We start from the raw sequence: 143,233 nt of genomic DNA on the forward strand, positions 1-143,233 counted from the left end.
ACGAAAGCTTCAAATCTAGAATCACAACCTCCTCCTCCCCCCCCCCCTGATGGCTGCGAACCACCGGACCGGATCGGCCAGTCCTGTTGGCCGAGACTGGCGATGGAAATGTTCCGTGCAGCCGAAGATCCATGAAGAGCGGTGCCCTTCGTGGCACCCTGCACGCCGCCACGGTAGCGGAAGTTGCCAGAATGTACTGACATTCGTTTGGCTACATTCCAGCTCCTGAGAATTAAACCTCACGAGGGTGTTCCGGCCCGAGATGTTGACAAAGGGGGCCTTACATCATGGGACCTCCTTTGCCAGTACCAAATATACTAATAGGGTTTTTCCCACTTTTTTCTGGCAACAAAACTGACACCTTTTGCGAGGAATCATGTTCACATTAACCACAATACTTGCAGTCAAATGCAAACAAAAACAACTCTGATAATTTATGCGTTGTCTTTGAAACAGAAGGCGCCTTTTGGCGTCATCTGGTCGAACACCATATGAGACTAGGCTCTAAAGAAAGCGTCCTCTGGTGTGGACCAATCCGTTTCAAGGACAATGCATAGATTATCAGCGTATTGTTTTTTGTTTGCACTTGACTGCAAGTATTGTGGTTAATGTAAGCATGATTCCTTGCAAAAGGTGTCAGTTTTGTTGCCAGAAAAAAAGGGGAAACCCCTATTAGTAAAAGGGGCCTCTCTCTTCGCTTGCAGGGGCCCAGACACAAGCTGACCGAAAAACACTGCTCGCTGCAGTCACACAAAGGCAGAGGTGGGACAAAGTCATTGTTATGCAAGTCCAAGTCGAGTCGCAAGTCATCAAATTCATGACTCGAGTCTGACTCGAGTCCAAGTCACATGACTCGAGTCCACACCTCTGCACAAAGGCACGTTTCTTCTTCGGTCTCGTGTCATCGATACCTTGGAATATTATTGGGGGGAGGGGGGGGGTAATGAGAAACAAGGGGCCAGGGATGGGGTTTGTCCCTCTGTTGACCGTGGTGGATACTGCCACACTTGGGTTACGCGAGTGTGAATGTTTGCGGGCTTTAGTTTACCGCCCCGACTGGTAAACTTGATCCCCCCCATCGCTTAGGATGTCAGCAACATGCAACAACAAAAATCAGCTAAGACCAGAGGTGTGGACTCGAGTCATGTGACTTGGACTCGAGTCAGACTCGAGTCATGAATTTGATGACTTGCGACTCGACTTGGACTTGCATAACAATGACTTTGTCCCACCTATGAGATGTGGACTCGAGTCATGTGACTTGGACTCGAGTCAGACTCGAGTCATGAATTTGATGACTTGCGACTCGACTTGGACTTGCATAACAATGACTTTGTCCCACCTCTGGCTAAGACCAAACTGTACACGTTATGAACATGCGTGTTCAGTACAGCGTCGTATGGCTGCGAGACTTGGGACGTTGAAACGACGTAATAAGATATTGGCAACTCGAAATGTATTGCTGCTGCTAGACAGATGTATGCATCTAAGCTGGACGTCGCTGACCAACGTAGAAAAAGGTTCAACAAAGACGAGCCGATGCAGGCAGCGATGAGAAGCTGCCAGAGGTGGGACAAAGTCATTGTTATGCAAGTCCAAGTCGAGTCGCAAGTCATCAAATTCATGACTCGAGTCTGACTCGAGTCCAAGTCACATGACTCGAGTCCACATCTCATAGGTGGGACAAAGTCATTGTTATGCAAGTCCAAGTCGAGTCGCAAGTCATCAAATTCATGACTCGAGTCCAAGTCACATGACTCGAGTCCAAACCTCTGGAAGCTGCTACTATTTTAGACACATGCAGGATGGACAACAGGAACATTAAGTGGAGGGGAAGACCTAAACTCAAGAGCGCGCTGTACACGTGACAAGCGACCTGCATCGTCTTCTATGGTGGAGGGGGCACAGCAAAACAGCCCCAGCCGTAGCTGCCAACTACTGTATTCATCAAATTCTGACCCGATGAAGCTCCCCAAAGAAATGAGAATCAGGTTTGATCACGGTCGGCTGCTCCCACGGATTCAAAATCCAGCATCTCGGCGGTCGCAGAGACCTTTGGTTTTGGGATGGGTGGCTGTCCATGACACAGCCGTGAAGATAGTAATAGGTTTTTACCCTTTCAACTGGTACAAAAACTGACACCTTTATACAAATCATGTTTGCAATAACCACAACACAAGCAGTCAAAATGCAAAAAGAAACAACTCTGATGTCTTGTATAAAGGTGTCAGTTATTACTATATTTTGCCACTGGTAAAGGTCTCGGTGTAAATGCTTACCCCGAGCTCTCAATACTGATAGTGCGCCGTCTTTGAGTTGTATGCTTTTGGCGTCACCTGGTCCAACACCAATTGAGACTAGGCTCTAAGAAAAGCTATCACAGTTGTGGACCGATAAGCTTCAAGGACAGTGCAAATCATCATCAGAGTAGTTTATTTTTGTTTGTATTTTGACTGCTTGTGTTGTGGTTATTGCAAACATGCCTTGTATAAAAGGTGTCAGTTTTTGTACCAGTTGAAAGGGTAAAAACCTATTACAATATTTTGCCACTGGTAAAGGAGGTCTCATAGTGTAAAAGCCGTGAAAATCTTGAATGTTGGAAGTACGGGCATCAACCCTTAAGTTACGACACCAAATACCCAGAGCATTGGTGTACATTTGGAAAGCCCAAATAATGTTGAGAACCATCCCAGGCATCCACATCGCAACTCCCGTGGCTTCACTCCAGATGCATGTTCAAGACACTGCAGATGATTATATACCGATCCGTCTCAAGGGAAACAAAACAGACGCACATATGCATACGTGACCACTTAATGTTTATTTTCAGTTAAGGTGTTTATTAAATCGACAAGGACGGGTGGGAGATGTCTATTCCCGGGCCATGAGCTTCTGTTTCTTCAGCTTCTTCTGAGAAACCTGTGGTGGCAAAAACGGATAAAGTCAGAACTGCAAATAACACATGAAGAGCGAGAAAAGCAGGGTGTGCAGTTTTTTTTTACGGAGGCAAAATTAAATATCACAATCTTCTTCCTCCTTCCCCTCTGCCCCGAAGGAGACTCCCCAAACACAGTTAGTCAAGCGCACAGGCGGTTTCAGGTTTAAGCCCCTGTCTCACAAGATATTCCAGTTCGGTCTCAAGTTATAGTTACAGCAAGTCTCGTAATTGGGAAGTTACAGATTCAAATACCCTATTTGGTTATCTTCACCCCCTAATCCCCTCCCCCTCCTTGGGGGGGTCGATGAAAATAAGTAACCACTCTGTACACTATGAGAACTCCTTTACCAGTGGCAAAATATAGTAATAGGGTTTTACCCTTTAAACTGGTACAAAAACTAAGAGAAGCTGTCTCGGGTGTGGACCAATCAACTTCAAGGACAGTGCATATCATTATCAGAGTTGTTTCTTTTTGTTTGCATTTTGACTGCTTGTGTTGTGGTAATTGCAAACATGATGCCTTGTATAAAGGTGTCTGTTTTTGTACCAGTTTAAAGGGTAAAAACCTATTACGAACCACTTTGTTTGAGAATAGGTTTTCCACTTTTTTCTGGCAACAAAACAGGTGTTAAGATGTTAAAACACCAAACAGAAACCTTTTAGAAGGAATTATGTCTGTGTTAACCACAATACTTGTGGTCAGAATGCAAACAAAACACTGATAATATATGCATTGTCTTTGAAGCTGATTGGTCCACACCAAAGACAGCTTTCTTTCACAAGCCGTGTCTAAAAACGGTGTTAGAACAGAGACGAGGCTTGAAAGAAAGCTGTCTCTGGTGTGGACCAACCAGTTTCAAAGACGATGCATATATTTATCAGAGTATGTTTTTTAATCTTGATCTGAAGCTTAATCTTGATTTGAAGCTTTCGTGACTGCAGGAATCCATTCCCTTTGGTTCTTTCGGTAAATTCACGTAGGTAGGAATATAATAAAAACAAATCACGACGTTGTGATTGCAACACAAGCAATCATCATCAGGTGGGAACACCACAGCAATATCTTTTTTTGCGCTGAAGTGGGAGCGTTTGCATTCTGACCACAAGTATTATGGTTAATGCAGATATGATTCCTTGTAAAAGGTTTCCGTTTGGCGTTTTAACATCTGAACCCCTGTTGCCAGAAAAAAGGGGAAAACCTTTTCTCATATTTCGAACTCGCATAGGAGGTCCCATGTTGCACACTTAGTGTTTGTATTGAGCAACTTGTTCCCTACAACAGGGACACGTGCGATTTCCACCACTGGTTCCAGGCTGTTGACCCCCTTATGCAACATTTAGAATGCGTTGACTTTCGTGAACGCTCATAAAATACTCTCCCAGCCTCCTTCCACGACGCTTCCAATGCACAGCTTGTGGATTTGCTAAAGCCTCTTTGGAAACGCTGAAGCTCAAGCCCCAAGGGTCGAGGGAGGGAGGGGGGGGGGTCCCCATGTGGACACGTGCGTCTCGAGTAGCTCAGCCGTTTGGTAACGCGGAGGTTGTTTTCACGGTGAATCCAAAGGTGTCCTAAGTTGGTCATCATAGCCACTCGAAGCGACGCACGCGCCAGACAGGTGGGGGGGGCAGCACTCGGGATATCATCCCCACTGAGGGTGAGTACAAGCGCTGTGGTGAGGATGGCAGCCTCCCGCCCCCCCCCCCCCCCCCCCGACGATGGCTATGGTAAAGTCACGTATAAAGATAAAATACTACTACGTTTCGATTGCAACACAATCAATCATCAGGTATAAAAGAAATAGCAACAAAAATCTAACCAGAAAACTATAGACAGACATAAGCAGGCAGATATCACAAAGATACATAGAGAGAGAGAACACACATCGGCACACATACGTGACTTTACCGCAAGAACCAAAGAGTAATTCCTGCAGTCACGAAAGCTCCAAATTAAGATTGATGGCTATGGTGAGGACGAGTTTTACGGTGAGGTCGAGGGCTAGGTGGCGAGGACGAGTTTTACGGTGAGGTCGAGGGCTAGGTGGTGAGGACGATGACTACGGTGAGGTCGAGGGCTAGGTGGCGAGGACGAGTTTAACGGTGAGGTCGAGGGCTAGGTGGTGAGGACGATGACTACGGTGAGGTCGAGGGCTAGGTGGCGAGGACGAGTTTAACGGTGAGGTCGAGGGCTAGGTGGTGAGGACGAGTTTTACGGTGAGGTCGAGGGCTAGGTGGCGAGGACGAGTTTAACGGTGAGGTCGAGGGCTAGGTGGTGAGGACGAGTTTTACGGTGAGGTCAAGGGCTAGGTGGTTAGGACGATGACTACGGTGAGGTCGAGGGCTAGGTGGTGAGGACGAGGGCTAGGTGGTGAGGACGAGTTTTACGGTGAGGTCGAGGGCTAGGTGGCGAGGACGAGTTTTACGGTGAGGTCGAGGGCTAGGTGGTGAGGACGAGTTTTACGGTGAGGTCGAGGGCTAGGTGGCGAGGACGAGTTTTACGGTGAGGTCGAGGGCTAGGTGGCGAGGACGATGACTACGGTGAGGTCAAGGGCTAGGTGGTGAGGACGATGACTACGGTGAGGTCAAGGGCTAGGTGGCGAGGACGAGTTTAACGGTGAGGTCGAGGGCTAGGTGGTGAGGACGATGACTACGGTGAGGTCAAGGGCTAGGTGGTGAGGATGATGACTACGGTGAGGTCGAGGGCTAGGTGGCGAGGACGAGTTTAACGGTGAGGTCGAGGGCTAGGTGGTGAGGACGAGTTTTACGGTGAGGTCGAGGGCTAGGTGGTGAGGACGATGACTACGGTGAGGTCGAGGGCTAGGTGGCGAGGACGAGTTTCATGGTGAGGTCGAGGGCTAGGTGGTGAGGACGATGACTACGGTGAGGTCGAGGGCTAGGTGGCGAGGACGAGTTTAACGGTGAGGTCGAGGGCTAGGTGGTGAGGACGAGTTTTACGGTGAGGTCGAGGGCTAGGTGGCGAGGACGACTACGGTGAGGTCGAGGGCTAGGTGGCGAGGACGAGTTTAACGGTGAGGTCGAGGGCTAGGTGGCGAGGACGACTACGGTGAGGTCGAGGGCTAGGTGGCGAGGACGAGTTTAATGGTGAGGTCGAGGGCGAGGTGGTTAGGACGAGTTTAACGGTGAGGTCGAGGGCTAGGGGGCGAGGACGAGTTTAACGGTGAGGTCGAGGGCTAGGTGGTTAGGACAAGGACTACGGTGAGGGTGACGAGGGTTATGGCGAGGGTGGCCAACGCCGCGCGACGGCTGTGCTCACCTTCTTCTTGGCGGCCGCCTCCTCCTCTGGCTTGGGCACGACGTGCTCCTTCTCGGTGAGGATCAGCTCGATGTGGCACGGCGAGCTCATGTAGGGGTTGATGCGTCCGTGCGCGCGGTACGTGCGGCGCCTCATGTGGGGGGCCTTGTTCACCTGGATGTGCTCGATCACCAGGGAGTCCACGTCCAGGCCCTGCGGCGGGTGGGCACACGCAAGGCCAGTGTGAGCGAGAGGATGCGGCAAGAGCGGTTTTTACGTCACGTGTGTTGGACACCTTTGAATGCTTGCGAGTAGCCAACCGTGCTAATCAGGTGCGAGGATTATCACGGCTTGGAGGAGAGGTGCGAGTGTGTGAGAGGGGCGGGTGAGGATTGGTGTTGGGGAAAGGAAGTGTGAGTGGGCGAGTGAGAGTAGTAGTGCGAGTGAGGTGAGCAGCGGTGTGGGTCAGGTGTGAGTGGGGAAGCGAGAGGGGGGGCGAGTGAGAAGGTGCGGTAGCAATGAAGAGCTATCGATAGGTGTAGCAACCATCAGCACTACCAAACCACCACAACTCACCAACTGGTACCATCAGCGTACTGTTTAACGATCAACGGCACCAACAAGCATCCACTTGTAAAAACTAGCACCTCAATCACCAACAACCACCCAGCCACCAATATAACAACCACTAATACCAGCTACAAATCCAAAAGTACTATAATACTGTACAATTATATAACGTCAGTGGGTTGTAAGAAACATTTGAAGACAGCAATCATGTACATAATCTTGGAACCCAATCACCGGTTAAATAACCACCAAACACACCAGCCAAAGGTATAACCTCCATCACAATGCTGTTAGGTTGAGGCTCAAGGAACTAACAAGGCAGTAAATAGGAAACAAGATCGAGGTGATACAAACAAGGCAAGTAGAAGAGAGTATAGATTCGTGATGCGTGCCGAGAACCTTGAATGGCGACAACTCGCTGAGTAGCGAAGGTTGTTCGACCACCACACGACTCATTATCCAATCGACAGTCAGACGGTGGGGGGGAACGACAGTGGCGCACGTGTCCACACCGCAACCAGCACAACCACCAACCAGCACAACCACCGTCCACCCCACCACGGCCAACGTCTGCACTCGAGTGGCTCAGCCATTTGGTAACGCGGAGGTTGTTTTCACGGTGAATCCAAAGGTGTCCTAAGTTGGTCATCATGGCCACTCGAAGTGCCGGCCGCAACCCCGACCCAACCCTCCCCTCGCGCCCCACTCACGGCTCCGACCGTGTCCCCCGAATGCCCCCACCACGACCACCTTGCACCTCACCTTGAACTCAGCGTTGCTCTCGGCGTTCTTGAGCAGCTGCAGGAGGAACTCGGCGCTCTTCTTGGGCCAACGGCCCTGTGTCCAGTCCCATGCTTTGGCCTGAAGGACGATCACACACACGAACACACACACGAACACACAGACGATCACACACACACGAACACACAGACGATCACACACACACACGATCACACACACACACACGATCACACACACGATCACACACACACACGATCACACACACACACACACGATCACACACACACACACACGATCACACACACACACACACGATCACACACGATCACACACACACACGATCACGCGATCACACGATCACACGATCACACGCACACACGATCACACACACACACGATCACACACACGATCAGCACACAAAAAACGGTGCAATAGGTGCCACCAACGCAAACGCGGCCCAGTTGCTTTCGAGTGGCTCAGCCGTTTGGTAACGCTGAAGTTGTTTTCACGGTGAATCCAAAGGTGTCCTAAGTTGGTCATCATGGCCACTCGAAGCAACGCGCGTCGGTGCGTGGCGGAACACAATATGCCAGGTCCATTCCCCTCGCACTTCTCTTAAAATTAAGGAATTATTCTCACTTGGTTTTATTTTTATCGTAACTTAGTAGATGTAGGTGTAAAACATTCTTCCGCAACCCCGTCATTAAGCAGTGTCTAACAAAGTTAAAGGTGCATCCCTGAAAGTTCTTCCTCACTGCCACTGCTGGCAGAAGGGCCTCCACGATAAAGATCTGTGCAAAAGTGCCCTTAGAGGGTATATTGGATTTTAGATTTGAAGCTTTCGTGATTGCAAAGATTCATACTCTTAGGTTTTTTCGGTAAAGTCACGTAGGTAAAAAATAAAAATAATATAAGTAATAATATTAATAAAATAATAAATCACGACGTTTCGGAGGCAACACAAGTCTCCGTCATCAGGTATATTGGATCTACTCTTGCATGAAGGGGGGGGGGGTAGAGTACCCACACTTTACCTCACCACCCTTACCCATCGACTATGGCGTTCCCATTGATGGGCACAGGCAGGCAAATGTAAGAAACGTTCCCCAATGTTTCCACTGCTACGACAGTTAAGACGGAATCTAACCGTCGAACGCATGCAATGCAAGTGCACAGCCCGCCTTCTCTCAATTCTCTTAGACGACTCAGGCCCACGCACGTACGGGTAACGTGCCCGACGTCTGTAAACGGGCGAAAGAAACCGGTGTCTCACCTGGGCACAGCGGCCCACGCCACCGTTGTAGCGACGGAAAGGGACGCACTGCTTCATGAGGACCACATCCTTCAGGTACTTGGTTGCCTTGCGGATGTGCATGCCCTTGATGGTGTGTGCTGTCTCACGGGTGTTCTGGTCAAAACAAAAGCATTCAATCAACAACAATCGGATTAAGGAACTTCACAATAAACTTTTTTTTTTATTTTACAAGTTAAAGTCTCACTGAGCTACATAGCTTTTGCAGAGAGCGACCTGGCCACAAATGAGAGCTCAACCAAGTGGCCGATCACGTAGAAATGCATAGCAGCAAAATACTCTAATAAAGCGGACAAGCACCAGTGTGTCCTTTTGGCTGGCGATTCCATTGACTGTTGTTCAACTATGTACAATTGTTGCTTTAACCACGCTAATTTCTCGCATAAGCATGCACCCCAAACACGATCTACCACCGCAACACAAACCGCCTGCCTTTCGAGTGGCTCAGCCATTTGGTAACGCTGAGGTTGTTTTCACGGTGAATCCAAAGGTGTCCTAAGCTGGTCATCATGGCCACTCGAAGCGACGCGTGCATGCACGTGGTGAAAGACGAAACTATGCACGTTTTCTCTCAAATATAATTCAACAACCTAGGAAATGCACAGAAGTCTAGTTTCAATTGCTAAATTACAACTCAAGGGATCATCCAGGCAAAATCTTTTTTTATGAACAAGTCTTGTTATTGGAAGCATGTTTTAAATGACAATGACTAGTAGTATGCAAATACCTTACATCATTTATTTCATTTGCATGGGACATGGGTCTTCTTGCGCATATTTCAGTTTGCTTCATTGCTGTGTTTTAATTTTGTTTGCCACTGTTGTCCCACGTCACCATAATGAGACCAATCACGGTATTTCTCGAGTTCTCGCTTAGTTACAAAAAAACAACTTGGACTTGATTTCTGTTAAAGAACAATTTTTTTTTTAATTAAATGTTCCAAAAACTTAAGTCTTCAAGATTCAGCAAGGCTTTCAAAGTAGCACATTCCAATATTAACACCGTGTTGTGGCAAACGGGATGGACTGCAGCATTGCAGGACGTTATAGGGCATGGCAACAGCATGGAGGTGCCTTCATTCCAGCAGTGACGATGATAATAATGATGTTGGTATCGGCAACTAACAAACGCAAAAAAGTGTGGCTCAAGCAAATTCTTACCTTGAAATGGACGCGGAGATTTGATCCCCTGGCCTTGCAGGCTGTGGCGTGAAAACATAAGTAGGGGATGGGGGGTAACACACGCGTATACACAGGGGTAGAGACATGCGCAAACACGGACATGCAAGCGAACACACGCACACATGGGTAGACCACACAGGATAGAACACACGCAAAAACCACGTGCACACACGCAGACACAACAAGATTAGAGATCAGAAGAGGTGCAGTACTGGCCACTTTTCAGCCACCCATAGCAGGTTCAGGGCACGCAAACAGAGGGGCTGCTCAGAGGAATGGTAACGCAGTTGTTATTTTCACGGTCAATCCAAAGGTGTCCTAAGTTGGTCATCATTGCAACCCATGCTGCTGGGAGGGGCCCACTCCCTGCACCATCCAACACTACTAGTGTTGCGGAGAACGAAGCGGAGAGAAAAGTTCGATGGAGGATGCAGTGTCTTGGACGATGACACCGAGTGTAGGGATCGATTTAAAGCTTTCGTGACTGCAGGGATTCATCTTCTTGGTTCTTTCGGTAAAGTCATCACGTAGAAGGGAAATAATAAAATAATAATATAATAAAACATAATAAAATAATTCTCACGACGTTTCGGCCACAACGCAAGCAGCCGTCCTCAGGTGAAGAACAGGTCTGTCGGAAAGACAGCGTCTGAATGAGCTGTCTTTCCGACAGACCTGTTCTTCACCCGAGGACGGCTGCTTGCGTTGTGGCCGAAACGTCGTGAGAATTATTTTATTGTTTTATTTTATTATTTCCCTTCTACGTGACATTACCGAAAGAACCAAGAAGAAGAGTGTAGGGAATCAAGTGACAGGAGGTAGAATCGAATGGTGAATGAGCTGGAGACGGAACGAAATGAGGTCTGCAGAGGAAGGTGAACGATTTGAAGCTTTCGTGACTGCAAGGATTCATACTCCTAGTTCTTTCGGTAAAGTCACGTAGGTAAAAAATGAAATTAAAATTAATAAAAAATAAAATAATAAAAATCACGACGTTTCGGAGGCAACACAAGTCTCCGTCATCAGGTGATGCAGCAAATCTGGCTGTGACGGTCCCACCTGAATGAGGGAGACTTGTGTTGCCTCCGAAACGTCGTGATTTTTATTATTTTATTAATTTTAATTTCATTTTTTACCTACGTGACTTTACCGAAAGAACTAAGAGTATGAAGGTGAACGCGTTGGTGCCGTCCCACCCCCCGGCGAAACTTACATTTGGTGGGATTCTCGGGGTCCAAGGAGTAGCGCCCCATCTTCCTGACTCAGGGTCTGTTTTGGGCACAAAATTTAAAACAAAACCGTGGGTCAACATCGGGCAGAAAATACAATAGGGGAACACCTCTTAACCACAAAAGGTAAACTTGATCCACCAAAGATCCCCCCCATTCCCCCCCCCGTATAGCCTGCAGATGATTGTTTGCGAGCAACTGAGATACCAGAACGGCACTGGAGGGGGGTGGCCAACACCACGCCCGGCCGCCTTTGTCTCCCGAACTGGCGATATTTACACGCCAACACCGGTTACTCATTTGAGGTTGAGTCGATCTAGGTGAGGCCCAGGACCGGTTCAAATTATCGTCACTGGTGACCAGTTGCCGAACACACACACACACCACACCTTGGGGGTGTACCCTGGTACGGATCCAAGCGACAAGATGATCCCACCGATATACGTGGGTCACACCTCGTGGCATGCCATTCATCCCAAGTGAAAATGCCTCCTACTCGCTTACGGTTTTGACTTTAAAGCCGTCCTAAAACAATCAATCGGCTTGCTGGTCTCGTGCAAATGTGTTCTCGACGCCACTCGAGTTTTTTTTAAGTTTATCGGTTTCGAGAGCTAACTCACCCATGTCAAAAACGGCCTCATTCGCAAGGGTAACCACAATTACAAAACACGCAAATAACACGGCAGAAACAGGAGTGATGCAAACATTTCCCTCCCTTTAAGTGGTGAATTGCGGCCAAATAGCTTAACAGGAACCACGCAGCGACGCTGATTGGCATTCATCCAGCAGTGGATTTACAAACGCTTGCTGTACCCACGTTACGCATCATCTTAACCGGAAAGCCCACTTTGAATGGTTGATCTGGGATTAACATCGCGTACATTTTCACAACCACCTAGATAATCACGCATAGTAACCTACAACTACCTAATATGCGTGCTTGTGCTACCAAGGGTCTCTGCCATGCATTACCATCTCAACCACTGCCTAGAGCCCTAGACCAACATACGCCTCTCTTAGGTAAACTGCTCCGTGATATTGTTAGAGACCTACCCCGTCTCGCATTGAGGCTCTTTCTTAATACTCTGGTTGCCGACCCTTGGACGCTGTGGCCAACAACCCATGCCGAACGTTCCAGCCGGTCGCGCAGGCTTATCCGGCATAGCGACCCATAGGCCCCGAAACTGCTCGGCACGATAATTTCAACATCTCGTAATGTCCACAGCGGGACTTAAAATGTGTTTTTGTTTATCGCCTCAGTGAAAGTCACCCGAGACGCCGCGCACTAACTTACACAGGTGTTAATAGAGAAAGTGTTAAAGTGATATATAATCGCTTTGCCACAAGGCCGGTGTACGATTGTACGAAACCCACACACACACGTACAGAATAACGTCGCGAACAAGCGTAATCACGAAACGTCGCGTCGTACACCATCGCCCTAAAAAGCTAACTTACTCCTGCGCACAAGCATCGCGAAATGGAGAGCAAGCGCGGCCTTAATGACGGCGGATTACATCGGATTGAGTCAGAGGAGAGCAACGCAACGTAGCCGCCATTACCTCGAGCCGCCGGAAAAGGAGGGGGTGGCGCGGTGTCTTGTGGGATAACGAGCGCCCCCTGTGTGTGTGGAGGGGGTGGTGGCGTCCAAGTCTCGCGAGAACGCGAGGAACGAGAGCGGCCGATCGAGGCTTAGTATCGCGAGACTTGGGAGTGGCGGGGGAATTAGTGGGGGGGGGGGTAGTCGCGAGTGACGTCACGCGGCACGTTTTAATTAAGATTCAGAATATTTGATTTAAACTGTTAGGAGGAATCCGATGAGCTATAAAGCTCTTATATAATACGGGTGATTTTTTTGGGGGAGGTTAGATCGCGTAAATATATAAATGTGTCGTCAAACCCGCCACCATCTGACACAGCCAAATAGGGGCCATCCATAAATGACGTCACGCACCTAGGGGGGGGGGGTCAGACATTTGTGACGATGTGTGACGAGGGAAGGGGGTTTGAGAAACGTGACGTCACATGAAAATGCGCAACTTTAAATAAATATAGACAACACGTTCTACTTAATTAAATCGACTTTATTAAATGTTTTCTCCTACAACATCAGAGTGCAGCGCCACATTAAATACGCACTACAATGACAATCGTTTAAAGCGATTTGAAGCATGTTTTATTGTCAAAATGGAAATATGGTTTCGGGGGGGGGGGGGGGGCAAAGCTTTGTGACGTCATATTTGAGGGGGGGTCTGACTTTTTGTGACGCCGTGTGTCGAGGGGGGGGGGGTGTTCAAAAATCGTCCAAAATCGCGTGACGTCATTTATGTACGACCCCTTATTCATCCCACCACGATGCAATATTGGCAGTGATTACGGGCTACGATTCGATTGCAGCATTTAATCCAATATTATCGAGCTATAACGTGCACATACGAGCCTGTAGTGGCTCGAGGGTTCCCATTAATCAATCACAAGGCAATGTTATTGATGAATATGTTGAGTTTGGGAATCGATTATTGACTGTGGGCGAGTGCTTCAAATCGCTTTAAACTATTGTCATTGTAGTGCGTATTTAATGTGGGGCTGCACTCTGATGTTGTAGGAGAAAACATGTATTAAAAAGTTCTAGATTTGAAGCTTTCGTGACTGCAAGGATTCATATTCTTAGGTTTTTTCGGTAAAGTCACGTAGGTAAAAACATTAAAATTAATAAGACGGAAGCTTGTGTTGCCTCCGAAACGTCGTGATTTTTATTTTATTTTACTTTTATTAATTTTAATGTTTTTACCTACGTGACTTTACCGAAAAAACCTAAGAATATGTATTAAAAAGTATTTTTAATTAAGTAGAACGTGTTGTCTATATTTATTTAAAGTTGCGCATTTTTATGTGACGTCACATTTCTCAGACCCCCCCTCGTCACACATCGTCACAAATGTCTGACCGCCCCCCCCCCTAGGTGCGTGACGTCATTTATGGACGGCCCCTGTACAAAGAATACGTGGTTAAACCGCGTGCAATACGAAATATCGCGATATCTTGAACCGAATTATCGCGAGACTTACAAATCAATGCGGTTACATCATCGACAACCGGGCTGGCCCACAGGATTCATACTGTTAGTTCTTTCGGTAAAGTCACGTAGGTAAAAAATGAAATGAAAATTAATTAAAAATATTTTTTATTATGTTTTATTAATTTTTATTTTATTTTTAATAAAACATATTTTTTATTAATTTTTATTAATTTTAATTTCATTTTTTACCTACGTGACTTTACCGAAAGAACTAAGAGTATGAATCCTTGCAGTCACGAAAGCTTCAAATCTGGCCCACAGGAGTTGAGGGTGGGTGGGGAGGGCTTCGGCGAAATCTCGCGATATCTGAATAATCCAACCCTCTTTTAACGTTCGCCAAGAAAATATCGCGAGACTTCGAACTCAGAGCGGTGACATCATTGAGCAACCGCGTGTGGGGGCGGGGTTCTCGCGATATTTAAAGCCCCTCCCCCAACAACCCTGACCACGTTTCCCCAAGTCTCGCGAGATTTCAATTTGTTTTCCTTAATTTGTACGGGTCGCGGGCCTGCGTGTATCTCGGTTCGACTCAGGAGTAAGGACACAAACGCTCCCTACTCATCGCTCGCTCGCTCCCTCCCCCGTCATCTTCACTCAGACATTTCAGCTCTCCCCCTTCCCCCGGTGTCTCTCCGTTGTTCTCGCTGAAGACCACAGAGAGACAGAGCGAGAGAATAGCGCTGGTAAGTGAAAGCCAACTTGATGCGCCTGTTAACAACACATCGACTACAATGATAACGTCTCGTTCGGAGTGGTCGCGTTTGTTTGTCCGTGATTGCGACGGCTTGAAGATAAACACACAAACATCGAGACAAAGAAAACCTCAAACTGTGTCAACTCGTGTCTCTTCAAACTTCAATTGGTGCCTTTTGTTGCTGACCGTCGTGGTGTTTTCTTTCCGGGGCCTTACTGCTAGGCAAATTGATGAAACAGTTCACACGAAAGTACATTGTTACTATGGTACACCGTGGTTTCACTATGGTTACTATAGTTCGCTGTGTGTTATATGTATATCGTTATACACTCACACAGGCCGATACGGCGTGTTGGGGGGTGGAAGCCTTCAGTATGTTAACAAAGGACTCTGTTCCACGTACGCTATGTGTACTACTGTGTGTTAGACTGTAGTTCACTCACGCGCTGTTGTTTAGGACTTGAGGTCACAAATCCTCTTCACTGTTGGATGGAGACCCTCCTCATCCCCACGCTGTGTTTACAAATGGGGGGAAATGTGTGGTGGTTTTGACCATACTTCACCACGCTGGTCAATGCGGATTCGCGTTGCAAGGGGGAGGCCCAGAGGGGTTGATTCTAGATTTGAAGCTTTCGTGACTGCAACGATTCATACGCTTAGGTTTTTTTTCGGTAAAGTCACGTAGGTAAAAAGAGTGATTATTTTATTTCTATTATTTATATTATTTATTTTTACCTACGTGCTTTTTTCCCGAAAAAAACTAAGAGCCAGAGGAGTGGCTTTCAATTCCTCGCCACGGATGTTATAAGCCTTGTGCCGGGAAATCGAACTATATTGTATGGCCCGGATTCGTAGCACGTATATACCACAGGACTGTGCGTTCTTTAACATCTTGGGCACTCGGTGTTAGTGCTAAATGTTGTCGATTTACTCCCTAAAACACCGGTGTTGCTATACTAGTAACGAATTGGCATGCTGTCTTTACGAGACAAACCTTACTAATTGGCTGTGTCGGGTGGTGTTGGGTTTAACGACACATTTACGCGATTTAACCCATAACAACGATGATATGGATGATATTGGTCGCAAAAGGCCTACGTGTTAATGAACTGTTAGTACTAAAATGGCACAAATACAACACGTTGGTAGCTGTCGCGTGTTGCACTTGCACAGATGTCTCTCACTGCTTGTGGCGTTTGTCTCCCGCAGTGGCAATTAAAACGACAGCTTTCTTACAATGCAATTGCCTCTTGTCCGAAAATATCGATCTCTCAGCGGCAGCAGCTGCCTTTGGGGTGTAGGGTAAACTGTGGGTACACTCGTTCTTGCGAGAGTAGGCCGGAAATTACCCCTCGATGATTACACGCAACATTGCAATGTTTCGCACCAAATTATTGTAGACGACACGAAATAATTCAACGCCATTGTCCTAACGTAATGAGGTGCACGTATTTCGCAGTGACCACCCATATACACTGCGTTGGTTGTATATTGTGGCTTATTAATTATGCACTGGGCTTGACACACTTTCATTACGAAACAGCAAACATTAACCTCGGTCCTAAGATTAAGAACAACCGTAAACCCCAATTAATCATAACCTAACAGTAGCCAAAACTCTAACAATAGCTTAACTTAAAGCTTTCGTGACTGCAGAAATTCATATTATTTGGGTCTTTCGGTAAAGTCACGTAGATGTTTCAAATAAAATGACAAAAAACTATGACGTTTTGATCACAACACATGATGACGATCGCTTGTGTTGTGATCGAAACGTCGTAGTTTTTTGTTATTTTCTTTGAACCATCTACGTGACTTTACCGAAAGACCCAAAGAATATGTAACCATAGCCCCTAAGCCTTGCGGGCATGTCCATTATTATAATAGCAGCAGAAGCCACATACTAGAGATATGGTTAGTGCTACATATATTAGGATTTGGGGGATATGGTTAGAGTTAAGATTGCTGAGAGACGTATTGCTATGGTTAGGATTCGGGTTTAAAGGCTGCTGTTAGGCTGAGTAGTAATATGATTAGTTTTAAGGCTCCTTTGCTTTTGCCTATTGTTTGGGCTAGACGTAAGGGCACAGTTAGGGCTACAGCTAGGCTTAGGGCTATGATTTATGGTGAATGCTGCTTTAAGAATCAGGCTTATAGATGTGGTTAAGCATCCGTAACCCAAAACCTGAGTCCGGACTCAAAGCGCATTCTAACCCTTTTCCATAGTTCTCACAGTAACCTTTACCCTAAATCGTGACCATAGTTTTAAGCCTACCAATAGCTCGGCCCAATAACAGGTTTGACCCTAACCCCTCACCCTAATTAGAGCCGTAAGCCTAACAAATACCTCTAGGGCACACCTGAAATTCAACCGCAGCTGTAAACAACATTTACCTTTTACCACGTTTGTCATGAGTGGCTGCAAAATAAGGCTAAACTATTTGGCATTGGACCTAATGAATCTAAGCAGAATGTTCACTCCTATGATAATATACCCGTGCACATAGATGTTCTTCCCAAAACTAAAACGGTGTATTAATAACAAAAAATAAAATCGAAGAACTCGACACATTCGTGAAAACCACTGGCCTTAAAAGTAAAAATATAATACTGCGTTCGACGTTTTGGGCAATATCCATTCTCATACCTGTCAACCCATACAGTTTTAGCCGTGTTCTTGTACATGGGAAATGTAATTTTCACATCCTATACAGCGTACAGCCGTTTCGATACGGGCAAAACAATGTTGTTGTCTATTTGTGTTTCTCGCTTTGTAGGATGAACGTTGAGATTTATAAGGGCACGGGGTGACCATTATTAAGGTCTGAATTGCTCTGTAATAAGGTCGGGCACTGATGAGGCGTTGAGAGTTTTGCGTTCTTCATATTACACGTGTTGAGCCATTACCCAAAACGTCACATCAGATATTTTTTTCCCTTTTAAGGCCCAAATCATTATTGACGAATGTCATTTGAGCGTGTGCACCACCGCCAACGCAGCAGCAGTATCACCACCAAATAATTCGTTTAATGAAAATGAAGCATTTGCTAACAGCACAATATATTAGTTTCTGTGTGTGCCAGGACCGTGTTAATGGTGGTAAGTTGCCGAGTTTTTTTTCTTATTATTTGTACTTTGTACTGCTACTGGCGAACACGGTCACGTATTTTTTCTTTTCGTATGAAGCAACCGTTTCGCTAAAGTTGATGTTGAACAGTGCAACTTTGTAAAATCGAGTGACAATCAGAAGTGCCTTTGTTGCGCCTCGCCGTGTTATGTTCGGCTGAATTAAGTCACATGGGGTCATCATGGCAACCCGGGGCAACATTCAAAATATATTGTATGTTTGTGTTATAACACGGGCGATGGAGGAGGCTCGTGAGGGACGCTGCTACTGGGCAGTTGGAGGCAGTCGCCCTCCAGCAACAACGGAGGGCAGAAGAGCGACGCTCACAACAACTAGCGGAGCGCCGGGTGGCTAAAACGCAACATGTTGGTACAGTAGGGGTACATCTACCGGTCATCTCAGTCAGCCAACCCATGGCACTTGCAGGGTCTGTTCCGTGACCTGCACCTAGCCTGGCACAGTAGGGGGGGTATAGCTGGTGGTGCATCTACCGGTCATCTCGGTCAGTCAACCCATGGCACTTGCTAGGTCTGTCCCGAGACCTCCTCATGCACCTAGCCTGGCACAGTAGGGGGTACAGCTGGTGGTGCATCTACCGGTCATCTCGGTCAGCCAACCCATGGCACCTGCTAGGTCTGTCTCGAGACCTTCTCATGCACCTAGCCTGGCACAGTAGGGGGGTACAGCTGGTGGTGCATCTACCGGTCATCTCGGTCAGCCAACCCATGGCACCTGCTGGGCCTGTCTCGAGACCTCCTCATGCACCTAGCCTGGCACAGTAGGGGGTACAGCTGGTGGTGCATCTACCGGTCATCTCGGTCAGCCAACCCATGGCACCTGCTAGGTCTGTCTCGAGACCTCCTGCACCTAGCCTGGCACAGTAGGGGGTACAGCTGGTGGTGCATCTACCGGTCATCTCGGTCAGCCAACCCATGGCACCTGCTAGGTCTGTCTCGAGACCTCCTCATGCACCTAGCCTGGCACAGTAGGGGGGTACAGCTGGTGGTGCATCTACCGGTCATCTCGGTCAGCCAACCCATGGTACTTGCTGGGTCTGTCTCGAGATCACCTGTCAGCGAGCTTTCGACACTTCACGTGGTAGCCTCAAAGTGCACCTAGCCTGGCACAGGCGCCGTGGTGATGTCACCGTCACTTAGTGTTGGTATTATGACAGAGAGCGGTGGGGTAGCGGATAGCGCGCTGCGCTACGAACCTGGCGAGACACCGGTGACGATTATCTTAACCGGTTCTGGGCCCTCCCCTAGGTCGACTCAGCCTCATATTAACACCTGGTGCAGTGGCGTGTAAAACATCGCCACTGGGGAGACAAAGGCGGCCGGGCGTGGTGCTAGCCACCCTCGTGTGCCGTGCTGACGTTCATAGGCGCTACTCGCTAACAGCGCTTGCCCCAAGTCTGTCACAGGCTATACGGGGGATCTTTGTCTTTTATTATGACAGACGCGTTTAGTAAGACAACTCGGTTAATCTCTCTTTAAACGGGGCAAATCACACACACACACGCCTGCATTTATTTAAACAAGCTCCGTGAAATAAATAATTTGTTTTGTAGGCCGTGCAGGTGGCATGTTCTTGCCTAGCCCTCTCCGCCCGGGTTCGAGCGAGCCCCATGGGTTGGAACGTTCAGGAGAGAGGGGAGGGCGCGGGTTAAGGTTAGGCCTTCGTGCCTTGCAGCAAATTACTCTGTAAAGGTTAAAGCTTTCGTAAGGCATATCTCCGACCTTAAACAAAAACGTTTAAGTTTCAGACGCTTTTTTTAAACTCTGGATATTGTGCAATATAAACAAAAGTCAGAGTAATCATGCGATGGTATATTTTACTGGTACAGTAGTAACCTGGTTACACCAGCCCACAGGGGATTATTCCGTCCGTTCGTCGTGCATCCAAAAATGGGAGGGGTGGGGCTGGGAGGGGAGGGGCTGGGTGGGGAGGGGCTGGGTGGGGCTGGGAGGGGAGGGGCTGGGTGGGGAGGGTGGGGAGGGGCTGGGTGGGGAGGGGGGGTAGGGCTGGGTGGGGCTGGGCGGGGAGGGGCTGAGCGGGGAGGGGCTGGGCGGGGAGGGGCTGGGCGGGGAGGGGCTGGGCGGGGAGGGGCTGGGCGGGGAGGGGCTGGGTGGGGAGGGGCTGGGTGGGGAGGGGCTGGGTGGGGAGAGGCTGGTCACCCCGTGGTGCCCTTATAAAACTCAACGTTTAACCTACTCACGCCGGCTTGTGCCCGCCCTCACAGTCGGGCATATTTGCGGAATACACCACGCCGCCGTTGACCCTGGCCATTGACCGAGCAACCCAACGTTCCTACCAGCTCCCTCCGCAGGAATGTGTTAAAATCACCTTGCCAACCGCGTAACTGCCTCTGTGTGCTGTATCTAGCGCATATGCAAAATTGAGTTAAACCGGGCGGAAGTGGTTGAATTTCATCTCGCGGAAAAGAGGAACTTCTCAGCATTGATTTTGTTCATTTATGAGTTTTGGGGACGTCCATAAATGACGTCACGCACCTAGGGGGGGGGGGTCAGACGTTTGTGACGATGTGTGATGAGGGGAGGGGGGTTTGAGAAATGTGACGTCACATAAAAATGCACAACTTTAATATATTTAGACAACACGTTCTACTTAATTAAATCGACTTTTTAATAAATGTTTTCTCTTACAACATCAGAGTGCAGCGCCACATTAAATACGCACTACAATGACAATAGCTTAAAGCGATTTGAAGCATGTTTTATTTTGGGGGGGGGGGGGCAGAGCTTGTGACGTTATATTTGAGGGGGGGTCTGACTTTTTGTGACGCCGTGTGTCGAGGTGGGGGGGTAAAAAATCATCCAAAATCGCGTGACGTCATTTATGTACGGCCCCTTTCTTGTTTTTCAATTTAACTCTACTCCCTGACTAAATGTTGTTCAATGGATTTAATCGTTGTTTTTTTGCATGAAAGATTGTTTTTTGTAGTGGACATCTCGTACACATTGCATGTGACGGGGGGCACTGCCGTGTGGTATTGGTTAGGCCACCAGAATTTCAATCCAGACGTTGCCTGTTCAATTCCCGTCTGTCGGCACGGCGGTTTCTGTGCGATCCCGGCCCACCCGAGTTTTGATTTCCAGCCATGGCGTAACTACCATCAGTGTGGGGGTGGGGGTGGAGCGATATCTAAACCGGGCCTGGGTTCACAACCTACACTTGACCCAGCGTGGTGACGTCGAGCCAAATTGTTCCCATGACCGACACGGCGTGAGAATAAGATCTGGGCGCAGCGACGGATTGACTCGGCGCAGTAAAAAATAAGTAAAATAAAATAAACTTTTTAAAAAACACGCTTTAATGAAATGTACCGTACTCGTCATGGAAGAACTCCACGACTCCAGGAAGTGGCCCCGAAGCTTGCCCAAACGTAAGGGGCCGTGGTGATTTACAGCCAACGTCAGATGAGCGTGGACAATTAGACCCAAGCCGAAACCTAACATATACAAAATAATGTTTTAAAATATGTTTTTTTTTATTTTCTATGATAGAATATAGTATTGTCATCAGTATTACATAAGTATTCCAAGTTTGCAGTCGATACCACATTGGGAAGTATGGGTTAAAATTGAGTTACAAGATTTGAGGATACAACATACAGAGTGAGTTAAATAAAAGCGTGTCAAAATCGGTTTGTGTATCCGTAAACTGGAAATGTTTTTTGACGTGTGTTGTGCAAGCGTTTTGCTAAGATGCACGCTTCCAGATTTGTGCCTCGTCAGTGCGATTAAGCAGTCGTGTGTTACATTACCTTTTGTGTGCAGTTGACTTTCTACAAATGTGTTTATGTATGTTGAACTTCTTTCGCACCGTACGTAGCCATCCGTGCTCATTGGAGGTGCGGGGGAAGGACAATAAACGAATTGCAAAACGCAGTTTTGAAGATATGAGTTTTCAATCTGTATTTAAAAGTGCATAGCTCCAGTGGCTTCCTAATATTGGAAGGAAGAGCGCGTTCCAGATGGCCGCAGAAGTGCATCTGAAAGCTCGCGTTGCAGTGTACGTCTTTGTTCGATGGTTTAGTGAAAAGCCACTGTGAGGATGACCGGAGTTGACGTGATGGTTTCTGCTCCTTGACGACATCGGCAAGGTATTGGGGTTCATTTGTGGCAAGCACTTTGTGTGCGAGTGAGGACCTTCTTCTTGGTTCTTTCGGTAAAGTCACGTAGAAGGGAAGTAATAAAATAATAAAACATAATAAAATAATTCTCACGACGTTTCGGCCACAACGCAAGCAGCCGTCTTCAGGTGGAGAACAGGTCTGTCAAGTAGACAGAGTCTGAACGCAAAACGCAGTTCTGTCTACTTGACAGAACTGCGTTTTGCACCTGAAGACAGCTGCTTGCGTTGTGGCCGAAACGTCGTGAGAATTATGTTATTATGTTTTATTTTTATTATTTTATTACTTCCCTTCTACGTGACTTTACCGAAAGAACCAAGAAGATGAATCCCTGCAGCCACAAAAGCTTTAAATCGAGTGAGGACCTTACAATGTTTTGTGAACTGTCAATCACGGGAGTTGGCCAAATATCATTCATCCAGCAGTGACAGAGCCAAAAGTTACCTGCCGTGAATCCAGTAGCCGCGAGTTAATATTCAACTAGTTTTTTGCTGGAATGATCATGCATTGCGTTAGACATTATTTGGTCTTGCTGTTGCTGCTGCTGCTTTGGCAGCAGTGCACAAACACAGATTAACAAACTCTACACTCGTCAATAACACTGTCGCCTGTTATATATTTTTATCACAGTATTATTTACGAGTTTTTTGTATTGCATTCTGCAGTGTTTGTTTACCAAACACCGTTGGCCACGCAGTGACGTTATGTTGCACACTAGGCATTTAACGACGCACCCGCTGGAATCGATCCGTTGATTATAATTTTATCCAGAGCTCACGATATTCTCATAGAATTGTGCGCATGTGAATCCGCTATTTTTTTGTGTGGTCACTTATCTTTGTGTGTGTGTGGTGACAGGATCCAACAGGCCAGTAAAAGCCGTCGTATGGAATTAATTGAACACTGTGGCAAGCGATAACCGAACTGGTTCTGGACTGGCCCCTCCATCACCAACTCACACTGACCATAATAAAGGTTTTTGGGTCAGATCGCGTTATTTATAAATGTGTCGTAACCCTCCACCACCCGACACGGCCAATCAGTAAAAACCGTCACGTTTTCAAAGGACGAAATAATTCACTTCTTTAGCCCACCGGTGTGCTGAAGAGAGAATCAACAGCATTTAAAAATTTGAGTAGTTCGACGTTTCGCTGATAATTACAATCAGCTTCATCGGGCAAGAATGGTGAAGCTGATTGTAATTATCAGCGAAACGTCGTGCTCAAATTTTAAAATGCTGTTGATTCTCTCTTCAGCACACCGGTGGGCTAAAGAAGTGAATTATTTTGTCCTTTGAAAACGTGACACATTTTTTACTGTTTGGCCGTGTCGGATGGTGGAGGGTTACGACACATTTATAAATAACGCGATCTGACCCAAAAATCTATATTAAGAATAATATTGGTCGCGAAACCCGGCGTTCCGTTTGTCCGTCAACTAAATTATAAGAACCTTCTGAACCAGTATGATAAATCAAATAATTTTTTCATAAAACATGTTCCATCCATTATCCAGAAATACGTAATTTTCTATTTATTGAGCATTTATTTGGAGTGTTGATAGTTGCGGACATGGATGGAGGGCGAAATAAAAAATATCCAATGAACTTTGAGGTACAACCCAGTAGTATCTGCACGCATTGCGGGGGGGGGGGGGGGCATCTGTGGGGACATCAGGCGAGGTGTGAAGTGCCGAGAAGCCCTCTGCAGGAGATACAATTTTGACGGCACATGACGGCATATGGCTGCCGAAATTCTAATTGGTTAAATAACAATCCCTCGTGACCGCCAAAGAATGGCGAAGACGACTTTCATCCATCAACGGATTGGCAAAGGGCTGTCTACTTTTGTATTGATGATAAGAGCCCTTGGTTGAATGAAAACCATGAATTTCTGTAAAACAATGAATTGTTTCCCAAGAAATTACATGCCTCCTTTGTACAGATCTTCCCGCTCTGGAAGGAGTCTCTTATTAAAATCGATTCTTAGGTTTGTGATGTATCCTCTGTGCCTCCCAGTTCTCAATCTAGCAATGTGTCCGATTCGCAAAAATATTGCATGTGTTATAAATTGTGTATTATTATTCGAATTGTGAGTGCAAGCAATCGGTTATTTGCAAATGTGCCGCGCATTTCTCTCGTTCGCCGATTTTTCAAAGACAAACTTGATCAAACATCCAAATGTGTGGGCACCCTCCTGAACGTGAGTCTCAAAACTCTTAAGATGCCATCGTCGATGATATATAAATGGGATTAAAGGTGATAATACGCAAGGTGGTGGGCAAGGGTGGGCGACGAGTGATGGCAGCAACGCTATTTGAGTCTAACCTGATCAACATTTTCATTACACGATCCTGTATTTTTGTGAAGTCAACAAAATTGTCAACACCGTAGCTTTCAAAGGATAAATGAAGTGACTTTTCAAGCAGTATATCCTTTCTCTGGCCTCTTTATGTCCAAATAAAGAAGGGCCATTGCCCAAAACGTCGTTTATTATATACATTTTCGATCAAAGCTGTGCAAGGTAACCATTGGGAGTTATTTATTGTTTTTCATCTCGTGCACCAATGCCAGCTCATCAACATTTCCAAAACACATTCCTGCGGAGGGAGCTGGTAGGAACGTTGGGTTGCTCGGTCAATGGCCAGGGTCAACGGCGGCGTGGTGTATTCCGCAAATATTCCCGACTGTGAGGGCGGGCACAAGTCGGCGTGAGTAGGTTAAACGTTGAGTTTTATAAGGGCACCACGGGGTGACCAGCCCCTCCCCACCCAGCCCCTCCCCGCCCTCCCCACCCAGCCCCTACCCACCCTCCCTTCTCCACCCAGCCCCACCCCTCCCATTTTTGAATGCACGACGGACAGACACAATAATCCCCTGTGGGTTGGTGGAACCAAGTGGTTCCTCCACTTGATACAGCTATCGTGTTGTGACGATTCCATCTGAAGACGGAAGCTTGTGTTGCCTCCGAAACGTCGTGATTTTTATTTTACTTTTATAAATTTTTATTTTTTACCTACGTGACGTTACCGAAAAAACCTAAGAATATGGTTCCTACCAGTATAATGTTTGTTTATTTAGGTGTTTGTTCCAGCTGCTCTCCCTCTTGTTTGACCCCCCCCCACCCCCTGCGTGCGTTTGCCCCAAACCGCAATGCCCCTTGTTGCCCCAGAGCCCGAAGCCGCCGCTGTTGTGATGAGCGTGGTCACAAGATCTCCCCTGACCCTGCAGAGACAGCCACTCAGCGATTTCACACCCACACTCAAAAGGGTGGCTGGGGCAAATCGAAAATGCAAACCGAAAACAAAAAGGGAAGCACAGCAATGGAAATGGGCAGGGGGGTTTTGGGGTCTGGAGGGGGGGCGCGGTGGTCGGGTATAGACAGTCATATTCTTAGGTTTTTTCGGTAAAGTCACGTAGGTAAAAAATTTAAATAAATAAAAGTAAAATAAAATAAAAATCACGGCGTTTCGGAGGCAACACAAGCTTCCGTCTTCAGGTGCAACCGTCACAGCACGATAGCTGTATCAAGTGACAGGTGGAACCGTCGTGCTGTGACGGTTCCACCTGAAGACGGAAGCTTGTGTTGCCTCCGAAACGTCGTGATTTTTATTTAATTTTTTATTTTACTTTTATTTATTTTAATTCTTTACCTATGTGACTTTACCAAGAAAACCTAAGAATATGAATCCTTGCAGTCACGAAAGCTTCAAATCTAGAATTAATAGACAGTCATGTTGACCGGTTGGCTCGGGTTAGAGGTTAGTCGGGCTACGGTCCGATTTGATAAGATATGGCGTATGGATAGTGCAGTGACACATGGTGACCCCCTACGTAAGACCACTATCCCCCCCCCTCCCCCCCCAAGTTCCACAGTACATAGAGATCACATGTCCACCACGCCTCCAGTCAACACGGTGTTGTTTCACGTTGTGCATTGGTGTGTTTTGTGTAAGTTGGTATGGCATTTGTTTCAGCGCTAACGTTCCCTACGCCCGTTCGAAATGTGTCCTGCAAGGTATAGTGAGGGAAAAAAGTATTTGATCCCCTGCTGATTTTGTACGTTTGCCCACTGACAATGAGGGAAAAAAATACTTATTTCCCTCATTAAAATGCAAATCAATTTATTAAATTTTTGACATGCGTTTTTCTGGATTTTTTTGTCGTTAGTCTGTCTCTCACTGTTCAAATAAACCTGCCATTAAAATTATAGACTGATCATTTCTTTGTCAGTGGGCAAACGTACAAAATCAGCAGGGGATCAAATACTTTTATCCCTCGCTGTATATCCATGCCACAGCATGCCCCCCCCCCTCCAACAGGTTAGGAGGATATGACCCATGGGTTCTACACTGCTGGGCTCATGATATCAGCTGGCTCGCTAGTTTGTTAGGGTTATGACTAGTCTGGTTAGCAAGTTTGTTAAGGGTTGGGTTCGTATGAAGGTTTTGATGGTTATTTTTGTTACGGTTAGTGCTTGTGTTTGTTTGGCTAGTTTGTCGGTGTTAGGGGTAGCTTTATTTTGGTCCGTGTTAGAACCGAGTGTTTGGTTGGCTATTTGGTTTGGGTGAGGGTAGGTTTACGGTTACGTGGCTTTTACGGTTATGGGGTTGGACTGCTGGTTAGGCTCAGACAAGTTTGCAAGCTTGTTAACATTAGGGGTGGGACTAGTGTTTGGTATTATCTGGTCATTTGTGCTTTAAATAATGGATTTTGCCTGAAACGTCATCTATTATTTCCTTTTAAAGGCCCACACACTGTTATTGATGAATGTGTGACGTGTTTTTGTCATTTACACTTGTACATCACTACCAGTGGCAGCCGCAATACCAAATAATTAAAATCTGGTTAGTATCTTCCTTTAGAATTCGCTTCTGAGCCCAATTTTGCGAGCGTTTTTTGTTACGGAAATTTCCGTCCCAATTTTTTGACGCAGACACTGCCGTTTTCATCGCAGTACGTGGCTCCCGTGCGCTCCTGCCAAATAAGTCGTGGAGCATCTGTTGTAAAGGTTTCAAACCTTCACTCAGGAATTCCACACGTATTGCGTCTGCGAGAAGATTTTTCGCACAACAATCTCGTCCGAGCTCTAGGTCAAATTGCGTTCGCAAGGTATTTTTAACCGTGAGAGTAAACCGGAATGCGACCTCGGGAATGCAGACTTGTACCCTAAACAAGACCATTAGATTTTAATTTAAAGCTTTCGTGACTGCAGAGATTCATGTTCTTGGTTCTTTCCGTAAAGTCACGTAGAAGGGAAATAATAAAATAAGATTTTTTTTCTTTCTACGTGACTTTTTCGAAAGAACCAAGAATAAGACCATAATAAAAATAAAACATAATAAAATAATTCTCACGACGTTTCGGCCACAACGCAAGCAGCCGTCCTCAGGTGAAGAACAGGTCTGTCAGAGACGGCTGCTTGCGTTGTGGCCGAAACGTCGTGAGAATTGTATTTTATTAAGTTTTATTTCTATTATTATTTTTATTTTATTTATTATTATTTTTTATTTCCCTTCTACGTGACTTTACCGAAATAACCAAGAAGATGAAGTCTGTGCTAGTTTGTTATGTTTCTGTGTCACCTGCCAGTGTGTCTTGAGCGGTGCATGACTTGAATGCCAGTTTTTGCCAAATGCGTTGGCCACTTGGTGTCTGCAATGTTATGATTTATTCTCTGCTGTTGCCTGTTTTTTTTGGGTTTAAACCAAGGTCCTTAGTGGGTCATTCTGGTAAATCGGCTGAAGGCTGGATTTTTCTTAGCCACGTGTATACAGTCAAGTCTTTGGGATAAAAAAATTGCTCTGGAATTGTACATCTTCAATCATCGTTCACCCTACTGGTAGTACCCATCCGCCGTTTAGTACCAATGTAACGTGTAAGTATTCGCTATGGTGCCACGCAAAATGAAGGTTTGTTATTTTCAAGGTCGTTTCTCGTTGGTTGTATTAATTTTCCTGTTAAACTGAAGACACTGCGAATTTAAAAGACAATCCCTCAGTATTTTCCGGTTAGTTGATGGAGTTGAGTATTGCATTCCAGTCAATACGTAGAGTCGTGGTAAAGAGCATCCTGTAAATATGAACAGAGTACAAGTATAACCCGTAAAAACAAAGTTTTTCACTATAAATCCTTTACATGCGTGGCGGCTAGAGTCCTCTGGCTTGAGATGGCTACCACCTCAAACCATTAAGCAATTGGTAATTAAATATAATTTATTTTTTCCTAAAAAGTGTAAAATTTGGGAAAAAAATTTCACGAACATTAATTGTCACGCACCAACGAGTCTGTGCAAAATGTCAGCTCGATTGGATCACGGGAAGTGGGTTAAAAAACGACCGAAAGATTTGCACGGTCGTAAGCAAGCAAGCAAGCGCGCAAGTGAACTTAATATAAAGGATTTAAAAATGAGCTGTTGACTATTACACCGAAAGTTAACAAATTGAGAGGAGGTTGTGATCCCAGAAAAGTGAAGTTTCAGTTTTCTATGTCTCGTATTGAGTGGCAGCATAAGACAAAGACTCCCCCCCTCTCCCATCGCCTTAACAGACTGTTGGGGAAAGTGTTGTTAGCGAGCACCTATGACACCACGCCCTTTCGCATTTGCCTCCCCATTTCTGGATGTTTACACATCGCATCAGGTGCTCGTTTAACCCGGAGTCAACCTAGGGGAGAGCCGGGACCGGATCGGATATTCACCAATATTGGTCATGAGCTAGAATCGAACTTGGGCCGCTGCGTTCGTGGCGCAGTGCACTAACCACTGCACCACAGCTCCCCGTAATACACACACTTATATACAGAACTTACATTCTTGGACATGTGTAGTGAGTGGCACCCTTCTGTTTTACCCCTCCCACCCCATTTGAGGTGCTGACTCGTCACGATTTAAATGTTTGCGTGTGCTGCCTCGTTATGTGCGGTCTCGTTTATGTCTAGTTTCTCGTTTGTTTTGCCTACCTCATTCCGTCTTGTTTTTGTCTGTCTGCTTTCTACTGCCACGTTTGTACTGGCTCATTGCATGTTGTTGTTTTTTTTTCTTTCTGTCAAATTTGTACTGCCCTGTCCGTCTCCTGTCCGCGGCCTTTCTCATTTGTTCCGTCTCCGTTTGTACCGTCTAGTCTCGTCCTGACCCAGCATCTCTCGGCTCTGCTCGTTACAGGTTCCAGAATGTGACGGGAGCAAGGGGGCAAAGAAACGTGCGTGCGTGCGAGTCCGTGCGAGTGCGTGCGAGTCTGCGACTGGGCCCACCTCTCGCCGGTCGGGCACCAAGCGGCGTCCGTTGCACCCCAGCCGTCCAGAGTCCACCCCCACTGTGTCCCCACCATGGACTGGACGGAGTCCAGCCTCAACTCTTCCTACCTCGTTGGCTCGGCCGATTCGACGCCGCGGCCCGAGAACAAGAAGATCTCGGACGTCCGGCGGACGTTCTGCCTCTTCGTGACCTTTGACTTCCTCTTCGTTGGCCTCCTGTGGCTCACGGAGCTCAACGTAAGGATTCTCGGTTCCCTGCTGACACGAGGCAGAACGAGACGGGATGGTGTAGGGGGACTGTGCAAAGGAGACGGTACAGACGGGACGGTGTGGAGGAGACGGTACGGACGGGACGGTGTAGAGGAGAATCAACATCGCTCGTTTAGAGTATTTGGCTGCTATAAATTTTCACGTGATGTTGAGCTGTAATTTGTGATAGCCAGGTTTGCTTCTGAAAAGGGCCATCTAACTCAGTGGGCCTTGGCTAGTAAAATAATAATCGTATTGTTGAGTTTAGACAGAATAAGTAATATTTAAAAAAACTTTTTTTTAAACACGCTTTTATGAATGTACTGTACTAGCAATGGAAGAACTCCAGGAAGTGGCCCCGAAGCTTGCCATAAAGTAAGGGACCGTGGCCAATTACAGCCAACGTCCGTTGACCGTGGACAATTAGACCCAAGCCGAAACATAAAATATGAAAAAGAATGTTTAAAAATATATATTTTTTATGATAGAATATAGTATTGTCATCAGTATGACATAAGTATACCAAGTTTGCAGTCGACACCACATTAGGAAGTGGGTTAAAATTGAATTACAAGATTTGAGGATACAACAACAACAGACAGAGTGAGTTGAAAGAAAGTGTGTCACAAGATGGGATAAGGCGTTACAGACAAGACGAACGATACGCAATGAGACGGTGCAGGGGTGGACCGTTTAATGGAGATGGCCAGAATAAAACCATCGCTGCACTCAGCGGTTCGTAATCGCGTCCGGTGGGGTGGTGGATCATTTGGGACGAGCATGGGTGATGTTTGCTTTTTGAGTTTAATTTGTTGTCCTTCCCCCGCACCTCCGATGAGCATGGTTGGCTACGTACAGTGCGAAAGAAGTTCTATATACAGTAAAACCTTGGATTGCGAGTAGCTTGGTCTGCGAGTGTTTTGCAAGACGAGCAAACATTTTAAACAAATATTAATTGTCTTGGTTCTTTCGGTAAATAATAAAATAATTAAAATGAAACATGTTTTATTTTTATTATTTTATTATTTCCCTTCTACGTGACATATTTTATAATTTTTATTATTGTATTATTTACCTTCTACGTGACTTTACCGAAAGAACCAAGAAGATGAATCCCTGCAGTCACGAAAGCTTTAAATCGAAAAATATTAATTTGATAAACGAGCGAGGTCTTGCAATACGAGCAGTACGTGTGTACGCTTTGTCTGCCGAGCGTCACGTGATCACAACTGATGTACGAGTGCCTTGATATACGAGTGCTTTGGGTTACAAACACGTTTCCGGAACGAATTATGCTCGCAATGCAAGGTTTTACTGTACATTCTTTTTTTTCTCTCATCTCCCCCGCAGGTTGACGGGGAGCTCAAGGACAAGTTAATAAACGAAGTTGTGAACTACAGCTACCAGACTTCCCTCTTTGACATCTTTGTGAGTGTTCAGTATTCTTGTGTTTTTATTACTATAATTTCTAGATTTGAAGCTTTCGTGACTGCAAGGATTCATACTCTTAGTTCTTTGGGTAAAGTCACGTAGGTAAAAAATGAAATAAAAATAAATGAAAATGAATACAAATAAAAAAATATTTTTATTAATTTAAATTTAAAATGAAATTCAAATTAATAAAAATTAAATAATATTTTTATTAATTTTAATTTCATTTTTTTACCTACGTGACTTTACCGAAAGAACTAAGAGTATTTATTACTCTAGCGGGGCAGTGGTGGCTGTGCACTTGGCCTGTAATCCAGCATTGTGTGGAGGCAGCGAGGGTTGGTGGATTGCACAACTGTTGCGAACGCTTCCTTACATTGGGTATCGAAGATGCGTACTCTGGCTCGCCAGGATAAGGCGGCACAGCAAATGTGGACGCTCCACCTCTTCCGTCCGTACGGGGGAGTTTTTCCCACTCGCGGGTTTGTGCGTTTTCTTCGGGTACTCGTTAAGCGGGCGATAATGCCTGAATATATATAGGACTGCAAAGTCTTCTTGGTTCTTTCGGTAAAGTCACGTAGAAGGGAAATAATAAAATAATAAAAGAATAAAACATAATAAAATAATTCTCACGACGTTTTGGCCACAACGCAAGCAGCCGTCCTCAGGTGAAGAACAGGTCTGTCGGAAAGACGGCGTCTGAATGAAACACCACCAGGCTTGGAGCGTATATTTAAGCTGGGTTGGAGGGGGAAGAGCGCCTTGACAAAATAATTTGCATATCAAGAGGAATTTAGCAGGACTGCAAAGCTTGGGGAATTGTTGGCTGTGGTTCTTCAGGCCTCTTGAGTCGTTATCTCCACGAGAGTGAGACAATGCTGTGCACATTACAAGTTAAAATTATGATATTTTGAAATGTCTGTCCTGGGGGATGTAAGAATCAATTTATTCGTTGTGTCGTGCGTTTCCATCGCGCTGCCTTGCCGTTGTGCCTCGTGTTGCCATCACCACATTGCCTTTGTGCCGTGCTGTGAGCAGTGCCTGGGGGCTGTTCGATGCACAATGCTGCTTCTGGCCTACGCGCTCTTCCGCCTCAAGCACTGGTGGATGGTGGCGGTGAGTTGCTCCGTCCTTTTGATCCGCGTCACTCCGGATCCAGTTGCGCTGTCGGCTCCAGTCCCACCGCACTACAGCGGTGCGTTACAAGCTGAGATGCGGTCTCTCGTGTGGCCCACGCATCCATCCCATCAACTCCACTGCGCCTCCGATGGCCCACGGTTACAAGCGGGCAGAGGTCGCAACCGGGTACCCGATACCCGATACCCGGCCGGGTACGGGTACCCGTTTGCGACCCTGGTGCGGCCGGGTACGGGTAGACCATGAGTCACTGGTGAGTCACCGCTTGTCACTCATTTCCCAACGTCTTTTCTCTTCTCACAATTCAAGTTCCTAGAATCAACCCACCCGTGCCTGCAACATGGCTTCTTCGCAGAGGTCGCAATCAGGTACCCGATACCCGTACCCTACTCGTACCCGGCCGGGTACGGGTAGGGTACGGGTACGGCCGGGTACGGGTACCCGTTTGCGACCGTGGTGCGGCCGGGTACGGGTAAGGAATCAAAACCCGTTTGCGACCTCTGCAAGCAGGCAAACGCTGGCAAAGCGCAGCTCGGGTCTCGTTGTAATCGCTCGTAAATCGACGCCCGCGCTCGTGTTTTGTTTTCTTTCATTTCAGTTAACGACATTCGTGTCGTCGGCGTTTCTGATCGTCAAGGTCATCATCTCACAGGTGAGCTCCACTGCACCTACACGGGCGAGGTAGGGGGGGGGAATCGCTGAGACTGGATTTTGGCAAGCTGTGCATTCGGCAAAGGTGTGACACCCATTTTTCATCTGCCTCTCCACGCTGTCCTCATCGTCGCTGACTTCGTTGGAGTTCTTCATCATAATGTACATGCTCCATTGGAACCTCCTTTGCCAGTAGCAAAATATGATAATTGTTTTTTTACCGTTTTATCTGGCAACAAAACTGACACCTTTTTTTTACAAGGAGTCATGTTTGCATTGACCACAATACCTGCGGTCGGAATACAAACAAAAAAAAACACGACTCTGATAATGTATGCACTGTCCTTGAAATTGAAAAAAAAAGGTGTCAGTTTTGTTGCCAGATAAAAGGGTAAAAAAACAATTGTCACATTTTGCTACTGGCAAAGGAGGTTCCAATGGTGTAAATGCTTACCCCGAGTTCTCATACTCTGATGGTGCATTGTCTTTGAATTGTGCGCCTTTTGGCATCATCTGGTCCAACACCATGTGAGACTGGGCTCTAAGAAAAGTTGTCTTGGGTGTGAACCAATCAATTTCAAGGACAGTGCATACATCATCGGAGTCGTGTTTTTTTTGTTTGCATTCCGACCGCAGGTATTGTGGTCAATGCAAACAGGACTCCTTGTAAAAAAGGTGTCGGTTTTGTTGCCAGATAAAAGCGTAAAAAAACAATTATCAATGTACATGCTGTATGTAATTCCCCAGTTCACTCTTGCAAACGACGCTATTCGCTAGCCCAGGGGTCTGCAACCTGCGGCTCTTTTCAGGACTGCTTCGTGGCCGTGTTTATTGAGGACCACCGTATTGCGGCCGAATTCGGGGGGGAAAAAAAGTCTCCCGTTGTTATTTTGGTTGCCGACCCGTGCCCTATCCTCCTTGAAGTCTCGCCCGGTTAAACAGAATCTACTTTGACGTTATACGGCTGTGGGACGTGGCTCTCTCCGTGTTGCTGGGCACGGTGTATAGCCGACGATTCTCTCCATGCGCCCCCAGAGCTTTCCGGACCTTTCTTGGCCGAACTCTTCTCATACCTCTTCTTGGTTCTTTCGGTAAAGTCACGTAGAAGGGAAGTAATAAAATAATAAAAATAAAACATAATAAAATTATTCTCACGACGTTTCGGCCACAACGCAAGCAGCCGTCCTCAGGTGAAAACCAGGTCCGTCGAGGCGACAGAGTCTGAATGTGGCCGAAACGTCGTGAGAATAATTTTATTATGTTTTATTTTTTTTTATTATTTTATTACTTCCCTTCTACGTGACTTTACCGAAAGAACCAAGAAGATGAATCCCTGCAGTCACGAAAGCTTTAAATCAAAATTCTTCTCATACCTGTCAACCCATATGGTTTTAGCCGTGTTCTTGTACATGGGAAATAAAATTTTCACATCCCATACAGCGTACAGCCGTTTCGATACGGGCAAAACAATGTTGTTGTCTATTTGTGTTTCTCGCTTGGTAGGATGAACGTTGAGATTTATAAGGGCACGGGGTGACCATTATTAAGGTCTGAATTGCTCTGTAATAAGGTCGGGCACTGATGAGGCGTTGAGAGTTTTGCGTTCTTCATAGCACACGTGTTGAGCCATTACCCAAAACGTCGCATCTGATATTTTTTTCCCTTTTTAAGGCCCACATCATTATTGACGAATGTCATTTGATTCTAGATTTGAAGTTTTCGTGACTGCAAGGATTCGTACTCTTAGGTTTTTTCGGTAAAGTCACGTAGGTACAAAAATAAAATTAAAATTAATAAAAGTAAAATAAAAAATCACGACGTTTCGGAGGCAACACAAGCTTCCGTCTTCAGGTGGAACCGTCACAGCACAATTGCTGTATCAAGTAAAGTGAAATCCCTAGAGACCCGACCTTGTATATATACTGGTTGAGGGGGGAAGAGCCAAGGTAGGCCCCTGGATCGGAGTTTTTTTATTATGGTAAGGTTGGTGCGGCTGAGGCTGCTGCTAGGAATGAGCCTTTGTTGTGTAGACTGGTTAAGCTGGGAGGTGCCAGAGTTGTTAAGGTGCGGCTGCTGCTAATGGGACTGAGCTTTTTGTTATGTAGATGGTAGAAGCAGAAAAGGAGCTCAGGAAGAAACAGCCCCTTGCTATGTTGCTGGGTGGGTAAAACTTAAAGCAGGAAACCAGTGTGTATGTAATTCCTCGCGCGGATCGAAACGTCGGGACGCGCGTTAACAGCCCGAAAAAACCGCAGCCGGAGAGAGCCGCGTGGCGCAAACGCGAAAAACATACGCGGCGGCGGCGACGATTGTAACACGAGTTGCGACGCCGGAACGAATGTGCAGCTGCTGAAGCAGGGCGCCCTGGGCTACGTGATCCCCATCGTGTCGTTCATCCTCGTGTGGGTCGAGACCTGGTTCGTGGACTTCAAGGTTCTGCCGCAGGAGATCAAGGAGGAGAACAGTGAGTCCCGCCGGTGATCCCCACCGGGACTGGTTCGTTTGTTCATCGCGCGCGGACTGTGGCTGACCGTGCGATGTCTATCTTGCTGCGGCAGCGTTCGCATAAACTGCTCTTTAACACGTTGACTTTAGCGATCAATATCCGTAATACAGGTTTTTTTTTTTTAGATCGTGTAAATATATAAACAGGAGGATTTCTCCACATGTATATAAACAGGAGGATTTCTCCACACATCTGGCTCTCGCCTGATGAAGCTAGTAGTAATTACTGTCGAAACGTCGTACTCAGATTATCAATGTTGTGGCTTGGTTCTTCAACACACCGGTGTGCTGTACTAGTGATGAATTGGCCACGTTCTGTTTACCTGACAACCCTTTACTAGTTAGGCTGTGCCGGGTGGTGGCGGGTTTAACGACACATTTATATATTTTACGCGATCTAACCCAAAATAACCTCGATTATGGATAGACTGCTCTTGCTGCCAGACACCGGCGTCTCGAGTGATTTCTTTTGATCCACGTCTCTCAGGGGGCGACCGCGGGGGGGGGGGGGGTGGTGGGTGGGGTTGGTGGCGCCATTGTTTAGAGGGTCCGCCGGTCGACCGCCAACTGGAGTTGCGCAGTTTGGCGCCGGAGTTTGCGCTTCAAGACGGGACGGCAACATGTCCACAAAGTGACAGCCGCCGCCGCCTCCTCCCTCCGAGAACCTAATCCCCCGGACGCTTGCGCCCGTGAGATATTGTTACGCCGCATAGCGCACGAAGTTTGAACGTTTAATTGTTTATGTTACGGCGACTTTTCGCGCGAAGCGAATTCAAAAGCGCCGTAGAATCTGCGACGGGTGCCGTTCTTTTCGTGGGGCGGGGGGGGGGTAATGAGCGGCAAGAAAGCGGTGCTACAAATAAATTGCCCAAGCTCCGTGATCCTATGTTTTTGGGATGTTTAGCCAACTCCATTAACGAGTGTTTGTACGTGTGGGAGGAAAACCGAAGAAAACCTCGCAGTGTGCAATGGGGCATGGGGGGGTAGACACTCGATCCCCGTACAGATTCAAGTTAATCCACTTTGCTGTACCACAGTACCCTGGCAAGCCAGGAGATGGCGACCTGTGTATTGCATGTGTACTGTGTGTATGCACCATGTGTAACTACGTGTGTGTGAACCATGTGTATTGCATTAGTGCTGTGCGTGCAGACCTTGTGTTTTTGCATGTGTACCGTGTGCGTGCATCATGTGTACCGTGTGTGTGTGCTGTGCGTGCAGGACCTTGCGTATTGCATGTGTACCGTGTGCGTGCATCATGTGTGTACCGTGTGTGTGCTGTGCGTGCGCGGGACCTTGAGTATTGAATGTGTACCGTGTGTGTGCTGTGCGTGCTGTTTGCAGGACAACTACAATCCCAACAGAGTGGTTCGGGCCAAGCACCCCTGATCTACCCCCGCCCTCTCTCAGATCCTCACTTCTACTCTCCTCCTTCCTCCTTGGCTGGTGAGCTGCCCCCCCCCCCCAAAATACTCCAAAGGCAACCCCCCCCCCACCTCCCCCCCCGGCTACGTAGCCGGTTGTGCCGGCTCCCACAATGCACCAGGTTTATTGTGGCTGTCTGCGATGTTTTCTATATTGAGAACTCGTTCATTTAGAATTTATTTTTGTGTTTATTTTGTTGTCCATGCCCTGCCCCCTCCCCCGCACTTCCGATTTAGCACGGTTGGCTAACGTACGGTGTGAAAGAAGTTCAATATACACGCTTACATATTTTTTTTTAGTTTTCTCCGCTTTTCTGTTCGTGTCATTGCTTTAGTTTGTTTTACATTCTCGCCTTTGTCATTTTGACGAGCCCGGGATCACTCTTGCGAATGAGACAGTGTGTATCCCGGCCTCGATTGAGTTCTCCAGCCGGTCAAACGCTGTCAAATTGAAACTCGCAGCTTGCCAAACGTGTTCCGTGTGCGACTTCTGTTTTTCGTCGTGACGCAGGTTCGGACGACGATTCTGATGAAGACGAAACGAAAAAGAACCTCACCTGGCGGGTGAGATCCCCCGTCCGCGCCTCCCGTTTGCACGCTCTTACTAGCCTAGATGTTTACCCACTGTGTTCATTTACATGCGATGTCTGTGATAAAATCACCTCGAACGTAATTTATGATGATTCCGAGTTCGTAGCGCACGCAGTTTTCATTTGCTGTCAAGATACGGAGAATGAGTCGGAGCCGTGGTAAGCCACGGATAATGTTTGTATGCACGTTGAACTTCTTTCGCACTGTACGTAGCCAACCGCGCTAATCGGAGATGCGAGGGAAGGACAACAAACTTTAACACCAAGAGCAGTTATAAAGGAATTCGCTTTCAATCTATATAATTTAAAAGTGCATAGTTTAGTTCCCAGTAGCTTCCTAATATTGGTAGAAATAGCATTCTAGACGGCCGCAGAACCATCGTCTTTGTTCGATGGCCAGCCAAAAGCCGCTGCTGCTGCTGCTACGAAGATGACGGGAATACGCGTGATGATGGATTATGCTTGAGAAAAGGCAGTCGCAACCAGCACCAACATTTGCCCAATCTCTTTGGTCCTTGATTGGGATATTTGGTCAATGCCATTAATTAATTAGGAGGAGGAAACCGGAGTAGCCGGACGAAACCGACGCGTACCCGAGCCGGGAAACGGAGTGGTCTCCACAAGTCTGGCAACCAAAGGGGAAGCTATCGGATGAGGTGGTGGCAGATCTATGGCTCTCCCCGAGTCTCTTAGTCTGCAAGTGTCTCTGTGGGTTTCTAAGAGCAGATGGTGAGATACTGTTAGGGCAGATCTATGGCTCTCTCCGAGTCTCTTAGTCTGCGGGTGTCTTTGTTTCTAAGCTCAAATGGTGGGATGCTGTCAGGGCAGATGTGTTTGTATGCATGTTGAACTTCTTTCGCGCCGTACATAGCCAACCGTGCTAATTTGAGGTGCGGGGGAAGGACACCAACAGATCTTGGAGGTCGCTGGGTGTCTCTGCTGTGCAGCAGCTGCGGGAACCGGTCGCGGGTCACGAGCGTTGACGACGATAAGTGGGGGTGGGGGGGGGGAGTGAAAACGTCTCTGTCCACGATGATGTTTCGATCTTGATCGCTGGGGGGGGGTGTTGTTTGAATCGTTGACGAGGCTGTCGCCGTTTGGACGATGTCGACCTTGGTACTAACCAATCTCCCGTGCGGTGGCGGCGGTTGCAGGAGAAGGAGTATGTGCGGCAGGGCAAGATATCGATGGAGGTGATGAAGCAGACCCTGTCCCGGCAGGACCTCTGGTCGTTCGACAAGAAGAGCGTACGTTCTCCCGCGACAGATTCACACGGAAACACTTGGGACGTCCGATCTCTCGGCCGTGTTTCCCCCTCCTTTGGCTCCCACTCTGTAGTTGGTCTTGTCTTCTGGCCTCATTCCCTTCTAGTGACATGTCCTGCCCAAGCAAACTTTTTTTTTACTTCAGTTTGCCATCTGGCCCACGTGTTCCTCTTTCTCGCTTCACGCTTCTTTGCGCACTTTTTAGCATTTGTTACATTTTTTCGTTGTCAACGTTCATGTCTATGAGCCGCCTGTCTTTTTTTTATATCCAGTATACGTATTAATATAAATATAAAAGGGAAATGTGTGAATATGTGTGTCTGTTCGAAATGTTTAGCGTACTTCCCAGCATGCAACACACTTGAAATTTGGCATGTGGGCAGCTTCCAGACTGTACACAATGCAAAAAGTATAAAAATAGACTTTTATATTTGGGGGGGGGGGCTCAATAATGGATATATTTTGCACGGCAAGTGAGCGGTGACGTCACATCTGTGATGTCACCCGCATGCGGCAGCGTCACGCAGTGTGCCTGCTCACGCATCACCCTCCCACCCTCCGCATAGGCCGTGTATTAATCAAGACAAGAATCCAAGTTTCAGGCAAAGCCGGGTAGTTAAAGCTAGTCAATAATATATTTCACAATCCATGGGGCAGAGGTCTCAAACGGGTTTTGATTCCTTACCCGTACCCGGCCGCACCAGGGTCGCAAACGGGTACCCGTACCCTACCCGATACCCGGCCGGGTACGGATAGCCGAGTATCGGGTAGAGTACGGGTATTGGGTACCCGATTGCGACCTCTGGGATGAAGCCATGTTGCAGGCGCGGGTGGGTTGATTCTAGGAACTTGAATTGTGAGAAGAGACAAGACGTTGGGAAATGAGTGACAAACGGTTACTTACCAGTGACTCACGGCCTACCCGTACCCGGCCGCACCAGGGTCGCAAACGGCTACCCGGCTACCCGTACCAGGCCGGGTACGGGTAGCCGGGTATCGAGTAGGGTACGGGTATCGGGTACCCGGTTGCGACCTCTGCCATGTGGTGCTGCCTGTGGTGTGATCGTCAGCACACCGGGCTGGCAAGCCAGAGGTCACAGGTTCGACTCGCTCTCCCGGCACGGCAGTTGAAACAGTGGGAGACGTTTCTTAATGTGTCACAGACGATCCATGGACATGTGTGAAAAAGAGCTTTGGATTCCTCCAGTATAAATAAATAATCTGATTCTTAAAAATGCCCTGCCTCCACCCTCACCGGCTCTATCCCGCCCAGGAGTGTAGATGAGTACAGTGCGGAGTCGATCGCGTGCGGTGGGGTAAATTGTGGGTTGCTCTCACCTCTAGCAAGACTTGTGGCCTGTCTGGAAGAGTGGGGCCAGAGATAACCTTTAGAGCAGTGGTTCTTCATCTGGGGCGCACACACCCGCTGGGGGTGGGAGATGCCCTTTCTGGGCTTGCGGGACATGGCCAGGTTTTTTTTTAATGGTAAATCATCGAAGCGCGGGCACGCAAGTTACAACTTTGTTTCGTCAAACCCGATGTATTTAGTAATGTAATTTCGTGTTACAATTGAGAACCAAGGCTGCGGTAAATGTTAAGAACCACTGCTCTGCTCTGGAGGAGCTGCTTTACGGTGAAGGGCCCTTCCACCCCGATGGGCCTGGCGCTGGCCACTCGGCCGACACGTGTAACTCGCTCTCGCAGGACTTGCTCCCGAAGTCTGTCAAAGGCTATTCGTGGGATCTTTGTCGTTTTGTTTGCCGATGCAGGAGTATGGAGACGTGATTTATATCACGGACGTCACTGGCTACGGGCGAACCTACATCCTCAAGGTCGATCGCACCCACTGCACCGCACGGTCACGGACCGTCACTCCCATCCAACACTTTTGCGTCGGTAATTGAGAGAGCCCATCGCAACGCGAGGAAACACGTGCGGGCTGGTAACAAGTATAACCCGTAAAAACAAAGTTTTTCACTATAAATCCTTTATATGCGTGGCGGCTAGAGTCCTCTCGTCCTCTGGCTTGAGATGGCTGCCACCTATGGGTCAGATGATTGCATTGCACCATTAAGCAATTGGTAATTAAATATAATATTTTTGTCTTAAAAAGTGTAAAATTTTTGAAAAAAAATTTCACGACCATTAATTGTCACGCACAACGAGTCTGTGTGGAAAATGTCAGCTCGATTGGATCACGGGAAGTGGGTTAAAAAACGACCGAAAGATTTGCACGGTCGTAAGCGCGCAAGCAAGCAAACTAAATATAAAGGATTTAAAAATTAGAAATATCGTCGCGCAAAAAGGGTGCACTGCTTGCAGAGCAGGAAGGCAGGACGACAGGACTGCCGTACGAGTGCCTTGCGTGCACGCCATGTGTGACCACCACCATTGCATGTACAGTGCTCTCAGCCTTGTCTAGACCACCAACTCGGCAGAGAGCTGAAATTGTGGCGTGTGTCCCCTTTAGTCGATCGGCAAGTCACATGTGGAGCAAAAAAAAAAATCTGCCGCCACCAGGGCTGTTCAGATCTTGGAGGCTAAGCAGGGCTGACCCTGGTTCGAACTAGAATTAATGGGAGACGGTCTAGTAATACCAGGCAGCGTAGGCGTGGGCTGGGGACGTGGCGATGAAGATGGCAGCAACATCAGTGGAATTTCGAATCCATCTCTACGTGCGTTTACTCCGTGTGCTCCAATGTCCATCCCACGTGCAAAGTTTTCACAAATTGATTTGGGGTAAACATTCCAGTGCGCAGAACCCTCCTGAAATAAATTGGCCCGGAGACTCGGCGAGACTTTCGCGGTTTAAAAAAAAAAGGCGTCGTTACGACCATCATTACCATCACGTGAGCATGTATTTCAGCGCCGGTTTATCACCAAGCTGCGGTTGCCAGTCGACGCGGGGCGAGGTGACGATGCCCCCTCGTGTGAGGGTTGGTGGATTGTGCGCGTGACGGGGTTACTTGGGACGGGTGCTCGCAGGCCGTGCTGGATGCCACCCCCGAGGCGGTGTTTGACGAAGTGGTCGTGCACATCGAGGTGATGCCGCAGTGGAACAAGGCCATCACGGAGAGCCAGGTACACATGCGTGCGTGTGCGTGTGTAATGTGTTCCCGAGACCCTTGGAGAGGTAACTTCTTTATTACAATCCAACATTCCAACAGTCCATCCTAGACACACTACTCTGGCTACGCTCTGGAACTCGCCCTCACAAGGACGTAGAGCCGGGAGTCCCAGAGTCCCACCACTGGCCCTCACAGCGTCCCAGGGTCCTGAGATGGCTGGTCTTGGGTCTTGGGTCTTGAGCTACAACTGGCCCTGATCGACCAGGGAGCTGCCCTTTTATGCCTCGTCCCCAACGAGGGGTGGGGCCGTGTGCGCCCCCAGATATCCCACAGAGCACACACAGCCCCCCTCGTTGGTGGCGCCAAGGGGCTTAACTGGCTGGGTTGTCTGGGAACCCAGTGCCTGGCGCCAAGGGGCTTAAGCGTCTGGGTTGCCTAGGGTCCCAGAGCCCCCAGCAGCCCCTCCCCTCTTATGTCACTACACGTGCGTGCGTGCGCACGTGGGGTGGTGGATAGGGGGGGGGCGGCGGGGGCTAGCAGTTCGTTTCGTCCGCACGGTCGTCCCGAGTCCACGGACTCGGGCATCTTTTCCGTTATTCGGCCGGTCGGTATTTTGGTCGTCCGCTCGATGATCTCAGTCGTCGTTCTGCGTGTTTGCTCGGTCATTTGCTCATCCGGTAGTCGTGAAGTCCCGCCGTACCAGTCGTTCACGTGTTCATTCGGTCAGCCATTCCCTCGTTGCAGTCAATTATTCGGCCAGACAGGAAATCGAGCCGTTCACTGAAGCCATTCGTACATTCTTGTCGGTCAGCCAGTCGGCGGGTAACGCAGTCCTCTGCGTGTGTGGAGGTAGCGGGCAGCGGTAGTGCAGTGGTGGGGAGCATTCGCGTTTGTGCATTTCTTTACAAATCCGGGGACGCGAGTTCGATTCTCGCTCGCGGCCAACATGGGGCGACGACTATCTGAACCAGTCCTGGGGACCTTCCCCCGTAGGTCCGGGTCCCCCTTGAACGGACGGGTACCCGGGCCCGCCGTGTAACAAACATCAGCCCTGGGGAGACAAAGGCGGCCGGGTGGAGTGCCACTTGCACCCAGCAGTCTGTTAAGGTTTTCCGTGGGGGGGGTCTCTTTGTCTTTGTGTGTGCAGGTGCTGCAGCGGGTTGAGGATCACACCTTCGTCACTTACGAGGTGGCTGCCAGCGCCGCGCGGGGCCTCATCTCTCCCAGGTCGGCCTCCTCATCCTCCTCCTCCTCGTACTCCTCTTCCTCCTTGTCGTCGTCCTATTCTTCCTCCTCTCCCCACTTGCCCTTAAAGACCAACTCTGATAACTTCTAGATTTGAAGCTTAATGCCCTCTACGGGGAGTAATTCCACCTATCTGTTAGAGTTTTTAACAGACAACGAGACAAGAAGTCACAGCTTCTCGAGACGCTGGCCTTCCTAAATAAATGTTTTTACCTACGTGACTTTACCGAAAAAACCTAAGAATTTGAACTCTGATAACTTAAAAGTGTCGGCTCTTGTAGCCGATACAGTGTTGCGTATGAATGTGTTTGTGCTGAACCGTGCCTCACCACGACTGCAGGGATTTTGTGACTGTGCGGAGAGTGGAGAGGCGGCCGGATCGCTTCATATCCTCGGGGATGTCGACGACTCACGACGCCCGGCCGGTCCACGACGGCATCGTACGGTACGCTACGCGCCGCGGTCGACGGCATCGGTGACGATCGCTGCACTCGCCGTGATCGTGGCTGCAATCTTTCGGGCCGGAGGCCGAGGTCGACCTAGGCGGAGGCCCGGGATCGTTTGAGATGATCGTCGCCAATTAGCGTCGGCCGTGAGCGGGTATCGCAACTCGGGTTGCCGGGGTTAGTTGCGCGGCACGATAACCACTGCGCCACAAACCCGCACGCGGTTCGCGCGCACAGTCTTCGGCCGAAGTTTAACCGCTGTCGTTGTATCTGAGATAGGGTAGGCAAGCGAGATTGAGCACATTGCTTGCCTACCTCGGTGCACTTGGTGATGGCGTCCAACCATAGGGCGGTTGATGATGCGGAACTCCATATTCGCTCCTGTCGCGCTCACCTGCTCGTTAATTCACCTTCGGTCAGTCGCATGCGTTTCACTGCTGCCGTCTGATCACTGTTCCCGTGGACTTCGCTCGTTAATTCCTCCCCCCATGTTGAGCACTCGCTCGGTCTACCCGACATTTGAATGTTTCGTCTCATCCATACCGTGTTCACGCACCACACTGCAGATTACAATAACCCATGCGCTCGCTCACCCACTTGCTCACCCACTTGCTCACCCACTTGCTCGCCCACTCGCTCGCCCACTCACTCGCCCACTCACTCGCCATACCGCAGGTCACAACAACCCACTCACAACAACAACACCCGCATTTCGCGATCTAAGTGGCGGTGACGTCACCACGGCGCCTGTGCCAGGCCAGGTGCACTTTGAGGCCAGGTGAAGTGTCGAAGGCTCGCTGACAGGAGGTCACGGGACAGACCCAACAGGTGCCCATGGGTTGACCGACCGAGATGACTGGCAGATGCACCACCTGTGCCCCCTACTGTGCCAACTTGCTGCATTTTAGCTACCCGTTGCTCCGCTCGTTGTTGTGAGCGTCGCTCCTCTGCCCTCCCATTTGTTAGAGGGCAACTGCCTCGTACTGACCAGGTAGCGTCCTTCACGAGCCTCCTCCGATGTATACACACTGCACCAGTTACTCATTTAAGGCTGCGTCGACCTAGTGCGCTTCATATATTCTTCACTACGTACATTTACGTGCGTGTGTGTATGTGCGCAGTTATCTGAACCGGTCGTGGGCCTCCCCTAGATCGACAAAAAAAAAAAATGAGTACCTGGTGTGGCGTGTAAACATCGCCACTGGGCAGACGAAGGCAGCCAGGCGTGCTGTTGGTCACCCACCGCTTCGTGCGCCGTGCCGGCCTTCATAGGTGCTCGCTTAACAGCACTTGCCCCAACAGTCTAAGGCTACACGGGGGGATCTGTGTCTTTGTCTCCCGCAGTGGAGAGAACGGGGTCGGCGGTTTTGTCGTCGATCGCAATCGACACAACCACGAGCAGAGCGTCCTGCACTGGATCCTCAACACCGACCTCAAGGTAAGCCACCTCCTCCACCTCGCCCTCTACGGGGCGGCAGCAGCAGCAGCACACGAATCGGCCGCTCCACGAGGTTCCAGTCTGCAGCGCCGGACGGCCCAAGAGCAGTTCTCTCGCGCTCGCGAGTTGTCCTCCTTCCCGCTGGGCCGTCTGGCGGCGTGGTCCTGCAACGGCCGCGCTCTTGGGTTTTGCAGTTATAAACGAAGAAGAGTTTAAATTTCGATTTAAAGCTTTCGTGACTGCAGGGATTCGTCTTCTTGGTTCTTTCGGTAAAGTCACGTAGAAGGGAAATAATAAAATAATAAAAATAAAACATCATAAAATTTCGATTTAAAGCTTTCGTGACTGCAGGGATTCATCTTCTTGGTTCTTTCGGTAAAGTCACGTAGAATGGAAATAATAAAATAATAATAATAAAACATAATTAAATAATTCTCACGACGTTTCGGCCACAACGCAAGCAGCCGTCCTCAGGTGAAGAACAGGTCCTGTTCTTCACCTGAGGACTTTACCGAAAGAACTAAGAAGATGAACAAGAGTTCGCGCGCTAAACGATGATTTTACCAGGTAAGGCCCACTGAGCTACATAGCTCTTTTTTTTTTTCCAGAAGCTACCTGGCTACCAGCCAAAAGTGGCTTATGATCACGTGGACATTTATCGCAGCCAAATACTCTAGAACGCACGTTGATTCCAAATGTGGAGGTAAAAAGCGGAAGGACCCAGAGAAAAATCCACGCAACCACAGGAAGAACACGCAGATATACAGCAGCAGGCGTCAGGGTCAGGATCAAACCCACGACCTCTTGTACACCAAGCAAGGTAGTTAACATCTCCTAGCCACCGTGATGATGATGATGATGATGAGAGAGACACGCAAACTCCAAATATACAGCAGTCGTCAGGGTCAGGATTGAACCCACGACCTCTTGTACACCAAGCAAGGTAGTTGACATCTCCTAGCCACCGTGATGATGATGATGAGAGAGAGACACGCAAACTCCAAATATACAGCAGCAGGCGTCAGGGTCAGGATCAAACCCACGACCTCTTGTACACCAAGCAAGGTAGTTAACATCTCCTAGCCACCGTGATGATGATGATGAGAGAGAGACACGCAAACTCCAAATATACAGCAGCAGGCGTCAGGGTCAGGATCAAACCCACGACCTCTTGTACACCAAGCAAGGTAGTTAACATCTCCTAGCCACCGTGATGATGATGATGAGAGAGAGACACGCAAACTCCAAATATACAGCAGCAGGCGTCAGGGTCAGGATCAAACCCACGACCTCCTGTACACCAAGCAAGGTAGTTAACATCTCCTAGCCACCGTGATGATGATGATGAGAGAGAGACACGCAAACTCAAAATATACAGCAGCAGGCGTCGGGGTCAGGATCAAACCCACGACCTCTTGTACACCAAGCAAGGTAGTTAACATCTCCTAGCCACCGTGATGATGATGATGAGAGAGAGACACGCAAACTCCAAATATACAGCAGTCGTCAGGGTCAGGATCGAACCCACGACCTCCTGTACACCAAACAAGGTAGTTGACATCTCCTAGCCACCGTGATGATGATGATGAGAGAGAGACACGCAAACTCCAAATATACAGCAGCAGGCGTCGGGGTCAGGATCGAACCCACGACCTCCTGTAGACCAGGCGAGGTAGTTAACATCTCCTAGCCACCGTGATGATGATGAGAGAGAGACACGCAAACTCCAAATATACAGCAGTCGTCAGGGTCAGGATTGAACCCACGACCTCCTGTACACCAAACAAGGTAGTTGACATCTCCTAGCCACCGTGATGATGATGATGAGAGAGAGACACGCAAACTCCAAATATACAGCAGCAGGCGTCGGGGTCAGGATCGAACCCACGACCTCCTGTAGACCAAGCGAGGTAGTTAACATCTCCTAGCCACCGTGATGATGATGAGAGAGAGACACGCAAACTCAAAATATACAGCAGTCGTCAGGGTCAGGATTGAACCCACGACCTCCTGTACACCAAACAAGGTAGTTGACATCTCCTAGCCACCGTGATGATGATGATGAGAGAGAGACACGCAAACTCCAAATATACAGCAGCAGGCGTCGGGGTCAGGATCGAACCCACGACCTCCTGTAGACCAGGCGAGGTAGTTAACATCTCCTAGCCACCGTGATGATGAGAGAGAGAGACACGCAAACTCCAAATATACAGCAGTCGTCAGGGTCAGGATTGAACCCACGACCTCCTGTACACCAAACAAGGTAGTTGACATCTCCTAGCCACCGTGATGATGATGATGAGAGAGAGACACGCAAACTCCAAATATACAGCAGCAGGCGTCGGGGTCAGGATCGAACCCACGACCTCCTGTAGACCAGGCGAGGTTAGTTAAAATCTCCTATCCATCGTGATGATGATGAGAGAGAGACACGCAAACTCCAAATATACAGCAGTCGTCAGGGTCAGGATTGAACCCACGACCTCCTGTACACCAAACAAGGTAGTTGACATCTCCTAGCCACCGTGATGATGATGATGAGAGAGAGACACGCAAACTCCAAATATACAGCAGCAGGCGTCGGGGTCAGGATCGAACCCACGACCTCCTGTAGACCAGGCGAGGTTAGTTAAAATCTCCTATCCATCGTGATGATGATGAGAGAGAGACACGCAAACTCCAAATATACAGCAGTCGTCAGGGTCAGGATTGAACCCACGACCTCCTGTACACCAAACAAGGTAGTTGACATCTCCTAGCCACCGCGACACCTCTGCGCAATCGAACCCCCGCCGTCGGTCGGGCGTGCGAGCTGCTGCGACGGCTCGTGACGTTGCGGCGTGCGTGGTGTGTGTGTGCTGCGCTCTCCGCAGGGCAAGCTGCCGGGCTACCTGGTGCAGCAGAGTCTGGCGGGCGTCATGCTCGACTTTGCCGAAAACCTGCGCAAGAGGCTGCGCGGCATGCGGCTGGCGGTCTGAGGCCCGCCGCCGGGATTCAAGGGACACGGCGGCGTGGGGGGGGGGGGGCGTGTGGTTTATTCGGCGTTCGGGACGGAGGGGAACCCGGGAACGTGAGGACGACGACGACTTGCGTCGGGGTTGGGGGGGGGGCAGCAAGGGGGGACGGGTTGGCAAGGGGCGGCGTTGGCGGAAGACCGAGAGATGGGAACGGGTGGGGGGGAGGGGGTGTATTGGGACCGGGTGATGCAGAGACGAGGTGGGTGGCTGGGAGACACGAGGAGGATTATGGGGAGACAGACACCGGGGGACGAGGATCTTGGAACTCTGGGGATGAGGATGAAAGGGACGTGAGCTCGGAGCAAGGGATGGACGAGACGGAGTGTGAGCGAGTGAGTGAGGACAGGGAGTGAGTGACTGAGGAGAGGGAGTGAGTGAGGACAGGGAGTGAGTGAGTGAGGACAGGGAGTGAGTGAGTGAGGACAGGGAGTGAGTGACTGAGGAGAGGGAGTGAGTGAGGAGAGGGAGTGAGTGACTGAGGACAGGGAGTGAGTGACTGAGGAGAGGGAGTGACTGAGGAGAGGGAGTGAGTGAGTGAGGACAGGGAGTGAGTGACTGAGGACAGGGAGTGAGTGACTGAGGACAGGGAGTGACTGAGGAGAGGGAGTGAGTGAGTGAGGAGAGGGAGTGAGTGAGTGAGGACAGGGAGTGAGTGAGTGAGGACAGGGAGTGAGTGAGTGAGGACAGGGAGTGAGTGAGTGAGGACAGGGAGTGAGTGAGTGAGGACAGGGAGTGAGTGAGTGAGGACAGGGAGTGAGTGACTGAGGAGAGTGAGTGAGTGAGGACAGGGATTGAGTGAGTGAGGACAGGGAGTGACTGAGGAGAGGGAGTGAGTGAGTGAGGAGAGGGAGTGAGTGAGGAGAGGGAGTGCGGAGAGTGAGCGAGGACAGGGAGTGAGTGAGTGAGTGAGGAGAGGGAGTGACTGAGGAGAGGGAGTGAGTGAGTGAGGAGAGGGAGGGAGTGAGTGAGGAGAGGGAGGGAGTGAGCGAGGAGAGGGAGTGCGGAGAGTGAGCGAGGACAGGGAGTGAGTGAGTGAGGAGAGGGAGTGAGTGACTGAGGACAGGGAGTGAGTGAGTGAGGAGAGGGAGTGACTGAGGAGAGGGAGTGAGTGACAGAGGACAGGGAGTGACTGAGGACAGGGAGTGACTGAGGAGAGGGAGTGACTGAGGAGAGGGAGTGAGTGAGGAGAGGGAGGGAGTGAGCGAGGAGAGGGAGTGCGGAGAGTGAGCGAGGACAGGGAGTGCGGAGAGTGAGCGAGGACAGGGAGTGAGTGAGTGAGTGAGGAGAGGGAGGGAGTGAGGAGAGGGAGGGAGTGAGCGAGGACAGGGAGTGCGGAGAGTGAGCGAGGACAGGGAGTGAGTGAGCGAGGACAGGGAGTGCGGAGAGTGAGCGAGGACAGGGAGTGAGTGAGCGAGGACAGGGAGTGAGTGAGTGAGTGAGGAGAGGGAGGGAGTGAGGAGAGGGAGGGAGTGAGCGAGGACAGGGAGTGCGGAGAGTGAGCGAGGACAGGGAGTGAGTGAGCGAGGACAGGGAGTGCGGAGAGTGAGCGAGGACAGGGAGTGAGTGAGCGAGGACAGGGAGTGAGTGAGCGAGGACAGGGAGTGAGTGAGCGAGGACAGGGAGTGAGTGAGCGAGGACAGGGAGTGAGTGAGCGAGGACAGGGAGTGAGTGAGCGAGGACAGGGAGGGAGTGAGCGAGGACAGGGAGGGAGTGAGCGAGGACAGGGAGTGAGCGAGGACAGGGAGGGAGTGAGGAGAGGGAGGGAGTGAGGAGAGGGAGGGAGTGAGCGAGGACAGGGAGTGCGGAGAGTGAGCGAGGACAGGGAGTGAGTGAGTGAGGAGAGGGAGTGAGTGAGGAGAGGGAGGGAGTGAGCGAGGACAGGGAGTGCGGAGAGTGAGCGAGGACAGGGAGTGAGTGAGTGAGCGCGGAGAGGGAGTGAGGACAGGGAGTGAGTGAGTGAGGACAGGGAGTGCGGAGAGGGAGTGAGTGAGGAGAGGGAGTGCGGAGAGGGAGTGAGGGACCGTGGATGAGCTCGTGACTCTCGTTCCTCATGGACTTGCTGCTCGTGCATTAAAGTAGCCGATGATACGCGTCGAAATGATACGTCTCTCCGGCGATAAAATGAAGGGTGGACGTTGTATTTTGAGTCGACCAAATTAAATTTCTGCACGCCCTCCCCCAGTTTACACTGGTGTGGTGGTAGTGGTGGTAGTAGTGGTGGTGGTTGTTGTTGCGTTTCGTGCCAACTGGCGGAGTCGCCGTCGCGGTTGGAGAGCGACCCTGGTTACTGTCAGCCAGAGGTCGCAACCGGGTACCCGATACCCGTACCCTACCCGATACCCGGCTACCCATACCCGGCCGGGTACGGGTAGCCGTTTGCGACCCTGGTGCGGCCGGGTACGGGTACGGGTAAGGAATCAAAACCCGTTTGCGACCTCTGCTGTCAGCGACTGCGCGCCGAGCTCACAATAAAGTTGGGAACCTCCCCTCCCGGTGAAGGACGGAGGGGGGAGTTGCCGAGTGAAATTGTGTTCTAATTTCTGCGTCCGCTGCCGTTGCCTGTCGACCCAAAAACAACAACAACAACGCGCAAGCCGACGTGCCGTTTCACGAGCGGTGTGAACACCTCCAGTAGGAAGCGAGCTGGAACGCGCAAAGCGGCCGGCAGTGGTAAGCGTCGGGATGGGCGGCGGGAGGGGGGGTGGTGAAGCGAGCTCGCGACAGGGCTACTGCTCGCCGTTTTGGCTCGTTAGTACTAGGAGCGGGGATGGTGGCTGGTTAGGCCGTGCCGTGACAAGTTTGGTTTGCTTGTTTGCGGTTCGTGAGATCGCTGGGATCCGATTTGGCTGGTGGGTTTGGGAGGAGGCTCTCGGTTCGGTGTCCTGATGTGGTTGGAGTTGAGGGTTGTGGCTCGTGTCGTTGGTCGGGTTCGCTCGTTTAGCGGACGCATTGGGGGAGGTAGTCCTCGTCAATAATTGTCCTGTGTGCTCCGACCCTTCTCAACTTCCTCGCCTTTTAGTTGATTATCACCCCGCGACATCTGCCTGTCGCTCCGTGCCACCTTGTACGTTGGGGGTAGGGGGGGGTCGGACCCTGTTGGTTGGCGCAGTGAGACCGCTCCCCGGCCCCACGCATTTCCCGTCGCCCTTCGCTGGGGCCGCCCGAGGGTCGTGGAGAATCGTAACCTCCCAGGGGTTCGGTGCCGCCCGCCCGTCCGCCCGGCACCGTCCAGCTGCCGAGACGCAAGTGCCCGACGCCGTGACCAAAACGAAAGCCGCAGCTCCGAGCATGACGATGACACGACGACTGCGATGATCGCGTGGAGCGGGAGAGCCCGCCGGGGCCGGTGTTGTCATCCGCACAAACGTCTTGCCACCGTCTTTTGCCATCTTGCCGTTGCCAAGTTTGCCGCGCGCTACCCCGCGGTCGTGGATTATGTTAAAAGTGTTTTCTGGAGTGTCCCAATGATGGTGGGGTGGTGGTGGAGGGGGGGGGGGGCGGCTTGCGAACGAGTTAGAAGCGCCAGCTCGGGGAGTTGGTGCTCTGCGGTTGCACGGTGCAATGACGCCGGTGGTGATGTGCGTCAACCGGGATCGGCGGAGAAAACCGTTTGTCGGGAGCGTTTATTTTCGTGGGCGATTGCGGACGACAAACAAAAAAACAAGAGACCAAAGCTTGACCTGACGAGACGCAGTTACAACGACGTTCAATGAAGACGGGAGGCGAAGATAATTTAGTTAACTCTGTTAGAGACTGCAGCGGTACGGAGGAAGATCAAACCGCGTGCTGAATGACTGCGCGTAGAAAAAAGATTTTGCTGACTTGCTTGACCTGATTGTATGTGGCGAATGGCTGCACGAAATCCGCACGCCCCAAGCCTTGGCCGATTCTTCCCGCAGTCTGTCGACGAGACCGACCCTGACGCGGAAAACGCTAACTGGACTCGCGCCGAATGTTGCGCGAGTGATCCCGTTGAGCATTCTCTCGCGCCGTGCGTAGCCGACCGCGCTAATCGGCAGGTGCTGGGCAGCAGCGAAAGGCCGTGTTGGGCAACGGCGAGAAGCCGGCCGCTGTCGTTTTTTGTTTTCGTTTGTCTCGGGCTCGCCTACGAGCGAGGAAGCTTTGCCCGCTTGTGGAGGGGTCGGCTGGGTGGCCACACGCGGATTGAGGACAACGGCGGTGGCCGTCGCGGCTCGCGAACGGCAACGGGTCAAACGCTCGCTGCCCTGCGTCCTACGAAGCGGGCGGCTCGCACGCCTGCCCTTCTTCCCGGCTCCCCCCCTCCCCCCATCTCCTTTTGACGGCAGAAGCGACACCCGGGGAGTTTGCATTTTAAGGTTTTGCTCGGCGTTGTGCTGTTGAATAACCCGCAGTTGCAATGTGGATGAAAGGTGTCTTTGGGGTGTGGGTCGAGAGGGAGGGAGGGCGAGCGTGTTGAGGTGAGGGGGGGTCCCGTGCCACTTCTGGCGGTCGCTCCTGTCGACCTTATCATGGGTTCACTCGCAACACCCGGTTCAACTTCACGAGTCGCTGAAGCCTCGCTTAAGCGATGTAGCGCGTTGGTTGTACACTTGACGTGCCGCGAAATGCGATCCGTTCGCTCGGTTGAACTTCAGAAGGCACGGGTAAAAAAAGTAACCCGTAAAAACAAAGTTTTTCACTATAAATCCTTTATATGCGTGGCGGCTAGAGTCCTCTCGTCCTCTGGCTTGAGATGGCTGCCACCTATGGGTCAGATGATTGCCTGCCACCTTTAAGCAATTGGTAATTAAATATAAAAAAAAAATTCCTAAAAAGTGTAATATTTTGGAAATTTATTTTCACGAAAATAAATTGTCACGCACAACGAGTCTGTGTGCAAAATGTCAGCTCGATTGGATCACGGGAAGTGGGTTAAAAAACGACCGAAAGATTTGCACGGTCGTAAGCACGCAAGCAAGCGAAGTTAATATAAAGGATTTAAAAAGCTGGGTGAACCGGCAGCCGTTTCGAGGGTGAGGGGTGGAAACGCAGCCAGGCTGTTGTTTGTCCACCGAGCGAGGCGGCCGTGTGTGTCTTGACGGTCTCCATTGACAGCGGAAGAGCCGCCACCACCGCCACCACCGCCACCGCCACCACCACCAACCCTGTGAAAGTCGAACGACCCAGTGTGAACCCACGCCTAAAGCCGGCTTGAGCAGCCGGACGATCGATTTGCGCCACAACTGGGTTGCATGCAACTCCTCCTTTTGGTTGCGCGGACGTCTCTGCAACCGGAGACTTCCACGCGTAATAATGAGGCAGTTTTTCTTTTTTTTCTGCTGCGCGACTTGGACAACTGTTTGATTTGCATACCAGATGGCTCGGGTTTGCACGCCCCTGGCACTTGAAGCAAGAGACCGGACCCGTGACTGTATCGACTCGTCTTGAATTCACGTTTACAGCATTCCTCCTCCGCGCGCAATCGGGCGTTGAGTTTGGCCTTTTGTTTTCTACAGAGCTTCATTGTGCCACAGAGGGCATTTACAAGGAGAGGACCTGTGGCTTTGTAGCCTTGACTCCCCCAACACAAGGAACAAACCAAGACGGGCCTAAAGTTGCAGCCTTATAACCATCCTTATACCCCGATTCTAGCTCCACCGAAGTTGTTTTTAGAATCCGTGTTCGAGCTACGGGCCCAGGCCTTGATCTTCATTCACCCTCTCTGCTCTCTGCCGCAACACGCGGCTAAACCGGGGACCACTGCTGCGTCCTGGCCACCACTCTTTTTCAGACTTCTTACCCGAGCTCTCAGGGGCGTTGGCAACTCCCCCACCACCCTCGGTGGCTTTCCGGATCCGCGAGTGGAGCTTTAACAAAAAGGAACTGCTTTGTGAAGTAATGTACGGACGTACTAGCGCGTGCATTGCAACTCCTTTTTGGAACGTTGAGTTGTTTTGGTTGCCCCCCCCCCCGCTTGCCTTTAGGTCATTTCTGTTAATGGAGGTGACTGCGTGTGCCCCCACCGCCCCCAACCGCCTTCATGACAAACAAGAGGCCAGTGTGTATGTGTGAGTGGTGGCGCAGCAGTTAGCGCACTGTGCTACGAACCCCAGCGAGCCAGGTTCGATTCGCGCTCACGTTCGACACCAGTGACGATTGTCTGAACCGGTCCTGGGCCTCCTCCCCTAGGTCGACTCGGCATCGAATGAGTACCTGGTGCGGCGTGTAAACATCGCCACTGGAGAGACAAAGGCGGCCGGGCGTGGTGCCGACCACCCACCCCCCTCGTGTGCCGTGCCGGCCTTCATAGGTGCTCGTGAACAGGACTTGCCCCAAGTCTGTTAGAGGCTATACGGGGGATCTTTGGTTCCCGCTCGAGTTTGGAGTTGATGCAAAAGCTGGCCACAAGCCCTCGTGTGACGAGGTTGGTGGTGGGACAGTGCTGCAGTCGATGATTAGGGGGGGTCTAACGTTCGCTGCCTTGTGATGCACGAATCACGTGCGTGCGTGCGTGCGTCCGTCCTGTGTATATCTCTCGATGTTTCTCAATTCTTCTGTTGTACATGGAGTGGAGCGGTGGAGCGGTGATGCCGCCGGTGGTTTAGCTCGCCCGCGCTGTGAATCTGCCGACCCCCCCGGGGTTAGATTCCCGGCCGCGGCAAACTCCGTGACGAGTATGAGAACTGATCCTGGGCCCTTTTCAACCACCGATGTGGTGACTTGAGGGGAGGGAAGGGAAGGCCTTGGGTGGAAGGTTTGAGTGGAATGTATGTTGTTTGTCACGGGGTCATGTGTGTCTGTGGGGTCATGTTGCACCAGCTGCTACAAGACCGCTTGCATTCGCCACCACGAAGTTAATCGATTCGACGAATGGTGGGAATTCATTGTGAGCCGAGAATAGTTGCATTGTTACGCGTCAACGATATTACCTTAACCCACTACAATAACCTCCACGGTCTTACAATTCCACAAGGCCCAACTCTTGACTTTCCTTTTTTAGTTTTAGACATCTTGGATTATGAATCTTGGTTTAAATTAAGAACATAGCGTGCATCTAAACGTTCAATGTTGACGTCTTTGATGGTGCGCGACCCCTTGTTGGAACTTCTGAAGAAAGTGTTACTTCCTCCGCCATGGTTAACATCAATGTGTGCTTGCGAATAATGCTGCTTCGGCACCCATGCACGTTGATTGCGTGCGTGAGCGTGAGCGTGCGTACGCTCCCCACAAATGTGCATTCGTCGGCGTTCCTGGAACATACACGTACAAGTTTACAATGCGACGGATTGAATGAATGAATCCCTTTCAACTTGGTGGGTGGGGGGCGTCTCAACTATGAATTTGTGGCCCACCAGGGCTGGGAATCGCGAATGATATTTTCTTAAGTCGTTGCTTTTCAAACTCCAGTTGTCACAGGCTCCTCCCCCTCCCTCTCTGGTAGCCTGTCAATCCAGCCCCTGTCATAGTCAGGTGGAATATCCACCACTGGCTTCTGCAGAGCTGTGAAGCAGATCTTTTTTTGCACCAATGCCCTCCCCGTTACTCATTGGGAGCAGGGAAAATATTTTCTCCGTCCGAGTGTTTATTTGTTGGGACAGAACCAGAGGTGGGTGGGTTCCTTTCTCGCGGAGGTGAGCGCACTGGAGGTGAACTTTTGGGCCGTTTTGGGGATTAAAAAAAAAACTGTCGAGTGATGTTTTCCCTTTGTACCAAGACTATGAACTAAATCTGAAGTTGAACTTGTGCGTCTTCATTGCATGTAACTTTGTATCGGAAAAATGTTGCGCAAAAGTTTCATTAAAATTACGAAATTGTGTAAAACTGTCGCCTCTGTGGTGCAGAGGGAGTTGCACGAAATGACAGAGTGGATTGCTTGTATCCTGTTAACACAACCAGCAAAAAGGCCCCCCACGGTGTTTGCTCTCCACCCTCCCCTCTTGCCTAAAGATGCTGCCTTCTCAAACCAGGCAGGAGAAATTCCAGGAAGCCACCATGCCAGTTTGAATGTAAAGTTAAACACTTGTGATTCATAGTTTTTTTTTTAGGGTTAGGTCACCCACCACCACCCGACACAGCCAATTAGTTACTAGTTCAGCCCACTGGTGTGTGGGAGAGTAAATCCACATTTACAATTGAGTACCTGTGACGTTTCGCTGGTAAGTACATTGAGCATCGGGGAATTTTGCCAGAAAAATCAACCCATGATGCTGGCTGTAATTACCAGCGAAACGTCATAACGAAACGCTTAATGTTGTGGGTTTACTCTCCAATACAGCGGCCGTCTAAACCATAAGCTAATTGGCACGTCTGGTTGGCTGTGTTTTGGTTGGTGGCAGACAGACCATTTATACTTACCCAATATAACCCAACCACCTTCATTATGAATATTGGTCTCAAACGCCTACCGCGTGTCGAACTGCAGCACCAGCAGGTGATGCACTTGCAAAAATCACCCACTCCACAATGAACGCGAAAGCGCCGCACGCAGAAATGTACACGTGCCACCAGCAGAGAGAAAGTGATCATGGGAGAGGGGGGGGGGGGTTTATTTCACAATGGACAACAGCGCGCGTTCACAGTCTCTGGCTCTCAGCTATAATTTTCTCCCACCTCTTGACCAGGGCCTAACAGTGATTGGAGGGTGGAGGGGGGGGGGCAGCTGCGGACGGCTGGCAGTGCTTCCCGTGAGGCTTTTCCTTGGATCGCTTGGAATTGTACAACAAACCCAGGGCAAAGTTCCACATCAAATGTTTCAATCCAACTGGCCCACAGGTGGCTTGCGAAGGGGGGGCACGAGATGCAAAGCTGTGCCGGTCTCATCAGCTGCCACACACAGGCCAGCAGTAGCTGCTGCTAGTTAGGAGGTTCACAGTTGGAGTGGTGTGGCCGCCCTGGTTAATCCTGCGGGTGTATTAACCATGAGACTTACAGGTCATCTGCTGGTTTACGGTGAACGGTGACGATCTGCCTGGGACCTCGCTGGCAAGAATCCATACTTTTTTGTACTACCCCTTGCCTGCAGATGAAATCCTTTTCAAGCGCATCGAGATGAGATGTTAGGCGCTCCTAGCATAAAGGGAAGCAATTGATTGGAAACGATCATCTTCATGATTATCAAAGCGCGCACAAAAGTCTCCGGAGTAGCGACGCCCGTACGATAATTTTACACGCACGCAACGACAGTTAAAAACAAAAACTCAGACACCCGCCACGCGGCAATATTAAAATTACTTTACGGTATTTTTAAATAAAGTCAGTCCGATGGAGAAAGTGATTCCTTTTCCCCCCAGCCCCCGCCCACCCCAGACGAAAGTGCTCAGTTGGTGGAGTCTGTTGGACGGCGCTCGTGTTAGAGACTTGCGCGGTGGTTCTCTCCGCGTGCCTCCGGCGTGCGCGCCGCATCGCCGCTTGGTTGGAGGGACGTCGGGGAGAGAGGGGCGGCTCCAACGTCCCCCACCAAGTCGCCATTTCCACCGCGCGCAGGAACGCCCAGCGAGGACGACAGGGTTGATGTGAAAGGGGGAAACAAATAAATAGTGAAATAAACTGGTTGGGAAAGAGAAACGTCGAAGGGTTGTTGTGTGGGGGTAAGTAACGGGTGGAAGGGTAAGGTGGATGGAGCGGGGGATGGGGAGAGAGGCGGCATTGACGGTGGTCAGCGGAGACGAGCCAGAAGAGGAGTAAGCGGTCGACCGGTATAGGCACTAAGTGTCAAGGAGGGCATCTGGTCGTCAGAACTTAGAAGCTAAGCAGGCTTCAGCCTGGCTAGTACTTGGATGGGAGACTGCCTGGGGATGCCACGTGGTGTAGACTCAGGCTGCGAGGCAGCGACCACGAGATGGCACCAACGGATCCTTCAGTTTTATTTGCACGTGACGCCAAGTGTCACCCTTGACCCACCCCTCTTGTTACGGGTTCGGGGATTTCTCCGGAGTTGTCCACCGGTTTTGTGTCACGACCGCACGAAGCCAAACGGTGTCCCTCTCGTGCGCAAAAAAATAAATAAAATATGAGCGCCGAGGTTTTGGCTGGGATAAAACAAGGGATGTAATTAAGAGAGCGGGGGCGCGGTTGACGCAGGAGGGCAAAGGAGAGATAAGAGGCGCAGGTTGAGGGGGGGAGCCGTGCAGATCAGCAGGAGCGAGACTTGGTCCCGGCAGAGAGCCGTGCTCTATGGCTTGCGCTGTCAGTGGCCTCAGGGTTTCTTGGGGACCTTCCCGTATAACGAGTCCATGCCGAGGCCTGCGGAAACACACAGACAAAGATCCATCCCCCGCCGCCTGTATAGCCTTAACAGGCTGTTGGGGCAAGTACTGTTCGCGAGCGGCTGCGAAGGCCGGCACGGCACACGAGGTGGGGGTGGGTGGCCGACACCACGCCCTGCCGCCTTTGTCTCCCCGGTGGCGATGTTACGTGACTTTACCGAAAGAACCAAGAAGATGATCCCTGCAGTCACGAAAGCTTTCAATCTAAATTTAACCGAGTACTCATTTGAGGCCGAATCAACCCAGGCCCGGTTTAGATATTCACCATGGGTGTTGGCCGTGAGCGGTAATCGGAACTCGGGTCGCCAGGTTCGTAGCGCCGAGCGCTACACCACCGCTCCCCCCACGTGGTCCTCACTCGTTTCTTCCGACGCACGTCAGAGCCAGCGTCGCTCGCTTGCGCAGCGTGACGGTGTTGTTCCATGCCTCGAATCCCTGCGTTTCATGCCCTGTCTCTTGTCCCCCCCCCCACCCACCACCTTGTCCTGGTGTCCCCCATGTCACCATACCCCCCCCCCCCTCCTATTTCTCACCATACCTTTCAGAATCTTTATTTAAACTGGAGGAATCCGATGCGCTACGAAGCCCTTTGTCACGGACGCCATTTAACGTCCCTGCGTTCGTTAGCCCCAAGTCCCGGTGCTCTCTCGTGTCTGTCCCTCAGTATCCGCCCCTCTCTCTCATGTCCACACCAAACCCTCCCTCATGTCCCCATTCCTCGTGTGTCCCAACCAACCCATCATTCCTAACAGAGGTTTCAGCTGCACCACCTCTACATAACAAAGGCTCAGTCCCATTGACAGCAACCGCACCTTTACATCAGCCACACCTTAACAACTCTTGGAACCTCCCATTTCAACCAGTCTACACAACAAAGGCTCATTCCTAGCAGCGGGCTTCAGCCGCACCGAACCTCACAATGGCTCCTCCCACCCTCACCCAGTATATATACAAGGACTGTTTTCTTGGGATTTCTCTTACTTGATGCAGCAGTCGTGCTGTGACGGTTCCACCTGAAGACGGAAGCTTGTGTTGCCTCCGAAACGTCGTGATTATTTTATTTTTATTTTACTTTCATTAATTGTTAATTTTTTTACCTACGTGACTTTACCGGAAAAACCCTAAGAATATGAATCCTTGCAGTCACGAAAGCTTCAAATCTAGAATCCCCACCAACCCCTCCGTGTTCCTGTCGATGTTGCGTCTCCATGTTTGCCCGTTACCCACGTGTTCCCCGTCTCCACGCCACGCCACTCCCCCACCCGCGTGTCCCCGTGCGCCCCACGCACCCATGAATACGAGGACGGTTCCCGCCCACTGGAAGCTGGACATGGGGTTGGAAAACAGCAGCACGGAGGCGAGGATGGTGAAGAACTTTCGCGTCGTCGTGATGATAGAGCACGTGAGCGGCCCGAACGACACCACCGTCATGAAGATGAAATTCTACGGCGGAGACGACGACAACAACAACAACAAGAACCACCCGGCAGTTGTCGGACGCTGGACGACGTTGGGTTAGTCTGGAAGAATCCGAAGGGGTTATCTTGAGCTCCCATTAGTGCGGGCCCTCGCGCCGCCAGTGGCGTCAGCAAGCAGTCGTTCGTGCGCGTATCTGTGTGCGCGCGTGTCTGTGCGTGCGCGTGTCTTTGCGTGCGCGTCTGTTGGACGTGCCTGTCCGAGGGCGCTGGTGATGCTGAAGAGCAGGATTTTGTAGAGGATGGCCGGGTGTCGCTCGGTGAAGCTCACAAACTCGAAGATCTCCCCCGTCACCAGCACCCCTGCGAGCACGACACGGGGACAACGCAGCGCGCCGCACGCGGCCTCTTAATGACGCGACCTCGTGACGCCGCGACCCTGGTAAGGCCGCGACCTCGTCACAGCGTGACCCCTCGTAACCTCAAGGACGCGACCTCGTGACGACGCGACCCTGGTAAGGCCGCGACCTCGTCACAACGTGACCCCTCGTAACCTCAACGACGCGACCTCGTGACGAGCAGAACGAGGCCGTGGCTTTTCGCGTAACAACGCGGAGGAGGACGTCGACACAACACACGAGGACACGGTCGCTGCGAGTCTTACACCGGGACCATTCCAGGACTCGCGCGTGCGCAGAAAGATCTCCCGTATCGCCTTAAACAGGCTGTTGGGACAAATGCAGCGAGGAAGCACCTAATGAAGGCTGCCACTAGATGGGGTGGATGGGCGAGCACCCACTCCCGGCCACCTTTGTCTTCCCGGTGCTGACGTTTAGCCACCACACCAGGTATTCGCCCATCCGACTCGCACGGTTGGCTACGCACGGTGCGAAAGAAGTTCAACGTACACGCTCAACCTAGGGCAGGCGGCTCGGGACCGGTTCAGATAATCGTTGCCGATGTTGACCTCGGGTCGCCGGGTACGCAGCACAATGCACGTAGCCATTGGACTACCACGCCACACACACACACGGGCACGTACCTACTCCCAGCAGCAGCGACGACCACAGGTTCACGTTGAGCATCATGTGGTGCGACCCCGTCTGGTGGCGAGACTTCATCTTGTCCTGGGTGACGCCCGTCAGCCCGTCCAGCGTCAGGGACACCAACTGGACCCCCCCCCCCACCGCCGACCGAGACGCAAGCAGTGAGACACCAGGGGCGAGGTGCAACAACAACAAAGCCTCTCCCTTGGCTTACAGGCCGAGGTTGTACAAACCGCGCGAATCGTTAAAATACATTCCTGCGGAGGGAGCTGGTAGGAACGTTGGGTTGCTCGGTCAATGGCCAGGGTCAACGGCGGCGTGGTGTATTCCGCAAATATGCCCGACTGTGAGGGTGGGCACAAGCCGGCGTGAGTAGCTTAAACGTTGAGTTTTATAAGGGCACCACGGGGTGACCAGCCCCTCCCCACCCAGCCCCACCCCTCCCACCCCCTACCCAGCCCCTCCCCACTCAGCAGCCCCTCCCCTCTCCACCCAGCCCCTCCCCTCTCCACCCAGCCCCTCCCCTCTCCACCCAGCCCCTCCCCTCTCCACCCAGCCCCTCCCCTCTCCACCCAGCCCCTCCCCTCTCCACCCAGCCCCTCCCCTCTCCACCCAGCCCCTCCCCTCTCCACCCAGCCCCTCCCCTCTCCACCCAGCCCCTCCCCTCTCCACCCAGCCCCTCCCCTCTCCACCCAGCCCCTCCCCTCTCCACCCAGCCCCTCCCCTCTCCACCCAGCCCCTCCCCTCTCCACCCAGCCCCTCCCCTCTCCACCCAGCCCCTCACCAAGCCCCTCCCCTCTCCACCCAGCCCCTCGCCACCCAGCCCCTCCCTACCCAGCCCCACCCCTCAAATTTTTGGATGCACGACGGATGGAAGCACAGAATAATCCCCTGTGGGCTGGTGTAACCAGGAGGTTCCTACCAGTATAAATTAATAATAAACCGTCAATGACCACGACGACACCAATGCGGGGGGGGGGGGGGGAAATCGCCCCGGCAGCGGGGAGAGAGGGGGGGCGGCTTCGTGCTGTGCAGTCCTCACCAGCAGGATTTCGCCGTAGCCCAGGTAGCCCTGCTCAGGGCCACCGCCACCGCCCTTGGCGCCGCCCTTCCCCTTGTAGAGGAACATGGCGACGCCGACGACGATGAGCAGCACGCACAGGTACTTGATGAGCGGGTACCGCTTGCGCGCCAGCAGCACTCCCAGGATCATCACTGCAGGGCGAGGAGGAGGGGGGGGGGGGTGGCAGGGCGAGGAGGAGTGGGGGGGGGGGGGGTGGCAGGGCGAGGAGGAGGGGGGGGGTGGCAGGGGCGAGGAGGAGTGGGGGGGGGGGGTGGCAGGGCGAGGAGGAGGGGGGGGGGGGTGGCAGGGCGAGGAGGAGGGGGGGTGGCAGGGCGAGGAGGAGGGAGGGGTGGCAGGGCGAGGAGGAGGGGGGGGGTGGCAGGGCGAGGAGGAGGGGGGGGTGGCAGGGCGAGGAGGAGGGGGGGGGTGGCAGGGCGAGGAGGAGGGGGGGGGTGGCAGGGCGAGGAGGAGGGGGGGGGTGGCACGGCGAGGAGGAGGGGGGGGGGTGGCACGGCGAGGAGGAGGGGGGGGGTGGCACGGCGAGGAGGAGGGGGGGGGGGGTGGCACGGCGAGGAGGAGGGGGGGGGTGGCAGGGCGAGGAGGAGGAGGGGGGGGTGGCAGGGCGAGGAGGAGGAGGGGGGGGTGGCACGGCGAGGAGGAGGGGGGGGTGGCAGGGCGAGGAGGAGGAGGGGGGGCGGCAGGGCGAGGAGGAGGGGGGGGTGGCAGGGCGAGGAGGAGGGGGGGGTGGCAGGGCGAGGAGGAGGAGGGGGGGGGGGTGGCACGGCAAGGAGGAGGAGGGGGGGGGGTGGCAGGGCGAGGAGGAGGAGGGGGGGGGAGGGGTGGCAGGGCGAGATGGGGGGGGCAGGGCGAGGAGGAGGAGGGGGGGGAGGGGTGGCAGGGCGAGATGGGGGGGGGGCAGGGCGAGGAGGAGGGGGGGGCGGCACGGCGAGCAACTTGGGTGTGCTGCGTGGCGCCTTCCTGAACGTGGTGCGCTGTGGTCCGACGGTTACGCATCTGTGTGTCGGTGTGTGTCGCGACGCGGTCTAACGCCACGCATCCACACGCGGTGGGGGGGGGGGGCAGTGCGTGCGTACGAGCTTCCCCTTCCCTGGGTCCTCGTTTTGAATTAATCGAAATGACACTGCAATAGAGGCGGGCAAAGGTGCAGCCCTGCAATTTCTTGCTCGCTCCACTGCTGCAAGCGCCTCGACTAGACGGAGCTCGAGTGCCCTCTCCAGACGGACTTTGGCCTTCTCTTCCACGCTGGGGTGGGAGGTCTTGAAGCAAGCGTGAGAAAGCCCACGCTTCACCCCCACCACACGCGCGACCCGCCGATCTCCTGCGGCGTCCCCGTTTATACCGCTGGGTGGACAGAGGCGGAGAGGATTTCTAGAAACTGCATCCACAACACGTTCCTTCGGAGTGGGCAGGTAGGAACTTGGTTGGACGGCGCATTCGTGCGATCCGTGTCACGCGGCGCAAGCTGCGTGGGGCGGCGCGTCACGTGGTGCCGAGCCTGCCCGAAGCGCTCTATGAAATACAAATCGAGGTCGTGGCTATGCACGACAGACGGATAATCCCTGGCGGGCAGTGTGGAACTGTTGTTCCTACCTGTAAAACTGCCTCCCTCCCCCACCCAGACCTCACTTGGCGCGCTCCAGTGCTGGATTACAGGACACGTGCGAAGCCATCGCCACTGCCACTCGAGCCAAAGTCTCCGGACGCTAGATACATTATATTCTTGGTTTTTTTGGTAAAGTCACGTAGAAGGGAAATAACAAAATAATAAAAATTTAACAATAAAATATTCATTCAGACGCTGTCTTCTCGACAGACCTGTTCATTCACCTGAGGACGGCTGCTTGCGTTGTGGCCGAAACGTCGTAAGAATTATTTGATTATGTTTTATTTGTATTACTTCCCTTCTACGTGACTTTACCGAAAGAACCAAGAAGATGAATCCCTGCAGTCACGAAAGCTTTAAATCGAAACTTGATACATTGCTAAAGTCACAAGCAAGTGAAAACCAATCGAATCCGGAGCGCATCACTCAGTTTTCTTTCTTTCTCCATCACGGAGCTCGGCATTGTTATCCACCCCGAGGGGATGGACGTCCCAAGCCACGGCCGGGATTTGAACTCGCAGACCCACGATGAGCGTGGCGGGCTGCGCGCGGTGCGAAACACGCTCGATATCCATCGGTGCGCACACGCGCGTGTACTAACCGCCGAACCACCCGGACGGACATCTCATCGAGAGCGCTTGAAATTAAGAGGTCACATCCCTAGAGCTCTCCCGGCATCTGACAGGGCCAGCAGCTGCAAGCGACACTTGAAGAAGCCGGCACTTAAAAGCCAGGCTCAGCGCCTTCGTCAAACGTTCGCTGCGCGCAGACACGAGCGCAATCTATTTTAAAAACGGTAAAATTGACGCGTCATCACTATGAGACATCTCCTTTACCAGTGGCAAAATATAGTAGTAGGTTTTTACACTTTAAACTGGTACAAAAACTGACACATTTATACAAGGCCTTTTGGCGTCATCTGGTCCAACACCAATGGAGACTCGGCTCTAAGGAAAGCTGTCTCGGGTGTGGACCAATCAACTTCAAGGACAGTGCATATCATTATCATCATCAGAGTTGTTTCTTTTTGTTTGCATTTTGACTGCTTGTGTTGCGGTTATTGCAAACATGATGCCTTGTATAAAGGTGTCAGTTTTGTACCAATTTAATAGGGTAAAAACCTACTCCTATACGACGCGTCATCGTCAATGCAAGCCCTGTAACAGCCAATGTGGTCGTCTTGGATTGTAAATGATTCCCCCCCCCCCCCGATCCAAATGCTTGCACCTCGAGAGGGTCCGTCATTCACGAGGAACGGCGGATCATGCCGCCCGCTACACTATACCTCGACGTGCAACATGCACGCGCTGCCATGCCACGTCACGTGGGTGGGAGGAAAGTGGGTGGCCGTGTCAGGGGACATGCCCTGGTTGAGCAACTACTCTCTCTCTCTACGGATGCAGACAAAGCAATTGCAGGCGATAATTAAGTCGTGCAACTTTCGACAGCTCCGGCGGGCGTGAACACCGGCATTAAAGTCGCTGTCAACGTGTAATGTAAAACGTGTCGATGAGCACGGTTGGCTACGTACGGTGCGAAAGAAATTTCGATCTTGAATTTGGAGCTTTCGTGACTGCAGGAATTACTCTATGGTTCGTTCGGTAAAGTCACGTCTAAAGATAAAGTAATAAATTAAATAATAACATACGACGTTTTGTGTTGCAATCGAAACGTCGTATGTTATTATTTAATTTATTATTTTATCTTTAGACGTGACTTTACCGAAAGAACCATAGAGAAATTTCGATTTAAAGCTTTCGTGACTGCAGGGATTCATCTTCTTGGTTCTTTCGGTAAAGTCACGTAGAATGGAAATAATAAAAATAATAAACATAAAACTTTATAAAATAATTCTCACGACGTTTCGGCCACAACGCAAGCAGCCATCCTCAGGTGAAGACCAGGTCTGTCGAGAAGACAGTCTGTCTTCTCGACAGACCTGTTCTTCACCTGAGGACGGCTGCTTGCTCGACAAACCTGTTCTTCACCTGAGGACGGCTGCTTGCGTTGTGGCCGAAACGTCGTGAGAATTATTTTATAATGTTTTATTTTATTTATTTTATTATTTCCATTCTACGTGACTTTACCGAAAGAACCAAGAAGATGCGAAAGAAGTTCAACATACATACGTTTGACAGCGCCGTGTCTCACCTGGGATAGGCTTGCAGGACTTGCCCAGCACCTGAAACGGTGAAAGCAAGTTACGAATCACGTGCAATAATAATAATAACAACAACAATAACAACATTTGTTTAGACTCTTAGGTTTTTTCGGTAAAGTCACGTAGGAAAAAAATAAATAATAAAAATTAAGAATAATAAATAATAGAAGTAAAATAATAAATAATAATATTGTTTTACTTCTATTCTATTATTTTATACCTACGTGACTTTACCGGAAAAAACCTAACAGTACGAATCCTTGCAGTCACGAAAGCTGCAAATCTAGAACATTTATTTACCCCAGAAAGTCTCGCCGAGTCTCTCGAAATGGTTTTCATGAACGTTGCTGCATTTGGGAAGTTTGGCGAATTTCCTTTTGTGTAAAAAAAAAAAGGCAGAAACCAAAGAGCTCTTGAGAAAACTATTCACAGACCCACTTGCTGTACTCCCATTTCAGGGCAACATCGCAGTGCAGCGGGGTTTGGGTGTGTCGCGGGGTGTGTGACGCGGGGGTGTGACGCGGGGGTGTGACGCGGGGGTGTGACGCGGGGGTGTGACGCGGGGGTGTGACGCGGGGGTGTGACGCGGGGGTGTGACGCGGGGGTGTGACGCGGGGGTGTGACGCGGGGGTGTGACGCGGGGGGTGTGACGCGGGGGTGTGACGCGGGGGTGTGACGCGGGGGTGTGACGCGGGGGTGTGACGCGGGGGTGTGACGCGGGGGTGTGACGCGGGGGTGTGACGCGGGGGTGTGACGCGGGGGTGTGACGCGGGGGTGTGAGGCGGGGGTGTGAGGCGGGGTGTGAGGCGGGGTGTGACGCGGGGTGTGACGCGGGGTGCGACGGGGTGTGATGTGGGGTGTGACGCGGGGGTGTGACGTGGGGTGCGACGGGGTGTGACGCGGGGTGTGACGCGGGGTGTGACGCGGGGTGTGACGCGGGGTGTGACTGCGCGAACCAGCGTGGGGCGGGGTGTGACGTGGGGTGGCGTTGTGCGGGGTGTGACGCGGGGGTGTGATGCGGGGGTGTGACGCGGGGGGGTGTGACGCGGGGGGGTGTGACGCGGGGGGGTGTGACGCGGGGGGTGTGACGCGGGGGTGCGACGCGGGGTGTGACGGCACGCACCTGCGTGGGGTAGTTGACGTACTGCAGCGCCGAGTTGCTGGAGACCATGGCGCCGAGGTAGGAGACGGCGCAGGCCGCGGACAACCAGCCCGCCGTGCGGTCGGGCGCCGGCCTCGTCACGTACTTCATCACTGCGCGCACGCACCGCACCAGCCAGATGATGACCACGACGATAATCGCAACAATGATCACGGTGACGGAGGACAGAGCACAGGAACACCGCGGATGACCTCCTCGACACCCGCGGGAAAAGGGAGTTTCACAACATTTGGTGCGGCGATCCACCAAAACATCAACGCCTCCGTGTTCACGCGCATATCCACCGCCCCGGCTGCGAGCGACTGGTGTTCAGGGAGGCAATTGGCTTTTCTGCCGTTGCTCAGGGCGGTCGGCGCTCGCCGTACCGAGCTTGGCGAAGAGCGCGCTGATCACGCACTGCACGAAGACGAGCGACATGGCGAACCGGAAGCGCTCCTCCACGTCTCCCGAGCCGTACTGTCCACGCGTGCTGCTCGCTCGCACACAAACACAAAGATCCCCCCCCGGGTGGCCTTTAACAGACTGTTGAGGCCAAGCGCTGTTAGCACACACAACCACACAAGCGTGACGATACGACACGCGCGTGTAAACGGGCAAGCCGCACTCTCAGGTATGACGTGCGTGTGCGCACGTGGAAACATTTAAACGCGCGCCCATACGTGTCGAATGTACGGACAGACACGCCAGACGTACACGGAACACGCCGCACATAGACCGTCACACACGAGATGTGCATCAACACAGCACACATGCAACACAACGAACCCAGGCAAAATACACGTGATAGATATACCCCATGTACAGACTTTTGTTAGCGAGCACCTATGAAGGCCAGCACAGAACACGAGGGGGTGGGGGGCCAGCGCCATGCCCGGCCGCCTTTGTCTCCCCATAGCCCATTTTTACACACCTCACCCGGTACTCATTTAAGGCAGAGTAGATTTTGGGGAAGCTCAGAAAGGCATGACACACACACAGACAAGCAACACGCAAAACCCAGATAAAACGTGTCACACTCAGAGACAACATAACATCATAGGCTCCCAACACTACATACAAGTACAGTACATCCTTCCCCTGCGTCATCCTCAAACATCAATCCTTCCATCCGGGTCGATAAAGTGTTACCACTTAGTCACCACGACAGACAACAGCAGTGCTTGCCGATTCATCATTGATAATTAGGTTAGGCCTCGTAAATGATCCGTACGTACGTATGTTGAACTTCTTTCACACCGTACGTAGCCAACCGTGCTAATCGGAGGTGCGGCAGAGGTCGCAACCGGGTACCCGATACCCGTACCCTACCCGATACCCAGCTACCAGTACCCGGCGGGGTACAGGTACCCATTTGCGACCCTGGTGCGGCAGGGTACGGGATGGGTAAGCCATGAGTCACTGGTGAGTCACTGGTGAGTCACCGTTTGTCACTCATTTCCCAACGTCTTGTCTCTTCTCACAATTCAAGTTCCTAGAATCAACCCACCCGCACCTGCAACATGGCTTCATCCCAGAGGTCGCAATCGGGTACCCGTACCCTACCCGATACCCGGCTACCCGTACCCGGCCGGGTATCGGGTAGGGTACGGGTACCCGTTTGCGACCCTGGTGCGGCCGGGTACGGGTAAGGAATCAAAACCCGTTTGCGACCTCTGAGGTGCGGTGTGTGTACGTGTGTTGAACGTCTGTCGCACCGTACGTATCAAACTATGCTAATATGTCGTTAAGCCCAAGAAAAATTCTGACGTGTCGAGTACAAAATTAACCCGCCCGTTACGATTGCTTCCGCTCACGCCGGTTCCGCTGAAGAACAATCATTCTCACCAGCGAAACGTGGCAATTACTATATTATTGGTTCTTTCGGTAAAGTCACGTAGAAGGGAAATAAAAAAGAATTAACCCGTAAAAACAAAGTTTTTCACTATAAATCCTTTATATGCGTGGCGGCTAGAGTCATCTCGTCCTCTGGCTTGAGATGGCTGCCACCTATGGGTCAGATGATTGCCTGCCACCATTAAGCAATTGGTAATTAAATATAAAAAAAAAATTCTAAAAAGTGTCAAATTTTTGAAAAAAAAATTCACGAAAATAAATTGTCACACACAACGGGTCTGTGTGCAAAATGTCAGCTCGATTGGATCACGGGAAGTGGGTTAACAAATGACCGAAAGATTTGCACGGTCGTAAGCGCGCAAGCAAGTGAACTTAATATAAAGGATTTAAAAAGAAAATAAATTTTAAGAAAGTAATAAAAAAAAAGTTTTTATTATTTCCCTTCTACGTGACTTTACCGAAAGCACCAAGAATATGAATCCCTGCAGTCACGAAAGCTTTAAATCGAAGTGGCAATTACCGTCGTGTGCTTGCTTCATAGTTAACTAAGGATACACCGTCGCCCACCATATAACCGTGGAATTGACACCACTAGCTGGGCACCACCAATGTGGATGAGGCAACCAACTTATTAGATCGCCGCAGCGTCGAGATGTTCACTACCTCGCCTGGTATGCAGGAGGTCGTGGGTTCGATCCCGACCCTGATGCCTGCTACTGTATATTTGGAGTTTGCGTGTCTCTTTCTCTCATCATCACGGTGGCTAGGAGATGTTAACTACCTCGCCTGGTGTGCAGGAGGTCGTGGGTTCGATCCCGACCTTGACGCCTGCTGCTGTATATTTGGAGTTTGCGTGTCTCTCTCTCTCTCATCATCATCGCGGTGGCTAGAAGATGTTAACTACCTCGCCTGGTATGAAATAAGTCCTGGGTTCAATACTGACCCTGACGCCTGCTGTATATTTGGAGTTTGCGTGTCTCACTCTCTCCCCGTGGTCGCGTGGATTTTTATCCGGGTCCTCCGATTTTTCCCTCCACATTTACAATCAACGTGCGTTTAGTTTATTTGGCTGCTATAAATGTCCACATGATAAGCCACTTCCTTGGGCTATCATTTGTGGCAAGGTCGCTTCTGAAAAAAAGAGCTATACAGCTCAGTGGGCCTTACCTGGTAAAATAAAAAACATTATTTAAAAAGCTGAATAGTTATTCATTCATAACCAAGGTGACATTTACATCTCGGTTGAATCTACGACTGCATGAAGGTCTCCCACATGCCATATCGGTCACGGCTGTTGTTTGACCATACTTCACCAGGCTGGCCTTGTGGGATGGTAGAAGGCAAGGCGGAGGGACGGAGCTGGATCGGGGAAGCAACGGAGGTTGGGTACCAGGACCGGTTCTGATACCACTCGCCAAACGGTGTTGGCCTTGGCTGTGAATCGAACCCAGGTGGCCCGGGTTCAGTGCGTCTAACCACCGTCAACATACACAACAGCACGAGGTAAACCGTGCCACGTCAGAACTACTGTACTTGGAACTAAGCCATTGCCCACGCTGCCAACTGGATACGCAGGACTAAGCTGCCAAAACTTTCATGAGGCCAGTGCATTTACTATTTACAAGGTAAAATCGATGCAAAGTATATGATGTGGAAATGTTTGTTCACCTTCGTTCGCACCGTACGTAGCCAACCGTGCGAATCGGAGGTGCGGGCTAAGGACAACAAACCAAACACAAATGTGGTCAAATTAAGATGTCATTACATAATTGTCTGGATTTGGACGGCCCCGTGAAATTCTCTCCGATGTCTCCGTCGCCTCGTCTCGCGCCGTCCTAAAGCGGTTCAGCAGTTCCAAGTAGCAAGAAGGATGCTCCTAGAAAATAGGGCTGAACGATTTGGGGAAAATATCAAAGAGTATGGATTCCTGCAGTCACGAAAGCTTCAAATGAAGATTGAAAATATCTTATTGCGATTTGATTTACGATTAAATTTTTTTAAAGTCAAGCTTCAGTTCAATATTCACCGTGTCATAGATTAAAAACATGTGATGGAGCATTACCACATGATACCATCAAAATATTAACCGCTCTATATATTCTAACGCAAGGATGAGCGCTTAAAAGACATAAATCGCTTCCAACATGTATTTATAAAAACAAGTATTTAAATAGAACAATCAAACGTAGAACAATTGTTAAGTTAAATAAAGTTATAATAATAACAAATAAAACAATTCCAATAAGAAAGTAATAGGACTTTTCAAATCGCAAAAAATCGCATCGTTTCAAATTACGATTTCGATTTGAAATCGATTCATCGTTCAGCCCTACTACAAAGCACCACCACGTCTCACATTTCCCCGTGCCATTATCGCCCACGTCTCTTATTGTCCACGTGTCCTCCAGTTCCCCCCCCCCTCCGACCATCACCACCCCCCACCGCGTCTCCCATACATCTCGGTGTCTCCCGCGTTTCCGTATCCACCATTCTCTCGTTTCCCATGTGTGTATCCACCGGTTCACCACATTATCGTCCATGCGTGCCCCCCTCCACCTACCCCCTTGCGTCCCCATTATACCCCCATAGAGAGATAGTAACGGCACATTGGTTAGCACCAGAGGTCGCAAACGGGTTTTGATTCCTTACCCGTACCCGGCCGCACCAGGGTCGCGGCCGGGTACGGGTAGGGTACGGGTATCGGGTACCTAATTGCGACCTCTGGGATGAAGCCATGTTGCAGGCGCGGGTGGGTTGATTCTAGGAACTTGAATTGTGAGAAGAGACAAGACGTTGGGAAATGAGTGACAAACGGTGACTCACCAGTGACTCACGGCCTACCCGTACCCGTACCCGGCCGCACCAGGGTCGCAAACGGCTACCCGTACCCGGCCGGGTACGGGTAGCTAGGTATCGGGTAGGGTACGGGTATCGGGTACCCGGTTGCGACCTCTGGTTAGCACTGCACTGCACTCTCTGAACCCGGTGACCGGATGCCGATTCCCCTTGCCATGACTGACATCAGTGGTGAGTGGCATCAGAGCCTGATCCTTGATTCACCCCCCACCCTCTTTCACCCCATTCATTCACCATTTATCCTCCACGTACCACCCCTAAACCCATGTACACCCTCGTCTCGCCATGCTACACCCCCCCCCCCCCCATGTCTACTCGTGTAAACTAAAACTATCACATTCATAGCAGCCAAATACTCGAAACGCGTGATGTTGATTTTAAATGTGGTGGGAAAAAACCCTGAGGACCCGGCAGGAAAATCCACGCGACCACGGAGAGAGAGACACGCAAACTCCAAATATACAGCCAGCAGGTGACCGTCGGGATCGAACCAACGGCCTCCTGTAGACCTGGCGAGGTAGTTAACATCTCCTAGCCACCGTGGCTGCTATTTACCCCCTCGTCTCCCCATGTATCTCCCCATGTACCCCCCCCATCTCCCCACGTACACACACACACATCTCCCCATGTACACACACACACACACATCTCCCCACGGACCCACATCTCCCCAACGTACACACACCTCCCCATGTACACACACACACATCTCCCCACGTACACACACATCTCCCCACGTACACACACATCTCCCCACGTACCCCACCGTGCCCACCCACTCACATCTCCTCACGTACCCCTCACTTCTTCCCACGTAAACACACATCTCCCCACGTACCCCCCATCTCCCCATGCACCCCCACATCTCACCACGTACACACACTTCTCCCCACGTACACACACTTCTCACCACGTACACACACTTCTCACCACGTACACACACTTCTCACCACGTACACAAACTTCTCCCCACGTACACACACATCTCCCCACGTACCCCCACGTACACACATCTCCCCACGTACCCCCCATCTCCCCACGCACCCCCACATCTCACCACGTACACACACTTCTCCCCACGTACACACACATCTCACCACGTACACAAACTTCTCCCCACGTACACACACATCTCCCCACGTACCCCCACGTACACACATCTCCCCACGTACCCCCCATCTCCCCACGCACCCCCACATCTCACCACGTACACACACTTCTCCCCACGTACACACACTTCTCCCCACGTACACACACTTCTCCCCACGTACACACACTTCTCCCCACGTACACACACTTCTCCCCACGTACACACACTTCTCCCCACGTACCCCCACGTACACACATCTCCCCACGTACCCCCCATCTCCCCACGCACCCCCATATCTCACCACGTACACACACTTCTCCCCACGTACACACACATCTCACCACGTACACACACATCTCCCCACGTACCCCCACGTACACACATCTCCCCACGTACCCCCCATCTCCCCACGCACCCCCACATCTCACCACGTACACACACTTCTCCCCACGTACACACACATCTCCCCACGTACCCCCACGTACACACACATCTCCCCACGTACACACACATCTCCCCACGTACACACACATCTCCCCACGCACCCCACCCTGCCCACCCACCCACCCACTCACATCTCCCCACGTACACACACATCTCCCCACGCACCCACCGTGCCCACCCACCCACTCACATCTCCCCACGTACACACACATCTCCCCACGTACACACACATCTCCCCACGCACCCCACCGTGCCCACCCACCCACTGACATCTCCCCACGTACACACACATCTCCCCACGCACCCCACCGTGCCCACCCACCCACTCACATCTCCCCACGTACACACACATCTCCCCACGCACCCCACCGTGCCCACCCACCCACTCACATCTCCCCACGTACACACACATCTCCCCACGCACCCACCGTGCCCACCCACCCACTCACATCTCCACACGTACACACACATCTCCCCACATCTCCCCACGCACCCCACCGTGCCCACCCACTCACATCTCCCCACGTACACACACATCTCCCCACGCACCCCACCGTGCCCACCCACTCACATCTCCCCACGTAGCCCCCCATCTCCCCACGTACACACATCTCCCCACGTACCCCCCATCTCCCCACGTACCCCCCATCTCCCCACGCACCCCATCTCCCCACGTACACACACATCTCTCCACATCTCCCCACGCACCCACCGTGCCCACCCACTCACATCTCCCCACGCACCCCCCCCCCACATCTCCCCACGCACCCACCGTGCCCACCCACTCACATCTCCCCACGCACCCCCCCCCCACATCTCCCCACGCACCCACCGTGCCCACCCACTCACATCTCCCCACGCACCCCCCCCCCCCCACATCTCCCCACGCACCCACCGTGCCCACCCACTCACATCTCCCCACGCACCCCCCCCCCCCACATCTCCCCACGCACCCACCGTGCCCACCCACTCACATCTCCCCACGCACCCCCCCCCCCCACACCTCCCCACGCACCCCCCCCCCCACATCTCCCCACGCACCCACCGTGCCCACCCCCCCACATCTCCCCACGCACCCACCCCCCACATCTCCCCACGCACCCCCCCCCCCACACCTCCCCACGCACCCCCCCCCCCACATCTCCCCACGCACCCACCGTGCCCACCCCCCCACATCTCCCCACGCACCCACCCCCCACATCTCCCCACGCACCCCCCCCCCCCACATCTCCCCACGCACCCACCGTGCCCACCCACTCACATGCTCTCCTGCAGGATGCCGTAGTAGAAGTAGCAGACGAACACTCCCACGAAGCATACCCCGAGCCGCAGCCTCTCGTTACGCAGCATCCCCGCCGCCGACGTGGCCGCAGCGGCCGCCACCTCCACGGGAACCTCGAACGCCACGTGCGGAGACCCCGATGCGCTCATGCGGCCCCTGCCGCGGCGGAGCGCGAAGGCGGGCCGAGGGTGGGGTAACCCCGGCTGAGGATTCTATCCGAGACCGGAAAAACTACAGGCCGCAGCGGTCAACAGCGGCCGTTAAAACGAGGGCGTGAGCTTGGGGGGGGGGTCGTTCGTTGCCTTGTGACGGACGAGAGGAGACGCGAGAGACGCGTGAGGGTGATGAGGAGGTAGATGATGAGGAGGAGGGAGGAGGAGGAGGCTGGTGAGCTTTGAAGGCGGCGGCGTGAGGTGGGTTGTGTTGAGTGGAGGCCTAGGCCAGGCTTCTAGGGGGGGGGTGAGTGGTGGGGGCAGCGTGGAGCCACGCGATTGGACGAGAGCGGCGCGACGTCACGAGGCGTTGCCCCTGGTAACTGTCAGTGATGGGTGCTTGACGATGATGGGTTGATGATGGTGGTTGATGGTGGTCGATGGTGGTGATGGTGGTGACGGTGATGATGGTGGTTGATGATGGTGATGATGTTTGTGATGGTGGTGATGGTGGTTGATGGTGGTGATGGTGATGATGGTGGTGATGGTGGTGATGGTGGTTGATGGTGATGATGGTGGTGATGGTGGTGATGGTTATGATGGTGGTGATGGTGATGATGGTGGTGATGATGGGGTTGATGGTGATGATGGTGGTGATGATGGTGGTGACGGTGGTGATGGTGATGATGGTGGTGGTGGTTGACGGTGGTGATGGTGGTTGATGGTGGTGATGGTCACGTAGGTAAAAAATTAAAATTAATAAAAGTAAAATAAAAATAAAATGAAACAACACCAACAACAACTGCCGCCATTCGCCACTAAAGTGGCGGTGTCGCCTACAAAGGTGCTTGTGCCAGGCTAGGTACACTTTAATGACCACGTGAAAGTGTCGAACGCCCGCCGGCAGGAAGGAGGTCACAGGACAGACCCAGCAGGTGCCACGGGTCGACTGACTTGAGATGACCGGTCGATCCACCGCCTGTGCCCCCCTACTGTGCCAACTTGGTAAGAAAGGTAAACAAATCGCCCAAACGCAAACAAAACAACACTAAACCATCCCCATCCTCTTCTTGGTTCTTTCGGTAAAGTCACGTAGAAGGGAAGTAATAAAATAATAAAAATAAAACATAATAAAATAATTCTCACGACGTTTCGGCCACAACGCAAGCAGCCGTCCGTTGTGGCCGAAACGTGAGAATTATTTTATTATGTTTTATTTTTATTATTTTATTACTTCCCTTCTCCGTGACTTTACCGAAAGAACCAATAAGATGAATCCCTGCAGTCACGAAAGCTTTAAATCGAAACATCCCCATCCTACCAGGCGAAGCCCACGGAGGTCTTAACTTATTTTTTAGAATCGACCTGGCCACCACAACTGACAGTTGAGCAAAGTGGCCCGTGCTTTGGACATGTGTAGCACCAAAAACACATTGTCCTGCGGAGGGAGCTGGTAGGAACGTTGGGTTGCTCGGTCAATGGCCAGGGTCAACGGCGGCGCGGTGTATTCCGCAAATATGGCCGACTGTGAGGGCGGGCACAAGCCGGCGTGAGTAGGTTAAACTTTGAGTTTTATAAGGGCACCACGGGGTGGCCAGCCTCTCACCACCCAGCCCCACCCCTCCCACCCTCATCCCAGCCCCTCCCCACCCTCCCCTCCCCACCCACCCACCCAGCCCCACCCTCCCCACCCAGCCCCACCCTCCCCACCCAGCCCTTCCCTCCCCACCCAGCCCCTCCCTGTGGGCTGGTGTAACCAGGAGGTTCCTACCAGTATAATCTAAATAATAGCAATGAATAATTCATAATCAACGTTTTTGGGTTTAGATCGCGTTATTTATAAATGTGTCGTAACCCTCCACCACCCGACACGGCCAATCAGTAAAAAAATGTCACGTTGACAAAAGACAAATAGTTCACTGCTTTAGCCCACCGGTGTGTTGAAGCGTGAAACCACAACATTTACAATTTGAGTAATGGTTGTTGATGGTGAAGTGATAATGATGTAATTAACGATCGTGGCAAAGTGATGGTGATATAATGACGGTGCTGGAAAATCATGATCGTGGTGGTGGTGGTGAATAATTGGTGGTGATGAGTGTGTGGTTGTGATAGAGGTGGTGGTGTTTCACGATGGTGATGACTATAATGATGATGATGATAATGCAGCTCACCCGTTCAGAGCCAGGGGAAATGAACTCATGGAGAGCACTCGCAATATTCAAAGCTGACATCGCCGACAAGACAATGAATGACGAATCCGAAGCAGGAGGATTATTTTCCGTATTAAACAAACGCTACCGCAAATATGCAGGAGGCAGTGCGGCTAATGGGATGTGTAGAAAACACTTTCATACACGGTACAGAGTACAATCTTGATTTGAAGCTTTCGTGACTGCAGGAATCTATACTCTTTGGTTCTTACGGTGAAGTCACGTAGGCTAGAAAAATAAAATTAAATAAAAAATGTAGTTTTTTTATTTTTATTTTATTTTGTTTTCACCTACGTGGCTTTACCGAAAAAAACAAAGAGTATGCATTCGAAATATGTTTAAGTCAAACTATTTTCGAACTTATAAACAAACAGGATGAATTATCTGCAAGCATGGAGATTATAACGATAATTATTATATACAGTTAACTGGTCAGTTGGTTCAGGAGTTCCATTGCTGGATTAGTTTTGTTCCACCTGAGGATGACCGCTTGTGTTGCGATCGAAACGTCGTGATGTATTATTTTTTATTTTATTTTTCTACCTACGTGACTTTACCGAAAGATCAAAAGAGCACAGAATACATCTCTTTTTTTTACGTGGAGGGACACACATTCTAGCCACGGCCAAGACAGCTCACACACGCGTTCTTGTTTTAAGTATGAAGCCAACTTTATTAGAGTATTTAATGCGTTTTTTTTAAACAATGCGGTATTAAATGTTCACATACGGACACGCCAGAGTCCAGTGTTAATGCGTACTCATAATGATCAGTCACACAGGGCATTGCTAACCATCAGCGTAAGACTTTCGAAATCTATAAACTGATATTATTACAGTAATGCTAGAGCAGTCAGCTTTTCAAAATAGCACAGTATTCAGTGTACATTCGTTTTCATAAGGATGGGCAACATACAAAGTTAAATTCTGCACATATAAATGATAATTAGCCATCTGTTCACAACAACAACAAAATAGTTCAGGGCATACTTTACAAATGTTCGCCAATTCTAACCGTGCTGCCATGCCGTGCGATGACAAAGTCATTTCGGAAATCTTCTGAGAACAGTGGCGCTGCCATAACAGTTGGCCTGATCACTTTATCTAACTTCTTGGTTCGTTCGGTAAAGTCACGTAGAAGGGAAATAATAAAATGATAAAAATAAAACATAATAAAATGATAGAAATAAAACATAATTTAATTAATAAAATTAAAAAAATTTAACATAGTAAAATTAATACAATTCATCTTTTTGGTTCTTTCGGTAAAGTCACGTAAAATGGAAATAATAAAATAAAAAAAATAAAACATAATAAAATAATATATATTTTTTAATTTCCATTCTACGTGACTTTACCGAAAGAACCAAGAAGATGAATCCCTGCAAGTAACGAAAGCTTTAAATCGAAAATTAATAGAATTATTATATTTTTATTTTTTATTGTATTATTTCCCTTCTACGTGACTTTACCGAAAGAACCAAGAAGATGAATCCCTACAGTCACGAAAGCTTTAAATCGGAACTTTATCTAAATTGTCTTATGGTTGTTATTGTTAGACTTGCATCCCATTGGGATTTTTTTGCACGCAGCGTTGATGTACGGTGCTTTTTTCTGGAAGATGTTTACTGGTTTTTCCTGGATGTCTCTGTTGCACGTCGTCACTTTAAGATGTTCTTTGTTCATGTTTTGTTATGTTGCGGTTGCACCCGAGTCAAAAGCCTCATGGCTCACGGGGCTATACCTAATAAATGAAACTGAAAAACTTAAACTGATTCAATGAATCCGTGACAGAATGAATGATACATTCTGTTAACGTTTTAGGCCCATACATGGAATAATCGGGTGTGATTTTGCCCATATAAGGGATCCTGTAATGATAATCGGCGATGTTTAAGGATACAAAGGTTGATCCATGCTCGAACACGTAGCTGTGATATTTAGAATGAAGCGATTCCTGTCACGTGATTTCTGGAACTTAAGAGACGATTTGTGGATCGGAAAATCACAAATGAGGCTGCCCCCTGACGTAGATTGGACACCTTTTGCATAAGAAACATAATTTATTAACAACATAATTTATCATTTATTCTGTAGTCGGATTCATTTAATCCTTTTACAGTGCCCGATGCTGGATGTAATTACCAGCGAAACGTTGTACTCACATTGTAAATGTTGTGTATTTACTCTCCGACACACCGGTGGGCTAAAGTAGTAACGAATTGACGCATTTAGTTTGCGTGACAAACCCTTGTTGGCTGTGTCGGGTGGTTCAAGTTCAAGTTAATTTATTAGGTGTAGCCCTGTGAGCCATTCGGCTCTTGAATCGGGTGCAACCGCAACAAACAAAAAACAAAAACATGAACAAAAAAACATCTTAAAGTGAATATGTGACTGAGTGCAAACAGAAAATCCAAGAAAAGACAGCAAAATATTGCAGAAAAAAACACCGTACGCCAACGCTGTGTGCAAAAATCCCAGTGGGATGCAAGTCAAACAACAACAACAACCACAAGACAACTTAGATTAAGGCCATCAGTCTAACTCTGTACTACAACAAACAAACATGGCTAAACCAATACACTTTTCTAAATCACCAAAATAAAGCCATTAAACCAATGAAACAGTGATCATAGGTGGTGCAGGGTCAGGACACATTTATACTTACGCGATCGAACCCAAACCCCTTTATTACGATTAGCACCTCCGATTAGCATGGGCGGCTATGTACGGCGCGAAAGAAGTTCAACGTAATTTGGAGGTTGTGTTTTTTTTGACAGCACTTGGGATGTTTTTTGGCTAACACCAGATTAACTTTATGTTCGAGAGGAGGGTGCTGTTTTTGTTTAGCTATGCGAGGAAACCAGAGAGCCCGGGGAAAATCCGTGCAAAACAGGGGGAGTGCATTCAAACTCCACACCACAGAACGTTGCCCAAGTCAGGAATCAAACCCAGGCCCCTTGTTGTTGTGAAGTGTGAGGCACGCGTATTACCGCTGCGCCCACCTGCCATGAGATTGTCGCAATACAGACACATATCGACATTTTAATTCTCATATCTGGAACACGGGAACCTCCCCTTTGCCAGTAACAAAATATGAAAATAGGTTTTCCCTTTTTTATGGCAACAAAACAGTTGTGTTAAGATGTTAAAACACCAAACTGAAACCTTTACAAGGAATCATGTTTGCGTTAACCACGATGCTTGTGGTCAAAATGCAAAAAAAAACATACTCTGATAATATCTGCATTGTCTTTGAAACTGATTGGTCCACACCAGAGACAGCTTTCAGTGTTGAGACTAGGCAGACATGATTCCTTGTAAAAGACACACACACACTCTGATTACAGGAACATTGACTCCCTGATCACAGCAGAGAGAGAGACACACACACTCAGATTACAGTGACGTTGACACCCAGATCACATAGAGAGAGACACACACACACTCAGATTACAGTGACGTTGACACCCAGATCACATAGAGAGAGACACACACACACTCAGATTACAGTGACGTTGACACCCAGATCACAGCAGAGAGAGACACACACACACACTCAGATTACAGTGACGTTGACACCCAGATCACATAGAGAGACACACACACTCAGATTACAGTGACGTTGACACCCAGATCACATAGAGAGAGACACACACACACTCAGATTACAGTGACGTTGACACCCAGATCACATAGAGAGAGAGACACACACACTCAGATTACAGTGACGTTGACACCCAGATCACATAGAGAGAGACACACACACACTCAGATTACAGTGACGTTGACACCCAGATCACAGCAGAGAGAGAGACACACACACACTCAGATTACAGGAACATTGACACCCAGATCACAGAGAGAGACACACACACACACACTCAGATTACAGTGACATTGACACTCAGATCACAGTGAGAGAGACACACACACACTCAGATTACAGGAACATTGACACCCAGATCACAGCAGTGAGAGAGAGAGAGAAACACACACACACACCCAGATCACAGCAGTGAGAGACACACACACACTCAGATCACAGCAGTGAGAGAGACACACACTCACACACACTCAGATCACAGCAGTGAGAGAGAGACACACTCACACACACTCAGATCACAGCAGTGAGAGAGACACACACTCACACACACTCAGATCACAGCAGTGAGAGAGAGAGACACACTCACACACACTCAGATCACAGCAGTGAGAGAGAGAGACACACTCACACACACTCAGATCACAGCAGTGAGAGAGAGAGACACACTCACACACACTCAGATCACAGCAGTGAGAGAGAGAGACACACTCACACACACTCAGATCACAGCAGTGAGAGAGAGAGACACACTCACACACACTCAGATCACAGCAGTGAGAGAGAGACACACTCACACACACTCAGATCACAGTAGTGAGAGACACACTCACACACACTCAGATCACAGCAGTGAGTGAGAGACACACTCACACACACTCAGATCACAGCAGTGAGAGAGACACACACTCACACACACTCAGATCACAGCAGTGAGAGAGACACACACTCACACACACTCAGATCACAGCAGTGAGAGACACACACACACACACTCAGATCACAGCAGTGAGAGAGAGACACACTCACACACACTCAGATCACAGCAGTGAGTGAGAGACACACTCACACACACTCAGATCACAGCAGTGAGAGAGACACACTCACACACGCTCAGATCACAGCAGTGAGAGACACACTCACACACACTCAGATCACAGCAGTGAGAGAGAGACACACTCACACACACTCAGATCACAGCAGTGAGAGAGACACACACTCACACACACTCAGATCACAGCAGTGAGAGAGACACACACTCACACACACTCAGATCACAGCAGTGAGAGACACACACACACACACTCAGATCACAGCAGTGAGAGAGAGACACACTCACACACACTCAGATCACAGCAGTGAGTGAGAGACACACTCACACACACTCAGATCACAGCAGTGAGAGAGACACACTCACACACGCTCAGATCACAGCAGTGAGAGACACACTCACACACACTCAGATCACAGCAGTGAGAGAGAGACACACTCACACACACTCAGATCACAGCAGTGAGAGAGACACACACTCACACACACTCAGATCACAGTAGTGAGAGAGAGAGACACACTCACACACACTCAGATCACAGTAGTGAGAGAGAGAGACACACTCACACACACTCAGATCACAGCAGTGAGAGAGAGACACACTCACACACACTCAGATCACAGCAGTGAGAGAGAGAGACACTCACACACACTCAGATCACAGTAGTGAGAGAGACACACTCACACACACTCAGATCACAGTAGTGAGAGAGAGAGACACACTCACACACACTCAGATCACAGTAGTGAGAGAGAGAGACACACTCACACACACTCAGATCACAGCAGTGAGAGAGACACACACTCACACACACTCAGATCACAGTAGTGAGAGAGAGAGACACACTCACACACACTCAGATCACAGTAGTGAGAGAGAGAGACACACTCACACACACTCAGATCACAGCAGTGAGAGAGAGAGACACACTCACACACACTCAGATCACAGCAGTGAGAGAGACACACACTCACACACACTCAGATCACAGCAGTGAGAGAGACACACTCACACACACTCAGATCACAGCAGTGAGAGACACACTCACACACACTCAGATCACAGCAGTGAGAGAGACACACTCACACACACTCAGATCACAGCAGTGAGAGAGAGAGAGACACACTCACACACACTCAGATCACAGCAGTGAGAGACACACTCACACACACTCAGATCACAGTAGTGAGAGAGACACACTCACACACACTCAGATCACAGCAGTGAGTGAGAGACACACTCACACACACTCAGATCACAGCAGTGAGTGAGAGACACACACTCACACACACTCAGATCACAGCAGTGAGAGAGAGAGACACACTCACACACACTCAGATCACAGCAGTGAGAGACACACTCACACACACTCAGATCACAGCAGTGAGAGAGAGAGAGACACACTCACACACACTCAGATCACAGCAGTGAGAGACACACTCACACACACTCAGATCACAGTAGTGAGAGAGAGAGACACACTCACACACACTCAGATCACAGCAGTGAGAGAGACACACTCACACACACTCAGATCACAGCAGTGAGAGAGACACACTCACACACACTCAGATCACAGTAGTGAGAGAGACACACTCACACACACTCAGATCACAGTAGTGAGAGAGACACACTCACACACACTCAGATCACAGCAGTGAGTGAGAGACACACTCACACACACTCAGATCACAGCAGTGAGAGAGACACACTCACACACACTCAGATCACAGCAGTGAGAGAGAGACACACACTCACACACACTCAGATCACAACAGTGAGAGAGACACTCACACACACTCAGATCACAGCAGTGAGAGAGAGAGAGACACACTCACACACACTCAGATCACAGCAGTGAGAGAGACACACACTCAGACACACTCAGATCACAGCAGTGAGAGAGAGAGACACACTCACACACACTCAGATCACAGCAGTGAGAGAGAGACACACTCACACACACTCAGATCACAGCAGTGAGAGAGACACACTCACACACACTCAGATCACAGCAGTGAGAGACACACACTCACACACACTCAGATAACAGCAGAGAGAGAGACACACACTCACACACACTCAGATCACAGCAGTGAGAGACACACACACACACACTCAGATCACAGCAGTGAGAGAGAGAGAGACACACTCACACACACTCAGATCACAGCAGTGAGAGAGAAAGAGACACACACACTCAGATCACAGCAGTGAGAGAGACACACTCACACACACTCAGATCACAGCAGTGAGAGAGAGAGAGACACACACACACACACTCAGATCACAGCAGTGAGAGAGAGAGAGACACACACACACACACTCAGATCACAGCAGTGAGAGAGAGACACACTCACACACACTCAGATCACAGCAGTGAGAGAGACACACTCACACACACTCAGATCACAACAGTGAGAGAGACACTCACACACACTCAGATCACAGTAGTGAGTGAGAGACACACTCACACACACTCAGACACACTCAGATCACAGCAGTGAGAGAGACACACTCACACACACTCAGATCACAGCAGTGAGAGAGAGAGAGACACACTCACACACACTCAGATCACAGCAGTGAGAGAGACACACACTCAGACACACTCAGATCACAGTAGTGAGAGAGAGAGACACACTCACACACACTCAGATCACAGCAGTGAGAGAGACACACTCACACACACTCAGATCACAGTAGTGAGTGAGAGACACACTCACACACACTCAGATCACAGCAGTGAGAGAGAGACACACTCACACACACTCAGATCACAGCAGTGAGAGAGAGACACACTCACACACTCAGATCACAGCAGTGAGAGAGACACACTCACACACACTCAGATCACAGCAGTGAGAGAGAGACACACTCACACACACTCAGATCACAGTAGTGAGAGAGAGAGAGACACACTCACACACACTCAGATCACAGTAGTGAGAGAGAGAGAGACACACTCACACACACTCAGATCACAGTAGTGAGAGAGAGAGAGACACACTCACACACACTCAGATCACAGCAGTGAGTGAGACACACTCACACACACTCAGATCACAGCAGTGAGTGAGAGACACACTCACACACACTCAGATCACAGCAGTGAGTGAGAGACACACTCACACACACTCAGATCACAGCAGTGAGAGAGACACACACTCACACACACTCAGATCACAGCAGTGAGAGAGAGACACACTCACACACACTCAGATCACAGCAGTGAGAGAGACACACTCACACACACTCAGATCACAGCAGTGAGAGAGAGACACACACTCACACACACTCAGATCACAGTAGTGAGAGAGACACACTCACACACACTCAGATCACAGCAGTGAGAGAGACACACTCACACACACTCAGATCACAGCAGTGAGTGAGAGACACACTCACACACACTCAGATCACAGCAGTGAGAGACACACACACACACTCAGATCACAGCAGTGAGAGAGAGACACACTCACACACACTCAGATCACAGTAGTGAGAGAGACACACTCACACACACTCAGATCACAGCAGTGAGAGAGACACACTCACACACACTCAGATCACAGCAGTGAGTGAGAGACACACTCACACACACTCAGATCACAGCAGTGAGTGAGAGACACACTCACACACACTCAGATCACAGCAGTGAGAGACACACACACACACTCAGATCACAGCAGTGAGAGAGAGACACACTCACACACACTCAGATCACAGCAGTGAGAGAGAGACACACTCACACACACTCAGATCACAGCAGTGAGAGAGAGACACACTCACACACACTCACACACACTCAGATCACAGCAGTGAGAGAGAGACACACACACACACTCAGATCACAGCAGTGAGAGAGAGACACACTCACACACACTCAGATCACAGCAGTGAGAGAGAGACACACTCACACACACTCACACACACTCAGATCACAGCAGTGAGAGAGACACACTCACACACACTCAGATCACAGCAGTGAGAGAGACACACTCACACACACTCAGATCACAGCAGTGAGAGACACACTCACACACACTCAGATCACAGCAGTGAGAGAGAGACACACACACACACTCAGATCACAGCAGTGAGAGAGAGACACACACTCACACACACTCAGATCACAGTAGTGAGAGAGACACACTCACACACACTCAGATCACAGCAGTGAGAGAGACACACTCACACACACTCAGATCACAGCAGTGAGAGACACACTCACACACACTCAGATCACAGCAGTGAGAGAGACACACTCACACACACTCAGATCACAGCAGTGAGAGACACACACTCACACACACTCACACACACTCAGATCACAGCAGTGAGAGAGACACACTCACACACACTCAGATCACAGCAGTGAGAGACACACACTCACACACACTCAGATCACAGCAGTGAGAGAGACACACTCACACACACTCAGATCACAGCAGTGAGAGAGACACACACTCACACACACTCAGATCACAGCAGTGAGAGAGACACACTCACACACGCTCAGATCACAGCAGTGAGAGACACACACACACTCAGATCACAGCAGTGAGAGACACACTCACACACACTCAGATCACAGCAGTGAGAGAGAGACACACACTCACACACACTCAGATCACAGTAGTGAGAGAGACACACTCACACACACTCAGATCACAGCAGTGAGAGAGACACACTCACACACACTCAGATCACAGCAGTGAGAGAGACACACTCACACACACTCAGATCACAGCAGTGAGAGAGACACACTCACACACACTCAGATCACAGCAGTGAGAGAGAGACACACTCACACACACTCAGATCACAGCAGTGAGAGAGACACTCACACACACTCAGATCACAGCAGTGAGAGAGAGAGAGACACACTCACACACACTCAGATCACAACAGTGAGAGAGAAAGACACACTCACACACACTCAGATCACAGCAGTGAGAGAGAGACACACTCACACACTCAGATCACAGCAGTGAGAGAGAGAGAGACACACTCACACACGCTCAGATCACAACAGTGAGAGAGAAAGACACACTCACACACACTCAGATCACAGCAGTGAGAGAGAGACACACTCACACACTCAGATCACAGCAGTGAGAGAGAGAGAGACACACTCACACACACTCAGATCACAGCAGTGAGAGAGACACACACTCAGACACACTCAGATCACAGCAGTGAGAGAGAGACACACTCACACACACTCAGATCACAGCAGTGAGAGAGACACACACTCACACACACTCAGATCACAGCAGTGAGAGAGACACACACACACACTCAGATCACAGCAGTGAGAGAGACACACACTCAGACACACTCAGATCACAGCAGTGAGAGAGACACACACTCAGACACACTCAGATCACAGCAGTGAGAGAGAGACACACTCACACACACTCAGATCACAGCAGTGAGAGAGAGAGACACACTCACACACGCTCAGATCACAGCAGTGAGAGAGACACACTCACACACACTCAGATCACAGTAGTGAGAGAGACACACTCACACACACTCAGATCACAGCAGTGAGAGAGAGACACACTCACACACACTCAGATCACAGCAGTGAGAGAGACACACTCACACACACTCAGATCACAGTAGTGAGAGAGACACACTCACACACACTCAGATCACAGCAGTGAGAGAGACACACTCACACACACTCAGATCACAGCAGTGAGAGAGACACACTCACACACACTCAGATCACAGTAGTGAGAGAGACACACTCACACACACTCAGATCACAGTAGTGAGAGAGACACACTCACACACACTCAGATCACAGCAGTGAGAGAGACACACTCACACACACTCAGATCACAGCAGTGAGAGAGACACACTCACACACACTCAGATCACAGCAGTGAGAGAGACACACTCACACACACTCAGATCACAGCAGTGAGAGAGACACACTCACACACACTCAGATCACAGTAGTGAGAGAGACACACTCACACACACTCAGATCACAGTAGTGAGACACACACTCACACACACTCAGATCACAGTAGTGAGACACACACTCACACACACTCAGATCACAGTAGTGAGAGAGACACACTCACACACACTCAGATCACAGTAGTGAGAGAGAGACACACTCACACACACTCAGATCACAGTAGTGAGAGAGAGACACACTCACACACACTCAGATCACAGCAGTGAGACACACACTCACACACACTCAGATCACAGTAGTGAGACACACACTCACACACACTCAGATCACAGTAGTGAGAGAGACACACTCACACACACTCAGATCACAGCAGTGAGAGAGAGACACACTCACACACACTCAGATCACAGTAGTGAGACACACACTCACACACACTCAGATCACAGTAGTGAGACACACACTCACACACACTCAGATCACAGTAGTGAGACACACACTCACACACACTCAGATCACAGTAGTGAGAGAGACACACTCACACACACTCAGATCACAGCAGTGAGAGAGAGACACACTCACACACACTCAGATCACAGCAGTGAGAGAGACACACACTCACACACACTCAGATCACAGCAGTGAGTGAGACACTCACACACACTCAGATCACAGCAGTGAGAGAGAGACACACTCACACACACTCAGATCACAGCAGTGAGAGAGACACACTCACACACACTCAGATCACAGCAGTGAGAGAGAGAGACACACTCACACACACTCAGATCACAGCAGTGAGAGAGACACACTCACACACGCTCAGATCACAGCAGTGAGAGACACACACACACTCAGATCACAGCAGTGAGAGACACACTCACACACACTCAGATCACAGTAGTGAGAGAGACACACTCACACACACTCAGATCACAGCAGTGAGAGAGAGACACACTCACACACACTCAGATCACAGCAGTGAGAGACACACACACACTCAGATCACAGCAGTGAGAGAGACACACTCACACACACTCACACACACTCAGATCACAACAGTGAGAGAGAGACACACTCACACTCAGATCACAGCAGTGAGAGACACACTCACACACACTCAGATCACAGCAGTGAGAGAGACACACTCACACACACTCAGATCACAGCAGTGAGAGACACACTCACACACACTCAGATCACAGCAGTGAGAGAGAGACACACTCACACACACTCAGATCACAGCAGTGAGTGAGAGAGAGAGACACACTCACACACACTCAGATCACAGCAGTGAGAGAGACACACACTCACACACACTCAGATCACAGCAGTGAGTGAGAGACACACTCACACACACTCAGATCACAGCAGTGAGAGAGACACACACTCACACACACTCAGATCACAGCAGTGAGAGACACACACTCACACACACTCAGATCACAGTAGTGAGAGAGACACACTCACACACACTCAGATCACAGCAGTGAGTGAGAGAGAGACACACTCACACACACTCAGATCACAGTAGTGAGAGAGAGAGACACACTCACACACACTCAGATCACAGTAGTGAGAGAGACACACTCACACACACTCAGATCACAGCAGTGAGAGACACACACTCACACACACTCAGATCACAGCAGTGAGTGAGAGAGAGACACACTCACACACACTCAGATCACAGCAGTGAGAGAGAGACACACTCACACACACTCAGATCACAGTGTGCACCAGCACGGTGTCACGGGCAGACAGGGAGAGCTCCGTCTTGCCCGACGAGCCCCCCTCGGACGCGGGCCCGGCAGCGGCCGTGGCCCTGTGGCCCCGTGGCCGTCGTCCCCACGCCGCCGGTGGCCGCAGCAGCATGGCGAGCAGCTGCTTGCGGAAGGCGCGGCTCAGGCACGCGTGCAGCACGGGGTGGATGGCGCAGTGGCTGTACGCGAGCACCTCCGTGACAAGATTGGCCGTGAATCTGCGGAGTCAGATACAAGAGGAGGAAGTTGTTGTGGTGGCGGTGGTGGTGGTGGTGGTGGTGGTGACAGGTCTGTCTTGCCCGACGATGATCTGTGGTGGTGATGATAACACTGGTCAACACACTTTTTCTGGCATAAGGTAATTTTGAGGTGCTGATTCCAAATCTGGCATCAGTTTTTGTCTATCACGTCAGGTTTTTTTGAGATATCAAATATTGCATTTTCAATAAAAACTGCGGAAGAAAAATATTAAATAAATGTGGATATCTACATAAAATTAGATTATAAACACGCTATCCTAAAAATACAGCACCATAAAAGCAGTCACTGACTCGCAACAACTTGCAATCATAGGTGACAGAGTTAATTTTGGGCAAATCAATGAAAATGGGGTATGCCGATAGCATAAAAATTAGATGTGATAGAGCAAATCTGAGATCAGATTTGGAATCAGCACCCTGAAATTAGTCTAAAACAGCTGCAAAAGTCCAGGCCAGAAAAAAAAGTTGTAATCATCATCATCGTCATCTGAGTGTCTCACTACAATGAACATCATCATCGTCATCTTTTTGGTTCTTTCGGTAAAGTCACGTGGAAGGGAAGTAATAAAATAATAAAAATAAAACATAATGAAAAAATATTATTATATTATTTTATTATATGTTTGATTTTTATTATTTTATATATTATTTTATTATATGTTTCATTTTTATTATTTTATTACTTCCCTTCTACGTGACTTTACCGAAAGAACCAAGAAGATGAATCCCTGCAGTCACGAAAGCTTTAAATCGAAATCATCATCGTCGTCATCATGATGAGGGGTCGGTAGAAAGTGCGGCTCTGTAAACCGCACGCGGCTCTTTAAGGACTGCGTTGTGGTTCTTTGAATGTTGATGGGAGTCCAGTTTACTATGGGAGTCCAATTTACCATGGAAATGCAGTTTAGTATGGGAGTCCAGTTTACCATGGAAGTCCAAATTACCATGGGAATCCAGTTACCATGGAAGTCCAATTTACCATGGCAATTCAGTTTACCATGGAAGTCCAATTTACCATGGGAATTCAGTTTACCACGGAAGTCCAGTTTACCGTTGGAATTCAGTTCACCATGGGAATCCAGTTTACCATGGAAGTCCAATTTACCGTTGGAATTCAGTTCACCATGGGAATCCAGTTTACCACGGAAGTCCAATTTACCATGAGAATTCAGTTTACCACGATCAGGGGTCAGCAAAACCTGCGGCTCTGGAGCACAAAGGGCGCTGGGCAACAGAGGACGACCCTGACACATCCTTGACGAGCAGACACAACAATCATCATCGGAAGGAAATCCGATAAGCTATGAAGCTCTTTCTTCTTTTATCCTTCACACCAAAGACAAAGATCCCCCGTATAGCCTGTAACAGACTGTTGGGGCAAGTGCTGTTAGCGAGCAGCACCTATGAAGGCCAGAACGGAACACGAGGGGGTTGGGTGGCCAACACCACACCCGGCCGCCTTTGTCTCCCCAGTGGCGATGTTTACACATCGCACCAGGTACACATTTAAGGCTGAGTCGACCTAGGGGAGGCCCAGGACCGGTTCACTGATTTTGGCCATGAGCGGGAATCGAACTCGCGTCGCCAGGTTCGTAGCGCAGCGTAGAGCTAACCGCTACACCACCGCTCCCCACTTGACACCACAACCACACACCCACACAGACACACACACACAGACACAGAAACACACACACACAGAAACACACACAGAAACACACACACACACAGAAACACACACACAGAAACACACACACTGAAACACACACACAGAAACACACAGACACAGAAACACACAGACACAGAAACACACAGACACAGAAACACACAGACACACACACTGAAACACACACACTGAAACACACACACAGAAACACACACAGACACGTCCAAGTAGCTCACCTGAGCGTCTGCTCTTGGCAGTTGCCGGGCGGGATGGAGGACCAGGCGTAGACGTCCACCAGGGCCACGGCGTTGTAGGGCAGCGTGCAGCTCACGAAGGCGACCACCGCGGCGTAGACGATGCGCAGGGCGCGTTGACGCCGCGCGTCTCTCAGCCGCAGCAGCCGCCACGCGATGCTGCCGTAGCAGAAGCTCATGATGGCTCCAGGGAGCACGCACGAGCCCAGCACCTGGAGAGCGGGGAGGGTGGGGGGAGGGGAGAGCAGAGAGGGGGGGGGGGAGAGTGGGGGGGACAGCAGAGGGTGTGGGGGTGGGGGGTGGGGGGGGAGTGGGACAACAGAGAGGGTGGGGGGTGGGGGGGGGGAATGGGGGGGGGGACAACAGAGGGGATGGGGGTGGGGGGGGACAACAGAGGGGATGGGGGTGGGGGGGACAGCAGAGAGGGTGGGGGGTGGGGGTTTATGGACGATAGACAAAGATCCCCCGTGTAGCCTTAACAGACTGTTGGGGCAAGTGCTGTTAGCGAGCACCTATGAAGGTAGACACTGTGGCACACGAGGGGTGGGTGGCCAGCAACACGCCCGGCCGCCTTTTTAGGCATCGTACCAGGTACTGATTTGAGGCTGAGTCGACCTAAGGGAGTTTCAGAACCGGTTCAGATAATCGTCACTGGGTGTTGACCGTGAGCGGGAATCGAACTCGGGTGGCCGGGTTCGTAGCGCAGCGCACTAACCGCTACACTACCGCTCCCTCGCACACACACACAGACAGAGACAGACACACAGACAGACACAGACAGACACACACACAGACACACACAACGACAACAACCGCCATTCGCCACTAAGTGGCGGTGACGTCACCACGACGCTTGTGCCAGGCCATGTGCACCTTCAGGCCACGTGAAGTGTCGAACGCCCGCTGGCAGGAGGTCACGGGGCAGACCCAGCAGGTGCCACGGGTCGACTGACTGAGATGACCGAGATGACTGGCTGATGCACCACCTGTGCCCCCTACTGTACCAACTCGCTGTGCTTTATCCACCCGGCGCTCCGCTCGTTGTTGTGAGCGTCGCTCCTCCGCCCTCCGACACACACAGACACACACACACAGACACACAAACACACAGACACACACACACAAACACACAAACACACAGACAAACACACACAAACACACACACACAAACACACACACAAACACACACACACAAACACACACACACAAACACACAGACACACACACACAAACAAACACACACAAACACACACACACACAACTCACCTGCAACAGCCGCACCGTAGCCTTGCCACTCTCGTTGCCGTACACGCACTCGCCCGCGAGCACGCGGTAGTTGGCGAAGCTGGGCGCGCTCATCAGCAGCGCCGCGAGCCACGCGCCCGCGCACGTGGCGTGCACGCGCCGCGCGGCGGCTCGCGGCGCGCGCGCCCAGCCCCGCGCGCGCACCACGGCCAGGTAGCGGTCGACCCCGAGGGCGGCGAGCATCAGGGAGGCACCACACAGGTTGGTGCTGAAGAGGCCGCCCAGGAGACTGTCAGCGGGGGGAGGGGGAGGGGAGGTAGGGGGTGGTAGAGGGAGGGAGGGTAGAGGGAGGGGGGGAGCATGAGGGAGGCACCACACAGGTTGGTGCTGAAGAGGCCGCCCAGGAGACTGCACCAGGTGGAGGGGGAGGGGGGAGGTAGAGGGAGGAGGGGGGGGGTAGAGGGAGGGGGAGGGAGGAGGGAGGGAGGGGGAAGGGATGGAAGAGGGAGGGAGGTGGAGGAGGAAAGGAGGAGGGAGGAGGAGGGAGGGGGGAGGAGGGTGGAGGAGGGAGGGAGGGGGGAGGGAGGAGGGAGGGGGGAGGGAGGAGGGAGGGGGCAGGGAGGGGGGAAGGAGGAGGGAGGGGGGAGGGAGGAGGAGGAGGAGGGAGTGGGGAGGGAGGGAGGAGGGAAGATGGGGGAGGGGGATGGGAGAGGGGTGGAGGGAGGGAAAAGAGAGAGAGGAAGGGGGAAGGGAGGAGGGAGGGAGGGAGGAGGGTTCACTCAGGGTGACTACGGCCAGGTTAGCGGTCCACACCCAATTTGGCTACGTACGGTGCGGAAGAAGTTCAACGTACCCCCCCCCCCCCGCTGCATCACGCGAGCCAAGGAGAGTACAAAGCCACAGATCGCCCGCATAGCCTGCACAGAGTGTTGGGGCAAGTGCTGTTAGCGAGCGGCACCTGTGTAGGCCGGCACGGCACGCGAGGGGGTGGGTGGCCAGCACCACGCCCGGCCGCCTTTGTCTCCCCAGTGGCGATGTTTACAACACACCGCCGCACCAGCTACTCTTTTGAGGCTGAGTCGACCTAGAGGAGGCCCAGGACCGGGTTCATAGCGCTAACCCGCTACACTACCGCTTGGGCGGGTGGGGGTGGGGGGGGGCAACGTCACCTCCTGGGGGGGGTGGGGGTGGGGGGGGTAACGTCACCTCCTTGGGGGGGGGGGGTGTGGGTAACGTCATCTCCTCGACACGCGAGGTGGGAGAATGAGAAAGTTTGACAGGCGTGCGACGTTCCATCAAACCCGCGCTGGTGCTGGCTCCACCCACAACAACCACAACAACAAGCACAACAACCACAACCACAACAACCACAAGCACAACAACAACAACCACAAGCACAACAAGCACAACAACCACAACAACAACAACCACAAGCAAAACAAGCACAACAACCACAACAACCACAACAAGCACTATAACAACAACCACAACAACCACAACAACAAGCACAACAACCGCAACAACAACCACAAGCACAACAACCACAACAACAACACAACAACCACAACCACAACACAACAACAACAACAGCGGAAGCAAGGAGATATTCACAGGCCACTCCACGTGCTCGCCAACAGCACTTGCTCCAACAGTGTGTCAAGGCTACACGGGGGATCTTCGTCTTTGTCTTTGTCTGCTTTACTGGGTGGGTTTGGTGGGGTGGGTTTGGTGGGGGGGGGGGGTTTGGGGGGGTGGGTTTGGTGGGGGGGTTTGGTGGGGTGGGTTTGGGGGGGTGGGTTTGGGGGGGTGGGTTTGGTGGGGTGGGTTTGGGGGGGTGGGCTTGGGGGGGTGGGTTTGGTGGGGTGGGTTTGGGGGGGTGGGTTTGGGGGGGTGGGTTTGGTGGGGTGGGTTTGGGGGGGGTGGGTTTGGGGGGGTGGGCTTGGGGGGGAGGGTTTGGGGGGGTGGGTTTGGTGGGGAGGGTTTGGGGGGGGGTGGGCTTGGGGGGGGGGGTTTGGGGGGGTGGGCTTGGGGGGGTGGGTTTGGGGGGGTGGGTTTGGTGGGGAGGGTTTGGGGGGGTGGGTTTGGTGGGGTGGGTTTGGGGGGGGTGGGCTTGGGGGGGTGGGTTTGGGGGGGTGGGTTTGGTGGGGTGGGTTTGGGGGGGTGGGCTTGGGGGGGAGGGTTTGGGGGGGTGGGTTTGGGGGGGTGGGTTTGGTGGGGAGGGTTTGGGGGGGTGGGTTTGGTGGGGTGGGTTTGGGGGGGGTGGGCTTGGGGGGGTGGGCTTGGGGGGGTGGGTTTGGGGGGGGGGGTTTGGGGGGGGTGGGCATGGGGGGGGGGTTTGGGGGGGTGGGTTTGGGGGGGTGGGCTTGGGGGGGTGGGCTTGGGGGGGTGGGTTTGGTGGGGTGGGTTTGGTGGGGAGGGTTTGGGAGGGTGGGTTTGGGGGGGTGGGTTTGGGGGGGTGGGTTTGGGGGGGTGGGTTTGGGGGGGGGGTTTGGTTGGGGGTGGGTTTGGTGGGGTGGGTTTGGTGGGGAGGGTTTGGGGGGGTGGGTTTGGTAGGGTGGGTTTGGGGGGGTGGGTTTGGGGGGGTGGGTTTGGGGGGGTGGGTTTGGTGGGGAGGGTTTGGGGGGGGTGGGTTTGGTGGGGTGGGTTTGGGGGGGTGGGTTTGGTGGGGTGGGTTTGGGGGGGTGGGTTTGGTGGGGTGGGTTTGGAGGGGTGGGTTTGGTGGGGTGGGTTTGGGGGGGTGGGTTTGGGGGGGTGGGTTTGGGGGGGTGGGTTTGGGGGGGTGGGTTTTGGGGGGTGGGTTTGGTGGGGTGGGTTTGGGGGGGTGGGTTTGGTGGGGTGGGTTTGGGGGGGTGGGTTTGGTGGGGGGGGTTTGGTGGGGGGGGTTTGGGGGGGTGGGTTTGGTGGGGTGGGTTTGGGGGGGTGGGTTTGGGGGGGTGGGTTTGGGGGGGTGGGTTTGGTGGGGTGGGTTTGGGGGGGTGGGTTTGGTGGGGTGGGTTTGGGGGGGGTGGGTTTGGGGGGGTGGGTTTGGTGGGGGGGGGTTTGGTGGGGAGGGTTTGGGGGGGTGAGTTTGGGGGGGTGGGTTTGGGGGGGTGGTTTGGGGGGGGTGGGTTTGGTGGGGGTGGGTTTGGTGGGGGGGGTTTGGTGGGGGGGGTTTGGTGGGGAGGGTTTGGGGGGGTGGGTTTGGGGGGGGTGGGTTTGGGGGGGTGGGTTTGGGGGGGTGGGTTTGGTGGGGGTGGGTTTGGGGGGGTGGGTTTGGTGGGGGGGGTTTGGTGGGGGGGGTTTGGTGGGGGGGGTTTGGTGGGGTGGGTTTGGTGGGGGGGGTTTGGTGGGGGGGTTTGGTGGGGTGGGTTTGGTGGGGGTGGGTTTGGGGGGGTGGGTTTGGGGCGGTGGGTTTGGTGGGGGTGGGTTTGGGGGGGTGGGTTTGGTGGGGTGGGTTTGGTGGGGTGGGTTTGGTGGGGGGGGTTTGGTGGGGGGGGTTTGGCGGGGTGGGTTTGGGGCGGTGGGTTTGGTGGGGGTGGGTTTGGTGGGGGTGGGTTTGGGGGGGTGGGTTTGGGGCGGTGGGTTTGGTGGGGGTGGGTTTGGGGGGGTGGGTTTGGGGGGGTGGGTTTGGTGGGGGTGGGTTTGGTGGGGTGGGTTTGGGGGGGTGGGTTTGGGGCGGTGGGTTTGGTGGGGGTGGGTTTGGGGGGGTGGGTTTGGGGGGGTGGGTTTGGTGGGGGTGGGTTTGGGGGGGGTGGGTTTGGTGGGGTGGGTTTGGTGGGGGTGGGTTTGGGGGGGTGGGTTTGGTGGGGTGGGTTTGGGGGGGTGGGTTTGGTGGGGTGGGTTTGGGGGGTGGGTTTGGGGGGGTGGGTTTGGGGGGGTGGGTTTGGTGGGGGGGGGTTTGGTGGGGAGGGTTTGGGGGGGTGGGTTTGGGGGGGTGGGTTTGGGGGGGGTGGGTTTGGTGGGGGTGGGTTTGGTGGGGGTGGGTTTGGGGGGGTGGGTTTGGTGGGGTGGGTTTGGTGGGGGTGGGTTTGGGGGGGTGGGTTTGGTGGGGTGGGTTTGGGGGGGGTGGGTTTCGTGGGGTGGGTTTGGGGGGGTGGGTTTGGGGGGGGTGGGTTGTGGGGGGGTGGGTTTGGTGGGGGTGGGTTTGGTGTGGGGGGTTTGGTGGGGAGGGTTTGGGGGGTGGGTTTGGTGGGGGTGGGTTTGGGGGGGTGGGTTTGGTGGGGTGGGTTTGGGGGGGTGGGTTTGGGGGGGTGGGTTTGGGGGGGGTGGGTTTGGGGGGGGTGGGTTTGGGGGGGTGGGTTTGGGGGGGTGGGTTTGGGGGGGTGGGTTTGGTGGGGGTGGGTTTGGGGGGGTGGGTTTGGTGGGGTGGGTTTGGGGGGGGTGGGTTTGGGGGGGGGGGTTTGGTGGGGGTGGGTTTGGTGGGGGGGGTTTGGTGGGGAGGGTTTGGGGGGGTGGGTTTGGGGGGGTGGGTTTGGGGGGGTGGGTTTGGGGGGGTGGGTTTGGGGGGGTGGGTTTGGTGGGGGGGGGGTTTGGTGGGGTGGGTTTGGTGGGGGGGGTTTGGTGGGGGGGGTTTGGTGGGGTGGGTTTGGTGGGGGGGGGTTTGGTGGGGGTGGGTTTGGGGGAGTGGGTTTGGTGGGGGTGGGTTTGGTGGGGGGGGTTTGGTGGGGTGGGTTTGGTGGGGGGGGTTTGGTGGGGGGGGTTTGGTGGGGTGGGTTTGGTGGGGGGGGTTTGGTGGGGGTGGGTTTGGGGGGGTGGGTTTGGTGGGGGTGGGTTTGGTGGGGTGGGTTTGGTGGGGTGGGTTTGGTGGGGTGGGTTTGGGGGGGGGGTTTGGTGGGGGGAGGTTTGGTAGGGTGGGTTTGGTGGGGGGGGGTAGCAGAAACACCCGCGCATCACGCAACGCACGTGCGTCGAACTTCTTTCGCACCGTACGTATCCGACCGTGCCAACCGACCGACCGACCCTTCCTCACCTGCAGCAAATCTCCCCGTGGCTCCACCGCTCCGCGCCGCGCATCGCCGCCTGCACGGGCAGCATGGCGAGGAAGAGGACGTCGCAAGCGGCGAGGTGCAGCAGGTGCAGCCGCGTGCTGGTGCGTGGGCCTCGCGCGAGCACGAGCAGCAGCGGGAGGTGACCGGCGATCCCGGCGAGCGCCACGGCCGCGTACACGATGGGAACGAGACTCATGGCCGAGTCTTGAAGCCAGCCGGTGCACCCCGGGGCGTCGACGATTGCGGCCAGGAGGTTGTTCGGTAACTCCGTGGAGTTGTTGTCGTCGTCGTATGAGTAGTTGAGGTCGAATTCGTCGTCGTCCTCCTTGATTCAGAGGGGGGTGGGGTTAGGGATGAACGATTTTGGGGACATGATCTAGTTGAGATTTTTCTTGACACTTTTTGCGATTTGATTTGCGGTGCTTCAGTTCAATATTCGCTGTGTAATAGATTTCAAACAAGCGATGTTGCATCACCACGTGATACCATCAACGTATGAACCGCTCTATATATTCGAATGCAAGGATGCTAATGCTTCCAACATGGATTTATTAAAATGGTTTAATTGAAATAGAACAATCAAACTATTTGGGGTACAATATCTAATTGCGATTTTTCTTGACACTTACTGCGATTTGATTCGCTGTGTATTAGATTTAAAACACGCGATGGAGCATTACCACGTGATACCATCAAGATACGAACTGCTCTAGACATGCTAATCAGAGTTCGCAAACGGGTTTTGATTCCTTACCCGTACCCGTACCCGGCCGCACCAGGGTCGCAATCTGGTACCCGATACCCGTACCCAGCCGTACCCGTACCCGGCCAGTAGGGCACGGGTATCGGGTACCTGATTGCGACCTCTGGGATGAAGCCATGTTGCAGGCGCGGGTGGGTTGATTCTAGCAACTTGAATTGTGAGAAGAGACAAGACGTTGGGAAATGAGTGACAAACGGTGACTCACCAGTGACTCACGGTCTACCCGTACCCGTACCCGGCCGCACCAGGGTCGCAAACGGCTACCCGTACCCGGGTACCCAGTTGCGACCTCTGATTCTAATGCAAGGGTGAGAACTTAACATATATGAATTGCTTCCAACATGTATTTATTAATATGTCTTAATTGAAATAGAACAATCAAACATAGAACAATTGTTAAGCTAAATACATAAAGTTATAATAACAATAAAAAATAAAGCAATCCAAATAAGAAAGTAATATGACTTTTCAAATCGCAAAAAAATCGTCATGCCTTTGCGATTTTGCTAATCGCATTGTTTAAAATTGCGATTAATCGATTTGAAATCGTCGGAAATTTACGCCAGTAGCCCTGTACATGTAAACAAGTGTGAGCGTGTGAACACGGTGGGTCTGTGTGTGGGAAAGGCAGGTAAGTAGGTGTGCGCCGCGTATTGGTCGAAACCAGTTTTGTGTCGTTGGACCGAGTTCTGTGAAATCGGCGAAATCTGACCGCAGCGCGTCCTGGATTCCCCGTATCACTCAGCCCGCTTTCGTTGGAAGGACGGAGTCACCCAGCCGTGGGAATCAAACGGAATTAACCCCGGCGCCGTGAGTCACCGTGGGTCGTGGGAACGACCTCCTTTAGTTCGGAAGGCCCCTTTGCCATTAAGCAGCGGCCGTTTCAGTCGTCGGGAGAGAGAGAGGAAGAGAGAGGGGGGAAAGAGAGTGACACAAAATCTATTTGTTTTAAATATTATTACCATTATTTTAAAAAAAATTGTTTAAAAAAAGAGAGAGAGGGGGAGAGGGAGGAAGAGAGAGGGGGGAGAGAGCGATACAAAATCTATTTGTTTTAAATATTACCATTATTGAAAAACAAATTTGTTTAAAAAAAACTAAATAGATAGAGAGGGAGAGAGAGGGGGGAGAGAGAGAGTGATACAAATCTCTTTATTTTAAATATTAGCATTATTTTAAAAAATTGTTTTAAAAAAAGAGATAGAGAGAGAGAGAAGGGGGGAGAGGGAGCCGCTGAGTCTGAGTTCGTTCCCTCCACCATGGTCTCCAAGGCACTCGGTTCTCTGTCATCGTCATCATCGTCGTCGTCATCGTCGCCACCTTTTCTTGCGGGGATCGTCGTCACGATACAGCGGCGATGCTGGAATCGTTGCCGTTATTATCATCATCATCATCGACGTCGTCACCGTAATCAGATTTCAATTCATCAGCATCATCGTCAGCACCGTCATCATCGTCATCGTCAGCATCAGAATCGCCATCGGACAACTCCACTCGACGCTCTGAAGCTTGTCGCTGTGTCGCCAGCGAGCGAGTGAGCGAGCGAGTCTCTTAGCCGCTGAGAGACACGGCGAGACACGTTCTGCTGCTGTATAGACACGTGCTACTACTGCGAGACACGTGGAAGGAACTGGGAGCCAGGTCTGGTGGTGAGTGTGGATGTTTTGCCTTTCTCTCCAGATATTTCTGAAATGTGTCTGATTCATACTCTTAGGTTTTTTGCGGTAAAGTCACGTAGGTAACAAATACAATTTTAATTAATAAAGTAAAATAAAAAATCACGACGTTTCGGAGGCAACACAAGCTTCCGTCTTCAGGTGGAACCGTCACAGCACGATTGCTGTATCAACGATTGCTGTATCAAGTAAAGAGAGAGGATTTTTTAGATTTTTTACGTGACTTTACCGAAAAAACATGAGCGTATGAATCCTTGCAGTCACGAAAGCTTCAAATCTAGAATGTGTCTGATTGCCTTTCGACTTCTCGAGACTGACCGCTTCGTCTCATCCAGTCAAATCGGTTTTAAGTTCGTCACGCCTGTCAAGTCTAAACTAAACTATGTTTTAGTTTACCAAGGCCCACTAGCTCGGTTTTTTTCACCAGAACCGAAAAGCGAGCAAGGTTTTAAAGTGATACCCCCTTCCAAATGTAATTACGAATCATTAATATTTGTTTGCGATTTAGAAGTAAAATTATTTTTGGGCGGGGAGAGGGGGGGATAAGATCGCGTACGTAATATTGTGTGTCGTTTAACCCTCCACCACCCGGTACAGCCCATTAATAAATTAGCACGTTTGTTTACCACGTGGCAGCTTCATTAATTGGCAGTGTCGGGCAAAGGAGGGTTTTTAACGACAGATATTTTCACTGACGCGATCTGACCTAGAACATTTGTTTTGTATTAATCATAACGTTGGTCACGAAAGCCTTCGGTGCTGAATTGTAGTGTATAGTGTAGTGTGTGTGTGCGTTGAACCTCTTTCGCACCGTACGTAGCCAACCGTGCTGAATAGGAGGTGCGTGGGGCAAGTACAAGAAAATAAACGCACCAAAAGCAGTTACACAAATTTAGTTTGTCAATATAGATGATGAAAAAGCGGATCGCTCCCAGTGGACTTCCTAATATCCAAAGGCAGAGAGTTCCAGACGGCCGCAGAATTGGCTGCAATGATTAAGATGAAAGCGAAACTTTGAATATTAAATCCAGACTTACGTGGAATTTAGTTCGGGAAAAAAAATCTCTGGAAAGATGTTTTTTAATTTCCGCTGGAAATTTTGAAAATCTCTTTTGGTTGCGTCGTGTTTACTTTGCTTTTTTTTTCACGCGGTTTTACATTTGTGTTGTTGTTTTTTTGTTGTCGGTGCAAGCACACGCGCAGCTAAAACAAATCAACAAAAAGTTTCCACCCATCTGCCCCCCCCACCACTCGCCCACCCACCCCACAACACCCACCACAAAACATTAACAGAGGCAACAACAACAGTCTACATCAGTGCTTCTTAACCTTCACCGCAGTCTTGCACCCCTTTCGTTCTCAATCGTTACAACATTTTACGATATTAAGAACTACGTAGGGATTCATATTCTTGGTTCTTTCGGTAAAATCACGTAGAAGGGAAATAAAAAAATAAAAATTTGAATTTTATTATTTCCCTTCAACGTGACTTTACCGAAAGAACCAAGAATATAAATCTCTGCAGTCACGAAAGCTTTAAATCGAAACTACGTAGGGGTTTGATGAAACAAAGTGAAGTTGTAACTTACATGCGCCGTGCTCAATTTGTATTTGCGATGATTGACCTTCAAAAAAAAATCTGCCCACGTCTCGCCAGCCCCCAGAAAGGGACATCTCGCACCCCCAGGGGGTGCATCGTGCAGCCCCAGGTTAAGAACAATAAGAAGAACCACCGCGTTGATTTCGTCGTGAATTTCGGAAATTAATTTCTCCAATTCGCGTGGCCGATGTTGTGCAGTTGTGGCCCCGACTACGTTCTGTGTAGAGCCACGGCGGAGGGAGGGGGGGGCACTCAGCGTCTCCCGATCAGCCCCTTCACCCCCCCCCCTCCAACAATTACGAATCATAACATTGGTTCTGAAAGCCGCACACGTGACATATCTCTCAGCGCCCTCCTCTCCTGCACGGATGTCGCGCTCAGAGTCACTGACGAGGCTTTGCGCCGTCTACAGCGGGCGAGCGTCAAGGAGTCGGTGGCTAGGAGATGTTAACTACCTCGCCTGGTATACAGGAGGTCGTGGGTTCGATCCCGACCCTGACGCCTGCTGTATATATGGAGTTTGCGTGTCTCTCTCATCATCATCATTACGGTGGCTAGGAGATGTTAACTACCTCGCCTGGTCTACAGGAGGTCGTGGGTTCGATCCCGACCCTGACGCCTGCTGTATATATGGAGTTTGCGTGTCTCTCTCATCATCATCATCACGGTGGCTAGGAGATGTTAACTACCTCGCCTGGTCTACAGGAGGTCGTGGGTTCGATCCCGACCCTGACGCCTGCTGCTGTATATTTGGAGTTTGCGTGTGTCTCTCTCTCTCTCATCACGGTGGCTAGGGGATGTTAACTACCTCGCCTGGATTACAGGAGGTCATGGGTCCGATTCCGATTCTGACGCCTGCTGTATATGTAGAGTTGGTGTCTCTATCATCTTCACGGTGGCTAGGAGATGTTAACTACCTCGCCTGGTCGACAAGAGGTCGTGGGTTCGATCCCGATTCTGACGCCTGCTGTATATGTAGAGTTTGTGTGTCTCTCTCTCATCATCACGGTGGCTAGGAGATGTTAACTACCTCGCCTGGTCTACAGGAGGTCGTGGGTTCGATCCTGACCCTGACAGCTGCTGTATATTTGGAGTTTGCGTCTCTCTCTCCCATCATCAACACGGGATAACTAGGAGATGTTAACTACCTCGCCTGGTTTACAGGAGGTCATGGGTCCGATTCCGATTCTGACGCCTGCTGTATGTGGAGATGTTAACTACCTCGCCTGGTATACAGGAGGTCATGGGTTCTATCCCGACCCTGATGATGATGATGACGATGAGCCCACCTCGTTGAGCTATCATTTGTGGTGACCAGGGTCGCTTCTGAAGTAGAGCTACATAGCAGCTCAGTGGGACCGTATCTGGTAAAATATCAAATGGTAGTGGTAGAAAAGGGCCCCAAAACGCCGAGTGGTGAGCAACAAACAGCACCGTCAAAGTTCATCTTCTTGGTTCTTTCGGTAAAGTCACGTAGAATGGAAATAATAAAATAATAAAAATAAAACATAATAAAATAATTCTCACGACGTTTCGGCCACAACGCAAGCAGCCGTCCTCAGGTGAAGAACAGGTCTGTCGAGAAGACAGAGTCTGCAGTCACGAAAGCTTTAAATCGACCGTCAAAGTTGTAAACGGACAATAGTTAAATTCGTGTTGTTGTTGTTGTTGATGGCATTATGAACACGTTGGTTGTGATGACTCTGTGGCCCGCTCCGATTTGTGTCCGCGCGCGTTATACATCGGGACGTGTTCTTTGTCATAGTTACTGAGAAAGGACCGTTGCCTGAAACGTTGCCCGCTGCATCGATTTTGTTTGTATTGTAAAGGCTGCGCGCCGACACGGATCGTGTGTGTGGGTTGGTTGTTGTAGTTTGTGCACCACATTTTTTTATGTGAAATATCAAGGGTGGGCTGCTTTGCTTAACCTTTAATGATATAAATGCATTTTAATGAATGGACTTATCCCGCAATAAAGCTTCAATAATTGCGAATAAAAATAATTCTACCAAGGATATTAAAATGCTCGCATCCGTTAACTCTGTCCCTCTATATAACATAGACAACAATGTAGTCGTTTTATCTCATCATAATAATAATAAAAATGTATTTTTAATTAATGGACTAATCCCTAAATAAGTGATAATAAATTATATATAATTCAAACCAAGAACATTGAAATGCTCACAGCCATTCGCTGTTCTTCCGTATAAAATACACAACTACGTAGTCGTTTTATCTCATAATAATAATATAAATGAATTTTAACTCATGGACAAATCCCGTAATAAAACTTAAATAAATGGTGATACAAATATAATTCTACCAACAACGTGAAAATGCTCACATCCATGAACTCTGCTCCCTCCAAATAAAACATTCAAATTTGCAGTCGCCTTATCTCATCATCCAATGCCAATCGTTATTTGCACACCACGAAAAACGCTCACTAAGAGCCTTGCTGGCAAATACAAGCAACACAATATAATAATTGACCATCATTTACAATTGTAAAATTAATTATCATCGCAAATGAATAACGATTATAACGACGTGAACGCAACGAAGAGCTAAGAGTTGTATGGTGTGTGATATGCAGTTTCTTTTTTGGCGGTCAAAATTCTGGGCTTAGTTTCTTCCGCGACATCGGTTCACGCGGCGCCGCTGATGAGAGACCGAATGTCAAAGCCGATTTCGGCGCTAAGTGATGCTTGTGTTGTACTGGTAGCAAAAGCGCCTCGAGTGAGCTCAGACGCACTTCAACTGGAATCAATCAGAGAAGCACTCGCAGAGAGAGAGACAGAGAGAGATTCGTGTGGCCGATGGGATGTGTATTTCAGACCTGCACCCACGGGACATCGGCAACTCTATAGCTCATCGGATTCCTCCAGTATAAATACATAATCGGGTTCTGTATTTTATTCCGGTGTTCTGGAGCGATACATTTGGCAAGGAGGCGTCAATAGATCAGGTTACGTGTTAGCTCTCTCACTTAAGTGTATCCACAATCACCGCTAAATAACACTGGTCAACACACTTTTTCTGCCATAAGGTATTCCAACGGTTTTAATGTAATTTTGGGGTGTTGATTCCAAATCTGGCATCAGTTTTTGTCTATCACATCAGGTTTTTTTGAGATATCAAATATTGCATTTTCAATAAAAACTGCAAAAGAAAAATATTAAATAAATGTGGATATCTACATAAAATTATATTATAAACACACTATCCTAAAAATACAGCGCCATATTTTAACACTAAAGCAGTCACTGACTCGCAACAACTTGCAATCATAAGTGACAGAGTTAATTTCGGGTAAAATCAATGAAAGTGGGGTATGCCGATAGCATAAGAATGAGATGTGATAGAGCAAATCTGAGATCAGATTTGGAATCAGCACCCTGAAATTAGTCTAAAACAGCTGCAAAAGTCCAGGCCAGAATTTTTTTTTTTGTTGACCAGTGTCATTGTGTACGTGCGTTCATAGAGGTCGACTCAGCCTCAAATGAGTATCCCGGTGCGGTGTGTAAACATCGCCACTGGGGAGACAAAGGCGGCCGGGCCTGGTGTTGGCCACCCACCCCCTCGTGTGCCGTGCCGGTCTTCATAGGTGCTCGCTAACAGCACTTGCCCCTACAGTCTGTTCAGGCTATATGGGGGATCTTTGTCTTTGTATGTACGTGCTTTACTGGGTGGGTTAGGGGGTAGCATAAACACCGCGGATAACGCAACGCAACGTATTGAACTTCTTTCGCACCGTACGTAGCCAAACGTGGCAATCGGAGGTGCGAGAAATCGGCTGTCGTCACGCACGTGGTGAAACAAAGGACGCAGTCTCGGTGCAGCGATAGAAATTCCGTGGATGGTTGTGATGGTGATGGTAATGGTGATGGTAATGGTGATGGTAATGGTGATGTTAATAGTGATGGTAATGGTGATGGTAATGGTGATGGTAATGGTGATGTTAATGGTGATGTTAATAGTGATGGTAATGGTGATGGTAATAGTGATGGTAATGGTGATGTTAATGGTGATGTTAATAGTGATGGTAATGGTGATGTTAATGGTGATGTTAATGGTGATGTTAATAGTGATGGTAATGGTGATGGTAATGGTGATGTTAATGGTGATGTTAATAGTGATGGTAATGGTAATGTAATGCTGATGTTAATAGTGATGTTAATGCTGATGTTAATAGTGATGGTAATGGTGATGGTAATGGTGATGTTAATGGTGATGTTAATAGTGATGGTAATGGTAATGTAATGCTGATGTTAATAGTGATGGTAATGGTGATGGTAATGGTGATGGTAATGGTGATGGTAATGGTGATGGTAATGGTGATGTTAATAGTGATGGTAATGGTGATGGTAATGGTGATGGTAATGGTGATGTTAATAGTGATGGTAATGGTGATGGTAATGGTGATGGTAATGGTGATGGTAATGGTGATGGTAATGGTGATGTTAATGGTGATGTTAATAGTGATGGTAATGGTGATGGTAATGGTGATGGTAATGGTAATGTAATGCTGCTGTTAATAGTGATGGTAATGGTGATGTTAATAGTGATGGTAATGGTGATGGTAATGGTGATGGTAATGGTGATGGTAATGGTAATGTAATGCTGCTGTTAATAGTGATGGTAATGGTGATGGTAATGGTGATGTTAATAGTGATGGTAATGGTGATGGTAATGGTGATGGTAATGGTGATGGTAATGGTGATGTTAATGGTGATGTTAATGGTGATGGTAATGGTGATGTTAATAGTGATGGTAATGGTGATGGTAATGGTGATGGTAATGGTGATGGTAATGGTGATGGTAATGGTGATGGTAATGGTGATGGTAATGGTGATGGTAATGGTGCTGTTAATAGTGATGGTAATGGTGATGGTAATGGTGATGGTAATGGTGATGGTAATGGTGATGTTAATGGTGATGGTAATGGTGATGGTAATGGTGATGGTAATGGTGATGGTAATGGTGATGGTAATGGTGCTGTTAATAGTGATGTTAATAGTGATGGTAATGGTGATGGTAATGGTGATGTTAATGGTGATGGTAATGGTGATGGTAATGGTGATGGTAATGGTGATGGTAATGGTGATGTTAATAGTGATGGTAATGGTGATGGTAATGGTGATGGTAATGGTGAATGCACAAAGTATCGGTTGCTGCCGTGCCGCGTAAACGCCGAGCACACTGGGAATTGCAATACGCCCAGAAGATTTTCCCGTTCGGTTCGATCCCCTTGACGCGGCAGTTTGAAACAATTGGTGCCAATTTATTTGGGGTTTTGGTTTGTTTTAATCATTCTTTTATTCATCCACCGCCCAGCGGCAAAACGTCGTTACAGTTCGATCGTGTGCGTGGTGGGGTAAAACGTGGGTAACTCTCACCAACTCCAAGCCGTGGAAGAGTAGGCCAAAGGAGCCTCTCTCAAAAGGGGGGCTCTGGGGTTGAGCGAGCCCCCTAGAGGAGCCCCCTAGAGGAGACCAGCGTGAAAGAGTAGGCCAAAGTTGCCTCTCGAAAGGGGGGCTCTGGGGTTGAGCGAGCCCCCCAGGAGTGGAGGAGGAGGTTTCTTCCACCGCCAGTGGCGTGAGTGAGAAGTTGCAGGCCTGCGCCTTTAACCCCCCCCCCCATCCCCCCATCCCCCTCGCCCACCCTCGGCATTCACTCAGCGCCATGTGCACGATTTTGGCGTCACTCACCATAGCGGGGGACCCGGTCGTCCTCGTTCAGCACCACCACCACCACCACGCCTGCAGCAACAACAACAACACGCGCACACGGCCGCGTTGTTAGCGGGCACCTCGTTAGGGCGGTCAGACACAAAGACACAAAGACAAAGATCCCCCGGATAGCCTTAACAGAGTGTTGGGGCAAGTGCTGTTAGCGAGCACCTAGTTAGGGCCGCCAAGACATTTAAAGAGGTTTGTGCGGTCAGACACACGCACAAAGACCCCCCCCCACCACACAACCAAAGACAAAGATCCCCCAGATAGCCTTAACAGAGTGTTGGGGCAAGTGCTGTTAGCGAGCACCTAGTTAGGGCCGCCAAGACATTTAAAGAGGTTTGTGCGGTCAGACACACGCACAAAGACCCCCCCCACCACACAACCAAAGACAAAGATCCCCCAGATAGCCTTAACAGAGTGTTGGGGCAAGTGCTGTTAGCGAGCAACCTATGAAGGCCGGCACGGCACACGAGGGGGTGGGTGGCCAGCACCACGCCCGGCCGCCTTTGTCTCCCCATTGGCGATGTTTACACACCGCACCAGCTACTCATTTGAGGCTGAGTCGACCTAGGGGAGGCTCAGGACCGGTTCAGATATTCGTCACCGGTGTTGGCCGTGAGCGGGAATCGAAACCCGGGTTGCTGAGTTCGTAGTACAGCGCGCTAACCACGACACTACCGCTCCCCACACACATACACACACAAACATACAACATCAAACGCATGGCACCCAGTGTCACGCACAGGAACGTGGAGTAACATTACTTAATATACACAATTAGCTTCCGATATAATCGGTGAGAGATACAACTTGGAGCCGATCGCGTAAAATGCACCTCGCCGAGTCGAGCGAGCGACGGATCTTGAGCTTCTACCCGTGCACGAGGTCGCCACGAGGTTCTTCTCGACGGGATAGCAGCCTTCGTAAGCCTTCGTAAGCCTTCGTAAGCCTTCGGTAGTAGCAGCAGCAGCAGCAGCAGAGTGGCAGTGGTTTAAAGTTTGGGCGAATTCACCAATTAAGAAGCTGCTGCCGCCACTTATCGTTCGCTACGCCTCCACGTGCCACCACCGAACCGCAGTGACGTCACAAACCACAGCTGGGGGGGGGAGGGGTGTGGAGGGGCGGGGCGGGTGGTGTTGTAGAATGAATCTTCTTGGTTCTTTCGGTAAAGTCACGTAGAAGGGAAGTAATAAAACAATAAAAATAAAACATAATAAAATAATTCTCACGACGTTTCGGCCACAACGCAAGCAGCCGTCCTCAGGTGAAACCAGGTCTGTCGGGGAGACAGCGTCTGAATGTTGTAGAATTTGTTGAGTTGTAATACGGTAGTTTAACAAGTAGTAGTAGCAGGGATTTGAGTTGTAATACGGTAGTTTAACAAGTAGGAGTAGCAGGGATTTGAGTGGTAATACGGTAGTTTAACAAGTAGTAGTAGCAGGGATTTGAGTGGTAATACGGTAGTTTAACAAGTAGGAGTAGCAGGGATTTGAGTTGTAATACGGTAGTTTAACAAGTAGTAGTAGCAGGGATTTGAGTTGTAATACGGTAGTTTAACAAGTAGGAGTAGCAGAGATTTGAGTTGTGATACGGTAGTTTAACAAGTAGGAGTAGCAGGGATTTGAGTTGTAATACGGTAGTTTAACAAGTAGTAGTAGCAGGGATTTGAGTTGTAATACGGTAGTTTAACAAGTAGTAGTAGCAGGGATTTGAGTTGTAATACGGTAGTTTAACAAGTAGTAGTAGTAGGGATTTGAGTTGTAATACGGTAGTTTAACAAGTAGGAGTAGCAGAGATTTGAGTTGTGATACGGTAGTTTAACAAGTAGGAGTAGCAGGGATTTGAGTTGTAATACGGTAGTTTAACAAGTAGTAGTAGCAGGGATTTGAGTTGTAATACGGTAGTTTAACAAGTAGTAGTAGCAGGGATTTGAGTTGTAATACGGTAGTTTAACAAGTAGGAGTAGCAGGGATTTGAGTTGTAATACGGTAGTTTAACAAGTAGTAGTAGCAGGGATTTGAGTTGTAATACGGTAGTTTAACAAGTAGTAGTAGTAGGGATTTGAGTTGTAATACGGTAGTTTAACAAGTAGTAGTAGCAGGGATTTGAGTTGTAATACGGTAGTTTAACAAGTAGTAGTAGCAGGGATTTGAGTTGTAATACGGTAGTTTAACAAGTAGTAGTAGTAGGGATTTGAGTTGTAATACGGTAGTTTAACAAGTAGTAGTAGCAGGGATTTGAGTTGTAATACGGTAGATTAACAAGTAGGAGTAGCAGGGATTTGAGTTGTAATACGGTAGTTTAACAAGTAGTAGTAGCAGAGATTTGAGTTGTAATACGGTAGTTTAACAAGTAGTAGTAGCAGGGATTTGAGTTGTAATACGGTAGTTTAACAAGTAGTAGTAGCAGGGATTTGAGTGGTAATACGGTAGTTTAACAAGTAGTAGTAGCAGAGATTTGAGTTGTAATACGGTAGTTTAACAAGTAGTAGTAGCAGGGATTTGAGTGGTAATACGGTAGTTTAACAAGTAGTAGTAGCAGAGATTTGAGTTGTAATACGGTAGTTTAACAAGTAGTAGTAGCAGGGATTTGAGTGGTAATACGGTAGTTTAACAAGTAGTAGGAGCAGAGATTTGAGTTGTAATACGGTAGTTTAACAAGTAGTAGTAGCAGGGATTTGAGTGGTAATACGGTAGTTTAACAAGTAGTAGTAGCAGGGATTTGAGTTGTAATACGGTAGTTTAACAAGTAGTAGTAGCAGGGATTTGAGTTGTAATACGGTAGTTTAACAAGTAGTAGTAGCAGGGATTTGAGTTGTAATACGGTAGTTTAACAAGTAGGAGTAGCAGGGATTTGAGTTATAATACGGTAGTTTAACAAGTAGGAGTAGCAGGGATTTGAGTTGTAATACGGTAGTTTAACAAGTAGTAGTAGCAGGGATTTGAGTGGTAATACGGTAGTTTAACAAGTAGTAGTAGCAGGGATTTGAGTTGTAATACGGTAGTTTAACAAGTAGGAGTAGCAGAGATTTAAGTTGTAATACGGTAGTTTAACAAGTAGTAGTAGCAGGGATTTGAGTTGTAATACGGTAGTTTAACAAGTAGTAGTAGCAGAGATTTGAGTGGTAATACGGTAGTTTAACAAGTAGTAGTAGCAGGGATTTGAGTTGTAATACGGTAGTTTAACAAGTAGGAGTAGCAGGGATTTGAGTGGTAATACGGTAGTTTAACAAGTAGTAGTAGCAGAGATTTGAGTTGTAATACGGTAGTTTAACAAGTAGTAGTAGCAGGGATTTGAGTTGTAATACGGTAGTTTAACAAGTAGGAGTAGCAGGGATTTGAGTGGTAATACGGTAGTTTAACAAGTAGTAGTAGCAGGGATTTGAGTTGTAATACGGTAGTTTAACAAGTAGGAGTAGCAGGGATTTGAGTTGTAATACGGTAGTTTAACAAGTAGTAGAAGCAGGGATTTGAGTTGTAATACGGTAGTTTAACAAGTAGTAGTAGCAGGGATTTGAGTTGTAATACGGTAGTTTAACAAGTAGTAGTAGCAGGGATTTGAGTTGTAATACGGTAGATTAACAAGTAGTAGTAGCAGGGATTTGAGTGGTAATACGGTAGTTTAACAAGTAGTAGTAGCAGAGATTTGAGTTGTAATACGGTAGTTTAACAAGTAGTAGTAGTAGGGATTTGAGTTGTAATACGGTAGTTTAACAAGTAGGAGTAGCAGGGATTTGAGTGGTAATACGGTAGTTTAACAAGTAGTAGTAGCAGGGATTTGAGTTGTAATACGGTAGTTTAACAAGTAGGAGTAGCAGGGATTTGAGTTGTAATACGGTAGTTTAACAAGTAGTAGAAGCAGGGATTTGAGTTGTAATACGGTAGTTTAACAAGTAGTAGTAGCAGGGATTTGAGTTGTAATACGGTAGTTTAACAAGTAGTAGTAGCAGGGATTTGAGTTGTAATACGGTAGATTAACAAGTAGTAGTAGCAGGGATTTGAGTGGTAATACGGTAGTTTAACAAGTAGTAGTAGCAGAGATTTGAGTTGTAATACGGTAGTTTAACAAGTAGTAGTAGTAGGGATTTGAGTTGTAATACGGTAGTTTAACAAGTAGTAGTAGTAGGGATTTGAGTTGTAATACGGTAGTTTAACAAGTAGTAGTAGCAGGGATTTGAGTTGTAATACGGTAGTTTAACAAGTAGTAGTAGCAGGGATTTGAGTTGTAATACGGTAGTTTAACAAGTAGTAGTAGCAGGGATTTGAGTTGTAATACGGTAGTTTAACAAGTAGTAGTAGCGGAGATTTGAGTTGTAATACGGTAGTTTAACAAGTAGGAGTAGCAGGGATTTGAGTTGAAATACGGTAGTTTAACAAGTAGTAGTAGCGGAGATTTGAGTTGTTACGGTAGTTAAACAAGTAGTAGTAGCAGGGATTTGAGTTGTAATACGGTAGTTTAACAAGTAGGAGTAGCAGGGATTTGAGTTGTAAGACGGTAGTTTAACAAGTAGGAGTAGCAGGGATTTGAGTTGTAATACGGTAGTTTAACAAGTAGGAGTAGCAGGGATTTGAGTTGTAATACGGTAGTTTAACAAGTAGTAGTAGCGGAGATTTGAGTTGTTACGGTAGTTTAACAAGTAGGAGTAGCAGGGATTTGAGTTGTAATACGGTAGTTTAACAAGTAGGAGTAGCAGGGATTTGAGTTGTAAGACGGTAGTTTAACAAGTAGGAGTAGCAGGGATTTGAGTTGTAATACGGTAGTTTAACAAGTAGGAGTAGCAGGGATTTGAGTTGTAATACGGTAGTTTAACAAGTAGTAGTAGCAGGGATTTGAGTTGTAATACGGTAGTTTAACAAGTAGTAGTAGCAGGGATTTGAGTTGTAATACGGTAGTTTAACAAGTAGTAGAAGCAGGGATTTGAGTTGTAATACGGTAGTTTAACAAGTAGTAGTAGCAGAGATTTGAGTTGTAATACGGTAGTTTAACAAGTAGTAGTAGCAGGGATTTGAGTGGTAATACGGTAGTTTAACAAGTAGTAGTAGCAGAGATTTGAGTTGTAATACGGTAGTTTAACAAGTAGTAGTAGCAGAGATTTGAGTTGTAATACGGTAGTTTAACAAGTAGGAGTAGCAGGGATTTGAGTTGTAATACGGTAGTTTAACAAGTAGTAGTAGCAGGGATTTGAGTTGTAAGACGGTAGTTTAACAAGTAGGAGTAGTAGGGATTTGAGTGGTAATACGGTAGTTTAACAAGTAGGAGTAGCAGGGATTTGAGTTGTAATACGGTAGTTTAACAAGTAGTAGTAGCAGAGATTTGAGTTGTGATACGGTAGTTTAACAAGTAGTAGTAGCAGGGATTTGAGTTGTAATACGGTAGTTTAACAAGTAGGAGTAGCAGGGATTTGAGTTGTAATACGGTAGATTAACAAGTAGTCGTGGTAGTAGGGATTTGAGTTGTAATACTACTTGTTAAACTACCGTATTACAACTCCCTGCTACTACTACTACAATATTATTCATAATAAAGGTTTTTTTTGGGGGGGGGGGTTGGTTTGATCGCATAAATAAATTAATGTGTCGTCAAACCACCGCTGACACCACCCGACGGAGCCATCTCGTGAGGTCGTGCCTCGTTAACAGACCGTGTCGATGAGTTACACAGGTTCATCACACCGTGACGCTCCGCTGGTGATGTCACCACGGTAAGTTGTTGATTGACGTCGATGATCAGAAGTATCGCAGGGATTACATAACCTTGACCCCCTCGATCTTTCGACCGAAACTGGAGGACAATTCTGGATAATCGCCCGGATGCAGAAGCTGGCTGCACCTTTATCATCTCGATGTAAATATAAAAATAACGCCTTGTATCATACTGGTTAAAAAAAAAAAATTCTGGCCTGTTTTTAGACAAATTTCAGGGTTCATATTCGTAGGTTTTTTCGGTAAAGTCACGTAGGTAAAACATTTTAATTAATAAAAAAATAACGACGTTTCGGAGGCAACAGGGTGCTGATTACAAATCTGATCTCAGATTTGCTCTATCACATCTCATTTTTATGCTATCGACATACCCCATTTTCATTGATTTTACCCGAAATTAACTCTGTCACTTATGATTGCAAGTTGTTGCGAGTCAGTGACTGCTTTAGTGTTAAAATATGGTGCTGTATTTTTAGGATAGTGTGTTTATAATATCATTTTATGTAGATATCCACATTTATTTAATATCTTTCTTCTGCAGTTTTTATTGAAAATGCAATATTTGATATCTCAAAAACCTGATGTGATAGACAAAAACTGATGCCAGATTTGGAATCAGCACCCCAAAATGACCTTAGAAACCGTTGGAATACCTTACGCCAGAAAAAGTGTGTTGAGCAGTGTTATTGAACGACAAGAAATCTATCATCTCTGCACGGGATGTTTGGCCCATTTCCTGCAAGCGCGAGAGGCTGAAACTCAAAGCTCCGCACAGACGGATTCAATAATCCACCGGCCTTACTATCAATCTCCTGGCTACACCGCAGCACAAGCCTCGGCTTTGTGCTGCGAGACCACGCGAGCCACCGTGATAGAGACAGAGACCACCCCGTGTCCTCGATCTATCTGCTATGAAGAAGGGCCATTATCCGAAACGTCGTCCATCATATACTTTTACCTGCAAGGCCACACACACACACAGTGTTGTTGTTGTTGTTGACGAACGTGTTGTGGGTTGTTTATTTTTGTTACGTGTACACCGCTGCTTTCAACGCAGTATCACCGCAAAATTTGTTTAGATGCGTTATCGTTCAATCGCCTGCACGGTATCCATGCCGCAGCCTGCAACGCCCCACCCTCCCTGCCACCCCCTCCCCCCAGCCCTCCCCCCCTCCACTGTTATACAATTACCACGATATACTAATAGGGGTTTTCCCCCTTTTTTCTGGCAACAAAACTGACACCTTTTGCAAGGAATCATGCTTACATTAACCACAATACTTGCAGTCAAATGCAAACAAAAAACAATACTCTGATCATTTATGCATTGTCCTTGAAACTGATTGGTCCACACCAGAGACAGCTTTCTTTAGAGCCTAGTCTCATATGGTGTTCGACCAGATGACGCCAAAAGGCGCACAGTTCAAAGACAACGCACTACCAGAGTAATGAGAGCTCGGGGCGAGCAGCTACATCATGAGACCTCCTTTGCCAGTAGCAAAATATACCAATAGGGTTTTCCCCCCTTTTTTCTGGCAACAAAACTGACACCTTTTGCAAGGAATCATGTTTACATTAACCACAATACTTGCAGTTTTGTGGCCAGAAAAAAGGGGGGAAAACCCTATTAGTATCTTCTTGGTTCTTTCGGTACGTGACTTTACCGAAAGAACCAAGAAGATGAATCCCTGCAGTCACGAAAGCTTTAAACCCTATTAGTATATTTTGGTACTGGCAAAGGAGGTCCCATGATGAAATTACCACGATGTCAACTATATTTATTTAGTGGCAAGGACCGGAGCAAGAGCACCTCGGTCAACGTGGATGATCCATGAATCTGAGAGTTGGTCTTCTAAAACTCTGCCCCCACGGATGTCTGAGAGGCAGGGGAGCTGTGTTAGTCCAAGCGTCTCGGGGTTTGGACGTCCACAACAATAACAACAACAACAACAACACACCGCTCCAGCCGAGGTTAACAACAAAGGGTTGCCGTTGTCAGTTCGGCGCGCAGCATGGAGGCTTCCTACTCTTAGTTTTTTCGGGAAAGTCACGTAGGTAAAAAAATGAAATACAAATTAATGAAAATAAAAGAATAAAAGAATAATATTATTTTATTTTTATAAATTTTATTATTATTATTTATTATTATTCTTTTATTTTTATTAATTTTTATTTCATTTTTTTTTCGGTAAAGTCACGTAGGTAAAAACATGAAATAAAAATTAATAAAAATAAAAGAATAAAAAATATATTATTTTATTTTTATTAATTTTAATTTCATTTTTTTCGGTAAAGTCACGTAGGTAAAAAAATGAAATAAAAATTAATAAAAATAAAAGAATAAAAAAATATTCTTATTTTATTTTTATTAATTTTAATTTCATTTTTTTACCTACGTGACTTTACCGAAAAAACTAAAGAGTATGAATCCTTGCAGTCACGAAAGCTTCAAATCTAGAATGGAGGCTTCCTGTTGCCAAAGCTCTGATGGAGCTCCCACCTCCTGTCTCACAGCCAGGCGTGTGAGTGGCATCAACGGCATTGACCGTGATGACCTATTGACCTTGACCGACTTTCGAACTCTTTGTACGGACCTTGGGCTTCTTTGGCACCGTAACCTTGCCAAACGCGCTAATCGGAGCGGAGGACGAAAAAAATGATGAACAATCGTTTCAAAATGTTCATTATTCGATTGAAAGCTTTCGTGACTGCAGGGATTCATATTCTTGGTTCTTTCGGTAAAGTCGCGTAGAAGGGAAATAATAAAAAGAAAACAATAAAATATAATTGTTTTATTTTTAATAAAATATTATTGTTTAATTTTTTTTTATGTATTGTTTATTTTTATAATTGTATTATTTCCCTTCTACGTGACTTTGCCGAAAGAACCAAGAATATGATCATCATTATTCCTACAATTATTTCGCAGAGCCACGTCGGGTCAGGCGAGAGGGTTACTCGGTTTGGAACAACATTCAACAATGGGGGTAAGCGTAGCAGCCAACAAAAGGTTGTTAAACCACTGATTTTGATGATTTTGCTGCTGAACATTTCCACGTGACGATAAGAAACTTGGTCGAGCTATCGTTTGTGAGCAGGTCACTTCTGAAAAATAACTACATGCAAAGTTGAGTTTTATTTGCGTGTTATTTTTGTTAAAAGTGATTTATTTACCTTTCCTATACTCTTGCTGCTATAAGTGTCCAAACGATGGGCCACCTTTTAAAGCTTTCGTGACTTTACCGAAAGAACCAAGAATATGATGGGTCACCCTGTTTTATTATCATTTGTCGTTGCCAGGTCGCTTCTGAACAATAAGTTAATATTTCGATTTAAAGCTTTCGTGACTGCAGGGATTCATCTTCTTGGTTCTTTCGGTAAAGTCACGTAGAAGGGAAATAATAAAATAATAAAAATAAAACATAATAATTCTCATGACGTTTCGGCCACAACGCAAGCAGCCGTCCTCAGTGAGAATTATTTTATTATGTTTTATTTTTATTATTTTATTATTTCCATTCTACGTGACTTTACCGAAAGAACCAAGAAGAAGAATAAGTTAATACTGGTAGGAACCCCCTGGTTACACCAGCCCACAGGAGATTATTGTGTCCGTCCGTCCGTCGTGCAGGGAGGGGCTGGGTGGGGAGGGAGGGGCTGGGTGGGGAGGGTGGGGCTGGGTGGAGAGGGGCGAGTAAGAGAGAGGGGAGAGAGGGGAGGGAGAGGGGGGGGCTCACGGGGACGTAAACAGCCCAGGGCGCCGTGACCGCGAGAGTGACCGCTGCCCTTCCTGGGTCCACCACCTGCCCGACCCAGCCCGGCCCCCCGCTCCCCACTACCCAGACCCAACACCCCGCCCCGCTCCACACACCCTGTACCCCACTACCCATAACCCACCACCCCATTACCCATAACCCACCACCCCGAACCCCACTACCCATAACCCACCACCCCATTACCCATAACCCACCACCCCACACCCCACTACCCATAACCCACCACCCCACTACCCATAACCCACCACCCCATTACTCATAACCCACCACCCCACTACCCATAACCCACCACCCCACTACCCATAACCCACCACCCCATTACCCATAACCCACCACCCCACACCCCACTACCCATAACCCACCACCCCACTACCCATAATCCACCACCCGGAACCCCACTACCCATAACCCACCACCCCACTACCCATAATCCACCACCCGGAACCCCACTACCCATAACCCACCACCCCATTACCCATAACCCACCACCCCACACCCCACTACCCATAACCCACCACCCATAACCCACCACCCCACACCCCACTACCCATAACCCACCACTCCACTACCCATAACCCACCACTCCACTACCCATAACCCACCACTCCACTACCCATAACCCACCACTCCACTACCCATAACCCACCACCCCACACCCCACTACCCATAACCCACCACTCCACTACCCATAACCCACCACTCCACTACCCATAACCCACCACTCCACTACCCATAACCCACCACCCCATTACCCATAACCCACCACCCCACACCCCACTACCCATAACCCACCACCCCGCACCCCACTACCCATAACCCACCACTCCACTACCCATAACCCACCACTCCACTACCCATAACCCACCGCTCCACTACCCATAACCCACCACCCCGAACCCCACTACCCATAACCCACCACCCCGCACCCCACTACCCATAACCCACCACCCCACTACCCATAACCCACCACCCCACTACCCATAACCCACCACCCCACTACCCATAACCCACCACCCCACTACCCATAACCCACCACCCCGCTACCCTTGACCCCTTCGTCTCTCCAATTGACGATGTTTTTAACGCACCACACCGAGTAACCCATTGGAGGCTGAGTCGACCTAGGGGGGGCCCAAGTGGCCGTGAGCGGGAATCGAACCCGAGGGACGCCGGGTTCGCAGCGCAGCGCGCTAACTGCTACTAAACCACCGCTCCCCCCCCACACACACGACACACCAAGGCAGTCATTATCATATATATATTGGGACACACACACCCCCCCCCCCCCATATTCAAATATGCTCAAAATGTCCCCTACCAATATATTGCTATAAAATATATTTCTGTGTTTTTTTTAATTGTGGTTATGGTTTTACTTTATTAATCCCTAATCTCTGCCATTACATGCTATGAAACAAGAAAAGGTAAAAAAAGAAAAAACAGAGCAATGTAATACAATACACTATTAGACATTATTGTATGTGTTAGTGAATTTTTTAATATTTTACACAGGAAATTCGTTTTCAAATGTAGATATTTTTCTGGGGGGGGGGACCCCCAGACCCCCTGGAAGATTTGGTCCCCCCAAATGTTGACTCCATGGCTACGGCCTTGCGACACACACACGACACACACACACACAGCATGCGCCACACCCTGCACCAACACCCCTCGCCCCCCTAACCCGCACAGCACCGTCGCCTCTTCTAGAACAATGACGTTGGATCGAGCAGCGGACGGAGCGTGCGGAGGCAGGGAAGGCGTTTCTAAGTCGTGCTTCGCGTCACCACGTGGCGAGAGAGTGGCACGAGTCACACATTGGCCGCTGTGAGTGAAGTAGACGGCACGTGGCTGCTGGTGGTACTACGAATTAATGCCACGTCGTAGGAATAACTGGGGCGGCCGCTGGAATTCGAACCGCGAACCTCTTGCCACGCACCGTCTCGCGGCCCAAGGGAGGAAGTTTGAAGACTGTGGGGAGGGCGGGCGGTCGTGAGGATGGATTGAACGTGTTGATGATTGATGATGACTGTAATGGATTGCGGGGAGAGAGAGAGAGGCAGGAGGGTGTGCGGTTTGGAGGTGGTCGTGGGTTGACTGGGAATGGATTGAACATTACGGTGGATTGAGGATGATGGTGACGACGACGACGATGATGATAATGATGGATTGTAAGAGGAGGGGTGTCTAGGAAAGAGTCGGCACATTCGGCTGATGTTGATGGATGCATTGATTATACCGGATGGATTGAAACGACGATGATGAAGACGATGTTGATGGATTGTCAGAGGAGTGGAAGAGGGGTGTGTATGGAGGAGTCGGTAACATTCGGCTGATGTTGATGGATAGATGGATTATATAATTATACCGGATGAATTGACCACGATGATGATGATGGATTTTAAGACGTGCGCGTTGGAGGTCGGCTGTGTGTTGACTGCGGACTGGAGGAGACGAGGGGAGTTCGGTTGGGGGGGGGGGGTCGGTTGGGGGGGGAGGGTTCGATTGGAGGGGGGGTTCGATCGGGGGAGGGTTCGATTGGGGGGGGAGGGTTCGATGGGGGGGGGGGGAGTTCGATTGGAGGGGGAGGGGGGGTCCCCCGGGCGGGCGCTGCGTGAGTCACACGCACGTGCGGGATCTGTAACATGGCGATGCACGCGGTTTTCCGTGGCCCGGGCCCTCCCTACCAGAGCTAGAATCGCTCCACCCAGAGACGACCTCCGTTTCCTCCCCCCCCCCTCCCCCCCCCCGTGGCCACACGGCTCCCGCCAGCCACTCGCGTCAAAGGCGCAACCCTTCAAAGTGCCCGCTCACGCCACTGCTTAGCAGAAAGGGAGGCCCTTGCCTCAATCCCACTGGGATATTTGCACACAGCGTTGGTGTACGGTGATTTTTCTCTGCAATATTTTGCTGTCTTTTCTTGGATTTTCTGTTTGCACATAGTCACTTTAAGATGTTTTCTTGTTCGTGTTTTTGTTTTTTGTTTGTTGCGGTTGCACCCGATTCAAGAGCCGAATGGCTCACAGGGCTATACCTAATAAAGAAACTTTGAAACGTTGAACTTTTAACAATTGCAAGGGGCAGCTCTGGTAAATCGGGGGGAGTGTTGCCGTCGGGCTACTGATGAGAACCATTGAGTCGAAACCGCTCCGGAATTTTTCGCCCGCTTAAGCAAAAATGCTGCTGCTGCTGGATATCTGTTTGGAAAGTTATTAGGCTCATGGACTGAAACGTCAAAATGGTATTGTTGTATACAGGAGGTCGTGATTTCGATCTGACCCTGACGCCTGCTGTTTATTTGGAGTCTGCGTGTCTCTCCCTCTCTCTTCCCGTGGGTCGCGTGGATTTTTCTCCGGGTCAGCCGGTTTCCACCCCCCTCCAACATTTAGAATGAACATCCACGCGTTTAGAGGGTTTGACTGCTGCTATACACTTTGACGTGATAAGCCACTTTGTTGGGCTGTCATCTATGGCCAGGTCGATTTTGAAAAAGAGGCTCAGTGGGCCTCACCGGGTACCATTAAAATAGTTAGTTAATGGATAGTTACATATATTTCAATTTAAAGCTTTCGTGACTGCAGGGATTCATCTTCTTGATTCTTTCGGTAAAGTCACGTAGAAAGGGAAATAATAAAATAATAAAAATAAAACATAATAAAATACAATTCTCACGAAGGTTTCGGCCACAACGCAAGCAGCCGTCCTCAGGTGAAGAACAGGTCTGTCGGGAAGACAGCGTCTGAATGAAACACCCCAGGCTTGGAGCGTATATTTAAGCTGGGTTGGTCAGAGTAACGTGTTCTTGATATTGCTTTCCTCTGACCGTCATCAGCAGCAGCCATGGTCAATCCACTGCTGGACTAAGTCCGTCGTGACAGCCGCCGCCAAGCTGTTACGAACCAGCCATTACCCCCGGGTCGACCTTGCGAAAGTGAAAATGACCGCACAGGTCCCAACGAGCGGTTAAGTCGAGGATGCTGCTGCTGCTGCAGCTGCTGCAAATCCAGCCGGCATCTGCACGCGGGCGGAATTCATTGCTCCATCTCCTCCGTGTAACGTCCTACGTTGACATCGTAAATGCTGCACAAAAGAGGTGTCAGTCCGTGTGTTCCATTGCCCCCCGCCGCCCCCCGTAAGACGCGTGGGCAGCGCACGTGTGCTTAGCCACGCGTCAAAATTTCTGACAGGTTGGTTGACCGTCTTTAAAAAAAATAAAGGGAAGGTCTCTCCACCACCCACCTCCCGTAGCAAGAGATGTGATGCACGTGCGGTCCCCACGAGCACAAGGGGGGGGGGGGGGTGCAGCAGATATCACACGGCTACAGATCGACGAGGCTGGAGGGGGGGGGGGTCGACATCGCTGGAACGATCCTAACCGGTGGCCGGTTATTGCCGCGTGTCTGCGTCCTTGAGCGAAATGTGTTGATTGATAACACTGGTCAACACACTTTTTCTGGCATAAGGTATTCCAACGGTTTCTAAGGTAATTTTGGGGTGCTGATTCCAAATCTGGCATCAGTTTTTGTCTATCACATCAGGTCTTTTTGAGATATCAAATATTGCATTTTCAATAAAAATTGCAGAAGAAAAATATTAAATAAATGTGGATATCTACATAAAATGATTCTAGATTTGAAGCTTTCGTGACTGCAAGGATTCAAATGCTTGGGTTTTTTCGGTAAAGTCACGTAGGTGACTTTACCGAAAAAACCTAAGAATATACATAAAATTATATTATAAAACACTATCCTAAAAATACAGCACCATATTTTAACACTAAAGCAGTCACTGACTCGCAACAACTTACAATCATAAGTGACAGAGTTAATTTCGGGTAAAATCAATGAAAATGGGGTATGCCGATAGCATAAAAATGAAATTAGTCTAAAACAGCTGCAAAAGTCCAGGCCAGAAAAAAATGATTTTTTTTTGTTGACCAGTGTAATAATTAAATTTGTTTTGGATTAGATCATTGCGTAGGTATCATGCCAACTGGTTTTCTTTCTTTCTTTCAACTCTGACCCTTCACCATCCGACGGCAACTACCACCGCTCCTGTTCCCTGCTTGCTGCAACTCGCGAGCAAATATTGCTGGGGTCTTCCTCCATCCACCCTCCACTATCTGGTGATGTGGCAGAGGTCGCAACCGGGTACCCGATACCCGTACCCTACCCGATACCCGGCTACCTGTTTGCGAGTCACTGGTGAGTCACCGTTTGTCACTCATTTCCCAACGTCTTGTCTCTTCTCACAATTCAAGTTCCTAGAATCAACCCACCCGCGCCTGCAACATGGCTTCATCCCAGAGGTCGCAATCGGGTACCCGATTACCCGTACCCTACCCGTACCCGGCTGGGTACGGGTAGCCGGGTATCGGGTAGGGTACGGATACCCGTTTGCGACCCTGGTGCGGCCAGGTACGGGTAAGGAATCAAAACCCGTTTGCGACCTCTTTGGTGTGGGGGTGGGCGTCCATATTTATAGGAAGCCGGTCGCACTAATAGTTTAACACGTAGGCTTTCGCGACCAATATTATTCATAATCAACGTTTTTGGATTTAGATCGCGTTGTTTATAAATGTGTCGTAACCCTCCACCACCCGACACGGCCAATCAGCAAAAAAAGTGTCACGTTGACAAAAGACAAATAGTTCACTGCTTTAGCCCACCGATGTGTTGAATCGTGAAACCACAACATTTACAATTTTTGAGTAGCACGACGTTTCGCTGGTAATTGCATCCAGCATCATCGGGCAATTCGCCAGAATGGTGAGGCTCTGCTCTTGCTCCCGGTCTTGCTCTCTGCAGGTGCCTCTCATGTTCAACAGCCGCTATCCCCACGTGACCAGGTATCGTGCCAACTGCGTTTTATTTTTAAATCCTTTATATTAAGTTCACTTGCGCGCTTGCTTGCTTGCTTACGACCGTGCACATCTTTCGGTCGTTTTTTAACCCACTTCCCGTGATCCAATCGAGCTTACATTTTCCACACAGACTCGTTGTGCGTGACAATTAATGTTCGTGAATTTTTTCCCCCAAAATGTTACACTTTTTAGGACAAAAATATTATACTTAATTACCAATTGCTTAATGGTGCCATGCAATCATCTGACCCATAGGTGGAAGCCATCTCAAGCCAGAGGACGAGAGGACTCTAGCCGCCACGCATATAAAGGATTTATAGTGAAAAACTTTGTTTTTACGGGTTATACTTGTTAAACTCTGACGAACCCTCCGCCGGCCGATGGCTCCGACCACGGAGAGCGCTGTTGGCTCATTCACGTGGATTTTATTTTCCCTCGGGGTTTCCCCCTCCACATTTAGAAACATGCATTGAGATTATCGAGATGGTTTTGCTGCTATAAATGTCCAAACGATGGGCCACCTTGTTTTGTTATGGGGTCGTCCATAAATGACGTCACGCGATTTTGGACGATTTGTGACCCCCGCCCCCTCGTCACACGGCGTCACAAAAAGTCAGACTACCCCCCCCCTCAAATATGACGTCACAAAGCTCTGCCCCCCCCCCCCCCCCAAATAGAACATGCTTCAATCGCTTTAAAATATTGTCATCGTAGTGCGTATTTAATGTGGCGCTGCACTCTGATGTTGTAGGAGTGTTGTTGTAAAAATTAGTGTTGTTATAACAATTTTATATTTTTCGATTTAAAGCTTTCGTGACTGCAGGGATTCATCTTCTTGGTTCTTTCGGTAAAGTCACGTAGAAGGGAAATAAAAAATAAAACATAAAAAAATAATTCTCACGTTTCGGCTACAACGCAAGCAGCCAACCTCAGGTGCTTGCGTTGTAGCCGAAACGTAGTGACAATTATTTTATTATGTTTAATTTGTATTATTGCATTATTTCCCTTCTACGTGACTTTACCGAAAGAACCGAGAATTTTATATTTATTTAAAGTTGCGCATTTTTACGTGACGTCACATTTCTTAAACCCCCCCCCGTCACAAATGTCTGACCCCCCCCCCTAGATGCGTGACGTCATTTATGGACGGCCCCTATCATTTGTGGCCAGGTCGCTTCTGAAAAATTAGTTAATAGCTCAGTGGGCTTTACCTGGTAGGGTGGGGATGGTTTCGTGTTGTATTTGGTTGTGTTTGTGTGATTTGTTTACCTTTATTTTACTTTGCACTACTATCGTGTTTGTGTACTTGTTGTTGTTGTGACGTTCTTACCCCGTGCCCCTACTGGACGTATGTGATAAAGAGTTTTACAGCTCATCGGATTCCTCTAGCAATAAATATTCTGATTCTGCTACGTACGGTGCGAAATACGTTCAACGTACATACACACATGGTTACTGCTCATTTGAATAGCCCTCGTTCATTCAAATAACTGCCGAATATGAAGAATCACGTAAACACAACTTGGGGAGTGCTGTTGGTTGCTGGCTGCGTGACGTTTTGGCCTCTGGGCCTGTGTGTTAAAACAATAAAAAATACATTTCGATTTAAAGCTTTCGTGACTGCAGGGATTCATCTTCTTGGTTCTTTCGGTAAAGTCACGTAGAATGGAAATAAAAAAAATAATAAAATAATTCTCACGACGTTTCGGCCACAACGCAAGCAGCCGTCCTCAGGTGAAGAACAGGTCTGTCAAGAGGACAGAGTCTTCAGACTCTGTCTTCTTGGAAAATAAAAATAAAGTTTATGCACAGCTTTCTCACACAAATACAGAGATCCCCCACCCATATAATCTTAACAGGCTGTTGAGGCAAGTGCTGTTAGCGAGCACCTATGAAGGAGGGGGTGGGTGGCCAGCACCACGCCCGGCTGCCTTTATCGCCCTAGTGGCGATGTTTTTACGCAACGCACCAGGTACTCATGAGGCTGAGTCGACCTAGGGGAGGCCCAAGACCGCTTCAGATAATCGTCACTGGTATTGACCGTGAGCGGGAAATCGAACTCGGCCCGCCGGATTCGTAGCAAAAGCGCGCTAACCCCTCCACAACCGCACACTCACAAAGACATCTCACACACACGCACACACTGGTGTATCACCTCCATGTCACGTTTAATCAGCCGTGTTCCAGAGACGCTGCTATGCGATAGCGATTTCACGAAACCCCAAAACGGACCGCTCACCCCGCCTCCCCCCGAGGTTATTATGAATCAACAGCAGACCCGGACAGACGTGCAGAGGAGAAGCAACGCGCACTACGGGCAACAAAACGCGCTGAAACTTTGGCCAGCGCTAACCACAGATTTTGGCCAGCGCTGACCACAGATGTGGGAGGTTGGTGGCCGCGTGACCCAGGCGTCAAGACCACTGGCCTGGGTTCGAATCCAGGTCTCAAGACATAACGTGAAGAAACGTGTTCTTTTTAAAAAGAGAGTTGACATATCCTCGGCCCGCTCACCAATCAGCGAAGTGCTATTTGGGGTGAGGTCCATTGAGCCGGGAGCTCATTTTCAATGGCAGATTTTTTTTTAAAGAAAATCCGTTCGGTTCTTACGTATAAGATGGCAGTGTGTTCAGAAGCCAGTTGTAGATGTCTGCTCGCTACGCCGGGGGGGGGAGGGGGGGGCTTCAGGAGAAAGAGTTGGTGTAGTTTTGCCGTTCCTCCTCCTCCGTCGAAGGGAGGTCAGATAAAAACCCCACCCCGCATTAAAGCGTGGTGTCGCGCCTACTCAATCCGTATTCCAATTCCAACTCCGAGAGGTACAACTCCCATTCTGACTGCCCTTGGTAGTTGGGTTGGTTAAAGAGATGAAGTGTATGAACTTCAGACACAGCAGCAGCAGCTCCTTCTTGGGCCGTCCTCTGAACAACAAAGATCCCCCGTGTAGCCTTGACAGACTGTTGGGGCAAGTGCTGTTAGCGAGCACCTATGAAGGCCGGCACGGCACACGAGGGGGTGGGTGGCCAACACCACGCCCGGCTGCCTTTGTCTCCCCAGTGGCGATGTTTTACACACCGCACCAGGTACTCATTTGAGGCTGAGTCTACCTAGAGGAGGCCCAGGACCAGTGCAAATAATCGTAACTGGGTGTTGGCCGTGAGCGGGAATCGAACCCGGGTCGCCGGGTTCGTAGTGCAGCGTAGTGCTAACCACTACGCCACCGCTCCCCACAACAACAACGTACGCACACTGGGTTGGTTGCGACTGCACCTGCGAGTGCTCCGCTGGAGTTGTTCACGGATAACTCGTCTCGTCACGCGACGCCGACGGTGCAAATTGCAGTTGGGGGAAATGTTGCGGTCACGTGGTGCGGCGCGGCGGGAGGGTGGTGGTGGTGATTGGTGGTGGTTGGTGGTGGTTGGTGGTGGTTGGTGGTTGGTGGTGGTTGGTGGTGGTTGGTGGTGGTTGAGGCAATGTCCATCCTGCATCTGACGCGGCATTCCCGCATTTGAAACTTGAATGTGGGTCGTCACTCTAGGCAGCGGACACTATGACTGCACGTTTGATTTTCACCGAATTTGGCTCGGCACGAAAAGGCTAAGCGTAATTTTGATGCGGAATTAAGTTTCTTTTGGGTGAGATCATCGCGTTGTGCAAAATGTGAATCTTTTTCTTTTTAGTCTTTAACCATAACCCCTCCACCACCCGACACGGGCCACGTGCAGCTGTCTGGATCCTTCCCGTGCCCCCCTCCGTGCAGCCGCCCGTTTAACGTGAGGTTGGCAGATTCGGCGCTGCGCGTGTTGAAAAGTCGGCCACACTTCAACAGATGTCGCGCGTGCGTGCCGGCAGGAAACTCTGAACCCTGCGGTGCCACCACTCAAACCCCGGCCCCCCCACTCCCCCCCCCGCCCACCCGCCCACCCACGCTCCGCGAGCCGAGAAGCCACAAATTTCAGATGTGAATCAGCAGTTTTCTATTTGAAGGAGCAGACCGAACAACTTCTGTGTATTTACGTTGCTCCGGTAACCGAAATAAAAGCGGCCGCCGCTGTTGTTGTTGTTTTTCCTTTGAGCGACGTCGTCTCACTCCGCAGCAGCGGTGTGGAGACGTCTTCCCTACCGGGGGCCAAATTAGGACTCTTTGAAATAACCTTGGGTGGTGGGCACATTAATAACACGCGTACGCGCGCGTGCACAAAGACAAAGATCCCCCGTGTAACCCTGACAAGACTGTAGGGGCAAGTACCGCTAGCGAGCAACTTTGAAGGCCGGGCACAGCACGGCACACGAGGGGGATGGGCCAACGGGGGCCGCGCCCGACCGCCTTTGTCTCCTTCGTGGCGATGTTTACACATCGGCACCAGGTACTAATTTGAGGCCGAGTCGACATAGGGGAGGCCCAGAACCGGTTCATATCATCGTCACTGTTGCCGGGCCGTGAGCGGGAATCGAACTCGGGTCGCCGTGTTCGTAGCGCGGACCGCTAACCCCTGCTGTTTGAGAGCAGCAGCAGCAGCAACGGCAGGAGCAGCAGCAGCACACACACACACACCTCTGCAGGGTGGTGCTGTTATTTCTAAGTTGTGGGTAACATCCCTCCCCCGTGGGCTGTAAGTTGCCCACGCCCGCTCTGTAGCGCCGCGACGCCCGTTTGCCAGCGCCGTGCGGCTTAAGGGGTCTCGCCGCGCTGTGGAGGCGGTAGTGCCGGTGGCGGGGAGGGTGAGGAGGAAAAGGGAGGGAGGGTCGGATTGACGTGTGCGGCAAGGGCGTCACTACTGCGCCCCCTTCAATGTGGGCAGTGAGGCAGTGGGGGGCTGGGGAGTTGCGGGGGGGGGGGGGGTCCCACACAGAGCCAGGGCCCCCCTCTCATGATTTTCACCGCGCTAGTCCTCGGGCTCGTACCTGCACGCACACACACAGACAACAGATGTGGCTGTCGGCCACGATTCTGTGAAGAGCAGCGGCCTGATGTGCCACCGCCAAAAGGTAGGTTTTCAATCGGTGCACACTCTGCATTCTAAGCTTTAAGCTTATTTTGTTTAACATTGGTGGGACCTCAAGAGACCAGGACTAAGTGTAATTTGCATGAGTTTCCTGGAGCATCAGTCTGCCGGTAGTGGACGATGATTGCCATGTATGATTGATCCCAATTGAGTAACTGGCGGTCTAATTTCTGCTTCGGACACCAAGGTCTCAAACTTTTACAGCCTCATGTCGGTTCTCTGCTATCACGTCCCGGTGTGGAACTCTCTCATCCCTTTGCACATCCACAATATCAAATGCACTCTGACTTTCAAGGAACATCTAAAGGCCTCTATCTGACTGGTCAGTCTTTCGAGCAGCCCCTGAGCTTGTCTCCGTGCCTCTGAGTTGTTGACTTGGCTGCAGATTTTGGCGCGTTATGTCATCTTCTTGGTTCTTTCGGTAAAGTCACAAATTATTTTATTATGTTTTATTTTTATTATTTTATTATTTCCCTTCTACGTGACTTTACCGAAAGAACCAAGAAGATGAATCCCTGCAGTCACGAAAGCTTTAAATCGTTATGTCATCGTTATCCATTTTACAATTTGTCAAAATGGACCGCGACGCACAATGGCCCAACTCTCGCGAATTTGCATCGCGGATTCTTGAGCATCGACTGAGAAGCGGACGACCAACGACGCGTGGTTGCCATGACACCACCCGCAGCGATAACCGAGGGCGGCCGCTGGATTATAAAACCGCCACGCTCTGCTACAAAGCGGCCGTGCGGTTGGTCCGCGCGTCCCCTCACCGCGACAGCCGCTTGCGCAGGTCCTTGATGGAGTCGTTCTTGCGCGCGAGCATGTCCTTGAGGTTGCGGTAGGCCGCCGTGTCCTGGAACTTGCTGTCCAGCTCCTGCAAGCGCGACCACCAACAACGTGGGTCGTGACGCGGTGGGTAGGGCGCCAACGGTGGCTGGGAGACGTTAACCACCTCGCCTGGTGTGCAGGGGGTCGTGGGTCAGATCCCAACGCTTGACGCCTGTTGTACGTTTGGAGTTTTGCGTTTGTCTCTCTCCCCGTGGTGGCGTGGATTTTTATCTGGGTCCCCTGGTTTTATTTAAAATCAATGTGTGTTTAGAGTATTTGGCTACAGCTAGAAATTTCCACGCGATAAGCCACTTCGTTGAGCTATCATTTGTGATAGCGAGGTCGCGTCTGAAAAAGAGCTATACAGCTCAGTGGGCCTTACCTGGTCAAATAAAAAATTGTTTAGTTCATTCATTCTTGCGTCAACACTTTTGTTCGCCTGCGCCGTTCGGTAGTTCAGACGTTCATCCGGGCAAGTGTCCACCCACCCAGTCAGTAAATCTACCCATCCAAGTCACACATCCACCAATCGAGTAATTAAGTCGGTTACTCAAAAGCCCATTCAGACATTCATCCATGCATCTAATCGCTCATCTTCCCTGTCATACACCCATTCCTTGCTTCTGCTCCTCTATATTTCCAGCACATCGATCCTCCCCACTTCCTCAACCAGATCCACCTTCTTCCTCTCTGCCACCAGCTTCTTCACCTTTCATCTCCTCCTCCCCCCTCCCTCCTTCCTCCCTCCCCTCCCTCCTCCTCCCCCCTCCCTCCTCCTCCTCCCTCCCTCCTTCCTCCTCCCCCCCCCCCCTCCTCCTCACCTTCTCGGCCACCTCGAGCTGCTGCTTGATGCGCAGCAGCTCGTGCTGGCTGGCGGCAAGGCCCTCCTGCAAGGCCGCAGCTCCGGTCGCGCCGGCGCTCTGCTGGCGCTGCAGGTCCGCACGCAGCGTCGACACCTGCTGCTCCAGCGCGCTCAGGTCCGTCGACGGGGGCGGGCGCTGCTCTCGCAAGCACACGCACGCACGCGCACACGCACAAACATTCGCCCTCTCCAATTAGCCTGCAACAGGCTAATTGCAGGCTAAGCTAGCACCTAATGAAGCTGCCACGGCATACGAAACTGGGTGGGTGTTCTCGCACCGAGCCCGGCCGCCTTTGTCTACCCAATCCTACTGTTTACACAGAGCACCAGATACTAATTTAAGGCCGAGTCGACCAAGGGGAGGCCCAGGACCGGTTAAAATAATCGTCACTGGTGTTGGCCGTGAGTGGGAATCGAATTCGGGTCGCCAAGTTAACCGCTACGCCACCGCTCCCCACGCTGACATACGCGCGCGCGTCAACATCGCAAGGATGTCAAATGCACGCGCAAACGTCAAGCAGAATGCAAGTCGAGAGCCGATGACACTGCAGCGTGCAGCAAGAGAACACACTGCCGGACATAAAACGTATCCTGCAAGCGCGTCACATAGTTGCGTCTGCCTCGCACGGGCGCGCGTGTGTGCCTGTTGTGTATTCGAAGCAACACCGGTGACCCATGGACAACGGTTTGGCCACAATAGCTCGGCCCCATCAGTGCGGAGGTCACCTGATCTGCAGGTGGGTGCAGTGACGCCTCCTTGAGGCTTCTCTCCAGACGAGACCTCTCCTCGAGAGCGCTGGTCGCCTGGCGCAAAGGGGAAGCGGTCAAACACACAAGCGGCGGGCGAGGTGGCTCGGACAGATAATCCAGTCCTACCGTTTGCGTGGTGGTCGCGTGGAGTTTTCTCCGGGTCCTCTGGTGTTTCCCTCCGCAGTTTATAATCGATGTGTGTTTCGAGTCATTTGGCCGATATTAATTTCCACGCGATGATGATGAGCCCACTTCGTTGAGCTATCATTTGTGATGGCCAGGACGCTTCGGATATAGAACGACGCAGCTCAGTGGGCCTTACCTGGTAAAATAAAAAGTTTAGTTTTATTTGTGTGATGCGGTGATGCGGTGACGGCGTATTCTCACCACGTACCGACTGGCCGCACGTTAATTTGTCCATCTTGCAAAATGTATTTTGCGCGCGAGCAAATTATTATTCCTCTCGATTGGACCACAAAACTCCGGAACAAGCGGCGAACGTGCCACCGCTCAGCTACATCACTGCCCCCCAAACCCCGACCCCACGCTCCCCACTGCCCCCCACAAACAAAATGTGGGGGGTAGCTGGCTGCACGATGCGCCAACCCCACGCTCCCCACCGCCCCCCCCCCCCCCCCCCCAGAGCCTCAAGGGCCCTCTCACCTGCATCTCCACCATCTTGATGCGCACCTTCAGCTTTTCATTCTCCTCTCTTAGCCGCTGAATCTCCTGCATCAACGCACACAGACACACCCCAGGCCTCCCTTTGTCGGTTGGTTGAAAGACGGAGGGGGGATGCGGCCACGGTGGATGGTGTCAACGATTCCAGGATTTCCCTGATTGCAAACGTCGGGGCGTTGAAGTACCCTCACCCCCAACCGCCACCAAACCTGGGAAGCAGCAGCAGCCACGTGATAGGCCCACGTGACGCGGTCGCGACAGGAGGCGGGGCGCCACATGCCGCGTGCGTGAGCGACGACTGCGGCTGGATACGAGGAGCGCCACGAGGGGGATCGTCATTTTTGAAAAGTCGTCGGTGAGGTCCGTCGCATCGACGGCTCGAGCCAGGGTAGGTTGCCCACATCTGGGCTTTAGATGCCGAGGGCTACCGGGGAGAGGGCAGTAGCAGCACGCACCTTGTTGAGCAGCTCGGTCGCGCCGACGTCGCTCAGGGGGGTCAGCTTCGCCTTGCTGACCTCCGTGCTGGGCTGCAACGAACGCAGCACAGCAGCCCGTCGCGTTTTGACAACCAGCAGGCGCGCCGCGAGCGTGCAACAGTTTCACTTGCAGCTGGACGTACAAGGCTACAAAACGTGCGAGAGACGCACCGGGAAGGGTCACAAATGATACTGGTGTTTGGTAACCTCTGCTGTGTACAATGATCTTCCCAACTTGTAATTGAGTGCATTCATTTCCATTATTTCAATAAAGCAATGTCCTTTATTTGACCACAGAAACATGTAAGGGACACCCTCTATACATCTCTTTAAATGTGCGTCCACACCTGCGCAATCAGTTACGCAACACCCAAATGGCTCGCCTCGAAATCACGCGACGCAATCAACCGCTTTGTTCCACACACCCGGGCGAGTAGTCGCGCAACAGGGAAACTGCATCGCGCAACCAACAATCGTAACAACCAATCGTAGTTCACACAAATGTGGCGCATGATGAGTGAAATGTCTCAAAAGTCGAGTAGGTCCCTACTGCAAGAAACCGGTTGCGCAACTAGTTGCAGAGACGTCCAAGTACATGCAATGCAGTTGTATGCAACCGAGCTGCACAACTGAATTGCTCAGAGGTGGCCCTGGCTTTACAGACAGTGCAAGTTAAGCCGGAGCAGTTAGTAATGTATTAGAAGAGGACTTCAAGAGCCTCCAGAATTCTCGTACCTTTTTTCCGGCTGCAATGAACTCAGATTTCTCCAGCTCGGCTATCTGTTCCAGGAGCTCTCTGTTAAGCAGAAGAAGAAAAAAAACAATGCATACAGAGCAAACACAGGCAATGTCAGAACATCACAAGGAAGAGGGCAGCGCTTCAGATGGTGGGGGAGACGGTCCACAATTCGCAGTCAACACTTCGACAATTAGGGATGTTCGGATTGGCTTCGCTAGCGATTCAATTAATGTTCCCTATTCAATTAAACTCGAGTTTTTCTTTAAACACCATCGTGAATGAGGCAGTCACTTGTGGCTGGAGGTCACGTGAGCCCTTTACATACAACGTATAGGCATCAAAAAATGATACCTACTCGTGAGCTTGTGTTGATTTTTATCAATTATTCGAAACACTGGAAGGGAAGAGGGGGGCACGGTATAATTTCTTGAATCAGGGCGCATACCACCCATGCTATGCCACTGGTAGGTGGGTAGACAAGCAGGTCGGTATGTATTTAAGTCCACTTCTGCGTGGGTTTTTCGCGGCTGTGCAGCGTTGCTCTCCGGCTGCACCGCGCGTCAGAGGTCGCAAACGGGTTTTGATTCCTTACCCGTACCCGGCCGCACCAGGGTCGCAAACGGGTACCCGTACCCGGCCGGGTACGGGTAGCCGGGTATCGGGTAGGGTACGGGTATCGGGTACCCGGTTGCGACCTCTGCCGCGCGTTGTTCGGCACCGTCATCCCGACGTTTTGCTCCATCTGCTGAAAGCTTCTTAGGGAAGTGAACTCGGTTACAAGCAGAAGCTGCCAGCATATGGGAGCGAAGCGTCGAAGGACGTCATGCCGATCAACGCGCGGCAACGACCCGAAAGAACACGTGGCAGAGTTAGGCCATTCAATTCAGACTCGTTTCTCAGCGGTGAGGCCCCATTGAGCTACGCGGCTATTTTACAAAAACGACCACGCCCCAAGACCCGTCGGCAGTGGCGGCAGTTACAGGACATCGCAGTCGGTCGGCAGTGAGACACCAGGGGCGAGTGGACAAGTGGGCGAGTGGACAAGTGGGCGAGGGTGGGCAGGTGATAAGGGAGCAGCAGTTAAAAGATATTGCAGTCGGTAGGCAGTGAGCCAGCAGGGGCGAGTAGGCAAGTGGGCAAGTTGGCGAGTGGGCGAGGGTGGGAGGGTGATAAGGGAGCAGCAGTTAAAAGACATTGCAGTCGGTCGGCAGTGAGACAGAAGGGGCGAGTGGGCGAGGGTGGGCGGGTGATAGGGGGCGGGCAGAGACCGGTTCTCCAGCTCGGAGACGTCGGCCTGCAGCTTGAGGTGCCAGTGCTCGGCCTGGCTGAAGAGCTGGCGCAGCAGCAGCACGTTGGTGTGCGCGGTGTGGATGAGTTCCGACTCAAGCTCCCCGCGCACCACCACGCGTAGCCCCTCCAGCATGTCCGCCACCTCCTCCGCCGTGAACGTGTCGTCCACCAGCCTGCGTGTGTGCGCGCACGCAGAAGACGAAGATTACCCACCCGGTCCCCGGCCGTAGCCGTGCGGACTGTTGGGGCGAGCGCTGTTAGCGAGCACCTGTTAAGGCTGGCACGGCACACGAGGGTGGTGGTGTGGCCACATTTTTGCTGATGTTTACACACCATACTAGGTACTCGTTTAAGGCCGAGTCGACCTAGGAGAGGCCCACGACCGATTCGGCTATCACTCGGCACTGATTTTAGGCGTGGCCAGGCATCAAACCCAGGGGGTGGGGTGCATAGTAGCGCAGTACACGAACTACTACGCTACCACTCCCCACACGCAAAAAACAAACCCAGGATCAGCATTACAGACATCATCATTGTCCACACATAACATATTGTCAGCATAACCGTCATCACTGCCCTCTGCATCGACGTTGACTATCGTCACCGCCACCTCATTCACCTTGACCTCCACCACCGTCTCCTTTAACGTCTCTGCTCTGTCATCGGTGGCTGGAAGAGAGGGAAGCTGATTTAACAAATAGTAGGGAGGGTAGCTAAGTGAAGGTGGCTGATGCAGGGTGGCTAAGTGAGCATAACTGAGTTGATGGTGGCTGCGCGTGGAAAGTTGAGCGAGGGACAGCAGAGCGAGGATAGCCGAGGAGGTGGTGCAGGGTGCAGCCTACCGGCTCTCCTTCAGGTCCTGCACGCACGAGTCGACCGTCTTCAGACGCAGCAGGCGCTTGGAGCGGGCGAAGCGCATGTACTGGATCACCTCGTTCTGGTGGTGCTCGTTCAGGCCCAGCTCAGCCTGCAGCCGGCGCGCGGGGCACACGCACCGACACGCACCGGCACGCACCCCACAGAAAAATCAACACGAAGACAAAGATGGCCTTTAACAGACTGTTGGGGCAAGTGCTGTTTGCGAGCACCGCATGAAGGCCGGCACGGCACGCGAGGGGGGTGGGTGGCCAGCACCACGCCTGGTTGCATTTATCTACCCCCAGTGGTGACGTTACGTTTCAAGGCTGAGTCGACCTCACTGGGGGTGCCACCACAGCCCCGCAGGGCTCCGTTCTGCCAAGGAAACTGTGGCGGCTTCATCATCAACCGCTTCACAACGGCCACCGCTCGCCGCCTGCCGCTGCTGCTGCCCGCTAACGCTTCTTCCACATGCGAGACGTGAAAGATGGACCCACGGCAGAGGTCGCAACCGGGTACCCGATACCCGTACCCTACCCGATACCCGGCTACCCGTACCCGACCGGGTACGGGTACCCGTTTGCGACCCTGGTGTGGCCGGGTACGGGTACGGGTAGGCCGTGAGTCACTGGTGAGTCACCGTTTGTCACTCATTTGGGGTAGGGTACCGGTACGGGTAGGGAACGAGTACCCGTACCCGGCCGGGTACGGGTACGGGTACGGGTACCCATTTGCGACCCTGGTGCAGCCGGGGTATGGGTACGGGTAAGGAATCAAAACCTGTTGGCGACCTCTGCCCCACGGTGCAGGGACCCGCGGCCACCCGAACCACGCAATGGACCACCAACGTCGCCAACAACGAAGTTCTACGCCCGCTCTCTGGCGGGCTGGGCAGCATTTAGTTGCGCTACTCCAGAAGCTATCGTCACGTGGCTCACAAACTTAAACCTGCTTGCCATACACTAGAAGAATGACGTTGGTGATGATATTTTAAATTGTGCACCATTGCCAACGGAGTCAAAGTACAGGGTGGTTCCCGATGTCTTGTGAGCCCCATTTAATTCTCTAAAACGTAATAATTTTTCAAGTAAGGTTGATTTAAAACAGTAATTAATATGCAAAAGGGACAAAAATGTTCAGGGTAAATTCATTGAACATGTTTTTTCTTCTGCAGAATGGTGGGACGGAAAGTACTGCCCTCTAGCGTAGCAAAGTGGTAAATTCACTTAAAAGTACTGTGGTATGATAATTGGTTTTTTACCCTTCTATCTGGCAACAAAACTGACACCTTTTTTACGAGGAGTCATGTTTGCATAGACCACAATACCTGCAGTCATAATGCAAACAGAAAACATAACTCTGATAATGTATGCACTGTCCTTAAAGTTTTGTTTGCATTATGACCGCAGGTATTGTGGTCTATGCAAACATGACTCCTCGTAAAAAAATGTGTCAGTTTTGTTGACAGATAAAAAGGTAAAAAAACAATTATCATATTTCTTACTGGCAAATTAGGTACCAATGGAGTACTGTGGTAGTTCTGCACTAGTGGTAGGTAGGTGTACTACTACTGTGGTAGTTCTGGACTACTAAAACACGTGCAGTGTATCTGCTTCTGCTGACCATTCTCAACAAGCACGGTGGAGCGGTGGTGGCGGAGGTGGGGGCCGGGGGGGTGGGGGCCGGGGGGTGGAGGAGAATGGGGGGGATTTGGGGGGGAAGGGGGATGTGGGGATGGGGGGGATATGGGGGAATATGGGGGGATACGGGGGGGAATGGGGGTGATGTGGAGGGGATGGGGGAGTGATGTGGGGGGGGGGGGGTGATGGGGGCCGGGGGGGGGATGGGGGCCGGGGGGGGATGGGGGCCGCGGGGGGTGGAGAAGAATGGGGGGGGGTTTGGGGGGGAAGGGGGATGTGGGGGGTGGGGGGATATGGGGGAATATGGGGGGATACGGGGGGGGAATGGGGGGTGATGTGGAGGGGATGGGGGAGTGATGTGGGGGGGATGGGAGGGGGGTGATGTGGGGGAGATGGGGGCCGCGGGGTGGGGGGATCGGGGCCGGGGGGGTGGGGGGGGATGGGGGTGGGGGGGGATGGGGGTCACCATTCTGTGAAATGTCCGAATGGGGATTCTGTGTCTCGTGGCATGACATCGTTCGCACAAGCTGGACAAAATTGGAACGTGGGAAAAGTTCAATAGAAGTGCGTTTCACTCGCTAGCACGCTGGGTCCTATTTTATTAAAGGGAACCTACCGAGCGTTCATCATCAACGTTCAGATGAGGGGAGTCAGGGGACGGTACATTGAAGTCTGGATTTAATATTTAAACCTGTTTCTGCATCCACGAACAAATATATTTTTAAAAACTACTTATTTGGTGACGCTACACTGGCAGTGATGCAAGAGCACAAATAAGAAACCCTCACCCCACCCAACACATTCGTCAATAACTCTGTGGGGTGAAAAAATAAAAGGTGACGTTTCGGACAATTACCCTACTTCACAACACCCCTTACAAAAGCACTTTGTTGCACTCAAAGTTCACGCCATACAACGCATCTAACATGATAACAAGCTATTAAATTATCATCAAGGTTTAACATTCAGACGCAATAATAATGGCTATGGGGCCGTCCATAAATGACGTCACGCACCTAGGGGGGGTAGGGGGTCAGACATTTGTGACGATGTGTGATGAGGGGGGGGGGGGGGGTTGAGAAATGTGACGTCACATCAAAATGCGCAACTTTAAATAAATATAGACAACACGTTCTACTTAATTAAATAGACTTGTTAATAAATTTTCTCCTACAACATCAGAGTGCATCGCTGTGATGGTTCCACCTGAAGACGGAAGCTTGTGTTGCCTCCGAAACGTCGTGATTTTTATTTTATTTTACTTTTATTAATTTTAATGTTTTACCTACGTGACTTTACCGAAAAAACCTAAGAATATGAATACTTGCAGTCACGAAAGCTTCAAATCTAGAATTAGAGTCTATGAGTTTCGCCCCCGCCAGAGGAATTTGAAACAGTGGCTCCGGATATATAAACAGTGGACAGTGATCTATTGACCAATACATCACTTTCACTTCAATGTATCATTAAGATCTAAGGGGCCGTCCATAAATGACGTCACGCGATTTTGGACGATTTTTGACCCCCCCCCCCTCGTCACACGGCGTCACAAAGTCAGACCCCCCCCCCCCCTCAAATATGACGTCACAAAGCTCTGCCCCCCCCCCCCCCAAATAAATAAAACATGCTTCAAATCGCTTTAAACTATTGTCATTGTAGTGCGTATTTAATGTGCCGCTGCACTCTGATGTTGTAGGAGAAAACATTTATTAAAAGTCTATTTAATTAAGTAAAACGTGTTGTCTATATTTATTTAAAGTTGCGCATTTTGATGTGACGTCACATTTCTCACCCCCCCCCCCTCCTCGTCACACATCGTCACAAATGTCTGACCCCGCCCCCCCCCCAGGTGCGTGACGTCATTTATGGTCGGCCCCCTAATCGTTAATACAAACGTACAATTGTAATCATTGTCATGGAAACGCTCCAAGGTGGGCGTACACACACCCACACACACACAGATCAATCCTGCAGTAGATACACCACGGCTCGTGACGATTTAACACAACAACAACAGCAATTTCGGCATGGCAAACACACACACGCACACGCGAATTGCCTCGTCGTCTGCCGTGTAACTCGCCCCCAAGAAGAAGAAGAACGCCCGGTGACTTTGTGGGGCACAGAGAGGGCCTCGAAAAAAAGGCCTCGACTAGAAATTGTCGATTTAAAAAGAAAAAATAACAACCGCGCTCACCATTTCCACGCGTCGCGCTCGGCCACGACAGAGGACGCGGGTGTCGTCTAACGCACCCTGAGACTGTCTTGTTGTTTACAAGAAAGAAAGTAAGATCGTTTGCATTCGAACGGTGAAACTTTAGCGATGTTGGTGGTGGTGGTGGTGATCGGGAGGTCCGAGGCTGCAACGGTGCGGCGTAGGTCGGTTACCATGGCAGCAACGCGAGCCCCTCTGCGATTGGACGCCTTGCGTCACGTGGTGCGAGATTCAGTAAAGGTGGGGGCCCACGTGGGTTTCCCCGTGTGCGTAAAATATTGGACGGTACGTGAAGGGTCACTGCCCGAAACGTCGCCAATTATTTATATGTTTTTACATATTTTAAGGCCACATTGTGTTTGTTGTTGTTGTTGACAAATGCGTTGAGTTTTTGTTAATTGTGCTTGTGCGCTACTGCCAACGCAGCAGCAGCATCACCAAATTATTCATAAAAAACATAACCCGTAAAAACTAAGTTTTTCACTATAAATCCTTTATATGCGTGGCGGCTAGAGTCCTCTCGTCCTCTGGCTTGAGATGGCTGCCACCTATGGGTCAGATGATTGTCTGCCAGCATTAAGCAATTGGTAATTAAATATTTTAAAATATTTCCCTAAACAGTGTAAAATTTTGGAAATATTTTTTCACGAAAATTAATTGTCACGCACAACGGGTCTGTGTGGAAAATGTCAGCTCGATTGGATCACGGGAAGTGGGTTAAAAAACGACCGAAAGATTTGCACGGTCGTAAGCAAGCAAGCACGCAAGCACGCAAGCAAGCAAGCAAGCGAACTTAATATAAAGGATTTAAAAAATACCGAAATGCTGATTGTATCTAACAAAGCTTCCACTTGTAACAGCTGGTGGCCCCAGCAGCATTCGTTTGGTAGGCTCCTCCTAAACAAAAGTATCGAGACTCATTGAGGCTTTCCCGGGTAAACGATCGGAACGATAATTCCAATCAAGTCCATTTCCGTTCTTGAGTCCAGCTTCTCTGTCGATGGGAAACATGCGTCCGATCAACGTCACAATAGGAATAATAATAATTCCATTTATATTGTGGCTTTTCACCAAGGATTTCAAAGCGCTGTACAGGACACAGCAGCAGCAGACAGCATAAAAATATTATATAATCAATTTAATAGATGAACTAAACGTTACAAAATCGGAAGCGTACATAAATAGGTTTTAAGACGCATTTTTAAAAATGTTCACAGAATCAGAAAAATCCATGATATCACGTGGAAGAGCGTTCCATAGCCTGAGGGTTACACAGGGGGAAAAAAACTCGGTCACCCACAGACCGAAGCCTTGACCTTGGAATGCCGAGATCTCCATTCCCAGATCTTAGGGACTTTGACGGGACACGTGGGTGCAGCGTGTCAATGATGTAGGCTTGGGCAAGATGGTTCACCGCTTTGCATGGTTAACAATGGGATTTTAAACTGTGTTCCATGTGAGGCTGGAAGCCAGTGCAGGGAGGCCAACACGGGTGGAATATGACGCCGTCTCCCCGACAGACCTGGTCTTCACCTGAGGACGGCTGCTTGCGTTGTGGCCGAAACGTCGTGAGAATTATTTTTTTTTTTTATTTGTATTATTTCCCTTCTACGTGACTTTACCGAAAGAACCAAGAAGATGACGCGAATATGTTCTGGTTAATAACACCCGAGGAGCCACATTCTGAACATGCTGCTCCTCCCACCCAGCTTAAAGTACGCTGCCAAGCTTAGCAGTGTTCATTGGAGCGCTATCTTGCAGACAGCTGTCTTGTGTTGTGGCCGACACGTCGTGAGAATTTTATTTTATTATGTTTTATTTGTATAATTTGTATTATTTCCCTTCTACGTGACTTTACCGAAAGAACCAAGAAGATGCTGCAAATGATTTGCGTATTTCGAGAAACCCTCCGTTTAGTTCTTAAAGAAAGTGTCCCGTTTCATTTCCGAGTTTCCAAACGCACATTTATTAATTTTTCCAATATGTGAAGTCACAGCCATGGAATGTTAAAAATACAAAACAAATAAAACATCACCCCCGCTTAGGTTTAAAAAAAATGCACCGAACCTGGTACCGTGATTACCAGCAGTGGATATGTGAACGAAATGCATTGAAAAATGTGTCCTTGGTTCATTTTAACGCGTCGTTTTTCGCAAACAATGTTACGATTCACAATTTATTTGATTTATTTTCGGGTAAAAATGCCAACGTTGTGTTCGTGTACCCTCCTCCACCCAACGCGGCCAAATGAATAAAGTTGCACCGTCAACAAATGTGCCAAAAAATATGACTATTGTTTCAGCGCACCGATGTTATCGTCAGGGAGAGATGCGCACACATTTAACGATAACGTAAGACCTGTAGCTGATAGCTGCATCATCGTTCAAGGCCCAAGACTGGTGGCCGATGATGCTGCTCGTAATTACGAGCGAAGCTTATTGTTAAATGTGTGGATCTCTCTCCAACATCGGTGAGCTGAAGCAGGGATGCATTAAATTTCGATTTAAAGCTTTCGTGGCTGCAGGGATTCATTTTCTTGGTTCTTTCGGTAAAGTCACGTAGAAGGGAAGTAAAGGGAAGTAAAGTCACATGTTTTATTTTTATTATTTTATTACTTCCCTTCTACGTGACTTACTTCCCTTCTACGTGAAGGGAAATAATAAAAATAAAACATGTTTTATTTTTATTATTTTATTACTTCCCTTCTACGTGACTTTACCGAAAGAACCAAGAACAGGGATGCATTGGCACGTGTGTTCACGTGGCAACTGTATTTGTTTGGCTGTGTCGGCTGGATGAGGGTGTAATAACACATCTTCACACAATATGGCCCTAGAGTTAGTTATGAATCAATATCGTCATGGTCCATTTCCAGAGTTGGGTCAGGGGCAGGGTTAGTGGCAGTTTTGTTGATATGGCCCAACGGTAGCGCACGACGCCGCTTGTTGAAACGGGTTTGTGGTTCGAATTCAAAAGGCCACCCTAGTTAATACTGCCATGTATATTAACCATGAAATACTGTGCACCGTCTGCTCCACGGTGATCGTTGAAGAGGCCCGTGGCGTCGTTCGAAAAGCGTAGGCCACTGTGCGCTGGCGTCACGGCCCAACGTTTTTGAAAATGCACCCACAAAATACTCAATCGGGATTAATTACACAAAGAACACAACGTTGCCCCCTACTGTGAAACTACAGCGAACTATGTTCGCGAAGCGTGGCCTTCGCGATAGCCTTCCGCTCGTGAGAATGGCATGATGACCAAATGCGCCACTGTTTTGAGTTAACCATTTCGTTGTGGTCAGAGCTGGAGCTAGTGTAGCCGAAAGTGAACTTATCTGGCCAGAGGTCGCAATCGGGTACCCGATACCCGTACCTACCCGATACCTGGCTACCCGTACCCGGCCGGGTACGGGTACCCATTTGCGACCCTGGTGCGGCCGGGTACGCATAGGCCGTGAGTCACTGGTGAGTAACCGTTTGTCACTCATTTCGGGTAGGGTACGGGTAGGGTACGGGTAGGGTACCCATTTGCGACCCTGGTGCGGCCGGGTACGGGTAAGGAATCAAAATCCGTTTGCGACCTCTGCATCTGGCTCGGAAGGACGTGTACACGAGTAAGAAACATGACGCACGCTTCAGCGCCAGGGCCAGAGACCGAGAGAGAGGCAAGGGCCTAGACAGAGGTGGAACCAAGTGGTGAACCAGGGATGTGAAGGGCTGTGGAGTGGACGTGGAGACGATGGCCCAGGAAAGGATGCCGAGGAGGAAGGCAGACTCCCCCCCCTCCACATGAGAAACATTCCAAACGGAAGCAGAGAGAGAGAGGGTCTGGTTGGCTAGCGTGGTAATGGGTATGGCCTTCTCAACGTTTCGCTTTTGTCAAATGTATCTGCTCGTTCTTCACTTTGGCTTGTTCGTGTGATTCTGCGTGTGGCCTTGTCCCCCACCCCCACCTCCCCCCATTCCTAAGCAGGACTGGTGCCGAGATTTCTGGGAGCCCTCGCGTTTTGTTCAGGGTGCGACGTTGGCAAAAAAAAAAACCACAAAAGTGTGCGGCCCGAAAATAAGAATTGGTGTGCGATTCCAACACGCCAACAAGGGGCAAGCGTCCGTGTCACAACACCAGACACGGACCAAAATCCACAAACACCAAACCCCCAACTCAATCTCAGCTCTATTTCTAACCCCCCCCTACCCAATCCACTCTCGGCCTATATCAAATCACATTGACGTCAGAATACAATCGAGTAGTATTGATTTCACTATGTAACACAATTTGACTATGTAACGCAATTTTTTCTTTCCGTGGTTGTCACACCTGATGATGATTGCTTGTGTTGCAATCGAAACGTCGTGATTTAATGTATTTATATATTAATTAAAATAATTTTTTATTTGTTTCACTTACGTGACTATCGAAAGAACCAAAGAGTAACACAATTTTTGTTCCTGGGTACTAAGTGTTCTTTTTTTATTGCTTATGCCTTTAAAAAAGTATAGAAAATGGATATTATTCACCACAAACTTTGCTTTTGTGACCAGGACTTCATGTGAACAAAAGACACAAATGCACACGTTTTTTTTCTCATTGAAAATAAGTAAATTTCAAAATATCACTGTCCTGGTCACAAAAGCAAAGTTTGTGGGGGGATAATAGCCATTTTCTGTACTTTTGAGGCGTAATAAAGTAGGAAATAACACTTACTGCCAAGGAACAAACATTTTTTTGCTACATTGTTTTCATGCAACTTTAATTGGAAATAAACATTTCACATTAGCCTCTCGAGTCTCAGTTAAATCTAGTTCCGAGTAAATCCCCGCTCTGCTGCGAGTTTGAATTCCCTAAATCTCACTCTAGCACCGACCGTGAAGCCGATCTTACGAAATTAATCTTACTTTAGTCCAAGTCCGATTCCAAATCCTCGTCCGAGTTCGAATCGCACTCTGGTCTTTTCTTCGGGACGCCAGTTTTTCACCTTGATGTGTGAGCTATTGGCCGAGGCCATGGGACAGCGGTGAGACGATACGGCACAGTCACGGAACTCACAACCGTTAGGCGTAACCCAATGACGAAACGGGTCGAAAACATCGAGAAAGCACTGAAAATTCAATCAATTCTTTACCAAAATACAGATCATGTACGACAAGACACAATCGCTCTCAGTTGCAACCAAGCCTTGCCAGATATCCGCCAGATCTCCCCTTGCGTAGCGATGCCACCAATATACAACGGCGCTTCGATATTGGACGAGGAATCGTGAAGAGGGCGGCGTTTGCGTGCCAGGCAAGGCGAGGGTGAAACAGGGGCCATGCCACAATCATAATCAAGATTACTATAATGATAATAAAGAGATACTCAAGGCAAAACAAAACTCCAGATACACGAGATTGTAACAGGCAGACGCAACCCAAAAAACAAATAACTCTGCTCTTGTACACAGGTGGGGTGTCCTGGGCAG

At 50.1% G+C, this 143,233-nt stretch overlaps 5 protein-coding genes and 5 non-coding genes across 14 annotated transcripts; 1 reads left to right on the forward strand and 9 right to left on the reverse strand.

Moving 5' to 3' along the window:
• Positions 1–2,802: 2,802 nt before the first annotated feature.
• Positions 2,803–12,894, reverse strand: RPL17 (ribosomal protein L17). 4 transcript variants are annotated; one of them, XM_078619292.1, is made up of 7 exons: positions 12,787–12,894; positions 11,209–11,264; positions 9,975–10,015; positions 8,776–8,910; positions 7,524–7,622; positions 6,213–6,404; positions 2,803–2,919 (listed from the first exon to the last, which is right to left on the reverse strand). In XM_078619292.1, exons 2-7 carry the CDS (start codon positions 11,246–11,248, stop codon positions 2,872–2,874), a joined length of 555 nt encoding a protein of 184 aa, XP_078475418.1. In that variant the 5' UTR covers positions 11,249–11,264; positions 12,787–12,894; the 3' UTR covers positions 2,803–2,871. The 4 variants fall into 4 exon arrangements, with proteins under 4 accessions (XP_078475418.1, XP_078475420.1, XP_078475419.1 ...); XM_078619294.1 differs by having other exon boundaries at positions 12,742–12,835; XM_078619293.1 differs by having other exon boundaries at positions 12,683–12,805.
• On the reverse strand, positions 4,452–4,528 carry LOC144736738 (small nucleolar RNA SNORD58). The gene has a single exon (XR_013588811.1). It is a non-coding gene; the product is annotated as a small nucleolar RNA SNORD58 (small nucleolar RNA).
• Positions 7,342–7,418, reverse strand: LOC144736737 (small nucleolar RNA SNORD58). The gene has a single exon (XR_013588810.1). It is a non-coding gene; the product is annotated as a small nucleolar RNA SNORD58 (small nucleolar RNA).
• Positions 7,974–8,050, reverse strand: LOC144736736 (small nucleolar RNA SNORD58). Its single transcript, XR_013588809.1, has one exon. It is a non-coding gene; the product is annotated as a small nucleolar RNA SNORD58 (small nucleolar RNA).
• LOC144736739 (small nucleolar RNA SNORD58) lies at positions 9,254–9,330 on the reverse strand. Its single transcript, XR_013588812.1, has one exon. It is a non-coding gene; the product is annotated as a small nucleolar RNA SNORD58 (small nucleolar RNA).
• Positions 10,258–10,334, reverse strand: LOC144736735 (small nucleolar RNA SNORD58). Its single transcript, XR_013588808.1, has one exon. It is a non-coding gene; the product is annotated as a small nucleolar RNA SNORD58 (small nucleolar RNA).
• Positions 12,895–14,779: 1,885 nt separating the features above from the next.
• Positions 14,780–48,195, forward strand: LOC144736695 (stAR-related lipid transfer protein 3-like). Its single transcript, XM_078619296.1, has 15 exons — positions 14,780–14,986; positions 29,441–29,769; positions 31,132–31,209; positions 32,251–32,328; positions 32,948–33,001; positions 35,347–35,464; positions 36,850–36,951; positions 37,441–37,493; positions 38,674–38,766; positions 40,554–40,616; positions 41,770–41,865; positions 43,000–43,079; positions 43,438–43,542; positions 44,888–44,981; positions 47,855–48,195. Exons 2-15 carry the CDS (start codon positions 29,605–29,607, stop codon positions 47,957–47,959), a joined length of 1,284 nt encoding a protein of 427 aa, XP_078475422.1. The 5' UTR covers positions 14,780–14,986; positions 29,441–29,604; the 3' UTR covers positions 47,960–48,195.
• A 9,610-nt stretch (positions 48,196–57,805) lies between these two features.
• SLC35B1 (solute carrier family 35 member B1) lies at positions 57,806–74,637 on the reverse strand. The gene is made up of 9 exons (XM_078619297.1): positions 74,180–74,637; positions 67,061–67,164; positions 66,657–66,787; positions 65,524–65,554; positions 61,728–61,900; positions 60,682–60,808; positions 59,896–60,002; positions 59,514–59,667; positions 57,806–58,201 (listed from the first exon to the last, which is right to left on the reverse strand). The coding sequence occupies exons 1-9, from the start codon at positions 74,347–74,349 to the stop codon at positions 58,155–58,157; spliced, it is 1,044 nt and encodes a 347-aa protein (XP_078475423.1). The 5' UTR covers positions 74,350–74,637; the 3' UTR covers positions 57,806–58,154.
• A 14,138-nt stretch (positions 74,638–88,775) lies between these two features.
• On the reverse strand, positions 88,776–101,444 carry LOC144736655 (C-X-C chemokine receptor type 3-like). Its single transcript, XM_078619227.1, has 5 exons — positions 101,430–101,444; positions 97,291–97,634; positions 92,364–92,631; positions 91,080–91,309; positions 88,776–89,138 (listed from the first exon to the last, which is right to left on the reverse strand). The coding sequence occupies exons 1-5, from the start codon at positions 101,442–101,444 to the stop codon at positions 88,880–88,882; spliced, it is 1,116 nt and encodes a 371-aa protein (XP_078475353.1). The 3' UTR covers positions 88,776–88,879.
• A 24,945-nt stretch (positions 101,445–126,389) lies between these two features.
• LZTFL1 (leucine zipper transcription factor like 1) lies at positions 126,390–139,333 on the reverse strand. 2 transcript variants are annotated; one of them, XM_078619299.1, is made up of 10 exons: positions 138,594–139,333; positions 133,905–134,029; positions 133,041–133,235; positions 131,769–131,829; positions 131,013–131,084; positions 130,540–130,605; positions 129,853–129,930; positions 129,086–129,262; positions 128,207–128,310; positions 126,390–127,332 (listed from the first exon to the last, which is right to left on the reverse strand). In XM_078619299.1, exons 2-10 carry the CDS (start codon positions 133,979–133,981, stop codon positions 127,314–127,316), a joined length of 849 nt encoding a protein of 282 aa, XP_078475425.1. In that variant the 5' UTR covers positions 133,982–134,029; positions 138,594–139,333; the 3' UTR covers positions 126,390–127,313. The 2 variants fall into 2 exon arrangements, with proteins under 2 accessions (XP_078475425.1, XP_078475424.1); XM_078619298.1 differs by lacking the exon at positions 138,594–139,333 and adding an exon at positions 137,758–138,323.
• Positions 139,334–143,233: the final 3,900 nt, after the last annotated feature.

This window comes from Lampetra planeri, chromosome 62 (genome assembly GCF_965212315.1).
Source record: "Lampetra planeri chromosome 62, kcLamPlan1.2.h2, whole genome shotgun sequence".
In the NCBI taxonomy this organism is placed as follows: domain Eukaryota; kingdom Metazoa; phylum Chordata; class Hyperoartia; order Petromyzontiformes; family Petromyzontidae; genus Lampetra; species Lampetra planeri.

Excerpts from the sequence above, each read along its gene's own strand:
- LOC144736695 (XM_078619296.1), top strand. The coding sequence starts at position 29,605 with ATGGACTGGACGGAGTCCAGCCTCAACTCTTCCTACCTCGTTGGCTCG. Across the intron at positions 41,866-42,999 it reads AGGCCATCACGGAGAGCCAG|GTGCTGCAGCGGGTTGAGGA; the intron begins GTACACATGCGT and ends TTGTGTGTGCAG. Across the intron at positions 43,080-43,437 it reads CGGGGCCTCATCTCTCCCAG|GGATTTTGTGACTGTGCGGA; the intron begins GTCGGCCTCCTC and ends CCACGACTGCAG.
- LZTFL1 (XM_078619298.1), bottom strand. Across the intron at positions 131,830-133,040 it reads GTCTCCGAGCTGGAGAACCG|AGAGCTCCTGGAACAGATAG; the intron begins GTCTCTGCCCGC and ends TCTGCTTAACAG. Across the intron at positions 131,085-131,768 it reads TCATTGCAGCCGGAAAAAAG|CCCAGCACGGAGGTCAGCAA; the intron begins GTACGAGAATTC and ends CGTTCGTTGCAG.
- RPL17 (XM_078619292.1), bottom strand. The coding sequence starts at position 11,248 with ATGGGGCGCTACTCCTTGGACCCCGAGAATCCCACCAAAT. Across the intron at positions 8,911-9,974 it reads ATCTCCGCGTCCATTTCAAG|AACACCCGTGAGACAGCACA; the intron begins GTAAGAATTTGC and ends TGTTTTGACCAG. Across the intron at positions 7,623-8,775 it reads GCGTGGGCCGCTGTGCCCAG|GCCAAAGCATGGGACTGGAC; the intron begins GTGAGACACCGG and ends ATCGTCCTTCAG.
- LOC144736655 (XM_078619227.1), bottom strand. Across the intron at positions 92,632-97,290 it reads CACGGGGAGATTTGCTGCAG|TCTCCTGGGCGGCCTCTTCA; the intron begins GTGAGGAAGGGT and ends CCCCGCTGACAG. Across the intron at positions 89,139-91,079 it reads TGCCAAGAGCAGACGCTCAG|ATTCACGGCCAATCTTGTCA; the intron begins GTGAGCTACTTG and ends CTGACTCCGCAG.
- SLC35B1 (XM_078619297.1), bottom strand. The coding sequence starts at position 74,349 with ATGAGCGCATCGGGGTCTCCGCACGTGGCGTTCGAGGTTCCCGTGGAG. Across the intron at positions 65,555-66,656 it reads ACGTCAACTACCCCACGCAG|GTGCTGGGCAAGTCCTGCAA; the intron begins GTGCGTGCCGTC and ends TCACCGTTTCAG. Across the intron at positions 61,901-65,523 it reads GTCCTGCAAGCCTATCCCAG|TGATGATCCTGGGAGTGCTG; the intron begins GTGAGACACGGC and ends CTCGCCCTGCAG.